This window comes from Dendrobates tinctorius, unplaced genomic scaffold (assembly GCF_039654945.1).
Source record: "Dendrobates tinctorius isolate UK_male_01 unplaced genomic scaffold, ASM3965494v1 ptg000165l, whole genome shotgun sequence".
Lineage (NCBI taxonomy): Eukaryota > Metazoa > Chordata > Amphibia > Anura > Dendrobatidae > Dendrobates > Dendrobates tinctorius.
In genome coordinates this window covers 28,413,336-28,557,514 of record NW_027361832.1, presented here as the reverse complement: position 1 = coordinate 28,557,514, position 144,179 = coordinate 28,413,336, and the positions used below count along the sequence as shown (strand labels likewise).

Below are 144,179 nucleotides of genomic sequence, written 5' to 3'. Positions count from 1 at the left end.
CAACAGTGACACCATTCTAAAAACTGCACCCCTCAAGCTACTCAAAACTACATTCAAGAAGATTATTAACCCTTCAGGTGCTTCATAGGAACTAAAAAGGAACGAAAAGGAAAAAATGGACATCTCAATCTTTCCAACAAAAATTTTCTTTTAGCATCAATTTTTTCATTTTCACATGGGTAACAGGATAAAATGGATCCTAAAATTTGTTGGGCAATTTCTCCTGAGTACAGCAATACCTCATATGTGGTCATAAACCACTGTTTGGGTGCATGGCAGGGCTCAGAAGGGAAGGAGCGCCATTTGACTTTTTGAATGGAAAATATGCTGGAATATTAAGCGGTTGCCATGTAGCGTTTGGAGAGCCCCTGTATGCCTAAACATTGGAGCTCCCCCACAAGTGACCCCATTTTGGAAACTCGACCCTCCAAGGAACTTATCTAGATGCATAATGAGCAATTTGAACCCCCAGGTGCTTCACAAATTGGCCCGTAAAAAAAAGTACTTTTTTTCACAAAAATTTTCTTTTAACCTCAGTTTTTCCATTTTTACATGGGCAACAGGACAAAATGGATCCTAAAATTTGTTGGGCAATTTCTCCTGAGTACACCGATACCTCATGTGTGGTCATAAACCACTGTTTGGGCGCACGGCAGGGCCCGGAAGGGAAGGAGTGCCATTTGACTTTTTGAAGGCAAAATTAGCTCCTATCGTTAGCGGACACCATGTCATGTTTGGAGAGCCCCTGTGTGCCTAAACTTTGGAGCTCCCCCACAAATGACCCCATTTTGGAAGCTAGACCCCCTTAGGAGCTTATCTAGATGTGTGGTGAGCACTCTGAACCCCCAAGTGCTTCACAGAAGTTTATAACGCAGAACCGTGAAAATAAAAAATATTTTTTCCCTCAAAAAATGATATTTAGCCCACTATTTTTTATTTTCACAAGGCTAAGATAAATTGTACCCTAAAAGTTGTTGTCCAGTTTGTCTTGAGTATGCTGGTACCCCATAAGTGGGGGAGACCACTGTTTGGGCACACGTTGGGGCTCGGAAGGGCAGTAGTGACGTTTTGAAATGTCGACTTAATGGAATGGTCTGCGGGCGTCATGTTACGTTTGCAGAGCCCCTGATGTACCTAAACAGTGGAAACCCCCACAAATGACCCCATTTTGGAAACTAGACCCCCCCCAAGGAGCTTATCTAGATGTGTAGTGAGCACTCTGAACCCCCAAGTGCTTCATAGAAGTTTATAACGCAGAACCATGAAAATAAAAAATATTTTTTTTCCCTCAAAAAATGATTTTTAGCCCACTATTTTTTTTGTTTCACAAGGGTAACAGGATAAATTGGACCACAAAAGTTGTTGTCCAGTTTGTCCTGAGTACGCTGGTACCCCATATGTGGGGGGGCGACCACTGTTTGGGCACACGTTGGGGCTCGGAAGGGAAGTGGTGACGTTTTGAAATGTCGACTTGATGGAATGGTCTGCAGGCGTCATGTTACGTTTGAAGAGCCCCTGATGTACCTAAACAGTGGAAACCCCCCACATGTGTCCCCACTTTGGAAACTAGACCACCCAAGGAACTTATCTAGATGTGTGGTGAGCACGTTGAATCCCCAAGTGCTTCACAGAAGTTTATAACGTAGAGCCGTGAAAATAAAAAATAATTTTTTCTCCACAAAAATTATTTTTTAGCCCCCAATTTTTAATTTTCCCAAGGGTAACAGGAGAAATTAGACCCCCAAAGTTGTTGTGCAATATTTTCTGAGTACACTGATACCCCGTATGAGGGGGTAAACCACTGTTTGGACACACGTCGGGGCTCGGAATGGAGGCAGCACTGTTTGACTTTTTGAACGCAAAATTGGCTGGAATAAATGGTGGCGCCATGTCGTGTTTGGAAACCCCCTGATATGCCTAAACAGTGGAAACCCCTCAATTTTAACTCCAATCCTAACCCCAACACACCCCTAATCGCAAGCCTAATCATAACACTAACCATTACCCTAACCCAACACACCCCTAACCCTAATCCCAACTCTAACCCTAATCACAAACCCAAGCCTAATCCCAACCCCAACCCACCCCTAACCCTAATCGTAACCCTAACCCTAGCCCTAACCCTAACCCTAGCCATAACCCTAACCCTAGCCCTAGCCCTAACCCTAGCCCTAGCCCTAACCCTAGCCCTAGCCCTAACCCTAGCCCTAACCCTAGCCATATTTCTAACCCTAACCCTATTTCTAACCCTAATTGAAAAATAAAAATATTTTATTATTTGTCCCTATGGGGGGTGATAAGGGGGGCGGTGATTTCCTTTTTTTTTATTTTGATCACTGTGAGAGTTTATCACAGTGATCAAAATAAAAAATAATAAATCTGCCGCCGGGAAATGCCAGCGGGCGCACTGCGCCAGCACCCGCCATTTTCCAAGATGGCGGTGCCCATGGCCCGGGATGGCGGGACATCAGGATGGCCATGGGGGGTTAGTGAGTATCGCGGGGGGGATCAGAAGGTGGGGGGAGTGGAGGGAGGGGGGCAGATTGTGACAGCGGCGGCCGATCGGCGCCGTCAGTCAGTGGCGGCGGCCGATCGGCGCCGTCAGTCGGCGGGGGGGTTAACTTAGTGTCTCCAGCCATGGCCAATGCTATTTCAGCATCGGCCATGGCTGGATTGTAATAGCTCATCAAATTTCATTGATGAAATATTACTATCGCTCTGATTGGCTGTTTCACTTTCAACAGCCAATCATAGCGATCGTAGCCATGGGGGGGCTAAGCCACCCCCCCGTGGTGAAGCACAAAGGGTCCTGTCACTGCGGGTCGGGTGACCTTTCCGTGACCCCAGTAACCCGACCCACAGTGGGGATTTGAAGTCATGACACAGCATATGCGTCATGGGTCGGATTGGCACCGACTTTCATGATGCATACGCTGTGTCACAGGTCGGGAAGGGGTTAATAGCCGTGGGTGGATAGGAGCGCCACTCATTGCTGTTAACCAGCTGCTGTCAAGTACTTCACAAATCCCACCCATCGGAGCCCCCTGTCATGTGATTGGGTGCATTGATGGGTTGTCATTATAGCTGGGGTCTGCCTGTCATTGTGAATCTCCTGTGAATGCTGGCTCATGGTTGGTGTTAATAGGAGATCGTGATTTTAGCTATACATCGCTCTTACCATGTTCACTTTATGGTAAATCTGACCTGGCAATACAGTATGATTCTCCAGGTCACTACGAGTATGCAAATACCAAATGTACAGGTTTCTTTTTATTGATGTGGTGAGAAAAATTCTGAAATTTGTAAGAATTTTTTTTCCAATTGTGTCAACATTTTTTGAAACCCGTAGCGTTTTCCTTTTTCAGGATCTAGGGCTGTGTATGGACTTATTTTTTGTCGTTTGAGCTGACATTTTTATTGATACCATTAGGGATAGATATTATGTTTTGAACGCCTCATAATTCATTGTATGGCAGTGTTGCGGCAGCCAAAAAAAACGTAATTCTGGCATATTGAGTTTTTCTCATTACGCTATTTACCGATCAGATTAATTGTTTTTATATTTTAATAGATTGGACATTTCTGAACACAGAAATACCAAATATGCATATACCTTTTTTAACTGTTTTATTTTCAGTGGGACAAAAGGGGGGTGATTTGAACTTTTGTGTTTTTTTTATTTTTTTCATATTTTTCTAAACTTTTTTTCACACATTTTACTGACTTCAAAAGTCCTCTTAGGAGACTTGTAGCAGTGTGCTTCAGCACTGCTATGTGTAGCATAAATTATGATTTATAATGAACGTCAGCCACGTGGTCATAAGACCGCACACTTGCCTGGACAACTCATAGGCGTCCCTCGATCATGTGACAGGGGTGCCGATGGGGGGGATTAATAACGCGCTTCTGGTCGGTGTGTGTTAAATACCGCTGTAAGTGATTCACAGTGGGATTTAACAGGTTAACAGCCATGGACAGAGCACCACTCCACCCATGGCTGTTAAAGGTACTTAATGGCTGATTAAAACAAGCCCACATCAAAAGCCGGTACACGATCTTTGACATAAACGTAGTAACATGTGCTGACTGGGGGTGTTCCCTTTCGGCTGCGAAACAGACTGGAGACAGACGCAGAAATCTGTTCAATCAGGTCCACTTTATTGGGTGTCTTCTTTGACATCCACAGCAATACGATAGCTTCTCCAAATTGGCCCAGATACCTGTCACCTCATCCTACTCCTGTTGGTGATGACCCTCTAGGTCCTTTCACCGTGGCTGCCATTAGGCTCACGGTCACAGCGCTTCCCCAGGTTGAGTCCACCCGCTGCGACACTTACTACCCCTTCGGTGTCCAGCCGTCCGGTCGCCCAGGCATCCTTTATTCTGCATCCTCTGTTCTGCAGCTGTCCTGTCAGGGCCACCCCCCGACTATCCGTCTCTCTCCTCTATCTTTTCATAAGCGCTGCTTTCTTTTTTCTTCTCCTGAGCTCTTCCTTCCTATGTCGCCTCCTGAGAGAGATCTCTCTAACCCTGGGACTCTCGTTCCTTTTATTCCCTTTCCTGGGAATTCCCCTCCATAGTCCACGTAACTCCGCCCACCATGACTTGGCGTTTCCTAGCTTCAGCTGCTGTTAGGTCCTCTTCTCACTATCCCTATGTCTCCTTCTAGTGGCCAAAACTCAGTACTACACCGTCTCTAACTCAATCTTGCTGTTGTCCCCCACATATACTGTATATATAAATTATAATAAAGCATTGTACATTGCACATTTTACATTCACTTTTCTCCATCAGACAGGTCCACATATCAGTCCACCCTCCTACATAAACATATATCAAAGATTGTGAAGGGGTTAAAACACAGGATATACTAACTTTTTTCTCACAAAACTATATATATATCTATATATATATAGATATTTATATATATAGTATATATATATATATTGATATGGCGGGTAAGTATTCATGTATAAATAAATAGTTTTTTATATAGAGTCCTTTTTTCTTTTCTCCTATCAATAGTTTCCTTTCAATGATAATGATGTTTATATTATTTGTGCTTTTAACATAAAAGTTGCAAAAATCAATCAGAACATCGCAAATGGGAGATTTGAAATGATTGTCAACGACAAAGCTACACTATATACCTGACACCCACTGGTACTACTTGACAGCTAATACCCTGCATCACTAGACGCTGCACGGCGCCAATGTATACTGGACATATTAAGAATATAATAGAGTGTAATAATAAAATAATAATAAAAGTGTTTAACAGCAAAATCACTGACTCACTAATTCCCTGATATGTAATCCACGGCTGATCAATCTACCACCACTACCGTCCTTGTATCTGTTCTGTCTGTGACATGTCCACCCATACCAGCCTCCTACAAGATTGTTCTACAGCACCAGCTCCGTCGAGTGATTTATGGTCACATTTACACACTTTATTGTCAAGAAATTGAGCATGACACAAACAATAAAATATGCATAGTGGTAAATTTGCAACACTTCCAGGCATGTTAATTGCCTTTCATCATCATGTAGAACATTCTGCCGTCAATGTCCGACTAAAGGCTTCATTTTAAGAGTGACAGTCGTCTATATTCCTATCTTAATAAGCCAGGGAAAAAATACTTTATGTGGTTATATAAAAAGGGGTTGTCCATTTTATTTTTATTTTAACAAATGTGTTGTGGCATTTACTGTTATATAATTATTACATATTATACTTCATTCTACAGCCCCATAGACTGTACAGATCTCCTTTTCCCAAAATGACAATTGATGTAGAACCTAGTGACCAGACCGGTTCCCCCAGCTTCCTCCAATAGGAAAACACTGCATGCCGGAAAGCTGTTTTTTGATTCGAAGAGACTGATGGTCAAATCTGATCACATGCTCCTCCATCAACGACAATTTTGTAAATAAGTGCGCTGAGCAGTCTATGAGGAAGGCTGCACTAAAAAGGGCAGGAAGAGTAAGGGTAGGGTCACACGACCATTTTATCCACATCTGAGGAAAACAGTACAATTATTCTGATCAGAGTCTGGGAGTGGGACGCGGAGAGAAAAAAAAAAGTATCTCTACTTTCTCCATTTTGTCACTCCATCAAAACTGAACCGCACTTGGATGGCCATTTTTTCACAGACCCATAGATATTCAGTGCCGATTTTGATCCGACACTCGGATCCAATCTTTTATGCAGACCACTTGGTCTGAGGAAATATTGGACATGTTGACAGCCTTATAGAATATCATAGATATTAGTGCTGTCTGTGAAATCCACAGATAGCACTCGTCCGAGAAATACTGATATAGTAGTAAGTGCCACAAAATCATGTCACCAACACAAATAACCACATATGTTAATTGTCGTGAAGCAGCACTCTCAGATGCACTAAACTTCATGCCTATACAATATGACCTGCGAATATGAACCTATTCTTGAATTCTCTTGTCTATTATTTTTGTAGATCTGGCACCCATCTCTAAGTCTGCAGATAAAGTCTATACACTTATACAGTATATTTTCTTTATTGATTGTTATATTGATTCATTTGCTCCTGCTAGGGTATGTGCATACAAAGTCTTTTTTTTTGCCTAGAACCTTCCTGAAAAAGCATTAAAGAAACTCCAAAAAAGGAGGAACATCTGTACAGCAATACTAAAATGACTTGCTGTGCATTCCTTCTGGCTTTTGTAACTTCTTTAAACTGCTTCAGGCTAGGCTTTAAAAGTCATTAAGTGGTTAAAAAAGTGAAATATGGTATAAGCAACAAACTGTCGTATATCCATGACCTCTTTATCACCAACAAACTCTCTTTCCTTACCATCACTGAAGCCTTGCTCACCCCCTCTGACTCAACCTCTCCAGCTGCACTTTCTTATGACGGATTCAATCTCTCTCACTCCCCTCGCCTCAGCAACAAACGTGGTGGAGGAGTTGGCCTGCTTCTGTCCGATACCTGCATCTTTACCCCAATTCCGCTACCACTCTCCGCTACTCACCTTTCGTTTGAGGTACACTCCGTCCACATCTATTTCCCCTCCGACCTCCAGCTGGCTGTCATCTACCACCTATCAGAACTAGCCATTTCCACCTTTCTCGACCACTTCACCACCTGGCTACTTCATTTCCTTTCTACTGACACCCCCATTAACATCATGGGCGACTTCAACATCCCCATTGACACTCCCACCTCAGCTGCCTCTAAACTTTTATCACTGACTGCCTCCTTCGGCCTCACTCAGTGGTCCTCCATGGCCACTCACAAAGATGGCCACACACTGGACCTTATCTTTACCGGCCTCTGTTCCCTTACTAATCTCACTAGCTCACTCCTCCACCTGTCTGACCACAACCCACTGACATTCTCTTTCCTCTCCTCTCTTAGTGCGCAACCCCAACTCCACAAACTCACTCATCCTTTCAGAAATCTCAAAAACCGCAATTTACACTCACTCTCTGAGTCTCTTCTCCCTCTTTCAGACATAACTTCCTTACATGACACAGATGCTGCTGCCACTTTATATAACACCACAATAACAGCAGCACTCGATTTGGCCACCCCATCACCCACAGCAAAACTCATACAATCAACAGTGTTAGGCCTCGGGTTCCTGCAGCGGTTCAACAGGAATCCAGAGCCTCACATTCTGCGATCTCTCATTATCTTTCGACCGCAGAGGACATTGCTCAGCAATCTCGGCTTCCCAGACGCTCTGCCCAGACCTGCTCTGTGGGGTTGGCTATTGCTGCCACCTTTGGGTCAGCAATGGCAATGCAGGCTGCTCAGCAGCAAATCGCTCCAGAGACTAAGTTCCTCCGTAGATCTACTGAGCATGCTCATGAGACGATCTCAAATTGGAGATCGGGAGTCACATGTCCAGGTCCTTTTCGTGATCTGATTGGTCCATCTCAGGGATCTGGAAGCTTCCGGAAGGTCCCGGCTATAAAAGGTTCACATGGCCACTCGGCCATGCGCTATTATAGTCTCTAGTTGCTACTGTGAGAATGGTGATGGATGCATGAACCTGCGAATGACTCATTAAGATCCCCTCACTCTGATATTACGAGTGTGTACAGGGACTTAGCAATAGAGTCAGCGCCAGCCAGTGGCAAGCTACAAGCCACTACAGCATCCTCCTCAGTGCTAGCGTCCAACAGTGCGCCTGCTTCCAGGCATTGTCGACCAGCGGCAGTGTCTGTCACCGCACTGCAGTCTGCAGCTCCCCTTGGCGTCCGCAGTTGCGACCCCGCACACACGGTAGGTCTAGATGGACGCTGACCCTCTGCCTAGGGCCCAGCTCCTGTGACCATATACCGTGTGTGCACTTCTCTGAGACCTGTGACGCTAACAGGCTCAGCCTTTTTGTGTTTTGCACTTCAGGCATCTCTGTGAGTAAACAGAGATCGCTCAGCGCACCTGAGTGACGTTCAATCCGCGTGGATTGTACCGCCATATTGTACGTCCGCCATTAGCTAGCAGCAGTGTTAACATCTTCTGCACAGTGGACCCCGGGCGGCGAACGCACTTTACGTTATTTTATATTTAGTGCATTCCACCATCCCTAACACAACAGGCAACCCTGCCTGGCTAGCCTGACCAAAGAACTGAGACGGGTGTCCAGGGTTGCTGAGCGGAGATGGAAGAGATTTCATTCTACTGAGCACTTTATCGCATACAAGCAGTCCCTTGCCAGCTTCAAGTCCACTCTCACTGCCACAAAACAAACTTACTTCTCATCTCCCATATCTTCCCTGTCTCACAACCCTAAACAACATTTCAACGCTTTCAATTCTCTACTCCATCCCCAAACACCTCCTTCCTCTCCTCTCATTTCTGCTGAAGACTTTGCCTCTTTCCTTAAGCAGATCGATAACATCAGAGAAAGCATTGGCCCGCAGCCCTAATGCCCCTCCTCTTAACTGATCAGCCCTAGTCTTCCAAAACCAGCTTCTCCACCATGACAGATCAGCTCTTCACCCTTCTGTCAAGATCATATCTCACCACTTGCATACTTGACCCGCTTCCGTTCCATCTCATCCCTAACCTCGCCACAGTCTTCATCCCAATCCTAACCCATTTCTTCAACCTTTCACTTTCAAATGGTGTCTTCCCCTCAGTCTTCAAACATGCCTCGATCACACCCATCCTCAAAAAGCCCTCCCTTGACCTATCCTCTGAGTTTTGCTATCGCCCGCTATCACTTCTCCCCTATGCCTCAAAACTACTGGAACAGCATGTCCATCTTGAACTGTCCTCCCACCTCTCCTCCTGCTCCCTCCTTTGACCGCTTACAACTGACTTCCAACCGCATCACTCAACCGAAACTGCCATAACTAAAGTCATCAATGACCTTTTAGCCACCATGAGCAATCAACACTATTCTGTCCACCTTCTCCTGGACCTATCTTCTTCCCTTGACACTGTGGACCATTCCCTCTTGTTACAGATTCTCTCATCTCTTGGCATCACAGATTTGGCTCTATCCTGGATCTCATCATATCTAAAACATTGAACATTCAGTATCTCCCTCTCATATACAACCTTCTCACCTCGCCTCCTGTCTGTGTTACCCAAGGCTCAGTTCTAGGACCCCTACTCTTCTCCGTCTACACCTTCAGCCTGGGACAGCTCATAGAATCCCTCTGTTTGCAGTATCATCTCTATGCCGATGACACGCAGATCTACCTATCTGGGCCTGACATCACCTCCTTGCTGAACAAAATCCCACAATGTCTGTTCGCTATTTCATCTTTCTTTACTGCTCACTTTCTAAAACTGAACATGGACAAAACAGAATTCATCATCTTTCTCCATCTCACTCCACCCCTCCACCGGACCTAACCATCAATGGAAATGGCTGCTCACATTCCCCAGTCCCGCATGCTTGGTGCCTCGGGGTGTTCCTCGACTCAGCCCTCTCTTTCAAGCCACATAGCCAAGCCCTTGCCTCCTCCTGCCAACTCCAACTCAAAAATATTTCCCAGATCCATACAATCCTTGACCAAGAAACTGCAAAAACGCTCATGCACATCCTCATCATCTCCCACCTCGACTATTGCAACCTCCTATTCTCTGGCCTCCCCTCTAGCACTCTTGCACCACTCCAATCTATCCTAAACTCTGTTGCCTGACTAATCCACCTCTCTCTCTGTTATTCCCTAGCCTCTCCTCTCTGCCAAGCCCTTCCTTGGCTTCCTATTGTCCCTATGCTCCAGTTCCCTAGCTATGACATACAAAACCATCCACAACCTGTCTCCTCCAAACATCTGTGACATGATCTCCCGGTACTTACCTACACACAACCATCGATCCTCTCAAGATCTCCTTCTCTACTCCCCTCTTATCTCTTCTTCCCACAACCACATACAAGACTTCTCCCATGCTTCTCCCATGCTTCCCCCATACTCTGGAACTCTCTACCCCAACACATCAGACTTTTGCCTACCACGGAAACTTTCAAAAGGATCCTGAAGACCCACCTCTTCCGACAAGCCTGCAACCTGCAGTAATCTTCAGTCTACTGAACTGCCGCACGACCAGCTCTGTCCTCTCCTAGTGTATCCTCACCCATCCACTGTAGTCTGTGAGCCCTCGCGGATAGGGTCCTCTCTTCCTCTGCACTTGTGTGTGCCTTGTATTGCTCATGTTTATTGTACTTATATATGTATGCACACATGTAAAGCACCATGGAATAAATGGCGCTATAAAAATGAACAATAATAATAATAATAATAATAATAATAATAATAAAGCCAATAAATTTGCAGCAACAGATGTCCATAAAGATATCAGAAAAGTTGCTAAGGTCACGTGCACAGTATTTGGTCAGTATTTTACATCAGTACTTGCATGTCAAAACCAGGAGTGGGTGATAAATACAGAAGTGGTGACGTGTTTCTATTATTCTTTTCATTTGATTGTTCCTCTCCTGGTTTTAGCTTACAGATACTGATGTAAAATACTGACAAAATATTGAACATGTGAATATGGCCTAATTCAGTTCCTATAAAATAGTTTGTACAGCTGAAATAATATTTATGCCCATCCAGTTCAGCCTAATATCCTGCCATGGTTATCAGGATGGAGGTGAAAAACATGAAGCCAAAGTGAATTTTCCTCTTCTTTGGGATAAAAGTTTTTCCCAACTTAAAGAGAAGCAAAAAATTACATATTGTGTAAGCCAGGCTTTTTGTCTTAAATACGGTAAATGTTTTTTTTTTCACTTTGACTTTTTTTTCCTTTTTTTTCTCCAAATTTCAAAAACTAGAGGAATATAAATCTATTTTTACACTGAAACTGAGGCATTTTTAGACTCTACTTTAATGCATTTTCAGGAATTGACACATGTGTATAGCCACAATGAGCAGTCTGCAACCCTTTGTTTTGTATTATAGTATCTAATGCGCTAAGATCATTGTGACGGGTGGAGGAGCAGGTGAGCTGTGATTGTGTGTATTGGTGGATCCTGTGTTATCAGCTGTGTATAGAGGTGTTACCTGTCATTGGAATCCTACCTCTGATATGAGGTCTGGCTGTAAATTCTTCCTTAAAGGGCAGGACGTATAAATCTAAAAAAAAAACTCCAGTGGCCACTGTAAAAATTGCAAGATTACTTTTTTTTTCTCATAAAGATCGTGATATAAAAACAATAAATAAAAAAAGACATTTAACACAAAGTCATGATTAAAAACAGAAGATTATTTTCTGATGATAGTTTATTTTTAAAATATAGCAATAAGAACACAAAGTCTCCAAATCAACAACACATCTACAAAAATCTAGCACCCATAACTTGCAGTGTTATTACACTCAGGAGAGTTATACTGAAGGTGAGGTGGCTCTGGGGGCCATTGTACTGTACGTAGATAGCTGTGGGGGCCATAGCACTGTGTATAGGGAGCCCTGGAGATATCATACTGTATATACAGTGCCTTGCAAAAGTATTCAGCCCCCTGGAACTTTTCAACCTTTTCCCACATGTCATGCTTCAAACATAAAGATACCAAATATAAATTTTTTGGTGAAGAATCAACAAGTGGAACACAATTGTGAAGTTGAACGAAATTTATTGGTTATTTTAAATTTCTGGGAAATTCAAAAACTGAAAAGTGGGGCGTGCAATATTATTCAGCCCCTTTACTTTCATTGCAGCAAACTCATTCCAGAAGTTCATTGTGGATCTCTGAATGATCCAATGTTGTCCCAAATGACTGATGATGATAAATATAATCCACCTGTGTGTAATCAAGTCTCCGTATAAATGCGCCTGCTCTGTGATAGTCTCAGGGTTCTGTTTGAAGCACAGAGAGCATCATGAAGACCAAGGAACACAACAGGCAGGTCCATGATACTGTTGTGGAGAAGTTTAAAGCCGGATTTGGATACAAAATGATTTCCAAAACTTTAAACATCCCAAGGAGCATTGTGCAAGCGATCATATTGAAATGGAAGGAGTATCATACCACGGCAAATCTACCAAGACCAAATCGCGATTTTCGCGTGCGGAATTCAAGCGCATTCCAAGCGATTTGAAGCATCGCTTGGAATGTGATCGATAGGTTGGTCACACTCGTCAAACAAAGTGTTTGACGAGTGTGACCAACTTTTTACTATTGAGGCTCCCTATGCAGCATCAATAGTAAAAGATAGAATGTCAAAAATAATAAAAAATTGTGATATTTTCACCTTCCGGCATCCTGCGCAGCGTTCCCAGGCCTCAGCAATGCTCTTGTTCCCAGCGATGCCTTGAGAGACCTTTGATGACGTAGGAGTCTCGTGACACTGTAGCGGTCTCTTGAGACCGCTACATCATCACAGGTCCTTGCCGCAAGGCATTACCGGGAACGGGAGTTGGCAGTAGCATCGGTAAGGCTGTGCGGGATGCCGGAAAGTGAGTATAAGCCGATTTTTTTATTTTAATTCTTTTTTTTTTACAGGGATATGGTACCCAGGGCCTGGAGGACAGTCTCCTCTCCTCCAGACCGTGGGTACCATCCTCACATTATCCACTCACTTTGCGCATGGCGGGCATAGCCACATGCGGAAAGTAAGTGGATCAATGCATTCCTATGGGTGCGGAATTGCAGCGATTCCGCAAAAAGAATGAGCATACTGTGTTTTTTTCCGCAGCATTAGCACAGCATGTGCGGAATGCCATAGGAATGCATGGGGTGCGTTCTGTATATGTTTTTGCAGCGTTTTCACGGCGAAAAATGCTGCAAAAACGCATACAATCCACAACGTGGGTACACAGCCTAACATTAAAGAAGTTTGCCAATGTGAAAAATCAGAGGTACAGTAGAGATATTACACGGCTCTTCACAAGGCAACCTGGCACAGGTTTATTTTAGAAGTTTCATAGTTTTGAGCATGAGAACAAGGTAACAATAAAAGAAATTATATCATGGGTGGTTATAAGCAAGTGAGAATCAAAATAACTCTATATAAGCTTCATACATGCGATTTTATGTTTCAAATATGTTCCTTCCCTTTGTACCCTCTGTGACCAACCTACACCGGTAACATTTTCACTAATTCAAAGTAAACTAATTTTGTAGTTTGAGAAACAGTAAGAGAATTCGGAACCTGGTTTATCTCGTTGAAGAGTCAAATATTTGCCTATTACAAAACAATATCACCCGATAGTTCCCCAGCTGTCATGTCACTCAAGAACATCGGTCCTTACTCATTAGCATTATACTGCATTATGGAGAAGTGTGCATGAGCAGAGTGAACTGAAGGCATCAATGGCAACTGTTATTGACTTAACTACAGTGGGAACATGATCTGATGAAGATGGAAGATAACAGCTAAGAAATTATTTGTACACTAAATCACGGTGCAGCTGTCGATGGAAAGCATGATTAGTCCATGGTTATATCTCTATATTTCATTATATACTTCTAAAGTTGGTTCAACTGAGAGTGCTTATTTCAATGATGAAAATATCTGCTACCAGACCCCCAGATCTACAATGTGGAATCCAAAATTCCCAATCTTTCTTTCCTTTAACATCTGCTATTTAGAGACAGATGAAAGGCCACCAAACACATTAGAATATTGGCCAATGCTGATATCGTGCGAACGTTTTAGACAGGTGTGGAAAATGCTGCAAAGTAAGAATGCTTTGAAGAATAGAAGAAATAATAGTTTAGTTTTATCAATTAAAAGGTAAATTGAATAGACAAAAGAGAAATCAATATTTGGTATGATCATTCTTTCCCTTCAAAACATCATCGAAGCATCATTTATTCTAGATACGCTTGCACACAGTTTTTGAAGGAACTCAGCAAGGAGGTTGCTCCTAACATCTTGGAGAAGTAACCACAGATCGTCTGTAGATCTAGGCTTGTGCAAATCCTTCTGCCCATTATGTCAACTCAAACAGATTTGGTGATGTTGAGGCCATATCATCACTTCCAGGACTCCTTGTTCTTCTTCATTCTTAAGATTCTGTAGTTCTTACTTACATTGGCTGTATGTTTGGGGTAATTTTCATGCTGCAGAATATATTTGGAGCCAATCAGATGCCTCCCTGGTGGTATTGCATAATTGATGAGTATCTGCCTTTATTTCTAAGCATTACGTATAGATCGATAATGACAATGGTCTTGGGCTGAATTTCCACAGTCCCCTGTAGAGATGTGCAGAGCCACCGAGATTCTAATTAAGCAACTCTTGTGAATGTTCTCAAGAAATTCAATTTGCAGCAAAGTGACTTGTTACAAATAAATACTTCTTTTTAAGTTTTGGCGTCTATTTAGACCCCAGATCATAATAAATGTAAGATGAAGGTAAAAAACCTGACACCTGACCACTCACTTGTTTAGCTGTCTCCACTGTTTGCTGTCTGCTGTCCAGTCACTTGCACCTCTTCTTTCTGCCATCACATGCCGCATCTTCAGACACTACACTCTAGGTCAGATCTACCAGGTGTGACCAAGTCTTGACGTCCCTACGCATCTTAAGTTGATGATGTATGTCATAACATTGTGACATTACGATGCGTGTTGCATCGGCAGTGCACACAGGGATGTCTGAGGCCTGAAATCCCAGCCTAAAGTGAAGTGGCTAGAACTGCAGCGCATGACGGTGGAAAGAAGTAGCACAGAGGGCCAATTGGCAGGCAGCAAGCAGGAAGGGTAGCTGGCCTGGTGACTGGTAAGTACTATTTTTTTTTTTTTTAATGGAAGCTGGCTGCCATTTTATTGAATGAACGCAGAGCAAATTACAAAAAAAATCATATGCTGGATTATATGTGTGTTTGTAAAATTTGATGACTTAGGTGGGTTGATCCTTCTGACAGGTCCCCTTTAATGCATTTAGAATACAGCAAATGTGAAATAGTTCAGTGTCTGTACAGCAGCAAATTTTCTGAACCTCTGGATGATGGAAAAACTGGACATCCCAACGATCAGGTTGGGTCATCCAAACTTTAATAATATGTTAATTTATTCTTAGGATAGACATGTTAAATGCCTGATTTAAATAAGTTCTCTGCTTCATTCTTAAACTTTACAGAAGAAAGCAAGTCTTCAACAACTGGACACAATGATGTCCAAACCACCAGTCTCCTGACCCTAAGCCGGTCACTGGCATCAATGGCCATATCGATGTTGTTTATGACATCATCACTTCAATGGTGTGGTGGTCTTTTTCCTTCCTTTTCCACACTGGATTATTGCTTTAAAAATATAGTAGAGAAACCCTTTAATGAAAAGTTTCTATCACGTTTAACAATGGAATAGTACGGCATGATGACATCCTATTTAACCTTACTTTTGTGCCACAAAATAAAAGACTTATAGACTTGCTTCTGAGTATTCATTTTGTAGGACTGAAGTAATGGATCTTCTTACTCTGCCCCCTCTGTTCAGTTAATTAGACATGTTTTAATGGGTGTCTGGGATTAATCTACTACAGAACAGCCTTACTTTAGTTAATAAGGTGAGGAACTGTATAATGTAATTAAGTAAAGCTCCAGAGCAGTTCTTTAAACAACAGTAAAGCAATACTGTACTAATAGATGGCCACATTAATATATGGTTAATGTAGAGCTAGAACACCATTTTCTAAATTTGAAAGGAATGTATGTAGGAGAAAAATGTGCCGCCTTAATTGTACTGTTGGGTCATAAGGGTATACTGTGTAATTAAAAAGCCTTGAATAAAATGATGGTGTCTAGTATAAATGATTCCAGATATTATTGGCCTATATTATTATTGAACTATTGAACATTTAACACAATATATTATTTAAAAATCCATAAGAGGAAAATGAATTTATTTTTCATCATATCTTAAAACAGCCTAATACATATTTAAAAGCATTAAAGAATAAAGTAATAGTTATCGCTTATACTTGTAACATACATATACTAAATATACAAAAGTATTGAAACACTTGTCTTAATTATTAAATTCATAATTTGTATTCGGTCCCATGCAACAGGTGTTTAAAATCCATTAAATCCAGCCCCTCGCCATGCCGTCTGCTTTTACTAACATTTGTGACAGAATGGGTTGTTCTAAAAGGCACATTGTTACCAGCGCGGTCCTGTAATAGCGTGTCATGTCAACTCCAAAGCTGCAAACCTCAACTTAATTGGAAGGGCTTTCCATAGCCAAGCCGCTGAAAGCACACCTTACATCACCAAGCACAATGCAAGCATCATATGGAGCGGTGGGAGGATTAATAAATAATTCTGGGTTTGGTGACTGCCAGGAGAAAGTTACTTACGTGACTGTTTTTTGCCATGTGTAAAGATTTATGGAGAAGAGATAATGCTACAGGGTTGTTTTCAGGGAATGACCTAATCTTCTTAGTTACAGCTAATGCAAAGCTTAGCGCTTCAGCAAGTCAAGACATTTTGGAGAATAATGTTTCCAAATTTATGGGAACAGTATGCAGAAGGTTTGATGGGCAAAACTTAACCAATATCAGTGGACGAGATATTTAGAAATATCACATTCACTTGGTGGGAACTGTAATATGCTGCATTTTTCACACAGTGAAAATGTAAGGTGCCCAGGATGGTAGCCATGAGTGAGCTGATGCTTCTCCACACCCTGGCACTTTACATGCAAAGTGTCCCAGTCCATATGTGTCGTGCTGTGAAGTTTGGTTTGCACTCACTTGTAGGCCAGAGGCCACCGTTGTATTCACACCCTCGGTTTCAGGATCAACCGTCCACACATCAGGGGACACTCAGTTCATTTTAACAAGTTTAACTTTTCTGGACAGCTCAATTACATCAGTCTTTAACACACAGTATTGTGCACAACACTCTATGGTTCTAGTTCCATCAACACAGTACTTTTCAAGCCTTTGCTGATGTTCAGCTAGGACTATCCCTTCAGCTAGGACTATCCTCTTGTCAGCCCCAGGGATTCTCCGTCTGGCCCCAAAGTATTCCTGAGATCCATTACATCGCTTTCTCTTGGTTCACCATCCAACTTCCTCTTTATGGAAGGGATTAAGGCACACTCGTCAGTGCTTTGTTTGGGCCAGAGGTCCTGGATGTTACAGGAAGGTCCACAGTAAATTTGGTAAAACCTCATGCAGCTAGAACGATATGTACTCCATGTGCTTCCAACCCACTGCACCTTGAACTTGAGCTTCACATGAATCTCACATTACATCTAACTAACTAAACCAGGAAATGATTCCCCTTTTTACTTGACCTTCTACTTCCCATCCTGGGCTGGTCCCAAACATGTACCTGTATCCTAGACTATTTATATCTGTATGCATTAGCAAAGGCACACCACTACTTATCTTTCTCGATCTATCACTGCCCTGAGCCTTAAACTCTAACCTATATCTAAACCTATCCTACACCTGAGCTGAATGCACCAGAGTTACTTTAGGTGCTACCATGCTGTACCCACCCAGCAGCTTCAGTACTTATCAGTTTTTACATTAGTTACAACGCACTCTATACATTTTACGTCATTATAAAATGCAATAAAATCACATGTCAATAGTTTACACTATGCAATTTGTGGTCTTCAGGGTCAGGTACACAACAGTCCCTGTCACATCTATAGAAAAATATGCAACATCAAAAATTCACCAAATATTCAACATGAGAATTAAGCCTTAAAGGGGTTGTCCAACTGTATAGTTTTTTCTTTTTTTTTTTTACTTAAATACATGTTTTTGGAGCTAGGATAACATTTTACAATTGAGTTTCATTACAAATTTTGCACCATTTGGCTGTTAGAAGCTCTTTGCTTTCATTCACATTGAACTTTAATGCAGTCTTTAGCCATAAATCAACTGAGAGGAAGTTAGAAAAAGATGAAAAAAAAAGAGTTAAACACTTTCCTGCTAGATATCAGAATATCATGAATGATGTTGTGGTATCTACCATTTTGTAGGCAAAAATGGTCCTCCATGCAAAACTATTCTATTAAATATGACGGAATATGTGAGGGATAGGAATGAGCGGACCCATGGAAGTTTGGGTTGTGGTACCCAACCCAAACTTTATTCCAAAGTTCAGTTCAGATACCCATACCCAGATACCCATACATACCCATGAACCAGAACATGACCCCCATTGAAAATAAAAGGGACTAGTGAAGGGCAAACATGCTCGGAAAACATCTTATCTGAGCACGCTCGGGTGTTATACGAGCATCTTGGTCGTGCTCGTATATTATTTCTCTGCAGCTGCTTGATTTGCCGCTGTAAGACGGCCTCAACACATGTGGGGATTGTGTAAAAAAACAGGCAATCCCCTCATCTGTTGAGGCTGTCGAACAGCCGCAAATCATGGAGCCACAGAGACATAATATGCGAGCACGACCAAGATGCTCATATAACACCCGAGAGTGCTCAGATAAGATGTTATCCGAGCACGTTTGCCCATCACTAATAGGGACTTGAACTTTTGAGCTGGAAAATTATTTCTCTCTCTCCATACCTCTCTATTTCTCTCTTGCTCTATCTGCAATGGACTTCCCCAGGAATTACAAACATTGCAATGAACTTCCGGGAGAAGTCTGTGTTCAGACACTAACTGTCCGGTACGAATGCCGAACTTTCATGTTTGGGTGGATTCATCTCATTTCCCATGCTGTCAGTTCACCTCAGGTCAGCCGAGGACTCCACACAGCCTCACTGACTAACCCTGACGTCACTGAGGCTGCGCGGAGGAGCGTGGGAAAAAGTTCAGAAACTTTCCCACACTAATCAGTTCATCTCCGGTTAGCCAGGGTGCCTGCGCAGACATGATTCCATTCATTCTGCAGTGGTTTACAGCCGAGCTGGTAGCATTAGCACTGGTTCTGGTTGTAAACCAGTTAACCCCTTGTGATGGATTCCAGCAGGGGACCTGACTGAACTGCGGAGAGGTATGGATATTGTTGTTTTTTTATTTTATTATTTTTCTACAGGAGAATAAGGGATTCTTTTGGATTCAATTTTGTCAAAAACTTTGTGTAATTATTTCATTAAAAGAATTTGTAATTAATATGTGTGTGTCTTTTTTAACCCTTTACTACTATAGGATTAATAATGGATAGGTGTCTTATTGACACCTCTCCATTATTAACCCGGCTTAATGTCACCTTTCAATTGCAAGGTGACATTAACCCATTATTAACCCATGAGCCACCGCTAAAAGCAATGGGAATAGAGAGGCTAAGTGCCAGAAAAGGCGCATCTTACAGATGCGCCTATTCTGGGGTGGCTGGGGGCAGATTTTTTTAGCCAGGGGGGGCAAAAACAATGGTCCCTCTCTAGGCTATTAATATCTACCCTCACTCACTGGCTTTCCTTCTCTGGCGGAGAAAATACCACTGGAGCCCACACATTTTTTTTCAAGGAATTTACCCATTAATTTAACACCTACAGGTCCCAAATTTTACACACATACACTAATCTAATTATTAGTCAAAGACATATAAAAAAATAAATGAAATGAAATGGTTTACTGTATGTAAACCATGTGTCATTTCATGTCGGGTTTTGTAATGATTTTACAGAAGCCGGCAGTTGATTTAGCGGCTATTATGCTATGTAGAACTCTATAAAATATATATATATATATATATTTTATAGAGTTCTACATAGCATAATAGCCGCTAAATCAACTGCCGGCTTCTGTAAAATCATCCACGGTCTGTATGCAACAAGCTTCCTTTCCTACACAATTACTTTCTGAAAAACTCTCTGAATCTGTTGGCCCTCACGGAAACCTGGATTCAGGATTCTGACACTGTCTCTCCTGCTGCCATTTCCCATGGTGGCTTACAATTCTCCCATTCCCCGAGACCGACAAACAGACCTGGTGGTGGAGTCGGCATACTCCTGTCCCCACAATGCACTTTCCAGGTCATCCCCCCAGTTCCATCACTCTCATTCCCTTCTTTTGAAGTCCACACCATCAGGCTCTTTCATCCCCTCTCCCTCAGAGTAGCGGTCATATACCGGCCCCCAGGCTCACCCACCCACTTCCTGGACCATTTCTCTGCCTGGCTGCCGCACTTCATGTCCTCAGAACTACCAACCCTTATCCTGGGAGACTTCAACATCCCCATTAACAGCCCCACTTCCACATCTGCATCCCAGCTTCTATCACTAACCACTTCTCTAGGCCTCTCTCAGCTCTCAACCTCTGAAACACACAAAGACGGTAACACCCTGGACCTGGTTTTCGCCCGGCTCTGCTCAATCTCCTACATAGATAACTCACCGCTTCCCCTCTCTGACCACAACATTCTCTCCTTTACACTCACAAATCCTCGCTCACCCCAGCACCCTCCTACCTACCATTCAGTCAGAAATCTACAAGCCATTAACCCTCATACACTTTCAGACTCCCTACACTCATCACTGTCCCCAATCTCTTCTTTGTCCTGTCCTGATCTGGCTGTACATCACTTCAATGACACTCTTAGAAGCACCCTTGACCAAGTAGCTCCCCTCACCCTCAGAACCTCCAAACACAGAGTGAAACAGCCCTGGCTCACATCGCAAACCCAATTTCTCCAGCGATGCTCTAGGTGTGCTGAACGCTTATGGAGGAAAACACGCACACCAGAAGACTTCATACACTTCAATTTATGTTAAGGACATATAACTCTGCCCTTCACCTCGCCAAACAGACCTACTTCATCACCCTGATCTCCTCACTATCCAACAACCCCAAGAAACTTTTTGACACCTTTCACTCCCTCCTCAGGCCAAAAGCACAAGCCCCTATCACAGACATTTGCGCTGATGACCTTGCCTCCCACTTTATAGAGAAAATAGACAATATCCGTCAGGAAATCCGCTCCCAATCACCAAATTCAGTGACTCCCATCCCTCCCTGCATTCCCCCTGGCTCACTCTCCACATTCGATCCCATCACAGAAGAAGAAGTCTCCAGGCTCCTCTCCTCTTCTCGTCCGACTACATGCACAACCGACCCCATTCCCTCACATCTCCTCCAGTCTCTCTCCCCAGTCGTCACAACTCACCTAACTACAATCTTTAATCTCTCCCTCTCCTCTGGCATTTTCCCCTCCTCCTTCAAACACTCTATCATTACTCCATTACTAAAGAAACCCACCCTCGACCCATCCTGCACAAACAACTACAGACCAGTCTCCAATCTCCCCTTCATCTCTAAACTCTTGGAGCGCCTGATATACTCACGCCTTACCCGTTACCTCTCCACTCACTCCCTCCTAGACCCTTCACAGTCCGGTTTCCGCCCCCTACATTCGACAGAAACTACACTCATCAAAGTGACCAATGACCTTCTGACAGCAAAACGTAATGGTGACCACTCTCTGCTCATTCTTCTCGACCTTTCTGCAGCTTTCGACACTGTTGACCATCCTCTCCTACTCTCTAGGCTCCAGTCACTAGGCATTAAGGACATTGCTCTTTCCTGGTTCTCCTCCTATCTTTCCGACCGCTCCTTCAGTGTTCTGTTTTCTGGCTCCACTTCATCTCCTCTTCCTCTCACTGTTGGGGTACCTCAGGGCTCAGTCCTTGGCCCCCTTCTCTTCTCTCTCTATACGGCCCCAATTGGACAGACCATCAGCAGATTTGGCTTTCAGTACCATCTTTATGCTGATGACACACAACTGTACACATCATCCCCTGACCTTACCTCCGCTGTACTACAGAACGCCACTGACTGTCTGTCTGCAGTCTCCAACATCATGTCTGCTCTCTATCTGAAACTCAACCTCTCCAAAACTGAACTTCTTCTGCTCCCACCATCTACAAACCTCCCTAAATCTGACATTTCCCTCTCTGTGGGTGGCACCATAATAACACCCCGACAGCAGGCGCGCTGTCTGGGTGTTATGTTCGACTCCGATCTCTCCTTCACCTCCCATATACAATCTCTTGCCCGCTCATGCCGCTTACACCTAAAGAACATCTCTAGAATCCGCCCTTTTCTCACCATGGAAACAACAAAAACTCTCACTGTCGCCCTGATCCACTCCCGCCTGGACTACTGTAATGCTCTATTAATTGGCCTCCCTCTCACTCGACTCTCCCCTCTCCAGTCTATCCTTAATGCAGCAGCCAGGGTTGTCCATCTGGCTAATCGTTACTCAGACGCGTCCGCTCTTCGCCAGTCGTTACACTGGCTGCCAATTCATTACAGGGTACAATTCAAAGTACTTGTTCTCACCCACAAAGCTCTCCACAGTGCGGCACCCCCTTACATCTCCTCCCTCATTTCTGTCTATCGGCCTAACCGACCGCTGCGCTCTGCAAATGACTTTTGACTAACCTCTGCCCTAATCCGTACCTCCCACTCCCGACTCCAAGACTTCTCCCGTGCTGTGCCAATCCTCTGGAATGCTCTACCCCAAGATATTAGGATCATCCACAATTTGCATAGTTTTAGGCGCTCGCTCAAAACGCATTTGTTCAGAGCGGCCTATCACATTCAGTAATCAAAGTCATGTTATGTTTGTGTGTGTGTAGCCCATTCACTATCTCCATCTAACCCCCACCTCCTGAAGATGGCTGGACCGTCATTGTAAATACATCATTGTAAATACAAACCTGTGCTTTGTATCTCCCCCACCTCATTGTAGATTGTAAGCTCCACAAGCAGGGTCGTCTTATTTCGCTTTAATTATTGTATTGTTAACGTTGTTACTTATGACTGTTGTGTTTGAAACTGTTCAACTGTAAAGCGCTGCGGAATATGTTGGCGCTATATAAATAAAGATTATTATTATTTATTATTATTATATATATAAATATATATATGTGTGTGTGTCTCAATGACGTATATATGTATTCTATGGGTCTATATCTATTCTTTTGTTTGTGTTTTAGAACCTGTCATTGGGATCCATTATATGTCCATTTTGCAAGCCGGCGAGAAAATCTCGGCATACGGATGCAATATGGATGTCATACGGAGACTTAGATGCGTAAAAATTGAATCCTAGCATTGCCAACAGATGACATACGGAGCACTGTTCAGGGAACATTTCTGCATTTTTCAACCGTAAAATACGGACCGTATTTCTATACGTTGTGTCTCACTCCAGCCTTACTCGTATCACTGTCAGTATAAACGGAAATCTAATTGCTAGTCTGAAAAGAAAATTTAGAAATTCCTTGTAGTAAATTTGTCAACTTCATTTTGAACAATCACTGTTAGAAAAGACCGGAAATTTTATTCACAGCAAAGCTATCTTCCGCAAACGGAATGTTCATTATTCCTCATAGAGGCATGGCTGACAAAGTTTTAATCACTGCTAAGAAAATAGTGATTGGCGGCAGTAACTGCACCCCTGCACTGACAACAGCCGCATCAGTGCAGAGCTGGTTGTCTGTCAGTGTCAAGGGTGCAGTTACAGCTGCCGAACACTATGCAATGAGCGATGACTAAAGCCACACCGGCCGCACATCTATGACTGTTAGCCGGAGGTTTCCTGGAGGAATAAAGCTCATTTCTTCCTGCAGCAGAGCTTTCAGTGTGACAGTCACATGGCTCTAGAATGCTATTAACCTGCAGATTGACCCTAAATCTGCAGGTTATTAGTGTTTTGGTACATAGCAGAGTCCCTATAAAGCAGATCTGTCACTAGTCATTGAGAGTGAAATTTGTATACACTAATTCAAAAGATATCTTAGACCTCATGAAGCTGCTGTCCTTAGTTAAAAATCCATGTTATTATGGATGTAAAGTCCTGTGCTACAGCTTGACTCATCAATTGCACATTTTAATATTGCACATGGAAACTTCATCAGTGACTTCTATGATGGTCATGCTTAGAGATGAGTGAATCTCCTGAAATTAATTTCGAACAGATTCAGTTTGGCCAGCAGATTTGATTCGTTTACAAAAAAAATCAGTCCAAACTTAAAGTGCCCTGGTTGCCTTGAAAAAATATTTATTGTGCGCCGAGGTCTCTTCAGAACTCTAGGCCTAATAAACAGATGCTAGGGAAGGGTTTAAAGTAAGATCCCACAATATACGCAAAAGTATTCAAATTCATCATAAATTGTCTCCAAATTCTGGATTCTGGATGCCATTTTTATTTATTATTTTGAGGGCCAATAAGTAGCTAAAATAAGAAAAAATCAGAAGTTCTCACCTGTCAGGGGCCCTTACATGACTCCTTGCATTACTTACACCTCAGCTCCCTGGTCCTCTGCAAGGATTTTCAGTTCTTCCAGTGTTGAGGCCCATGTAGTCAGTGGAGTACAGTGCCTTTTTTCTGCCTTTTCTACCTGGTGTAATCTTCTGTCCACTGCCTCAATGTGGTGAACCTCTCAGTGGGTCCCTGACCTGGCATTACACCAACCACCACCATCATGATAGTGAACCCGCATGGGAAGTGACTTGGTGCCCCAAAGCACCCATGTTGTAAGACTGAGTCCCCATGACACCAGGCCACAGCACTCCACAGACACAGCAACAATTGCCACCACAGAGCCTCCACACCAAGGGAAAGGAGCTAAAGATCTCAGCCTTGCAGCATGGGTGCTGTGGAGCACCAGGTAACTTACCCTGCTGGTGCGCAATTGCTGCAGCAGGAGTTGACACATGGCACAGCACCTTTTAGGTCAGGGACCCACTAAGAGGATCACCGTGATATGGCAATAGGCTTCACACAGTCTGATCAGAACATTAAAATAAGAACCTCATGTTCAGTTTTGTAAATTTTTCCTTAGCCGCAATATATCAATGTATACGTTTTGGATATTCGGTCCATGTGTGTTTCTACAGCTATAATTCGACAATGTATAAAAAGGCATGGGAATTTTAGGTCATTTGTGCAAAGCAAATCCCATACTCAGGTTCAGTGAATTCATACAAAATTCAGCACAATTTCAATTCTAATCTATTCGGGTATCTCTAGTGAGTCTAATGGGTCTTTTTATTTTAACCTCTTACTGGCCCTCCAAAAAATCTAGCAAAACAGCAGCCAGCTGGCTGTCAATTTTATACATTTGTGCAAACGAATCCTCCAAAACTTTTGGATTTGTTATATTCTGAAATTTTGTGGAAATTGGTAACAAATTCTACAATGTGACAGCCCTTGAGATATTTGTAGACAGCTATTAAGTCTCCTCTCAGTCTTCTCTTTTGCAAACTAAACAATCCCAAATCCTGCAACCTTTCCTCATAAGACAGGGTTTGCAGACCGGTCACCATTCTGGTTGCTCTTTTCTGAACTTGCTCCAGCTTGTTGATGTCTTTTTTAAAATGTGGTGCCCAAAACTGGACACAATATTCCAGATGAGGTCTGACCAAAGAGGAGTAGAGGGAAATAATGACTTCACGTGATCTAGACTGTATGCTTCTGTTAATACATCCTAGAATTGCATTTGCTTTTTTTGCTGCTGCATCACACTGTTGACTCATATTCAGTTTGTGATCTATTAGTATACCCAAGTCTTTTTCACATGTGCTGTTGCTTAGGCCTATTCCTCCCATTCTGTATATGCTTTTTTCATTTTAGTACTTTGCATTTTTCCCTGTTAAAAACCATTCTGTTAGTTGCTGCCCACTTCTCCAGTTTATTTATATCTTTTTGAATCCTCTCTCTCTCTTCTCTAGTATTAGCTATCCCTCCTAGCTTTGTGTCATCAGCAAATTTAATCAGTTTACCCTCAATTCCTTCATCTAAATCGTTGATAAAGATGTTGAACAATAAAGGGCCCAGGACAGAGCCCTGTGGTACCCCACTTGAGACATTCTTCCAACTGGATGTGCAGCCATTTACGACCACTCTTTGGGTCCGATCACTAAGCCTGTTATGAATCCACCTAACAGTTGCCTTGTCCATTCCATACTTAGTCATTTTTTCAATAAGGATTGTATGAGATACTTTGTCAAATGCTTTGCTGAAGTCAAGATATACTATATCTACAGCATTTCCTTGATCCACCCAATCAGTGATTCCGTCATAGAAGGAAATTAAGTTAGTCTGACATGACTTATTAGTTACAAACCCATGCTGACTCTGTTTAATCACTTCATTCTTATCCAGGTACTGACATACATGTTGTTTAATAATTTGTTCAAAGATCTTTCCTGGTATAGAAGTCAGACTCACCGGCCTATAGTTGCCTGGGTCCACCTTCTTCCCCTTTTTGAAGATAGGAACAACATTTGCTCTTCTCCAGTCTTCTGGGACTTCTCCTGTTCTCCAAGAATTTTCAAATATTATGGAGAGGGGTTCAAAAATTTCTTCTGCTATCTCCTTCAGTACTCTGGGGTGTAATTCATCTGGACCTGGAGACTTGAATTCATTTAGGTTAGCTAAGTGTTTCCTCACTATCTTTCTGTTTATAGATATCCTGGATTCTTCTATTCCCTTAATAGGACAGTGAAGAACAGTTGATGTCACATTTCCTTTCTGAGAGAAAACAGATGCAAAATAGGAATTTAAAAGTTCGGCCTTCTCAACATCCTGTCTTACCATTTCATCATTTTCATCCTGTAAAAATCCTATAGCATCTTTGACTTTTCTTTTACTTTTGACATATCCCCAAAATCCTTTATTATTGCTTTTGACATCTCTTGCAAGCCTCAATTCATTGTCAGCTTTAGATAATCTGATTTGTGCCCTGCAGGTTCTGCAGACAGCATTATATTCTTCTTTAGATATGCCTCCCTCTTTCCATTTTATAAACATTTTTTTCTTCCTTTTTAGCATGTGCTTAAGTTCTGTGTTCATCCATCCTGGCTTCCTTAAATGCTTCCTATTCTTCCCTCTTTTTGGAATTGTTAACAATTGTGCTTTGAGAATTTCATTTTTCAAGATTTCCCATCCTTCCTGGACATTTTTGTCTTTAAGGATATCCAGCCATTGGATCCCTCCAATTCTCTTTCTGAATCCCTTAAAATCTGCCTTTCTGAAATCTAACCTTGACGTCTGAGTCTTCACAGGTCTTCCTCCTCTAGTTATCCAAAATTCTAAAATAGCATGGTCGCTACCTCCTAGGGTCCCAGCCACTTTTACCTCCTCAACCATTTCCTCCCTGTTTATAAGGATTAGATCCAAGGTAGCAGTTCCCCTTGTTTTCTCCCCTACCTTTTGGTCTTTAAAAAAGACATCAACAAGCTGGAGCAAGTTCAGAAAAGAGCAACCAGAATGGTGACCGGTCTGCAAACCCTGTCTTATGAGGAAAGGTTGCAGGATTTGGGATTGTTTAGTTTGCAAAAGAGAAGACTGAGAGGAGACTTAATAGCTGTCTACAAATATCTCAAGGGCTGTCACATTGTAGAAGGATCATCTTTATTCTCATTTGCACAAGGAAAGACTAGAAGCAATGGGATGAAACTGAATGGGAGGAGACACAGATTAGATATTAGAAAAAACTTTTTGACAGTTAGAGTGATCAATGAGTGGAACAAGCTGCCACGAGAAGTGGTGAGTTCTCCTTCAATGGATGTCTTCAAACAGAGGCTGGACAGACATCTGACTGGGATGATTTAACGAATCCTGCTTTGAGCATGGGGTTGGACCAGATGGCCCAGGAGGTCCCTTCCAACTCTACGATTCTATGATTCTATTACAGATTGATAAGGCTAGGATTACATTTGCATATGGAGGAACTGCGGAGGTCTGCGGACTCCGCCTACATCCGCATACTTCTGCTTGCGTCCTGCATACCCTATCTTTAACATTGGGTATGAAGGTCATGCGGATGTATGCGGATGCCTCCGCATGCGTCGTTTTGACGGTGCGGCGACAGCATCAAATTCCAACAAGATGCGTTCGATGCGGGTTGCCGCATCGTTAAAACGACGCATGCGGAGGCATCCGCATACATCTGCATGACCTGCGTACCCAATGTTAGAGATAGGGTATGCAGGACGCATGAAGAAGTATGCGGACGTAGGCGGAGCTGACCGGAGGAGGTGCGGCTGTGGGCGGAGCTTCACAGAGGAAGTCCGCAGCCCTCCGCAGCTCCTCCATATGCAAATGTGAAGCCAGCTTTATCCGATCTCTATTAGGGCCCATAAACACAGTACAGAGTTCTCACAGAAATGCATGAGTGTCTCCCTCCATTAGATATGATTTGGTCCTGACACTGATAGCTGTGAGTGCTGCATGTACAGCTGTATTCCATCCTACCAGCATTGCTTTTTTGGGGAGAATTTTTTTCACACATTCAGCATCGTACTTAAGAGCTGTACAGAATCCATATAATCCCGTATAGGCTTTGGGCATGACGGGTTATAATGTCATGTCATATTTGTAACATTAATTTACCTTTCTGTAACATTAATTTACCTTTCAAGAAAAGAAAAATCCTCCAATATTTCATAGTAAATCATATGACCACTACAGTTAAGGCAGGAGGAAAAAAAAGATGAAAGCGATGCAACGAGAAATGTGTCACCGGAGAAAAGAGGAATTGGTTAACACATATTATTTGAATACAGCAATAAAAATTAATTGTGTGTTCACAAAGCAAAGATTATACCATAAAACCAATGCCATTGTGTTTCTTTTTTTATGATTTGAAAAATTCCCAATATAGAGAAGCAGTAGACGCAAGGTAAGGTTCCCTCCTCCATTGGTTTTGTGAAGCACAAGCTGCATGACCCAAGTATAACCTCATTCTACGGGGTAGAAAAAGGGCAGTTAAAAAGAGCATAAAACCCCGCACACTCTTTTTTGAATGAACTGTGTAAAAAGTCATTAAATTATATGGGCTAAAGTATAAGATTGAGGCTTGGAGCCCATTTGGGTTGTGAACTACGAGACATATTTGAATTAAAGCCTTCATACTAAGGTGCATTAATCCAATCCAAAGCGTAGACCATTACCTGCAATGATTAGATTGCTGAAGGGTACTGAAAGATACTTATCCATTAGGCACATGGTGGACTCTGAAATCTCTTTTGCACAAAATGCAAATCAAATATACTGCCTAAATGTGAATGTAATGTTGCCATTCCAAAGCAAATAAGCATTAATATTAAACGCCTGTGTTATGGAAATGTCCGCTCGTCCAGAAAAGCCGCAATATTTCTACAGTAGAAATGGGTCGCTTTTAGTGCAGAAAATTTTCTGATTGCAAGGACACAATGGCATTCTTCAGTAATGTTGAATATTAATTGTATAGAAGTCAAATGTTAATAATTCAGCTATAAAAAAAAACAGGCTAAATGAACTGTAAGCTTCAGAGGCGACTTAGGTTTCTTGGCATGATATTAGAGAATATCTGAAAAACTGCATATTGAAAAAGCGAGCCACAAAACAATCATATACTCCTGTTTACTCATCAATTTATTATTGTATTCACGAATATGTTTTATGGAGAATCTGTCACTTCCGCAACCGCCACCATTATTTTGTAGAAGTTTAGTCCTGGATTATAAGAAAGTCTTCTCTATGTTTAAGGGCACGTTTCCACGTACCGTATTCCCTGCGCTTTGGACAGAGCGGAAACCCCACTCCGCCCAAAGCCCCGCCCCCTTCTGTACACATGGTGATTCCGGATGTGTTCATTGAACACATCCGGAATCGCCGCAGGGCAGCCATAGAGTAGGCAGTTTACCTTGCGGAGACTGAGCATCTCCGCAAGGCACACCGACAAGCTGCGGTCTAAAAAGACGCGCCGCATGTCCGGTTTAGCGGGTGTGTCACCCGCGTAATCGGATGCATAGTGGAGATGGGATTTCATAAAATCCCTCCACTATGCAGAAACATCAGGCCACTGCGGAATAAATGCTGCGGCAGGATGCAGCGATCAATCCGCAGCAAATGCTGAATCTTTCCAGACCGTGGAAACATGCCCTAATACATTTTTAAATGTGTCTAGCAATATGCAATTTAACCAAAGCAAGTCAGTGGAGTATTTATACCCCCAGATTAGTCCTGCTTTGGATCTTTTAATCCTAGGGGGCGTGATTGACATCTATTCCACCCATGATCACAAAATGATTTTGGGGCACGCAACGCAGGCCCAGGGCATACTTGGGACATTGATTTCAGGGTACATTTCAGGGCACAGCAGGTGGGGACACACAGAGAGGGCATACTAGGTTACATTTTGGGGCATGCAGTACAGGCCCAGGGCAAACTTGGGACATTTCAGGGCACATTTTGGGGCAAGCAGCCACACACATGGTTTAACACTGTCATGTCACCTTGGGCTCTGACCTGGCGTGGCCAGGAATGGTACACACAGGCTGTGTCTGAAGTCGGCGGTTGAACAGGCCTCCTGGATAGCCCCCAGCCCCCACACCGCATGCACCGCCCTGCTCCACGTGCTGCACACACACTGGCAGCACACCACCGCACCAGTGACCGGGGTGATGAGGATGATGGTACGCAGGCTGCACAGCACAGCTCCGTCCAGCACAGCTCACAATGGGTAGGTAGCAGCGTGCGTAGTGCACGGTGACGACTCCTGACCAATAGCCGCACTGCACTGCCGCAGGTATCAGTGCGCGGGGGCCGCTGGGGTCCGGCAGGGTGTGTGCTCAGTCAGAGTGCAGGGACGTATTAGTGCGAGGTATCCGGCGGGCGGAGCTAGGTCTAGGAAGCTGAAGCAGAGCAAGAGTCCTCCTCGTTCTCTCCTTGCGCGCCGGCACTGCTGCAACACAAAGTACCGGATTGCGGCTCTGGATCTCCCCAGTTCGGGGAACCGGTTGCTTTTTTAACAACCGGTTCCACCGAACCGGGGAGAACCGGCTGAATCCCACGCCAGCTGAGAGTGCATGGATAAGTCATGACTTCAGCTGAAAGCCAGTGGGGGCAAAGCTGAAAACTGAAGCTGAAGGCCAACCGCTGCAGATTGTCAACAAGAAGCTGATACCATGGAAGTTTCTATGCCTGGTGGCTTTAAGGTATGATGGGCTGCAGGGATGGTTTTAGACAAAAGGAGTCCCTGAGCAAAAATGAAATTGTTACCTTCACTACATGGTGTTATAAATATGATAGTGTGTATAGAATATGTTGTAAAAGATTCATTACCTCTTAGAAGTTTTAGTGTATTTTTTTATTTGTATACAAATATTTATGCAAATACTATTTTTTGGCAGCAGAGAGATCCTTTTCTTTCCAGTACTTCTTGAAACCTGTTACCTGCTTAATAATTTGGAAGTCCTACTTAAGTAATTTTCATTTATTGTGTCATGGTATAGGACTTGGTTAATGTCCTGTTCTCGCAGGGTTAACTTTTGCTGGCCTCCCTTTGGATCAGGGAGGGGTATTTATACCCACTCCAGACTAAGATTCCCTGTCAGCTATACTGTTGTTCTGGCTGTGTGTCTGACCCCTAGTGTGCGTGTGCACTGCATTGCCTGTTTGTTTCCCGTGTATGACCCGGTCTGTCCCCTCACTCTGTTCTCTGTCTCCCGTTTTGGTACTATTGTCTCCTCCAGTTCTGACCTCCTGGCTTGGCTATCCTTACTCCGTTACCGTTTGCCCCTATTGTACCATCTATTGCCCGTTCTGGTTTACTGATCTATTGCTTCAGTCCGTCCTGACTATCCGTTGTCTAATCCTTTGGTACTGTAATGCTATCTCGTGCTTTGACCCCGGCCTGATCTGTTTTACGTCTCTGTCTATGCCCTTTGGTAACATTGTCCTGTAGTTACCCTTTTAGGAGTTATCCTCAGCTCCTAGATCTCTGGAGTTTAGACCACGCCCCCAGCAGTCACGTGCTTCAAGTCCTGTTAGTCTGGAGCATGCATCGTCACCACTATGGCCCCACTCCACAGGTATCTTTGTGCACAGTTTTTGTAATCAGGACACTCGCACTGGCTCAGTGAGCAAGTGCGGTCGGTGCGGTGTTCCTGACATTATAGCTGACCATTTCAGTTTTTTTTTTTCTCTCTGAGAAAAAAAAAAAGGTGTTATCCTCATGGATCCCATGCATGCTTTGGCTGATCAGGTCAAGCACCTGACCCGAATGTTCCATAAGCTCAATGTGGAACAGCGTACGATGGCCCATACCCAGTAACAGTTGGTGGATACTGTGCAGGGGGCTGTCGCTACAGGGGCTCCAAGTTCTGGGGGTAGAGATGTGTCATTAGCATCCCCCGAATCTCCAGTCAAATTGCTGTAAGGAGGGCAAGGGCTTTGCCCTGCGATTGTTGATATTATCTGTGTGTTGTATGCATGTTTTGTGTTTGTGTTTGTGTCCACACAACATTAGCAAGATAGTTAGGTGTAGTATTAGAAAAGGGCCACTAGATGGGGGCACTGAGCTCAACAAGTGAGAAGACATCTGAGAGGTTAACTTAGAGGAGTGGCTAGACAGGAGGAAAGGAGATAGTTTCCCTCCAAGAAGTCAGTTGAGCTGGGCCTAGCGAGCAGCACAGGACAGGAGTGAAGAGCAGTGGAGTGCCTACAACAGTAGCCAGCTCATTGTGTTGCTGGAGGCCTTGCAGTCAGGGACTGGAGACTGTAAGGCTAGTGAGAAGAAGGAGTCTCATCCGTCAAGTCAGCTAGCAAGGAAGAGCTGAAGTGACAACCCAAGCCAGTCTAATTGAGTCCAGCCCGTGTCTGGAGAATTGCAAGCCAGGGAGTTTCGTGGAAGGATCCCTGTGGGAGTAGCAGCTGGAGTACTGAAGCATTGTGGAGAGTTCAGTGAGCTGTGAAACTAGGATATGAACAGGAGCAACAGTGCCTTTAGGGGGTGAGCTGTAACAGCAAAGTCAGGTACCTTCGTTGGCTGAAGTCGGTCTCAGGAAGAAGGGAAGTGTTCCGTGTTCATCGTGCTCCATGTCACGTGTCAGCTTGCCTGTGTGGTGCATATGTGTGAAGTGAAGGAAGAAGTGACATACTGCTGTAGATGAAGATGTATTGCTGTTACCAAGTAAAGAGTCCTGTAGCTGTATTGAACGTGCTGTGCCCTGAAGAGAATAAAGCTGAGTTGTTAAAGTTGATTCCAGCCTCTGTCTGCAGTCAATTGGGTCCCCAAAGTGAACAACATATGGGTGATGAAATAGCCTCCAGCACAGTGAGTACTGGAGCGGCCGCACAAGCTACCCCCCGGCGGCCTTGGTTTTACATGTGGCGTAGTCGGCAGGATCTCGCTGCCCAAAATGGCGGCAAGACCACAGTGGAGGTGAAGAGAGAAGACAGTCTGACAGTGACTGCAGCGCCCTATAAGGTACAGATTGAAGAGTGCTGTGATGGGCAAGTGAAAATGACTAAAATACCGTTTGTGACTGAAAAATTGCTGAAAAGTGAGACCAAGAGACTGATTGTGACCAAAGGAGAAGATCTGCAAAGTGTTCCTGTGAAACCTAAGATGGCTGCCAGCAAGATGTAGAATTCTGGCGCCAAAATTGACTGTTCTTGTCAACAAGCTGCACTTCGTGGGCGTGACAGTGTCTGGATGGAGCCAAACGTGAGCTGTCAGCAATGTCTTGTCCGCCCCTGGAAGGAGTGGTATGTGCAGCACCCTTTCCCCCTGAATGCTGAGAAGTGGGTGGAGAGGCCGGACAGAGCTCCACACTGGAACGGGAGTGGCCCAGCAGAATGTGCTGAGTGCAGCTGTCTGGCCTCAGTAGGACCTGGGAAGTTGACAGAGACGTGTCAGTGCAGCTGCAGGAGCATCGGACGCACAGAGTGGCACTGGAGACGGGAGGAAGAGTCCAGACATGTCACCTGGAGCTTGGAGCAACTAAACAAGTGCACCCTGGAAACAAGTGCCGGAAGTGACCGTGAGCTGACGGAGCTCACCCGAATGGAGGAGGATGCCGCTGCAATGTGTGGGAGTGCTGCTGATGTCCGTGAAGAGGAGGAAGTTGAGCCGGAGGAGCTGAGGGCCAGACAGAGCGGAGCTGTGCAAATAAAGGAGGTGAGTGCTACTCAGCCTCAACCGGTGGTGGACCACGCTGCCCCAATGCTGTCCCATTGCAAGGACATGCAGCCCAAGGTCTGTGCACCCCCACTCCCACCAGGTGTCCCCCAAAGCCCCTGAACAGCAGCGCTTCAGCCAGGCATCCCCTGAAACCACTGTATGCCTTGAGCTGATGTGGATCCGCGTGCAGAGGCAACTGAGGGCCCCTCTGCCCTTGATTTTTTACCCTCAGTATGGAGATTCTGTGGCTGCAGAGTCCTTTTCAGCCCGCACCCGGGCTTTAAGTAGAAAAAATGCGCAGAATGCGCACTGCTAAACTGACTTTGCTTATCCCTTTAAGTGCGTGTTGCACCATTTGGGACTGTTCCATGTCCCCTCAGGGTAAGGGAATACTGCAACGCTCTTCAGATGAGAGCCTATGATGGTCTATGGGACCTTTTTGTAAAAAAATGTTTTTTTTTCTCTCTCTTTGTTTAGAGTTTTTTTTTTTTTTCTGAAAAGCACTGATGCACTCTCAAGTTTGGAGGCAATATGGCCTATAGAGAACATTATCTTGTTTATGTGTTGTTGTTATGGCCCTTCTACTGGATTGTAGGACTTGCCTTTTGTGGGGCCATAGGTCCATGGACTTTTGGACCAAGTGCAGCTGCAGCAACAGACTGCGTTTTATTTTCTGGCAGCCCGCACATGCAGCACTGGTCTGTATCGTACACCGGGAAGGGAGGTGCACCCCTTTAAGAAGTGCTAAAATGACTTGTTGGAGTCCCTGACAGCGTGGACATATGCGGTGCTCCCCTCACAGGAAGAGGGAAGGCACCTTTTCATGTGAAGTTTTTGTATGTGGACACGCGCGTTGTCAGATTGGAAAGTGGACACTACTGTTTTTTTTCAAAGGAAACTTGGAAATTTGAAGTGCTCTCCTCATAGGAAGGGGGAGAAAAGGACACTTGTGCTTTCCTCTGAAGAAGTTTTATATATGGACATTATTGTTTTTCTCGTGTGATATACTTTTCTAGAAGTAATAAGAATTTTGATATGAAGAAGAAATATATAGAAACGTATATATTTATATGTGATGGTGAAAGTGTGTTTATGCTTAGTAGAAAAAAAAGAAAAAAAATGTTTTTGATATATAGATATATTTATAGTCTAATGTAAAATGAAAGGTAGTTTATGCTTAATGGTAAAGTGTACAGTATATACAGGTTTTACTAAGAATTTTATATGTTTGAAGAAAAAAAATTCTGAAAATTTTTGAAAATGTAAAAAAAAATACTTGGAACTTTAACAACATGTAGAGGTATACAAAATGTATAGCTTAAATTTGAATTCTGTTTTGGTTCACCCCTGCATTGCCAAGGACGGCAATGGTTTCAGGAAGGGGTAATGTAAGGAGGGCAAGGGCTTTGCCCTGCAATTGTTGATATTATCTGTGTATTGTATGCATGTTTTGTGTGTGTGTTTGTGTCCACACAACATTAGTAAGATAGTTAGGTGTAGTATTAGAAAAGGGCCACTAGATGGGGGCACTGAGCTCAACAAGTGAGAAGACATCTGAGAGGTTAACTTAGAGGAGTGGCTAGACAGGAGGAAAGGAGATAGTTTCCCTCCAATGAGTCAGTTGAGCTGGGCGTAGAGAGCAGCACAGGACAGGAGTGAAGAGCAGTGGAGTGCCTACAGCAGTAGCCAGCTCGTTGTGGTGCTTGAGGCCTTGCAGTCAGGGACTGGAGACTGTAAGGCTAGTGAGAAGAAGGAGTCTTGTCCGTCAAGTCAGCTAGCAAGGAAGAGCTGAAGTGACAACACAAGCCAGTCTAATTGAGTCCAGCCTGTTATGAGCTCATTTTCTCCTTCACCTTTGATGTCCGATGAACTCCCTCTGCTGGTGAAAGGAGGTAGTGAAATTGATTTGGATGGGAAAAACCTGTCATCTGAACAGGTGGAGTGTGATTAGACATCCAGAATCTGAGTGATTATAAGGCCGCCGACGCCCTGCTGGGTTGCTGGTGATCCTCTCTGCTCTGAGCTCTGGCCTCCAGTATAGTCCTGTCTACTAAAGCTAAGTTTTTGCTCTGCTATTTTTCCATGAGATTTTGCCTGGTTTACTTAGTGTTTGTGTTCAGCCAGCCCTGGTTGGGACTGGCTGAACTCCATTTTTGTCTCTGATCAGTTGATCTCTTTGCTGTTTTCAGAATATACCTGTGTGCTGATATAGTGATTTTGAAGTCTAGTGACTTCAGGGCCTTTTCTATCAGGCGCGTTGGACATTATTTTTGGCAGGGTTTTTGCGTGATTGCAGACAGTTGCTTTTCTTTCCTGTCCTATCTAGTTAGTGAGGGCCCCATTGTTTGCTTAGCCTGTCTTTCTGTCTGTGTTTGTGTTTTCATCTGTTTTCACCGTCAATACATGTTGGGGGCTGTCTATTGCTTTGGGGTCTGCTCTGGGGCAGTTTAGATTTCCCCTTTCTTTCTTTAGGTTTATTTAGTTCTCCGGCTGTGAACGAGGTGTCTAGGACCACTGTAGGAACACCCCACGGCTACTGTTAGTTGTTGTGAATAGGATCAGGGGTCTGCAATCCGCTAGCTACCAACCTCTCCGGTTTTCTGGACTTAGCTTGTATTTTTGTTTTTTCCTCCTCCGGTGACTCATTCATAACACCAGCCCGTGTCTGGAGAATTGCAAGCCAGGGAGTTTCGTGGAAGGATCCCTGTGGGAGTAGCAGCTGGAGTACAGAAGCATTGTGGAGAGTTCAGTGAGCTGTAAAACTAGGATATGAACAGGAGCAATAGTGCCTTTAGGGGGTGAGCTGTAACGGAAAAGTCAGGTACATTCGTGTGCTGAAGTCAGTCTCAGGAAGAATGGAAGTGTTCCGTGTTCATCGTGCTCCATGTCACGTGTCAGCTTGCCTGTGTGGTGTATATGTGTGAAGTGAAGGAAGAAGTGACATACTGCTGTAGATGAAGATGTATTGCTGTTACCAAGTAAAGAGTCCTGTTGCTGTATTGAACATGCTGTGCCCTGAAGAGAATAAAGCTGAGTTGTTAAAATTGATTCCAGCCTCTGTCTGCAGTCAATTGGGTCCCCAAAGTGAACAACATATGGGTGATGAAACAGCATCCAGCACAGTGAGTACTGGAGCGGCCACGCAAGCTACCCCCCGGCGGCCGTGGTTTTACATTGCCAGACCCTTTCTCACGGGAATAAAAGGGAGTTCAGGTCCTTCAGAGAAGGATGCAAGCTTTTTTTTCCCTAAGGCCCCGCTCCTCCGGGGACGAGTTCCAGAGGGTGGGGGTCATCATTTCCCTACTTCAGCCGGCTCCACGGGCATGGGCGTTCTCTCTCTCTTCTTCTGCTCCTGCACGTATGTCTGTGAACCTGTTCTTTGAGACTCTGGGGCACATCTATGATGAGCCTGATAGAGTGAGTCTGGCAGAGGATATGGTGATGAGTGTGACAGGGGAGGATCTCGGCTGAATGGTTCTGCTCAGAGTTTAGACATTGGGCCGCCGAAGTATCCTGGAATGATGCCGCCCTGATGGGGTTGTTCCACAGGGTCCTGTCTGACCATCTGCAAGACACACTGGCATTACATCCTCCTCCTGATACCCTGTAGGACACCATGATGCAGGCGGTCCGTATGGACCGGAGACTCCGTGATAGAGGAATGATGCAACAAGAGTCTCACTTGCACTCCAAATTGTGTGACAGTGCACCTGTATCTGAGCCCATGGAGATTGGGTCAGTCTCGGTTAAGGAGAAAGAGAGAAGGCACCGTAGAGACAACCTACTATGCTTTTACTGTGGAGCCTCTAGACATTGGAAAAGGAATTGCCCCTCCTGCCCTTCTTCAGTGAAACCATCAGAGAAACGACTGAGTCTGGGCAACAATCGGGGAGGTTGTCCAGACTCCCAGGTACATTTTTTCTCTCTTACAAAGATGGTGCTCCTGTTGAATTGGAACTTGCTGGCGGTCCTGTTATGAACACCGAACGTTGTTGACTGTGGTTCCTCCATTAATCTGATTGATGCCCAAGTTGTGACTCTTAATAAAATAGGGACAGTCAGGTTGAAAGACTCTGTTAAAATTGTGGCTGTGGATTCATCCCCCCTTACCTGGGATGGAATTTGTTTTATGTCTGAAGTTTTTTCTAAAAAAGTGGGTTCCACTCACGTGGAAAAGATAAGTTGTTTCATTATGAATAATCTGCCTGCAGGACTGGTATTGGGGATGTCCTGGCTGCAACGCCACAATCCTCTCATTGATTGGGTGAAGGGGGAGATCATCCGATGGGGATGTAATGATAATGGTCTGTGTTGTAACCCGATTCCTTTTGTCAATCCGATAAAATCTGTATCTGTGTCATCTGTCGGTCTGGCGGGTATTCCGAGTACCTGAGAGACTTTGAAGATGTGTTTCTGAAAGCGAGGCTGAGGCGCTCCCACCACATAGACCGTATGATTGTGCCAGTGATTTAATACCTGGAGCCAAATTACCCAAGTCTCTTTGTTTAATTTGTCCGGGCCTGAGCGCCAAGCTATGAAAGAGTACATCAAAGAGAGCGTTCGCAAGGGGCATATTCGGCCCTCGATCTCACCCGTGGCAGCGGGGTTTTACTTTGTAAAGAAAAAAGATGGTGGGTTGCGACCGTGCCTCGACTTTCGGGAACTGAACAAAATTATCGTTAAGAACACGTACCCTCTCCCGTTGATTCACGATTTTTGTAACCAACTCACGGGGGCCAAATGGTTTTTTAAGCTCGATCCACGAGGGGCTTATAACCTTATAAGGATCTGGGAGGGGGACGAATGGAAAACAGAGTTCCTGACGACTGAGGGGCTGTTTGAAAACCTGGTTATGCCATTCGGCCTCACTAACGCCCCTGCTGTTTTTCAGAACTTCATTAATGTTGTTTTCTCAGACCTGATTGGGCGTTATGTAGTCATTTACCTGGATGACATCTTGGTATACTCTGAGGCAGTCAGTCACACTTACACCATCTTCGTACGGTTCTTATGAGACAACGGGAGAACCATTTATATGCTAAGCTGGAGAAATGCTCATTTTTTATGCAAGAACTGTCTTTTCTGGGTATAATTGTATCTGGGGAGGGATTCCTCATGGATCCAGGGAAGGTTCAGGCCATTACAGATTGTGTGCAGCCTCATGATCTGAAGGGGTTGCAGCGATTTCTGGGCTTCGCTAACTATTATAGGAAGTTCATTAAAGGGTTCTCGCAGGTGGTGAAATCCTTGACGGACCTCACTCTTAAAGGGACAGATGTAAAAAATTGGTCCATGGCCGCAAAAAAATCCTTCCTTACATTAAAGAAATGCTTTACTTAAGCCCCTGTGTTGGTACAACTCGATTTGTCAAGACCTTTTATCATGGAGGTCGATGCTTCGGAGGTGGGGGCAGTGTTGTCACAGGGCCCCTCTACCCTGACTAACCTCAAACCCTGTGCCTTTTTTTTCTAAAAGTTCTCTTCGGCCGAGAGAAACTGATGTCGGCAACAGGGAATTGTTAGCGGTTAAATTGGCTTTCGAAGAATGGTGGCATTTTTTGGAAGGGGCCGCTCATCTCATTACGGTCATCACTGATCATAAAAATTTGGCCTATATCGAGTCTGCTAAGAGATTGACCCCAAGACAGGCTCGGTGGGCATTTTTTTTCTCAATTTCATTTTACAATTACATTCCGACCTGGGTCTAAAAATGTAAAGGCGGATGTCTTATCTCGAAGTTTTGATTCTGTGTCGCCTCCAGAACCTCCATCCTCCATTCTTCAACCGGGAGTGGTTGTAGCCGAAGTCTCCTCTGAGTTACAGAGAGAGATTCTGGAAGCACAAGCACAGGCTCCCAGGAATAAACCCCTAGGTAAATTGTTTGTACCCGAACATTTCCGTCTCACACTCCTGCAAGAATTTCATGATTCTGTGTTAAGTGCACACCCTGGTATTGCAGCTACCTGAGGTGCAGTGGCCAGGGGTTTTTGGTGGCCCTCTATGGGTAGTGATATCAAAAGGTTTGTAAATACTTGTGGGGTGTGTGCTCGCTCTAAAAGTTCTCCAGTCCGGCCGGGGAATTTGTGCCTTTGCCAATTCCGGATAAACCATGGACACACCTTTATCACCAATCTTCCCCCTTCCAAGGGCAACTCAGTGGTATGGGTAGTAGTTGATAGATTTTCTAAGCAAGCCCACTTTGTACCATTACCTGCATTACCATCTGGTGAAACCTTGGCCCGCTTGTTTATACAGCACATAGTTCGGTTGCATGGAGTACCTGTGAACGTGGTGTCGGACAGGGGTGTGCAATTTGTGGCCAGGTTTTGGGGAGCATTCTGTAAGAAGTTGGAGGTCACATTATTATTCTCCTCTGCCTATCGCCCGGAATCCAACGGACAGACTGAACGCACCAACCAGTCGTTGGAGCAGATTCTGAGATGCCTGGCCTCCTCCAGACAGGAAGACTGGTGTGAGGTATTACCCATGGCAGAATTTGCATTCTGCAGTCGTATTAATCAGTCTACTGGAAAGTCTCCCTTTCAGGTCAATTATGGGTTTGTTCCGCAGTTTGGGGAATTTTCCCGTATGGATTCGGGTTGCCCTGGTGCAGAGCGAATGGTACAACAGTTTAAAACCCTCTGGAGGGAGGTGCAGGGGAGCATCTCCAAAGCCCAGAAGAAGTTCAAACATTTTGCGGACAGGAGGGGGGTGGTTCCTGTGCTGACAGTGGGGGGAAAAAGTCTGGTTGTCCACCCGTAACATCAAACTTAAGATACCCTCTATGAAGTTGGGCCCCAAATTGGCCCATACAAGATTGTAGAGGTGATCAACCCAGTGGCCTACAGATTACAGTTGCCCACCTCCTTCAAAATATCTAACGTCTTCCACAGGTCCCTAGTAAAACCTGTGGGGACAGTTAGAGAAGATCCCTAATCCGAGGTTCCACCAGTATTGGTAGAGGGTCAACTGGAGTGCGAGGTAGGGCGCATCATTGATTCACGATGGGTGCGTCAGAGACTTCAGTACCTTATTCATTGGAAGGGATATTCCGTTGAGGATCGGTCATGGGTTCTGGCCAGTTCGGTGCACGCTGATCGACTGGTGTGGGCTTTTCATGCCAGATACCCTGAGAAGCCTGGGGGTCCAGTGGTCCCCCATTAAGGGGGGGTACTGTTATGGTATAGGACATGGTTAATGTCCAGTTCTCACAGGGTTAACTTTTGCTGGCCTCCCTTTGGATCTGGGAGGGGTATTTATACCCACTCCAGACTAGGATTCCCTGTCAGCTATACTGTTGTTCTGGCTGTGTGTCTGACCCCTAGTGTGCGTTTATACTGCAATGTCTGTTTGATTCCCGTGTATGACCCGGTCTATCCCCTCACTCTGTTATCTGTCTCACATTTTGGTACTATTGTCTTCTCCGGTTCTGACCTCCTGGCTTGGCTATCATTACTCCGTTACCATTTGCCCCTATTGTACCGTCTATTGCCCATTCTGGTTTACTGATCTATTGCTTCATCCTATCTGTTCTGTCTAATCCTTTGGTACTGTTTGCTATCTCATGCTTTGACCCCGGCCTGATCTGTTTTACGTCTCTGTCTATGCCCCTTGGTAACATTGTCCTGTAGTTACCCTTTTAGTTTTCCTCAGCTCCCAGCTCTCTGGAGTTTAGACCACGCCCTCACCAGTAACGTGCTTCAGGTCCTGTTAGTCTTTAACATGCATCATCACCACTGCTGCCCCGCTCCACAGGTATCTTTGTGCACAGTTTTTGTACTCAGGACACTCGCACTGGCTCGGTGAGCAAGTGCAGTGCGGTGTTCCTGACATATTGTAAAACTACTGTGTTTTCTCTTTTTAAATCATAATGATTACCCAAAACATCCAAATGACCCTGATCAAATGTTCACATACCCCATTTCTTAATACCATGTATTGCCCCCTCTAACATCAATGACAGCTTGAAGTCTTTTGTGGTAGTTGTGGATAAGGTTCTTTATTTTCTCAGATGGCAAAGTTGCCAGAAGAAAGCCATTACTGTGCAAATGCCACAAAGTATCTCGCCTACAATGCGTAAAGATTCACAGAGACAAGCCTCAAAACTTCTGAAACAAGACAATTTGGAGTGATGAAACCAAAAATCTAACTTTTTGGCCATCATAAACATTACATTTGGAGAGAGGTCAACAAGGCCTATGATTAAAGGAACACCATTCCTACTGTAAAGCACGGAGGTGGATCGCTGATGGTTTGGGGATGTGTGAGCTACAAAGGCACAGGAAACTTGGTCAAAGTTGAAGGAGAGATGAATGCAGCACATTATCTGAAAATACTGCAAGTCAATTTGCAATCACCAGCCCGGAAGCTGTACACGGGACGTACTTGGACGTTCCAATATGACAACAATCCAACACCAAAGGCCAAGTCGACCTGTAATTGGCTACAGCAGAACAAAGTGAAGGTTCTGGAGTGGTCTTCTAAGTCTCCTGACCTCAATATCATTGAGGTCAGGAGACTTAGATGAAAAGAACCTCATCCACAACTACCACAAAAGACTTCAAGCTGTCATTGATGTTAGAGGGGGCAATACACGATATTAAGAAATGGGGAATGTGAACTTTTGATCAGGGTCATTTGGATGTTTTAGGTAGTCATTATAATTTAAAAAGTGAAAACACAGTAGTTTTACAATAAATGGCTTCACCCAACCACTAACCATGAGTGTAGAAAAAGTTTTGGTGTTATCATACATATTCTCTGAAAAAAGGCCAAGAAAGCAAAAATTCTGCCAGGATATGTAAACTTTTGAGCCCAACTGTATGTGGGGGTTGACACTGTATATAGCGAGTTTACGTGGGAGTTCACGCTGTATATAGGAGGCTATGTGGGGGCTCATACTGTATGTAGGAGGCTATGTGAGGGCTCATAGTATATGTATGGGACTACGTAGGGACTCATAACATATATAGGTGGCTATGTTGGGGCTCATATTGTATGTAGCAGGCTATATTTGGGTCTCATACTGTATATAAGAGGCTATGAGTGGGCTCATATCGAATATAGGGGGATGTCAGCATTCTTAATTCTGCTCAATATTAAGTGATGAATATAAATAATTATAATTAATATGTTAATCCTATTATTGAGCAGAATTAATTTAAGCTGATTGGTTTGGCCCCCACAGCAGTCATGGTCTGATGTTTTTTCTTGGAAAAATTAATTGCTCGCCACTTCCCTAGAAGCTTGCAGTTGTGCTACTATTTGGCTACCCCTAAAACAGTGCTCACAATCAGAAACGGTTGCAGTGGAAACTGATATACATGAAGACTGATTTTGAAACAGTCTTGTTTACTGATGAGTGCCGTACAACCCTGAATGATCCAGATAGTTGGAATAGTGGATGGTTGTCTCAACAAGGCTGCAACATTACCTAGGAGGTGGAGGAGTCATGTTTTGGGTCAGAATCATGGAGAGAACTGGTAGCCCCTCTAGGGTCCCTGAAGGCGTGAAAATAAGTGACCACTTTCTTCCATGGTACCAAAAGAAATATGCCATCTGTATCAAAATCATTTTCATGCATGGCAATGCATCATTCATGCTGCTAAAATATCTCTGACTAATTGGCTGCTATCGGTATAAAAGGAGAGAAATTAATTCTGTGGCCACCATTCTCTTCTTACCTCAACCCTATTGAGAACCTTTTTAGCATCCTCAAGCAAAAGATTGATGAGGGTGAGAGGCAGTTCCAGGGCTGCCACTAGGAATTTCGGGGCCCCATACTGGCAACATTTTCGGGGCTCCCTTGAGACCCCGCCCTCCACCCCTTGAACTGTCCACAGTCCCACCGCTCTCTCTTGGAAAAATTCTACTTCTCACCAATCACACATTAACAGTTCTCATCTCCAGATCACACACATAGCCAGCAGCTCTTGTTTTGGCCAAAAGATTTTTTAAATCTGCCACCCCAAGGTAGACTCTATTGGTCAGGCCCTACTCTACTCTAACCTATTAAAAATTTGTTAAAATATGCAATACAATTTAGATATATTTTTTATTTATTTTTTAAAATGACCAATAATATCACATCCAAAGGGACAAATACCACCGCACCATGACCAGACACCATATTACCACCACATGATGAAGAAATAATACCACATACAAGGAACAAATACAGCCACACCATGAGCAGACCACATATTACCACCACAGTGACAATAATAGCACATATAAGCAACAAATACCACCACACCATGTCCAGACCACATATTGCCACCACATGGTGACTTAATACTACAATACTGATAAAAAAAAAATAATACTATCACCATAAGTGCCATTATACATAGATCTGTACTTAGTATGCAGTGTCTGTGTACAGGTAATACAGTGATTACCAGTGACATTATACACAGGAACTCTGTATATAGTGTCAGTGTACAGGTAAGGCTACTTTCACACTTGCGTTTTTTTGCTGCGCGTTTTTTGCGCACACAAATGCATGAAAAAAACGCATCATGCATTTGTCTGCATTTTTTGGCGGGTTTTGGTGTGTTTTTTTGCGCATATGTGCGCATTACAATGCGCACGTATGCGCACCCATAGACTATTATGGGTTTGTTGCTGTAAAAAGCGCATTGCGTGCGCATGCGTTTTTTGGGGGCAAGTCGGACGCACAAAAAATGCAGCAGGATGCATTTTGTGCGCCCAAGCACACACTGCAAAAAAACGCATGCGCATACAAACGCGTACAAACGCATATGTATGCGCACATATGCGCACCCATGTTAAAGTATAGGGAAACAAACGCATGCATTTTTTTGCGCTAAAACACAGCGCAAAAAAACGCAAGTGTGAAACCAGCCTAATATAGTGATCACTGGTGACATTGTACACAAGAACTCAATTTGTCAGTGCACAGGCAACACACTGATTCACCTTTGACAACTCTAGGTGAAGTCCTTCAGCTTCGCTTTTCATCTTTTATCCAGCACAGACCGCCATCACGTCTTCGAGCCAGGGCTCGTCTTTGCAGGAAATAACACAGTTATCTAGAGCTCCACTTGCAGAACACATTACTTAATTTTTTCCCAACTTCTACACTACACCAGATGAAGAAAAAAGGGCAACATAGTGTCACTCTTCACAGTAACAGAACCTCCCCCCATTTAAAACAGTATCCTCAAAAAAATAAAATACATCACTGCAGTAATAATTTCCCTTAATTAGCCCCTATAGTAATAATACCTCCCATCCTGGCCCCCGGGTGTCTCATTCCTGGCTCCAGCCATATGTTTTCTCATCCTGCCCTCATGAGTATCAATTCTGCCCCCATATGATTTTCCGATCCTCCCCCATATGTCTACATTGTATACATCCTGCCCCATGATCCTGCCCCCTGTGTCTCGCATCCTGCCCCCTCCTGTGTCTCACATTCTTCCCGCTCCTGTGTCTCACTGTCACATTCTGACCCTGTGTCTCACATTCTCTGCCCCCGTGTCTCACTGTCACATTCTGCTCCCGTGCCTCACATTCTGCCCCGTGTCCATTCTGCCTCCTTGTCTCATATTCTGCCCCTTTCCTTTCTGCCCCCTCCTGTGTCTCACTGTCACATTATGCCCCCATGTACATTAAGCCCCCTCCTGTGTCTCACTGTCACATTCTGCGCCCTGTGTCTCACATTCTGCCCCGTGTCTCACATTCTCTGCCCCATGTCTCACTGTCACATTCTGCCCCCTTGTCTCATATTCTGCCCCATGTCTCACATTCTGCCCCCTCCTGTGCCTCACTGTCCCATTCTGACCTCATTTCTCACATTCTGCCCCCGTGTCTCCATATTTGCCCCTGTGTGTCTCTGGGTCGCCCCCCACACCCTGGGCAGCGGGGTACTCGGTACTGGGCCGGTGTCAGGGGGATGTGTCACAGCAGCGGTGACCCGGTCCGTGGCCCTGGGCGTCCAATATCATTGGCGGTGATGTCAATAGTGTTATAGCTTAGTTGAATAGTTTGTGACGCCACCCGTGGTGTTTGGCAAGTAAGATGTTGAGCCAACGCTGCATGCAGATCCACTGGGACTGATGGTGTGGTGCAGCAAAGATTGTGTAGCTCCCCACAGGTGGAGCTGTAGTCCCAGGGAAGTGTGGGTGCAATGGATGAGGAGAGGCGCAGAATGGTATAGATGCTGGTACCCAGATGTAGCGGTGCTGAAGGTGTTAGCGACGAATGAATGGAGGACGCCAGGGCTTGTAGTTTCAAAGCTTTACTCACAGTTCATGGTACCCACTGGTGTCCACCTCCGTGCCGTGTCCTCCGGGGTAGAGACTCAATCAACCTCCCGGGCAAGTCAGGGTTCTCCTCTCCAACACTCCGCCAACATGTGCCTTTCCTGAACGACTCCTCTATTGCGCCTTTTAATGTGAAGAGCTCCAGTACCGTAGTTTTCTGGAATTCCTCCTGTCAGATGTTCCTAGAACCTTACTTGTATGACAGACAGCTGTAGCCTCCATCGGGGACTCCTCTCAGAGTCCTGGCTCGCAAATCGGTTGCTGTTGTGTCCCAAGTCTTGGATGGGAGTAGTGCATTTACAGCCAACTACTCCACCGGTGTCTGCTGCAGAACCATAAGTGTCCATACAACCTCGGGGACCGGGCCCCGGCCTTGTGCTGAGAACCTATAGGCAGAGTACTCTCTCAACCCACAACTCCTCTCTGTTCTCTGACTCCTTCGTTCCGCGCTGCTCCTTCTCTCTCTTATGGAAGCTGAGGTTGCAGGTCTACGTCCTTCTCTTTCTCTTCTCTTTCCCGTGCCAGCTGGCTCAGATCACTGAGGCAGCTGCAGCACTCTTTCTAAACTGAACTCAAACTGAACTCAAAACTATACTTCAGAACTGAACTTCTCTGGGACTCACCCCAGACTGACCTTTTGTCAGACTGACCTACTATTCTCTACTTTCCCCTTCTTTTATACTAACTCCACCCACCTCCCAGCACAACTCGTGTTACGAAGCAGGGTTCCACGAAGGGTGCTCTGCTACCCCCAGCCTGAAGCTGCTAGGCGGACCTACTGAACTATCCTGTGTGTGAGATGCAGGTGTTGGAGTGAGGAAAGGAGTTCCCAACTTACCTAGCTGGTGGGGCACTACACCTTAGGAGAAGGTGCAGTACCTCTGTGGCGACTGAGCCTCAGGGGCGCCACATCTCCAAATCTGCCCCCCAACTCTCCATTCTGCCTCTGTGTGTCTCCGTTCTGCCCCGGAAGGATGGAGACACATGGTCCATGTGTCTCCATCCTGCCAGGGAAACATATTACCCCTTTCAATAACAAAATAAAATAAAAATTGTCTTCTTACCTAGCCGCTCTCCTGCGGTGAAGATGGAGCTGCTGCTGTGTGAGCTGAAGGCCCTATGGTGATGTCATCATCATGTGATCAGGGGGCTGAGCTGATCAATAGTGAAGGACTGTGATAATGATGACGTCACCACAGGTCCTTCAGCACTTCTGCAGCTTTTGGATGTCGGCCGCTGTGGCGGCTCTGCTGATGTGTGCTCTGCAGGCCCGGCCGCCGCACACACTTGGGGCCGCCCGATGATGCACAGTACTTGGGGCCGATGACTAGAAGCACAGGAGTGGGGCCCCTGACCTGCGGGCCCCCTTCTGTATTGCTGGTCACCGAGCCCCATACAGCAGTAAGGGCAGTAATGCCCTGATGGCGGCCCTGGACAGTTCACATCAAAACATCAACTCTGGTAAACTATTCTGACATCCTGCAAAGAAATTCAAGCAGAAACTATACGAAAACCCACAAGTTCAATGGATGCAAGAATTGTGAAGATGATATCAAAGTCGGGTCCTATGTTAAACATGTAACTTGGCCTGTTACAATGTTTTTGATACTCCAGAAGATGTATGCTGACTTTCCATAAAGTGTGTTACAAAATAGAGGTAATCTGCTGCGAACTTGTAGTACTTGTCATAGAGACTGTGAGGCTTTGTGACAGACATAGATTAATTGAATTTGAGAACCCTTAAAAGTGTTTTCCACTTAAGAAAAGTGGACTCCAAACACTTTTATATCTGTGACATAGAAAACAAAACACGTATTCACCCTACCAAGGCAAAGCACGCCTTTCTGCCACTACTCCGGTCTCAATGTTTGACTGCAGCGTTGATGTAATTTCCACAGCTCACTAGGGATGAGTGGACCCATAGCTGTTCGGGTTCGTCGAGTTAGGCCGAACTAGAGTTAAAAGTTCGGTTCGGTATCAGAACTTGACCCCGAACCCAGTAGATATCAATGGCAACCCGAACTTCAGTGCTTTAAAATGGCTGCAATATGGACAAAGTAAGGCCGGTTTCACATTTGCGCTTTATAGCGCAGCGACGGCCTGCGCATGGCCGCCGCTAAGCCCTGCCCCCTCCCGGCTCCCTGCCCGCCTCATCCGTTCATTGCCGCCTACTAGCGCACATGGACGCTTGCGATCTGCGCACCCTATCTTTAGCATAGGGTGCGCAGATCGTGTGCTGGCCGTGCGCTAGCAGGATTTTGCCATGCGCTGCGCACTTTTGAAGGTGCGCCGTGCGCGCCGCAATGCAACATGCTGCGTTCGGCGCACACGGGCGCACCTTCAAAAGTGCGCAGCGCACGGCAAAATCCTGCTAGCGCATGGTCAGCGCACGATCTGCGCACCCTATGCTAAAGATAGGGTGCGCAGATCGCAACCCTCCATGTGCGATAGTAGGTGGCGATGACCGGATGGGGCTGGCAGGGAGCCGGCAGGGGGCGTGGCTTAGCGGCGCCGTGCGCTGCGTCGAATAAACGCTAGTGTGAAACTAGCCTAAGGGCTAGGGGGCTGCAAAAGGAAATTAAATGGGGGTAAGAGCATAACAAGTGCACGGCAAACAAATTTGGATAGGGAAATTACAATAACATAGAATATCCAAAAAATGGACAAATGAAGATGGGGCCCTGTACCATGATGGCCACGTGCACACAGATGATAAAGCAAAACTGCAAATGGTCATTAAATAAGTCAATTTGGATTCAAATTTTGAAACTTCTGGCTACAGATGACCATAAAATTATGAACCGGTAAAGGAATGCATGGAAAGCCTGACATAGGCATTGCAAATCAAAAACATACTCCTTATCATAGAGACAGACAGTTTGCGTTTCGGGGCCTGTGGGCAGGTCTTTCCTTGGTTTCTCTGGCTTTGAGCAGGAAAATAAGACTCTGCCCACAGGCCCACCCCGGAGAACAGGCATATCATTAATTGAAAACTTCTAACACTGATTACACAAGAACCACAAGATGGATTTCTTCACCCCGGGTATTATTTGAATCAGTATAACAGCAACAACATGACAATGATTGTAGTTTACTTAGCAAAATCCTGCTCACAGGTTTGCCTTAATGAGCATCTATCGGAGGGCAAATCTGGTGCCAGCAGCCATGGTAATTTCAGCTACAGTAGCGTAAGTACATTAAATTGTTCTTACACACAGATGGTACAGTGAAACTGCAAATGATCATTAAATTAGCTAATTTTGCCTGTATGGTGGCTCAGTCATTAGAACTGTTGCTTTTCAGTGCAGGGGTCCTGGGTTCAAATCCCATCAATGACCACAAGGAGTTTGTAAGTTCTCCCTGTGTTTGCGTGGGTTTCCTCCTGTAAGGCTGTGTGCCCACGTTGTGTTTTTTAAGCGTTTCTGCCTCGTTTTTGCCGCTGCGGAAAAGCTTAAAAATTGCTAGGTAAAACACATCCCATGCAATCCTATGGGATTCTGCAGTTGCTGTGCGAATGCTGTAGATGTTTCCACTGCAGAATCTCATAGCAGAAAAATCTGCAGCATGTCCATTAATTTTGCGGAAACGCGGCGATTCCTCCACCATACAATTGCATTGAAATGCTCACTTTATGCATGTGGATATGCACTTTGAACCCCCAGGTGCTTCACAGAGGTTTATAATGTTGAAAATAAAATATCACATTTCTCCACAAAAATTTCATTTTAGCCTCAAATTTTTGCATTTTCATAAGGGTAACAGGAGAAATTGCACCATACAATTTGTAGTGCAATTTCTCCTGAGTATGCTGATACCTCACATCAGGGAGAAAACTACTGTTTGTGTGCACGGCAGGGCTCGGAAAGGAAGGAGCGTCATTTGACTTTTTGACTGTAAAATTTTCTAGAATCAGTAGCGGATGTCATATCACCTTTGGAGAGCTCTTGATGTGCCTATCAGTGGAAACCCCCCCATAAGTGACCCAATTTTGGAAACTATACCCCTCAAGGAATGAATTTAGACATGTGGTGAGCAGCTTCACTGAAGTTTATAACGTTGAGCCCTGAAAATAAAAAAATCACATTTTCTCCATAAAAATGTTATTTTAGCTTCAAATTTTTGCGTTTTCATAATGGTAACAGGATAAATTGCACCATACAATTTATTGGGCAAAGTCTCCTGAGTGCGCTGCTACCCTATATGTGAGGGAAAACTACTTTTGAGGCACAGTGCAAAGCTCAAAAGGGAAGAGGCGCCATATTGATGTTCAGATTTTGCTGGAATGGTTTGATGATTGCAAAGTAAGGGAATCTGGTGTCGTCCCTCAGTTCTTAAGCAACCCCTTTTATCACAGTCACATTTTCTAATGCCCCTTTTTGGGTAAGATCCTGTAGTTGACTAATCCCAAAATTTCCCCTAGAAAACCCCAGTTCAGAAATTTAAGCCTCTCTGGACACTGTCTCGTCCTCATCACCAACCAGGATACCCAAGTGAAACTCATCCACCATCTCAGTTTTTAAATTGGCGTATTCCAACCTGTCATGTCCCCAAATGCTATAAACCTGCAGATATGGGGTTATTATGTAGTTTAATAGCATTCTAAAGCTATGCAGCCACCACACTTACAGCCTGTCCGCCAGGAGGAAATTACCTTTCAGTCACAGAGGGGCAGCTTCAGTCACAGTGTACGGCTTTAGAACGCTATTACCCTGCAGATTAACCCCATACCTGCTTGTTAATATTGTTTTACATGACAGGTTCTCTTTAAACTGTGGTAAGCTCTACAGTACCTAAAAAAAATATTCTGGTGTATACTTATTTTTCACCACTAGAGAGCAGCCTGGCCTCTCTTAAAAATTGATATAACATGACTTTAACACATCGGATATGAAATATTGTGATTGTCAGCATTGCTTTATGCCTGAATGTTAAGCGCATGTTCTGGCTCAGCTCCTGCTGCATACATCAAACTGATCCTTAGACCCCCATTTACCCAACAGAGGCCATGGTATGCATGGTCCTCTCACCCACCCCACCCCCCTATCCTGGTATGCATGGTCCTCTCTCCCCCCCTTTCCTGGATGCATGGTCCTCTCACCCCCTATCCTGGTATGCATGGTCTCCTCACCCCCATTCCTGGTATGCATGGTCCTCTCATCCCCCAATCCTGGTATGCATGGTCCCCTCATCCCCCAATCCTGGTATGCATGCTACCCCTCACCCCCCAATCCTGGTATGAATGGTCCTCTCACCCCCCAATCCTGGTATACATGGTCCCCCTCACCCCCATTCCTGGTATGCATGGTCCTCTCATCCCCCAATCCTGGTATGCATGGTCCCCTCACCCACCCAATCCTGGTATGAATGGTCCTCTCACCCCCCAATCCTGGTATCAATGGTCCCCCTCACCCCCATTCCTGGTATACATGGTCCCCCTCACCCCCCTTTCCTGGTATACATGGTCCCCCTCACCCCCCATTCCTTGTATGCATGGTCCCCTCACCCCCCAATCCTGGTATGCATGGTCCCCACACCCCCTTTCTTGTGGTATGCATGGTCCCCTCACCCCCCTATCGTGGTATGCATGGTCCCCTCACCCCTCTTTCATGGTATGCATGGTCCCTTCACCCCCCTTTCATGGTATGCATGGTCCTCTCCCCTCACCCCCCTATCCTGGTATGCGTGGCCCCTCACCCCCCTTATCCTGATATCCCTTCTTTCCTACATGGTTCCCCTCACCCCCCATTCCTGGTATACATGGTCCCCCTCACCCCCATTCCTGGTATGCATGGTCCCCTCACCCCCCAATCCTGGTATGCATGGTCCCCACACCCCTTTTTCATGGTATGCATGGTCCCCTCACCCCCCTTTCATGGTATGCATGGTCCCTTCACCCCCCTTTCATGGTATACATGGTCCCCCTCACCCCCCTTTCATGGTATGCATGGTCCTCTCACCCCCCTTTCATGGTATGCATGGTCCCTTCACCCCCCTTTCATGGTATGCATGGTCCCCTCACCCCCCTTTCGTGGTATGCATGGTCCCCTCATCCCCTTTTCGTGGTATGCATGGTCCCCTCCCCTCACCCCCCTATCCTGGTATGCGTGGTCCCCTCACCACCCTTATCCTGATATCTATGGTCCCCTCACCCCCCCTTTCCTGGTATGCATGATCCCCTCACCCCTATTAAACTACACACATACAAAAAACATTTATACTCACCCTTCTTTCCTGTGTTCCAGTGCTGTCACGTTCTGCTGGAGGCCGGGGGAGGAGTCTGGCGCCAGAGTACGCGCATGCCCATAGCGCTGTCCGGCGCCATATTGCTGAAGACACACGGCAAATGTGTCTTCAGAAAAATGGCGCCGGATCGCGCTATGCACATGCGCGATTCCAGCCGCACTCCTGCCGCGGTCTACAGCCGAAGAGAAGCGCCGTGGCAACGCTCCTCCCAGTCAGGTAAGTATGCAAGTATGGCGCCAGAGATAGCAGTATGCAGTGTGTACGAGTCCCAACTAGAGGAGCGAAACGGGTCGAAAAATTTCAAAAGTCGCCGACTTTTGGCAAAGTCGGGTTTCATGAAACGAAACCCGACCCTAGGATGAGGTCGGCCACGAGGTCGGCGACTTACGCGCCAAAGTCGCGTTTCAAAACTTTGTTTTGCGCTCTTTTTCAGCCAATCAGGATCCACGGACACTGTGGGCAACGTGATGACATAGGCACGGGTCACCACCATCTTTCAGAAGGGCATGCAAGTGATTGGCTTGCTTTGGTGGGCGTCACAGGGGGTATAAAAGGGAGTGCACGCCGACCGCCATGTTACTCATGCTGATCTCAGAATAGAGAGAGCTGCTGCTGCTGCTGATTTTGTAGGGAGAGCGTTAGGCAGGGAAGAAGACACCAAAAACTGCTTCTGCTGCTAGCGATTTTGCCTGTACAACACACCAGTCACTGTGTGTGCAGTGCAAGGGGAGGCTATATAGTGGTGTATCAGTGGTGTTGGTTGTTGGGCTGCCTTCTAAGGCTTCCTGACATTCCTGCATTGCTGTTTACCCACTGCTCCGCAAACTGCTTTTTTAAAAGCAATCCCAATTTTTTTTTTTTGTCCTGCTGAGAAGAAGAAAAAAAAACTGCTTCTGCTGCTAGCGATTTTGCCTGTACAACACACCAGTCACTGTGCAGTGCAAGGGGAGGCTATATAGTGGTGTATCAGTGGTGTTGGTTGTTGGGCTGCCTTCTAAGGCTTCCTGACATTCCTGCATTGCTGTTTACCCACTGCTCCGAAAACTGCTTTTTTAAAAGCAATCCCAATTTTTTTTTTTTGTCCTGCTGAGAAGAAAAAAAAACTGCTTCTGCTGCTAGCGATTTTGCCTGTACAACACACCAGTCACTGTGCAGTGCAAGGGGAGGCTATATAGTGGTGTATCAGTGGTGTTGGTTGTTGGGCTGACTTCTATGGCTTCCTGACATTCCTGCATTGCTGTTTACCCACTGCTCCGCAAACTGCTTTTTTAAAAGCAATCCCAATTTTTTTTTTTTGTCCAGCTGAGGTACTGAGCGTGCATTTTTTCACACCATACAGCGGTGTACGCTCCTCACAAAGTACCGTGTAACGGCTGTTATCACAGCCACAGTGAAGCTATCAGTGTGTCACTCTGTGAGAATAAGTCGAGGACATGTTCCGTTCTTACAGACCTACATTCTAGGGAGATTCCTATTCTGCCCAATTCTACATACACCTTGTAGTTTGTGATACACTAGCCAATTTCTGCCTGTGACATAGGGCTCAGATATTCAGTGGGCCTCACACAATCCATAAGCGTCCAGTGTCCACAAGTGTGTGCAGAAATTAAAAATCTCCCTTATCCTCTAGTGACTTTGGTCACAGCTCTGCCATCGAGCCTGTGACAGAGCGCTCAGATATTCAGTGGGCCTCACACAATCCATAAGTGTCCAGTGTCCACAAGTGTGTGCACAAATTCAAAATCTCCCTTATCCTCTAGTGACTTTGGTCACAGCTCTGCCATCGAGCCTGTGACAGAGCGCTCAGATATTCAGTGGGCCTCACACAATCCATAAGTGTCCAGTGTCCACAAGTGTGTGCAGAAATTCAAAATCTCCCTTATCCTCTAGTCACTTTGGTCACAGCTCTGCCATCGAGCCTGTGACAGAGCGCTCAGATATTCAGTGGGCCTCACACAATCCATAAGTGTCCAGTGTCCACAAGTGTGTGCACAAATTCAAAATCTCCCTTATCCTCTAGTGACTTTGGTCACAGCTCTGCCATCGAGCCTGTGACAGAGCGCTCAGATATTCAGTGGGCCTCACACAATCCATAAGTGTCCAGTGTCCACAAGTGTGTGCACAAATTCAAAATCTCCCTTATCCTCTAGTGACTTTGGTCACAGCTCTGCCATCGAGCCTGTGACAGAGCGCTCAGATATTCAGTGGGCCTCACACAATCCATAAGCGTCCAGTGTCCACAAGTGTGTGCAGAAATTAAAAATCTCCCTTATCCTCTAGTGACTTTGGTCACAGCTCTGCCATCGAGCCTGTGACAGAGCGCTCAGATATTCAGTGGGCCTCACACAATCCATAAGTGTCCAGTGTCCACAAGTGTGTGCACAAATTCAAAATCTCCCTTATCCTCTAGTGACTTTGGTCACAGCTCTGCCATCGAGCCTGTGACAGAGCGCTCAGATATTCAGTGGGCCTCACACAATCCATAAGTGTCCAGTGTCCACAAGTGTGTGCAGAAATTAAAAATCTCCCTTATCCTCTAGTGACTTTGGTCACAGCTCTGCCATCGAGCCTGTGACAGAGCGCTCAGATATTCAGTGGGCCTCACACAATCCATAAGTGTCCAGTGTCCACAAGTGTGTGCACAAATTCAAAATCTCCCTTATCCTCTAGTGACTTTGGTCACAGCTCTGCCATCGAGCCTGTGACAGAGCGCTCAGATATTCAGTGGGCCTCACACAATCCATAAGTGTCCAGTGTCCACAAGTGTGTGCACAAATTCAAAATCTCCCTTATCCTCTAGTGACTTTGGTCACAGCTCTGCCATCGAGCCTGTGACAGAGCGCTCAGATATTCAGTGGGCCTCACACAATCCATAAGTGTCCAGTGTCCACAAGTGTGTGCAGAAATTCAAAATCTCCCTTATCCTCTAGTGACTTTGGTCACAGCTCTGCCATCGAGCCTGTGACAGAGCGCTCAGATATTCAGTGGGCCTCACACAATCCATAAGTGTCCAGTGTCCACAAGTGTGTGCACAAATTCAAAATCTCCCTTATCCTCTAGTGACTTTGGTCACAGCTCTGCCATCGAGCCTGTGACAGAGCGCTCAGATATTCAGTGGGCCTCACACAATCCATAAGTGTCCAGTGTCCACAAGTGTGTGCAGAAATTCAAAATCTCCCTTATCCTCTAGTCACTTTGGTCACAGCTCTGCCATCGAGCCTGTGACAGAGCGCTCAGATATTCAGTGGGCCTCACACAATCCATAAGTGTCCAGTGTCCACAAGTGTGTGCAGAAATTAAAAATCTCCCTTATCCTCTAGTGACTTTGGTCACAGCTCTGCCATCGAGCCTGTGACAGAGCGCCCAGATATTCAGTGGGCCTCACACAATCCATAAGTGTCCAGTGTCCACAAGTGTGTGCAGAAATTCAAAATCTCCCTTATCCTCTAGTGACTTTGGTCACAGCTCTGCCATCAAGCCTGTGACAGAGCGCTCAGATATTCAGTGGGCCTCACACAATCCATAAGTGTCCAGTGTCCACAAGTGTGTGCAGAAATTAAAAATCTCCCTTATCCTCTAGTGACTTTGGTCACAGCTCTGCCATCGAGCCTGTGACAGAGCGCTCAGATATTCAGTGGGCCTCACACAATCCAAAAGTGTCCAGTGTCCACAAGTGTCTGCAGAAATTCAAAATCTCCCCTGTCCTATAGACACCTTGTACCTTGTTTTACATTACTATATAGTTTGTTGGATTTTGTCTACATTTCTACCAAAAATGAGGAAGTCTGGTGGAAGAGGCCGTGGAATTGGGTGGGGGTTGGCAGCTGGTAATGATGGTGTTGGTGGTGGATCTGATGGTAGTGGCAAGAGCAAAATAGGACCGAATGCAGGAGGTGTTGAGCCTGCGTCATCGTCTGGCTACATAAGGCCTCGAACGCTTAGTTTTCTAGGAGTTGGCAAACCGCTTTTAAAGCCAGAGCATCAGGAAAAAGTTTTGTCTTACATTGCTGACTCAGCCTCCAGCTCTATCGCCTCCTCTTCTTCAGTTGTAAAAAGTAAAAGCACTGAGTCGTCATTGGAGGCTCATGTTCATGAACCACACCTTTCCTTGTGTCCTTCACCCCAACCAAGATTGAAGGATGACGCAGGCCATAGTACTGATTACTCCATGGAGCTGTTTTCACATACCATGCCTGGATTATCAAGTGAAATGGTGAATTACCCAGGCCAAGATGAATCTGACATGGAGTGCACTGATACACAGCCACTGATGGATGATTCTGCTGGTACATTCACTCAGAGCACTACATTGTCCTCGCAGTGTACAGAGCCAGATTCTGACCCTGATGAGACTCAGGTGCCCCTTCCCGCACACTATACCACCATACACGGTGACACAGAGGAAGGTGCACATGACATAGAAGAGGAGGTGATGGATGACCCAGTTGTTGACCCAGATTGGCATCCATTGGGGGAAGAGGGTGCTGCTTCCAATAGCTCAGATGAGGAGCATCCACAGCAGACATCGACATCGCAACAGCTGTTATCTGGCAGGCCCGGAGCACTCCAAAGACAGGTTCCAAACATCAAAATAGTTGCTGGACAGCTTGTCCAGAGGGTCAAAAGATCACAGCGTGCTAGGCCGCAAAATGTCTGCCAAAGTAGGAAGAGTGCAGTGTGGCACTTTTTTGAACAAAATCCTCATGATCAGGCCAAGGTTATCTGTACGAAGTGCGCAAAGACCTTTAACCGAGGGAAAAATCTGAAAAATTTGAATACCAGTTGCATGCTTAGACATTTAACCAGCATGCACTTGCAAGCGTGGACACAACACCAAACCTCAAGTGCCACATGTGCAACTGATCACAACGAAAGTAGTCAGCAACGCTACATTGTTTCCCCCACTGTAAGCCCACCAGTTAGCACAGCAGCAAATGTTGAGGTGTCGTTGCAAGGCCACAGCAGTCAGGGAATCCCACTGTTATATCAACGAAAGACTGATTCTAGGCCATCAGAAAGAACAACAACTCCATCACCATCATCAACCCTCTCTCAGTCCGCCCTGTCCACCGCTACTTCCACCATATGCAGCTCTCAAGTCCAGCTCACCCTCCCAGACACTATGAGTAGGTCAAGAAAGTACTCAGTCTCTCATCCGCGTACACTGGGTTTGAACGCCCACATTGCCAAACTAATCTCGTTTGAGATGATGCCCTTTCGGTTGGTGGAAAGCACAGCTTTCCGCGAACTCATGGCCTATGCAGTACCACGCTATGACCTACCCAGTCGCCACTTCTTCTCTCGCAAAGCCATCCCAGCCCTCCACCATCATGTGAAAGACCGCATTGTCCATGCACTCAAGCAGTCAGTGAGCGGAAAGTTGCACCTCACAACTGATGCATGGTCCAGTCGGCATGGCCAGGGCCATTACGTGTCCATCACTGCGCACTGGGTTAAGGTGGTGGATGCAGGGTCCACAGGGGACAGCGGTGGTGGGACAGTGCTGCCTAGCCCACGGTATAGGAAACAGTTGGCTGTAGGCGTTCGACCCTCCTCCTCCTCCTCCAGAAGCGAAAGCTCGTCCACAGAGCGCAGTCGTACGAGCACTCCATCTGCAGCTGCCACTGTTGCACACGATGTGTCCCCCTATCGAGCAGCTAGTGGAAAGCGTCAGCAGGCTGTGTTGCAGATGATGTGTTTGGGCAACAGACACACCACCGAGGTGCTGGCCGAGTACTTGAAGCGACAAACTGAGTCATGGCTGGGCAGTGTACATCTTGAGGCAGGCAAGGTAGTTAGTGATAACGGCCGTAATTTTGTGGCAGCCATAGCCCTTTCAAAACTCAGCCACATACCTTGCTTGGCTCACACCTTGAACCTGGTGGTGCAGTGCTTCCTCAAAAATTATCCGGAGTTAACAGCCCTGCTCCAGAAGGTGCGAAGACTGTGCGCGCACATCCGCCGGTCGCCTGTACACTCCGTTCGTATGCAGAAGCTGCAGCGATTGCTCCACCTTCCCAACCACCGCCTCATTATCGACATTGCAACAAGGTGGAACTCCACCCTGCACATGGTGGAGCGGCTGTGCGAGCAGAGGCAGGCCATAATGCATTTGTGGGAGGATACACGGCCAGGCACTTTGAGAGCAGACATGGAGTTGACAGGTGTGCAGTGGTCGAAGCTGAAAGACCTCTGTAAAGTCCTTCAGTGTTTTGAGGAATGCACACGGCTGGTAAGCGCAGACGACGCCATCCTAAGCATGAGCATCCCACTTATGCGTCTACTCATGCAAACTTTGACGCACCTTAAGGAGCAGGCGTCTGCAGCCAATGTTGATGAGGAGGAAGAGGAGGAGGGAATCCTTGATGACATTCAGCCATTGTCTGCTCAGGGACCTCTCCTGGACGAGGTGGAGGAAGAAGAGGAGGAGGAGGATGATGGGGATGATTACTTAGGGGAGGAGGATGCATCTCGTGGGGCAAGTGAAAATGTTGGCGTGGCAAGGTCTGGTACAGGGTTTGTGCGTGACTGGAGGGATGTGGATTTGCCAGAAAGTGCTCCTCCAACCAGCACTCGCAGTGCATCATTGACACCGGGAACATTGGCCCACATGTCAGATTATGCCTTGCAGATCCTAAAAAGGGACCCCCGCATTGCCAAAATGATGAACGATGACGACTACAGGTTGGCCAGCATCCTGGATCCACGCTATAAAGGCAAATTATAAAACATCATGCCACAGGAGAACCTTGACCTAATATTGGCTAATAAACAAGCAACTCTGGTAAATCGGTTGCTTGAGGCATTCCCAGCACACAGCAGCGGTGATGGTTCTCACACGAGCCGTACGGGCCGGGGGTAGCTTGGCAGAGGTGTTCGTGGTGCACACAGCAGAAGTAGCGTTGGAGACAGGGGTTTCATGACAATGTTGTGGACTGATTTTTCAAATACCGCTCACACAACTGGTAATACTGCATCGATGGAAAGTGACAGGAGACAGCAGTTGTCAACTATGGTTACAAACTACTTTTCCTCCCATATCGATGTTCTCCCACACAGGTCATTCCCCTTTGACTATTGGGCCGCTAAACTGGACACCTGGCCTGAATTGGCCCAATATGCCTTACAGGAGCTCGCTTGCCCAGCTGCAAGTGTGCTATCGGAAAGAGTCTTCAGTGCAGCTGGATCAATCCTGACAGAAAAAAGGACCCGTCTGTCAACCCAAAATGTGGATGATCTAACCTTCATTAAAATGAACCATGCATGGGTTTCCAAGGATTTTGTCCCACCTTCCCCTGATGACACATAGGGTGACAGAAAAATGGCTTGCTTTGGTCCACCTCTTCCTGGGACTTCACCTATTTCGCCTTTTGCATCTGCTGAATGTCCAACATCAACATATGCCACTTTCTAAAACTCCCTAACTGTGCTGCCTCCCCCCCCATGGCCGGGGTCACCACCTAGCGCACGACACCGTGCGAGTGCCGTTGCCCTGGACAGGTGGGTAGGCCGACTCTTGGGCGCGGGCACTGGCACAGGGTCCCTCATAGTGCAATCAAGTGTCTCTGACGGTGGTGGTGCACACCCGCCGTCAGACACACCGCTGTACTATGAGGGGCCCAGTGCCAGTACCGACGCCCACGAGTGGGCCCCTCTTGCTTGGGCAGGGCCCCAGCATTTGCAATCTTTACCTCTCCCTGCTCCTCCGCTGTGTAATCTGGGCCGTCAAATCCATACTGTGCCTGACACCGTCTGAGCCTGCCTCCTGATGTATAGACATATATTTTGAATGTGTACGCTATCCATACATGTTATCCGGGGATACGGTACCCTTTCTCACCTTTGTGCAATCACCTGCAAGCCATACTGGGCCTAACACCATCTGAGCCTGCCTCCTGATGTATAGACATATATTTTGAATGTGTACGCTATACATACATGTTATCCGGGGATACGGTACCCTTTCTCACCTTTGTGCAATCACCTGCAAGCCATGCTGGGCCTAACACCGTCTGAGCCTGCCTCCTGATGTATAGACATATATTTTGAATGTGTACGCTATCCATACATGTTATCCGGGGATACGGTACCCTTTCTCACCTTTGTGCAATCACCTGCAAGCCATACTGGGCCTAACACCGTCTGAGCCTGCCTCCTGATGTATAGACATATATTTTGAATGTGTACGCTATCCATACATGTTATCCGGGGATACGGTACCCTTTCTCACCTTTGTGCAATCACCTGCAAGCCATACTGGGCCTAACACCGTCTGAGCCTGCCTCCTGATGTATAGACATATATTTTGAATGTGTACGCTATCCATACATGTTATCCGGGGATACGGTACCCTTTCTCACCTTTGTGCAATCACCTGCAAGCCATACTGGGCCTAACACCGTCTGAGCCTGCCTCCTGATGTATAGACATATATTTTGAATGTGTACGCTATCCTTACTTGTTATCCGGGGATACGGTACCCTTTCTCACCTTTGTGCAATCACCTGCAAGCCATACTGGGCCTAACACCGTTTGAGCCTGCCTCCTGATGTATAGACAAATATTTTGAATGTGTACGCTATCCATACATGTTATCCGGGGATACGGTACCCTTTCTCACCTTTGTGCAATCACCTGCAAGCCATACTGGGCCTAACACCGTCTGAGCCTGCCTCCTGATGTATAGACATATATTTTGAATGTGTACGCTATCCATACATGTTATCCGCGGATACAGTACCCTTTCTCACCTTTGTACAATCACCTGCAAGCCATACTGGGCCTAACACCGTCTGAGCCTGCCTCCTGATGTATAGACATATATTTTGAATGTGTACGCTATCCATACATGTTATCTGGGGATACGGTACCCTTTCTCACCTTTGTGCAATCACCTGCAAGCCATACTGGGCCTAACACAGTCTGAGCCTGCCTCCTGATGTATAGACATATATTTTGAATGTGTACGCTATCCTTACTTGTTGTCCGGGGATACGGTACCCTTTCTCACCTTTGTGCAATCACCTGCAAGCCATACTGGGCCTAACACCGTCTGAGCCTGCCTCCTGATGTATAGACATATATTTTGAATGTGTACGCTATCCATACATGTTATCCGGGGATACGGTACCCTTTCTCACCTTTGTGCAATCACCTGCAAGCCATACTGGGCCTAACACCGTCTGAGCCTGCCTCCTGATGTATAGACATATATTTTGAATGTGTACGCTATCCATACATGTTATCCGGGGATACGGTACCCTTTCTCACCTTTGTGCAATCACCTGCAAGCCATACTGGGCCTAACACCGTCTGAGCCTGCCTCCTGATGTATAGACATATATTTTGAATGTGTACCCTATCCTTACTTGTTATCCGGGGATACGGTACCCTTTCTCACCTTTGTGCAATCACCTGCAAGCCATACTGGGCCTAACACCGTCTGAGCCTGCCTCCTGATGTATAGACATATATTTTGAATGTGTACGCTATCCATACATGTTATCCGGGGATACGCTACCCTTTCTCACCTTTGTGCAATCACGTGTAATCCATACTGGGCCTGAGAACGGCTGGCGAGCTGTTAAGCAAGCTACAGCACCTGTGGTTTGCACACGTAAGTTTTTCATTTTTTCAGGAATGACGGTTAGGCCTAATTCCGGAACTGCGGTTGACCTGCACTTACTGGGAAATCAGCGTTCGCGAGTAATAATTGTAATCACAGATCCCCATCACTAACGTTGTTCAGCGGGTTATCTTCACCTGTAAGCGACAAACGCTGGCCTTTTCAGTGTAGCGCACATGCAGCCACGGACATGTAAGGGCATGACACACCAGTTATTGGCCAATCTCATGTGCCAGAGCCTCACGTGTCCCTCTAGTAAGCCGGACTCGGACCGCGGGGCATGACGGAGTCTCGTTCGTTAACGGAATTAAGCTTGCAATCTGTGCATCTTTTCTGAAGCTTGCATGGTTGAGGTTTCCCAGGTGGAGTCGAATTAAACCGTAGGCTCCACTCCTGGTGGTGCCCTTCTGGACATTCCTTTAAGGTTCAGCTTTGCAACCATACTGCCCACGTAAAACAAACACTTTGCCTTCATGAACGCTGTTTGGAGGGTCATGACTCGTGGGAATAACGCCGCTCAATCAGTTAACCTGCTAGCGAGATCCTTCGTTGCTCCCAAGCATGACATCACACTCCCTAGGAGGAAGGTAATGCCACTGTGGCGACCGTACTCCTGGGGGCGACACAAGTGCACTGATGCCCAGCCACTGCTCGATGAATCTGCTGGTACATTGACCCAGACCACTACATTCCCCTCGCACGCTACCCGGCCTGAATCTGACCCTGATGAAACTCAGGTTACCCTCCCCATATACAGTTCCATCTTACACGGTGACAAAGAGGAAGCTGCAGATGAAAGAGCAGGTTCGGCCTACCCGCCATCAGACACACCACCGTACTATCAGGGGCCCTGTGCCAGTGCCGTCGCCAACGAGTGGGCCCCCCCTGCTTGCTCAGGATCACAGCACTTGCAAGGTTGAAATACTGTGCAGTGAGATGGAAGATGGGGACGACGAGGAGTCCAGACTAGTACAAGGATTCCCTAGCGAGGAGACTTATTTCATTGTTTTCAATGTTGGGACAGCAATTTTTGGGGAGCACTATACTCTGGAGAATGATAGATGGGGCCCACCATACACTGGAACATTCCAAAGGTGGACATCAGACACTGGAGCAGCATTTACAGGGCCCATTATACACTAGAGCATTAGAAATGGGGCCCATTATGTTTGGAGCATTATTTGGGCCCATAACGCAGTGGAGCTTCATCCATGGGGACCAACATATACTGTAGCATTATGTGGAGCTCATCATATACTGTTTCAAACATTATATGGGACCAATGATTCTGTATGGAGAAATAGATGGGCCTCGTCATGAGATGTAAAAAGTGAAGTATTTTTCATTGTACTATACTGCTATTTCTCTGCCGTATCGGAGCATGATGAGTTGTGGTATGTGTTAAAGGGGCGCTCTTTCGCCCAGGGCACATGAAAACCTGGAGCCAGCCCTCCCCCCCACAACTTTAGCCAAATAACCCCCATTTTTCAGTGCGTAACTTGTATTATGAAGTTAATTAAGGTTGACAAGATTAAGTAAGAAGAATTGATGCTTTTGGCATTAAAATGGGCACTGTAGGTGTGTTTCCTGTCCTCCTCTCACTGCCGACTTTTATTCCCCATTGACTTACATTGGGTTTCGTGTTTCGGGACGACCCCGACTTTTCCCTATAATCGGACGATCTTGCTCGACCCGACTTTTGGAAAAGTCGGGTTTCACGAAACGAAACTCGACCCTAAAAAACCAAAAGTCGCTCAACTCTAGTTATTATCTCTTTGCTTTGCTGCCAGTGTACAACAGAGTGATGATCTAGCAGATAGTGTGATCTCAGGTTTTTTGAATATCAGTAGCGTTGGACTTTTTCAGGGTTTTGTGCGTGATTGCAGACAGTATCTTTTCTATCCTGTCCTGTCTAGACAGCTTGGGCCCCACCATTTGCTCAGTCTGTTCTCTGCCTGTGTTTGTGTCTCATCTTGTCTCACCGACAATATATGTTGGGGGGCTATCTATTCCTTTGGGAATCTGCTCCGGGGCAGTTTTGATTTCATCTTCCTGTCTTTAGGCTTAGTTAGTCCTCTGGCTATGACGAGGCGTCTAGGGCTTCGTAGGAACACTCCACGGCTACTGCTAGTTGTGCGGATAGGATCTGGGGTCTGCAATCCGCTTAGTTACCGACCTCTCTGGTCTTCTGGTGGCTTAGCCTGTTCCTGCCATCCTCCTCTGTGACCCATTCATAACAGATATCTTTGAGAAATGGCTTTCTTCTTGCCACTCTTCCATAAAGGCCAGATTTGTGCAGTGTTCAACTGATTGTTGTCCTATGGACAGACTGTCCCACCTCAGCTGTAGATCTCTGCAGTTCTTCCAGAGTGATCATGGGCCTCTTGGCTGCATCTCTGATCAGTCTTCTCCTTGTTTGAGATGAAAGTTTAGAGGGACGGCCGGGTCTTGGTAGATTTTCAGTGGTATGATATTCCTTCCTTTTCAACATAATTGCTTGCACAGTGCTCCTTGGGATGTGTAAAGTTTTGGAAATCATTTTGTATCCAAATCCAGCTTTAAACTTCACAACAGTATCACGGACCTGCCTGTTGTGTTCCTTGGTCTTCATGATGCTCTCTGGGCTTCAAACAGAACCCTGAGACTATCACAGAGCAGGTGCATTTATACGGAGACTTGATTACACACAGCTGGCTTACATTTATCATCATTATTCATTTAGGACAACATTGGATCACTCAGAGATCCACAATGAACTTCTGGAGTGAGTTTGCTGCACTGAAAGTAAAGGGGTCAAATAATAATGCACACCCAACTTTTCAATTTTTGCATTTCCACAAAAATGTAAAATAACCAACAAATTTTGTTCAACTTCACAATTGTGTTCCACTTGTTGTTGTTTCTTCATCAAAAAATTACATTTGGTATCTTTATGTTTGAAGCATGATATGTGGGAAAAGGTTGAAAAGTTCTAGGGGCATAATACTTTCTCAAAGCATTGTGTATATATAAATATTAGATTAATAGATATACAGTGGGGCAAAAAAGTATTTAGTCAGTCAGCAATAGTGCAAGTTCCACCACTTAAAAAGATGAGAGGCGTCTGTAATTTACATCATAGGTAGACCTCAACTATGGGAGACAAACTGAGAAAAAAAAATCCAGAAAATCACATTGTCTGTTTTTTTTTCATTTTATTTGCATATTATGGTGGAAAATAAGTATTTGGTCAGAAACAAGCAATCAAGATTTCTGGCTCTCACAGACCTGTAACTTCTTCTTTAAGAGTCTCCTCTTTCCTCCACTCATTACCTGTAGTAATGGCACCTGTTTAAACTTGTTATCAGTATAAAAAGACACCTGTGCACACCCTCAAACAGTCTGACTCCAAACTCCACTATGGTGAAGACCAAAGAGCTGTCAAAGGACACCAGAAACAAAATTGTAGCCCTGCACCAGGCTGGGAAGACTGAATCTGCAATAGCCAACCAGCTTGGAGTGAAGAAATCAACTGTGGGAGCAATAATTAGAAAATGGAAGACATACAAGACCACTGATAATCTCCCTCGATCTGGTGCTCCACGCAAAATCCCACCCCGTGGGGTCAGAATGATCACAAGAACGGTGAGCAAAAATCCCAGAACCACGTGGGGGGGACCTAGTGAATGAACTGCAGAGAGCTGGGACCAATGTAACAAGGCCTACCATAAGTAACACACTACGCCACCATGGACTCAGATCCTGCAGTGCCAGACGTGTCCCACTGCTTAAGCCTGTACATGTCCGGGCCCGTCTGAAGTTTGCTAGAGAGCATTTGGATGATCCAGAGGAGTTTTGGGAGAATGTCCTATGGTCTGATGAAACCAAACTGGAACTGTTTGGTAGAAACACAACTTGTCGTGTTTGGAGGAAAAAGAATACTGAGTTGCATCCATCAAACACCATACCTACTGTAAAGCATGGTGGTGGAAACATCATGCTTTGGGGCTGTTTCTCTGCAAAGGGGCCAGGACGACTGATCCGGGTACATGAAAGAATGAATGGGGCCATGTATCGTGAGATTTTGAGTGCAAACCTCCTTCCATCAGCAAGGGCATTGATGATGAAACGTGGCTGGGTCTTTCAACATGACAATGATCCAAAGCACACCGCCAGGGCAACGAAGGAGTGGCTTCGTAAGAAGCATTTCAAGGTCCTGGAGTGGCCTAGCCAGTCTCCAGATCTCAACCCTATAGAAAACCTTTGGAGGGAGTTGAAAGTCCGTGTTGCCAAGCGAAAAGCCAAAAACATCACTGCTCTAGAGGAGATCTGCATGGAGGAATGGGCCAACATACCAACAACAGTGTGTGGCAACCTTGTGAAGACTTACAGAAAACGTTTGACCTCTGTCATTGCCAACAAAGGATATATCACAAAGTATTGAGATGAAATTTTGTTTCTGACCAAATACTTATTTTCCACCATAATATGCAAATAAAATGAAAAAAAAACAGACAATGTGATTTTCTGGATTTTTTTTTCTCAGTTTGTCTCCCATAGTTGAGGTCTACCTATGATGTAAATTTCAGACGCCTCTCATCTTTTTAAGTGGTGTAACTTGCACTATTGCTGACTGACTAAATACTTTTTTGCCCCACTGTATAGCTAGATAGATTAAAATCCGGCAAATGATCTGCCATATACAGTATAATCAGAGTGACAGGTTAGGAAAGTGACACACTTATATACAGTATATGTCTTTATATTTCATAGACAGATAGTTTGAAGAATAGCTGGTAATTCATTTGTCGGCTTCTGTAAAATCACTGCAGGAGCTGACAGGAGAGGAGAGATGGATTACATACAGTAAATCCATATAGAATAGGTAGATATATACAGGGGTTGGACAAAATAATGGACACACCTGGAAACATCCACAGAAGTTAGTTTAATATGGTGTAGGTCCATGTTTTGCGATGATTGCAGCCTCAATTCTCTGAGGTATGGATTCATACAACATGTGAATTGTTTCCAAAGGAATTGTAGCCCATTCTTCAGTTAAAACACCCTCCAGTTCTTTGAGCGATGATGGAGGCGGAAATCGACGTCTAACTTGACTCTCTAAAATCGGCCATAAATGCTCAATAATGTTGAGGTCTGGGGATTGTGGGGGCCAGATGAGATGCTTAACTTCATTACAATGTTCCTCATGCCACGCTTTAATGATTCTAGCTGTATGAATTGGTGCATTATCATCCTGAAAGATGGCGTTCCCCTCCGGGACCAGTGCTTGAACCATAGGATGCACTTGGTCACCCAAAATGCCTAAATAATCGCGGCTGTTAATTCTTCCATAAAGGGATATCATTGGCCCAGCGGATCTCCACAAAATAGCACCCCAGATCATCACAGAACCTCCGCCATGTTTTATGGTTGGGAGAAGGCAGTCTGGATGGAATGCTTCTTTCGGCTGTCTCCAAACGTACACTCGGCTGGAGGTCGGAAATAGGGTAAATGATGATTCGTCTGAGAATATCACATGTTTCCATTGCTCAAGGGACCAGTTCTGGAGGTTTCTACACTACTTTAAACGGTTAGAAACATTTGTCATTGAAAGCAGCGGTTTTCTAATTGCAGCTCTTCCGTGGAATCCAGATTTGTGCAGCTCCCGACGAACAGTTTTTGTGGAAACTGGGTTCTGTAGGTGTTCATTGAGCTCAGTAGTGATTTTCGGAGCCATGGTCTTGCGATCCTCTCTCACAATTCGCTTTAGAGTCCGACGGTCTCTCTCAGTCAACTTTGAATTTTGGCCGGACCTGTGCTTTGCTGCAGACATTTTTCCTTCTCTTTCAAACGCAGTCATTACTTTGGAGACAGTACCTCTTGACACGCTAAGCATTCAGACACTTTCTGTTACACTAGCGCCTGCCATATGAGCACCAACAATTTGGCCTCTTTGAAAATCTGAGAGGTCTGCCATTGGTATCAGGTTTTCATCAATGTTCTTACAATTCTGCAAAACAAACAGTTAATTTACATACACATATCACATAACACAAATAATCAACTACAAAACATTACCATATGTCACGGTTTGCATGTTTATAACATGATCGAAGATTATGATGCCAAAACGTTAGGTGTTTCCATTATTTTGTCCATTATTTTTTTTTTTACTTAGCCCCTCTATGGAACATTCATATTTAGCAGTCTGATCACTGTTGTAAGGCATAGCAATGCATGAGCATTGCTATGCTATATAACAGTCAGTTCTGCTCTCACAAACAAGCTTGCTAGCCCTGGTGACCAGAATGTCATCATAATAACCTCGGGCCACTGTGGCAATGATGGTGGTCTCGTGATAATGTCGTTGGAGCGCTGATCGGAGGGACAAGGAAGCCCCCTCCCTCTTCTAAGTTCTGCAATCTACTGTATATTGATCGCAGCATTTAGGAGGTTAAACTGAAGGTAGTGATGCGAGCACAGCTCCAGACAGTGAGAGCCAGGTGTCAGCTGTCAGATTCGCTGAACACCAGTTGGCGATGACGCGCACCCATCTCCTGTGCATGCAAAATGGCCAAGATGTATCCATTCATCCAAGTTCGGGAAGTCATTCCCAATCAGGATGTATGGATATGTCTGAGGTCGGGACGGAGTTAAAACATGGACACAATTAAATATAAGAGTGCTGCAAGGAGCCAAAATCAGCTTCTTTTCTTGCCTCTTAGCACCTACTCTATGATGAAGCCAACGGCGGAATTAATTGTGCCACCCATATCATTCAGCGGGAGAGTGTCTAGAAGACTGCGCTGATTGAAAACATCAGATGAGAGATTTTTTTTTTTTTTTTTTATTCTGGGGACACAATAGCTTTAGTTTTATCCTTAGGGCACAGTGGTTATTTTATTCAGGGAAGTCACAATACCTTCATATTTATATAGGGGCACTGTGGCTTTTCCAATGAAGGTATTATATAAACTTGAATGCTGATTGGATGAAGCGGATCAGGTGATGTGTACTTGTGTAATGAAGGAGGTTGCAGCCTAAGAATAATAAATACCATTAATCAAGATGTGAAGAATTATTATGTGTTTGTTTTCCTCAGGCAAAATGTACTAAAAAGATATTTAAAGGGAACCTGTCATCATTTTTGTGTCCTACCAGCTAAAAATATCATCTTGGTCAGCGTCTGCTGTGCTTTCTCTAAATACTTATGCATCCCTCTGTCTTCCCATGTATAGCCCCGGAAAACCTTTTTTTACTTCTCCCACGCTGTATTCTAATTGGGTCTGTCCAGTCTGATGGCCGTGGCTTCAGGCCACTCTACCCCTCCTCCCGGCCACTTCTCGGTATCCTGGACATGGATCACACCTCCTGAGTTATTCTCATTGCCGTGAGAAATTTTGCGCATCTGCAGACAAATCGTGTCTCGCACTTGCACGGTATGCTTTCCCCAACTGCAAGCAAAGCCGAAAATCAGAAGTGTGCATGTGCCAGTGAATGAATTTCCAGCTTACGGTGGGTACGAAAAGTATTCAGACCCCTTTAAATGTTTCACTCTTTGCTTAATTGCAGCCATTTGGTAAATTCAAAAAAGTTCATTTTTTTTCTCATTAATGTACACTCTGCACCCCATCTTGACTGAAAAAAGCAGAAATGTAGAAATTTTTGCAAATTTGTTAAAAATGAAAAACTAAAATATCACATGGTCATAAGTATTCAGACCCTTTGCTCAGTATTGAGTAGAAGCACCCTTATGAGCTAGTACAGCCATGAGTCTACTTGGGAATAATGCAACAAGTTTTTCACACCTGGATTTGTGGATCCTCTGCCATTCTTCCTTGCAGATCCTCTCCAGCTCCATCAGGTTGGATGATTGATGAACGTTGGTGGACAGCCATTTTCAAATCTCTCCAGAGATGCTCAATTGGCTTTAGGTCAGGATTCTGGCTGGGCCAGTCAAGAATGGTCACAGAGTTGTTCTGAAGCCACTCTTTTGTTATTTTAGCTGTGTGCTTAGGGTCATTGTCTTGATGGAAGGTGAACCTTCAGCCAAGTCTGAGGTCCAGAGCACTCTGGAAGAGATTTTCATCCAGGATATCTCTGTACTTGGCTGCATTCATGTTTGCTTCAATGGAAACCAGTTGTCCTGTCCCTGCAGCTGAAAAACACCCCCATAGCATGATGCTACCACCACCATGTTTCACAGTTGGGATTGTATTGGGCAGGTGATGAGCAGTGCCTGTTTTTTTCCACACATACTGCTTAGAATTATCACCAAAAAGTTTTATCTTCATCTCATCAGACCAGAGAATCTTATTTCTCATAGTCTGGGAGTCCTTCATGTGTTTTTTAGCAAACTCTATGAAGGCTTTCATATGTCTGGCACTGAGGAGACTGTGAAAAATGAGGATGAATGAACTCATGGAGATCAACATCCAGCACTGCGGAGACACCATCACATGTTTCTCAATGCAAGCAATGACTAGCCAGGTCTTTCCCTGGGAAGGAACAACCACAGGAAGGGCAGTCTCCAATGAAGGAAACCACCTATGCTAAAACATGGTATCCATCCACAGACAGCTGTTTCGGGGTATTGCCCCTCATCAGTGTGGAGTAGGAAACTGGCCAGTAGGAGCAATGCCTAGTAGAAGACTGTGAAAAATGAGGATGAATGAACTCATGGAGATCAACATCCAACACTGCGGAGACACCATCACGTTTCTCAACAAAGTGATTCTAGAGCAATGCCCCCATCCCTTATGGGAAATATGTAAAATATGCAAAACACAAGCCGCGGAGACACCATCACATGTTTCTCAACGCAAGCAATGACTAGCCAGGTCTTTCCCCGGGAAGGAACAACCACAGGAAGGGCAGTCTCCAATGAAGGAAACCACCTATGCCAAAACATGGTATCCATCCACAAACAGCTGTGTTGCTTGCATTGAGAAACATATGATGGTGTTTTGGCACTGAGGAGAGGCTTCCGTCTGGCCATTCTGCCATATAGGCCCAACTGGTGGAGGGATGCAGTGATAGTTGACTTTGTGGAACTTTCTCCCATCTCCCTACTGCATCTATGGGTTTTTTCTTTATCTCTCTCACCAAGGCTCTTCTCCCATGATTGCTCAATTTGGCTGGACGGTCCGGTCTAGGAAAACTTCTGGTGGTTCCAAACTTATTTCATTTAAGGATTATGGAGGCTACTGTGCTCTTAGGAACCTTGAGTACTGCAAAAATTATTTTGGAACCTTGGACAGATCTGTGCCTTGCCACAATTCTGTCTCTGAGCTCCTTGGCCAGTTCCTTTGACCTCTTGCTTCTCATTTGGTCTGACATGCACTGTGAGCTGTGAGGTCTTATATAGACAGGTGTGTGCCTTTACAAATCAAGTCCTATCAGTTTAATTAAACAGAGCTGGGCTCCAATGAAGGAGTAGAACCATCTCAAGGAGGGTTGCAAGGAAATGGACAGCATGTGACTTAAATATGAGTGTCTGTGCAAAGGGTCTGAATACTTATGTCTAGAGTTGAGTGACTTTTTTCGGATTGGGTTTCATGAAACAAAATTTGAGTTGGATGAAACTGGTCCGACTAGGGCAAAAAAAGTCGAAGTTTCGTCCGAAACCCGACCCCAATGCAAGTCAATGGGGAATAAAAGTCGGCATTGATTGGATGAATGTCATCCGCTCAATGCCGACTTTCATTTCAAAATTGACTTGCATTGAGGTCGGGTTTCGGACGAAACTCCGACTTTTTTTTGCCCTAGTCAGACCAGTTTCATCCGACTCAAATTTTGTTTCATGAAACCCAATCCGACCAAAGTCGCTCAACTCTACTTATGACCATGTGATATTTCACTTTTTCTTATTTAATTTGCAAAAATTTCTACATTTCTGTTTGTTTTCTGTCAAGATGGGGTGCAGAGTGTACATTAATGAGAAAAAAAATGAACTTTTTTGAATTTGCCAAATGGCTCCAATGAAACAAAAAGTGAAAAATTTAAAGGGGTCTGATTACTTTCTGTACCCACTGTATGTACTGGAACTACTTCCATGTACCGGAGCTATGTTTGCCGGCACATGTGTACTTCTGGTTTTCAACTTTGCCCGCAGTTGGACAAAACATACTGCGCATGTGCGAGACAATTTTTCTGAGCAGGCGTGAAATTTCTCACAGGGATGAGGATGACGCAGGAGGTGTCATCCACATCCAGGACGCCGAGCAGCAGCCAGGGGGAGGGGTGGACAGATCCAAGTAGAATACAGCGTGGGAGAAATGAAAAAGGGTTTTCAGAGCTATACAGGGGGAATCAGGCTGTTACGTGAGTACTTACGGAATGCATAGCAGACACTGACCAAGATGATATTTTTAGCTGGTATGACACAAAAATGGTAACAGGTTCTCTTTAAGTGATTTTGACAAAATAAAATTGCAAAAAAATGGATAAAGTACTCTTGAAATTGTTAATATATCGTGCCGATCACAGAACCATCAAACGTTTTGTTGCAAATTGTCAACAGGGTCACGAAAAGCATGCTCAGAAAAAAAGATGCACATTAACTACCAAAACTATGTGGTGCAACAAGGAATTCATTATCCTCTAGTCCTGTCACATTCCAAAACTGCAACCTCTGTGGAGGCCCAGAAGTACAAGGTGTTCAGTGCTCAGAGACACGGCCAAGGTAAGGGAGGCGGAAACCCGATCACGACTGAACAAGACACAGAAGTACAAGGTGACCAGTGCTCAGAGACATGGCCGAGGTAAGGAAGGCAGAAACTCAACCAGCACTGAGCAACACACAGAAGTACAAAGTGTTCAGTGCTCAGAGACTGGGCCGAGATAAGGAAGACAAAAACCCGACCACCACTGAACAGGACACAGAAGTACAAGGTGCTCAGTGCTCAGAGACATGGCCAAGGTAAGGAAGGTGGATATCCAACCACCACTGAGCAAAACACAGAAGTACAAGGTATTCAGTGCTCAGAGACTTGGCTGAGATAAGGAAGACAAAAAACCTGACCACCACTGAAAAGGACACAGAAGTACAAGGTGTTCAGTGCTCAGAGACATGGTCAAGGTAAGGAAGGTGGAAACCCAACCACCACTGAACAGGACACAGAAGTACAAAGTATTCTGTGCTCAGAGACATGGCCAAGGTAAGGAAGGTGGAAACCCAACCACCACTGAACAGGACACAGAAGTACAAGGTGTTCAGTGTTCCGAGAAATGGCTGAGGTAAGGGAGACAGAAACCCAACCACCAATGAGCAGCACACAGAAGCACAAGGTGATCAGCACTTAGAGACATGGCCGAGGTAAGGGAGGATGAAACCCGACAACCAATGAGCAACACACAGAAGTACAAAGTGTTCAGTGCTCAGAGTTATGACTAAGGTAAGGAAAGAAGAAACCCAACCAGCACTCAGCAAGACACAGAAGTACAGTACAAGGTGTTCAGTGCTCAGAGACATGGCCAAGGTAAGGGAGGATGAAACCTGACAAGTACAAAGTGTGTAGTGCTCAGAGACACGTCCAAGGAAAGGGAGGCTGAAACCTGACCACCACTGAGCAAGACACAGAAGTACAGAGTGTTCAGTGCTTAGACACATGGCCAAGGTAAGGAAGGCTTAAACCCGACCACCACTGAGCAGGACACAGAAGGTGAAACATCAAGCGTAGGTCAATAAGTGGCTGAAGGTTTCAAAGGTTTTATAGACTGATGAGATGAGAGTGACTCTTGACTAACCAGATGGATAGGCCCATAGGTGGATCATAACAGGCACAGATCTACACTTTGACTCAAATACCAGCAAGGTCGATGTTACTCTCTCTAATCTCCACAAGATCCTATGCCACCCATTGTCTCCCTCTTAACCCTACCAAGATCCCCTGCCACTGACTGTCTCCTTCTAATCCCCACCAAAAGCCCTATGTAATGAACTGGACAAGGATGGGTATTGGCCTAGTGTAAAATAATAATAATTATCATGGTGCACTTATTGTGCTGCAGTATGTGTCCATCTTTCTGATCCTTCAAAGTTGGTAGGTATTCAAAAGCCAGGTTGGTGACCTGATGTCACCGCTGGAAGAAATGATTGCCTCAGTCCTGAGCTCTCACCGTTTATAGCAGTAGCTTAGTAGCCTGGCATTTGTAGCACAATGTCAGGCTACATGACCTTTGTTCACCACCACCCTCTGGACCTCTTTTCTCCGCTGGTGCTCGTCTGTCTCAGTGCCGATGCTCTGGTGGTCACATCTCAGTTGCCTTTGACCACTTGTCACCACCATTGCCAAGAACTCCCATCACTGTTCAATGCTGAGTAATAATAATAATCTTTATTTTTTATATAGCGCTAACATGTTCCACAGCGCTTTATAGTTTTGCACACATTATCATTGCTGTCTCCATTGGGGCTTTCAATCTAAATTCCCTATCACTATGTCTTTGGAATGTGGGAGGAAACCCACGCAAACACGGGGAGAACATACAAACTCCTTTCAGATGTTGTCCTTGGTGGGATTTGAACCCCAGCACTGCAAGGTTGCAATGCTATCCCCTGAGCCACCGTGCTAATGTGTTATGGGCAATGGAGAAATTGTAATTCAGCACAAAGCACTGGGCTACAATAAAATGGCATCTGACTCCTGTCACAGATGGGATCTGGGAGGCACAAGGGGCATGTTCAGTTCACAGCTGAGGCAGCCACAGTATAAATTATGCAGTCAGACACCGACCAAAGTGTCCGATGATCTGGGGCTGCAGTATTTACAATTTACAACTTACGTGCTCAGACACTTCCACACCAGCAAATAAAAATGGCAGCCCCATTTGCTACAGAAAAAAAATAATTAAAAAAAGTTAACAGTAAATTTATTTTCTTTAAAAAATAAATTTTTATATTATTAATAATTATTAATAATATAAAAATCCTGACATTCAATTTAAGGAGCATATCATATTGTGCTATTGGCATGAGAAATTGATTATTCTATATGTCACTATGTCATTACACAATGTGCGCATATCATGATACCCATAACCATCTTATCACATTCTTCTCATTCCCCTTGCCTAGTCTTATTTTAAAAGGGTTGTCCACGTTTGAGAAAGCATGTATCTGCGGTTACAAATTATTTTTTCAATTAGGTTTTGTTACAATTACATTGCACTGTTTGCCTTCTACATCTACAGCCTTTGTGTTTCACTGTCTACTACTGGCTGTAGAATGAGTTAACTGAGAATCTGTCAGTGAGTTTGGTCTGAGAGTCAAATTTTTATCTATCATTTTCTGAGCTCTTATCAGCTAATTTGTGACCACAATTCACATTGAAGTTGAATATGCATGGAAAAAAATGAGTATTTAAAAGCCAAACAATTGTAAATTTTTAATGAAGTCCAAGTGCAACAATTATTATTAAACCATAATTCATGCATTAAGGTAAAAAATAAATAAATAACTAAAGACATTGTGCACCTTTTGGGACAATTCTACTTTACCCCTTAACGTCCATTGACAGATAGCCCGTCATGGCAGGATGTCAGTTCCCGCATCATGACGGGCTATGACCGTCATGCATTTAAACAGTCACTGCATGTAAGCACGCAGTGACAGTTTAGTGCCCATAGCTGTCATAGACAGCTGACAATGAAGAGGAGGATGAATGAACTCATGGAGATCAACATCCGACACTGCGGAGACACCATCACGTGTTTCTCAACGCAGTGATTCTAGAGCACTGCCCCCATCCCTTATGGGAAATATGTAAAACATGCAAAACAGAAGCCGCGGAGACACCATCACGTGTTTCTCAACGCAAGCAATGACCAGCCAGGTCTTTGCCCGGGAAGGAACAACCACGGGAAGGGCAGTCTCCAATAAAGGAAACCACCTATGCCAAAACATGGTATCCATCCACATACAGCTGTTTCGGGGTATTGCCCCTCATCAGTGTGGAGTAGGAAACTGGCTGGTAGGAGCAATGCCTAGTAAAAAGACTATGAAGAGGAGGATGAATGAACTCATGGAGATCAACATCCGACACTGCGGAGACACCATCACGTGTTTCTCAACGCAGTGATTCTAGAGCACTGCCCCCATCCCTTATGGGAAATATGTAAAACATGCAAAACAGAAGCCGCGGAGACACCATCACGTGTTTCTCAACGCAAGCAATGACCAGCCAGGTCTTTGCCCGAGAAGGAACAACCACGGGAAGGGCAGTCTCCAATAAAGGAAACCACCTATGCCAAAACATGGTATCCATCCACACGTGATGGTGTCTCCGCGGCTTCTGTTTTGCATGTTTTACATATTTCCCATAAGGGATGGGGACAGTGCTCTAGAATCACTGCGTTAAGAAACACGTGATGGTGTCTCCGCAGTGTCGGATGTTGATCTCCATGAGTTCATTCATCCTCCTCTTCATAGTCTTTTTACTAGGCATTGCTCCTACCAGCCAGTTTCCTACTCCACACTGATGAGGGGCAATACCCCGAAACAGCTGTATGTGGATGGATACCATGTTTTGGCATAGGTGGTTTCCTTTATTGGAGACTGCCCTTCCCGTGGTTGTTCCTTCCCGGGCAAAGACCTGGCTGGTCATTGCTTGCGTTGAGAAACACGTGATGGTGTCTCCGCGGCTTCTGTTTTGCATAGACAGCTGACAGGCACGGGAAGATGTGCGATCGTAGCATTCAGGGAGGAGGCAGAGGGTCGGGAGCTCACTCTGCCTTCTGGGGCCCGATCTCAGCCATGATGACCCGGAGTTATCATGACAGCCCCCGGGTCATCCAGCTACGGAAAGCCACTGAGACCAGGCATAGGCATAATACATTGGAATTAGTCATCTAATCACTAATACCGCATGAGGAACAGTGTAAAAAATAAAACCAATTTTTCACCTTTTGTGGATTTGTTCACTCTGCCTCCCAAAGATCGCAGTAAGGCGATCACAGTGGTTTACCCCCACATATGGGGTATCAGCGTACTCAGGACAAATTGCACAACAACTTTGTTGGTCTAATTACTCCTGTTACCCTTAGGAAAATAAAAATTTGGGGGCAAAAATATGTTTGTGGAAAAAATATGATTTTTTTTATTTTCACGGCTCTACGGTATAAACTTCTGTGAAGCACTTGGGGGTTCAAAGTGCTCACCACATATCTAGATAAGTTCCTTGGGGGGTCTAGTTTCCAAAATGGGATCACTTGTGGGGGGTTTCCACTGTTTAGGCACATCAGGGGCTCTCCAAACGCGACATGGCGACCGATCTTCATTCCAGAGAAAAAAGTCAAATGGTGCTCCTTCCCTTTCGAGCTCTGCCATGCGCCCAAACAGAGGTTTACCCCCATATATGGTTATCAGCATACTCAGGACAAATTGCACAATAACTTTTGGGGTTGTGTTACCCTTGGGAAAATAAAAATTGGGGGTGAAAAGATCATTTTTGCGGAAAAAATATGATTTTTTAATTTTATGGCTCTACGTTATAACCTTCTGTGAAGCTCTTGGGGGTTCAAAGTGCTCACCACACATTTAGATAAGTTCCTTTGGGGGTCTAGTTTCCAAAATGGGGTCACTTATTGGGGTTTCCACTGTTTAGGTACATCAGGGGCTCTCCAAATGCAACATGGCGTCCGCTCTCGATTCCAGCCAATTTGACATTCAAAATCTCAAATGATGCTCCTTCCCTTCTGAGCACTGCCGTGTGCCTAAAGATTTGTCTCCCTCCACACATGGGGTATCGGTGTACTCAGGAGAAATTGCACAATAAATCTTGTGGTTCATTTTCTCCTGATACACTTGACAAAATAAAAAAAATTGTGTCCAAAGAAAAATTTTGTGGAGAAAAAGTTAAATGTTCATTTTTTCCTTCCACATTACTTCAATTCTTGTGAAGTACCTAAAGGGTTAATAAACTTCTTGATGTGGTTTTGAGCACCTTGAGAGGTGCAGTTTTTAGAATGATGTCACTTTTGGGTATTTTCTGTTATATTGACCCCCCAAACTCACTTCAAATGTGAGGTGGTCCCTAAAAATATGGTTTTGTGAATTTTGTTGGAAAAATGAGGAGTCGCTGGTCAAATTTTAACCCTTATAACTTCCTAACAAAAAAAAATTATGTTTCCAAAATTGTGCTGATGTTGAAGTTGACATGTGGGAAATGTTATTTATTAACTATTTTGTGTGATATCACTTTCTGATTTAAGGGTACAAAAATTAAAAGTTTGGAAATTGCTACATTTTAAAAATTTTTGACAAAGTTCCGTTATTTTCATAAATAAACGCAAGTCATATCGAAGAAATTTTACCGCTAACATGAAGTACAATATGTCATGAAAAAACAATGTCAGAATCACAGGGATCCGTTGAAGAGTTCCAGAGTTATAACCACATAAAGTAAAGGGGGTTTTACACATAGCGATATCGCTAGCAATATCGCTAAAACGTCCCTGATTTTGTGCTAGCGATATCGCTGTGTGTGATACTTACCTCCGACCGGCTCCCCCGCTGTCCATCGCTGATCGCGCGAGATCGGGCGGTTCCATTTCTTGTCGGGCGCTTCCTGCTGTGTGAGACGAGTGACGCATGGAGGCGGGCGGGAGGACGTCAGGATCTCTGTGTGTGAAAGGTGAGTATCGTGCGCTGCGTCACTGCTGCATCGCTGTGAGATGTTTCTGTGTGAAAGCTCACTAGCGATCATTTAGCGATGCACCAGCGATCCTGACCGGGTCGGATTGCTGGTCGGATCGCTGGTGCATCGCTAAATGTAAAAGGGCCTTAACAGTGGTCCGATTTCAAAATTAAGGCCTGGTCATTAGCCTTCAAAGTGGCTTGGTCCTTAAGGGGTTAATGATTTTTGATTCTGTTGACTTCTACTTATGCATGTCATTCACATTGTATCTAGCACTGACACCTTTTCATTTTACTGTCTAATTTACAAGCTTTCAGAAAAAAATTGCTGTTTTTCTTTTTTTTTTTTTATAAATGCTACCAATAAAGTTAATTGAAAAAAGGGAGGTAAAAAAGAAAAAAAAAAAAGATCAGTAGACAGGCGTGACAAAAGCATCCAAAAAAAAAAGAGAGAATCTAGCAGCTGTTGTCTGTATGGGAAGCACACGGACACTGCCTGCTAACATCATCACATAATCAGCCAGTCCGGGAAGCTTATTAACCTCCTTGGTGCTGGAGTTGCGGCACCATCAGGCTAACGATTCCTTCATTAGAAGACACGTAAAGGTAAGCTGTGGTAGCGGGGGGCTGCTCAGACCGGCACTTGCATCCCCCCCCCCCAGTTCTGGCTGGGATCTCTTATAGGATCAGACATACGACCGAGTGTGCGGAAGGGGAATTTGGCACTCGAGATGCTCGTCTCCTGCACGAAGCAGTCCGTCAATTATTTCATATGTTATGCAATCACTGCCCGTCCTCTACTTTATAGGAATGCTAGACCCATCCCGTCTCATCCCACATGTCTCTAAGGGGCGCACACTGTGTCTGCTAGATGTCATCCAGAGTCGCGTGTCGTACAAGCCTCCGCTGACATCCCAATGAATAATTGCTGCAAACAGTAAGGGGTCCTCTGCTTTAGTGTCCTTAGAAATCGTAAAAACCCCTGGTAGGTCATTAATTATTGAAATCATACAATGGCCTCCTTTTGTAGCATGTGAACTGGAGGAAAAAAAAAATCCCGCTAGCCATTGGTTTATAGGACGGGTACCAAGTAGGCCATGTAATGTTGCCAAGCAACAGCATCTGCCTGCTCTTACATTACCGGTGCCTGCAGTACAAACAGGCTCCAAGCAATACCAATAAATGAAAGGGTGGATTTTTAGGAAGGAAGGAAAAAAGCAGCGATGGAAGGACTGGGTTTAGAAATTGCTCCTTTGATATTAGTGATTTAAAGGCTTGACGGAAATCATACGGCCTAATCTCCTGTCTCCAATCACAGATGTCGGGAAATGTATTTAGCAGCCCGAGAGCATATGTGTTGTCAGATTACAGAAATGGCAGGGACAGCTAGGGAGCCGGAAAGCACTACAATACCCAGAGAGATTTACGTATTTTACTCACTTATAGAGCGCCATTAATTCTGCAGCGCTTTACTTACATTATCATCGCTGTCTCCATTAGGGCTCACTATCTAATTTCCCTATCAGTATGTCTTTGGAGTGTGGCAGAAAACCAGAGACCCCGGAGGAAACCCACGCAAACACGGGGAGAACATGCAAACTCCTTGCAGATGTTGTCTCTGTTGGGATTTGAACCCAGAGCCCCAGCGCTGCAAGGCTGCAGCGCTAAGCACTGAGCCCCCATACACTGCGTCACCATACAGTGCTAACCACTGAGCCACCACACAGTGCTATCCACTAAGCCACCATATAGTGCTAAACACTGAGCCACCACACAGTACTATCCACTAAGCCACCATACAGTGCTAGCCACTAAGCCACCGTACAGTGCTAACCACTGAGCCACCATACAGTGATAACCACTAAGCCACCGTACAGTGCTAACCACTGAGCCACCATACAGTGCTAGCCACTGAGCCACCATACAGTGATAACCACTAAGCCACCATACAGTGATAACCACTGAGCCATCGTGCTGCACTGTGAAGCAATATTATATGATTCCAGTAACTACACCAAATTGGTCGATGAAAATGAATGTTCAAATCATCAACCCTAAGAGTATACTGTGTATCAAATTTTAATGGATAAACCTCCCAATGATGACAACAGAGTTTCCAAGCATTTTATAGGTTGTAAAGATCTGGAAATGGTCATTTGTTGAACTTGCAGCATTAAGAGGTCACATTTACTGAAAGCAAAAGATTTCCAATCAAAAACATCTTTGATATAATGTTCCTCATTCCTGATTTGCTCTGTTTTCAGGCGCTGAGTGCTGAAGGCAGCTGGGATCATCGTCGCCTGGTCAACCTGAGATCAGCATGACCAAGCAACGATTATGGGAGTTGGATTCAGCACCCGCTGTGTATATCATGTGTAAAATAAAGAAATTTTTTTAAAAATGTCACAAACTCCAGCATAATTTTAATAACCAGCGAAGGGAAAGCCCACAGATGGGGACTGATGTTATTAATCTGGGAAAGGGGACAATATCCCAAAAGATTCCCAGCATATTAATAACATCTCAAAGCTGTTTGCTTAGCCTTTACTGGTTAGTTAACGGGGAACCCCAGAAAAAAAAAATATGTAGGACTTTCCTATGAATTGTAACTAGCAAAGACTGAAGATACAGCTGTGGGCTGATAGTAATAGCCTAGGAAGGAGCCAGAGATATTGGCCCCTCTCCCAGGCTACCAATATCTACCCTCAGCCGCTCCCAGAAATGACACATCCATAAGATGTTCCAAATCTTGTGTTTAGCCTCGCTCTTCCCAACTGCTCTTGTGTGTGGGCAAGTAAGGTAATAGGGTTGGAGTTGGCTTTGTATGGTCTCAGCTGACATCAAGTCCTGGGGTTAGTAATGGAGAGGAGTCTATAAGATGCCCCATTATTAACCCCATAGTCATATTGTAAAGAATACACAGCCATAATAAAGTCCTTTAATTGAAAAAAGACACAGACTCCTTTATTTGAACTAAACACACCCCACCTTCATTTTCCAATTATTACTGTAAAAATGAAAATAATAAAAAAAAATTCCTCTTCTCTCTGTCGAAAATCCATTTGTCCCACGATGAAGTCCAGCTCTGCTATACCTGGATTACATGGCTGAGCAGTGGCATGATGCGACTGCTCAAACATGCATCCAGGAAACACTGAGCAGAGCTGCACACAGCGGATCCTGAATACAACTCCCATCATTGTCGCCGGGTCATGCTAACCTCAGGGAGACCAAGTGACAATGATCAGAACTGTGTTCAGCACCCGGCGTCTGGAAACAGTGCGAACTGTACCGCTTTTTCCCAGGTGACAGTACATGTCACACTAATGCGGCACACGTAAATCACATGTAAAATATGTACAGTAACACACAGACACCCGGACATGGATAGCTCCAGTACTGGTTTTTCCCAGTACCAGAAATATCAGGAAGTGTGAAAGTTTCTCTCCGTTTACGCCCATAGCAGCCCATGACTCAGACGCATTCTTTTCAGCATTAAATGTTGCGGTGTCATGCATGAAGCTGATTTTGCTATGAATGGCACATTTCTTCTTTTTGTACCATGGAATAAAGTGATCTGTCAGAAACTCTATATACCTGTACTCGGATGAGGTCATTTTCACACTTTCAGGGATTTTAAAGGGGCCTGCCAGCTCTCTCTGACTCAAAACATGACTTGGCCACATCCTTGCTGACACTGCTTGTTGGCACATGGTTCTCATCCACTACACGATCCATCTGGACCATCCAGGACTGCATACTAAACTGTTTGAAAATTAGTCTTCATGTATATCAGGGCCCACTGCAACCATTTTTGCTTGTGACCACTGTTTAGGCGTGGCCAAATTGTAAGTTTACGCACCATTGCAAGCCATTGAAGGATCCTAAACCTTGAGGTTTGTGGGACTCTAGAGGCACCAGCAGCTTCAAATATGCACACAGAGGTATCTGTCAGTCACAGATAGCTCCGCCCACTGGACCCAAAATCCAAAAAAAGAACAGAGGTTTTAATGATTAAAAGACACGCTATACTACCTCTTTTTTCACAAAACTATCATGTATATTAATCTGCTCAGCTCTTCCTGCTGTATAACATGATGCCTGCAGACTGGATGGCATTTTCATAGTGAGAGGTTCCCTTTAAACAATAAGTCATTTTCTGGTGACATATACAGTATTTCATTTGCGATACCAAAAGGTATCGATACAGAAATTGTAAAATTGTATAACTTCATTTTACAAAGAAAATACTTTCTTTACAACAACTGCAATACCCATTACATGGTACAGTATTTGTCTATAGTTGTGGGTACATTTCATTGTACTGGGCTAGGTCACTGATACAGTCATGTCTAATAGTCTAGGAAGTATGTAATATATACAGTATATACGGTATGTGCTCAATAACATGGAAAATGAAACTTGTCCTATAGCTGATGTTATGATACAATGTATAGAAGGTACTGTAGTTGTGTAGGCAAGGTCAATGGATGCTGATGGGGGCACCTTTCACGAGCGATGTTAGAACTTATGTCCCTATGGGCAGTGGACAACATTTTGAGTAGGGGGAGGGCAAACATTTCTAGGAAATTCGAAGAGGTTGACAGCTCTGAACTCAGTACACATTGCTGGATCCTTACATCATGCTCTTAATAATTTTTCTTTGAAAGATCTGGTTCATTGTGATTAGAGACAGATTACAGATTTTGAGATTGTGTAGGATTATAGTGCTGAGCTGTTTAGATGAATCTATTCTTTATTTCTTAAGTGTCCCAGCATCTTACATTCCTGCTCAGTCACAGTCCTGTTATGAGCCCTAGAACACAACAGCTTCAGTAGGTACTGGCCATAATAACCATCATGACAGTGGAGTCAACCTCACTGCACCATCAGGAATGTAGCTGTAACAAGGGCAACCAGGGGAAGTAGTTGTGGCGAGTTATTTAAAGACAGGACATAGACAGAATGCACTGAGCAAACGGTCGGCGATCACCCCCGGGCCCTTGTACATAGAGAGATGGGACCAACACAGCTTTTCCCCATGGGTTACCTTCTCTTCTTCTGGTCACAGAAGTCCAGGCAAATAAGGGTCTGAAAGGCAGCTGTACTCCAACAGGGAAAAGTAACTTTATTTGAACAATGATGAAGGATGGACGAAAAGACAATTTCAACACTGGCTTCCTGCTCTTTCCCTGACACTTGCTACGGCCGTACCCACAACGTCCACAGTGGCCAAGATTCACAGTAGTCCAAACGATGGCATCTGGGCGCCTGAGATCCCTTCAGCGAAAGCCCTTCCTGAGTTCTGGGGGCCTGTGTTGTCAGCCATACAGATCCTTGATCTGGGGCAGCAGATCTCTCCCATCTGGGAGTCTGACAATGCCCCTTCAGTATCACATATCTGCCCTGGCCAACATACCAGGGCTATCTGACCGGGAAGCAGCAGCTTTCTCTCCCTCGAGGCAGCAAGTCCAGCCCCTTAATTAACTAATTCTGTCCCTAAGTATATACAGGCATTAAAGGGGAACATCAAAATACATTGTATAGCTCACACTACAGTGCAATTAATACCAAAACACATATATTACATCACGGTCCATAAAGTACACAGAGGGTCACACAAAAGGAGAAGAGGGCGCCACCGCCACCTGCCACCCCCTTACATAGACATCCGGCCAGTTCTGCTCTGTGCTTGTGTGTGCCCTCCACCATCGCTATAATTGTAATGATGAATGTATTTTACATCTGGGCCTTAAAGCCTGAACATATAAGGCTATGCGCACACGTTGTGGATTTTTATGCGGATCCGCAGCATTTTTACCATGCGGAATTGCACCAAATCCGCAATGTATTGCCCAACCAATGTTAATCATTAGGAATCTAGAATTGTTGTGCATATGCTGCGCAACATTCCATGCAGATTCACTGCATTTTATTTTCCACAGCGTGTCAATTCCTTTTGCGGATCTGCAGCGTTTCTGCACCCATTGACTTACATTGAGTCAGTCAAATCTGCAGCAAAAGAGCAGGTGTAAAAAAAAGTCTGCCGATTAGCTGCAGATTTGCATGCCAAAAAGCTGCGGAAACGAAGAAGGAAGAATGTGTGGGCAGAGAATATGTGTGTGAGTGGAGAATATGTGCGTGTCTGTCTGTATCTGACTGGGAGGGTGTGTCTGCGAGTGTCTATGTCAGTTTTCGCGTCTCTGTCCGCGGGTGTCTGTGTGTAGCCAGACATCTTCTGATGGGACTACTACTTCCATCTGGCTATGTCTGCTACAGTGACAGCATGAGCCGATGATGGGATAGTAGTAGTCCCATCATCCGGCAACTGTGCAATGTTATTCGGCCCCTTTACTTTCAGTGCAGCAAACTCACTCCAGAAGTTCATTGTGGATCTCTGAATGATCCAATGTTGTCCTAAATGACTAATGATGATAAATATAATCCACCTGTGTGTAATCAAGTCTCCGTATAAATGCACCTGCTCTGTGATAGTCTCAGGGTTCTGTTTGAAGCACAGAGAGCATCATGAAGACCAAGAGATGCTACAGAGATCTACAGATACATGACACACTTCCGGAGCATAGACCGCGCTGCAAAATACCAGCGCTTGCGCAGTAGCTATTTTATGCTTCGCCCACAGTTGGGCAAAGCATACTGCGCAGGCGCTGGGGGCCTTTACATTGCGCAAGCGCGGAAACCAACGGCGTCTGTGGTATTCACAGACGAAGATTACATGAAGCAAGCTGAGGAGGTAGGGGGGAAAAGACCACTAAGCCATGCCCATCGGACCGCGGAGATTTGCATGCATCCCCAACAAGCTAAAAAGGTATTTATGCCTCAATGGTGCGGGGTCGGGGGGAGTCAAAAGCCCTACTAGAATCCTTATGGGACGCACAATTTAGTGATATCTTTACATGATATCACTAAATATGGGTGACAGATTCCCTTTAATACTTTGTATACTTACCATTTAAAGAAGCACTAGCATAAACGGTTTAATCTTAATATATTGCTATCATCATATTATAAAACTCTGTGCTTACAATTGCTCATTTTGTCTTTCTACCCAGATAATTCTTCTGTTTTCCATTAGGTCTATGACATCACGTGATTAAACACTGACTAGCTGATTCCTTCTAAGCTCTGTGTAGAAACAGGAGGTCAATTTTTGATTAACACAGAACTTATAAGTCACTGCAAAAATCCCTGGCAGGGTGAGGATCAGAGCAGCTGGGTCAGGAGTTGATAAATGCAGGGACAAGAGACTTCTGTTTCTACATAGAGCAGAGAAAAGACAAGAATTCACTGGATAGAAAGGGAAAATGAGCAATTGTAAGTACACAGTGCTGTATAATATGATGACTGCAATATGTTAAAAGATAACCTTGGATGGAAGGAGGGCTTTTTTAATGTTGTTACATTTGTAATACAATTTTTATGTGTGCAAATCTTTTTGCAGTGACTATCATATTTGATGGTGGGATGTGCCTACATGAACATACTGTCTAATATTTGCCAACTGATGAGCCAGACATCGGTGTTTGGGATTAAGTAATTCTGCATATTCCAACAGTCTGTAACAAATATTATCCAGCAACTCAAACAACAAATGGTTTCCAAATTCCAAAGGCAAAACAATCCAAACAATGACTAAATGCCAAGCACAACAATACTAATATTTATTCTTTGAGAGAGCATTCCCCACAGGAGATGTTTAATGGTGCCAATCTGAAGCTTTCTTCAGTGTTTTTTTAGCGGATCTTTTCCTTTGTGTCCTACTTTTTGAAATTTAGCACTAGTGCCCATAGCAACGACAGCCTTTGTTACCCAGCTCTGCTCCCTATGGGCTGTGTGTGGTATTGAGGACCACTCCCTTTTACTCAATTTGAATATGTGGGCTGCCATTAGGAACTTCAGGGCCCCATACTGGTACAATTTTCGGGCACCCTTGAGACTCTGCCCATGCTCGACCCCAGCTCCGCATGCACACCTCGAACCTTCCACAGTCCTACTGCCCACTCTCGGAAAAACTCAACTTCTCCACCACGTCCTCATTAATACAATATTAACTGTTCCTAGCAAACACCATATCACATACATAGCGAGCAGCTTTTGTTTTGGCCAAAAGATTTTTTAAGCCACCACCACGACAAGGACGATTCTTTTGGCAGCACCCTAACTTACTCTAACCCATTAAACATTTCTTAAAATATCCAATACTCTTTTTTTGGTATATTTTCATTTATTTTTCTTTAAGGGAATGAGTCACAAACATTTTTTAGAATGACTATTAATACTACATACAAAGGACAAATACCGTCACACCATGACCAGACCACATATTACCACCATATAAGTGACCGAATACTACCACATACAAGGGAGAAATATCAACACACCATGACCAGACCACATAGTGACCAAATACTACCACATAAAAGGGAGAAATACAGCCACATCATGACCAGATCACACATTACCACCACATAACGACTGAATAATACCACATACAAGGAAAAAATACCTCCACACCATGACGAGACCGCATATTACCTCTACATAGTGACCAAATACTACAATACTGATCATTAATTAAAAAAAAACACAATACTACGTGACATTATACACAGGAGCTCTGTCTTTATGGTCAGTGTACAGGTAATACAGTGATCACCAGGGACATTATACACAGGAGCTCTGTATATAGTGTCAGTGTACAGGTAACACACTGACTCACCAGTGACGTCTCTAGCTGAAGTCCTTCATCTTTGCTTTTCTTTTTCATGCAGTGCAGAGCACCATAACTTCTTCCAGCCAGGACTCATCTCTGCATAAAATAACACACAGTTATCTAGAGCACGGCTCGGCTTCTAGAGCACATTCCTCACTTTTTCCCTTTTTCCTACATTACACAGCAAATACAGACATGCACCCACCATTAAGATATAATTAGTTATTATGCAATACACTATTCCAAATATAAATTATAATCCACCACTGCGCCCCTACCAACTATTAATTAGCCATTTTTCCCCCCATCTAATATATAAACTAATTAGCCCCTGTTCTCTTTCCCCCAATTTATTGCCAGTCACTGCATCCTAAACGCCCCTCACTCTGTACCTCGCACTCCCCCAATTCATTATATTTACATACCCCTTCCACCCCTATTCATTGTCATGTCTTCTCTCTCTCTCACCCCCACCCTGTATTCATTATCAGCTGCTCTCCCCCAACACTCAATACATCATTTACTCCCACCACCCTCAAAATTCATCATTATTTGCTCTCCCCATCCCCCACCTTCAATTCAATTGCTGTCCTCCATCCCTCACCCTCAATTCATCATTTGCATTCCCACTCCCCCTCACTTCATCATTTGCCATCCTTCTCACTTCATCATTTGCTGTACTCCTCCCCCTCACTTCATCAATCGTAGTCCCCGTCACCCTCACTTCATCATTTGCAGCGGCCTACATCATGTGTAATTCCCTTCCCCCAATTCATATTGTCCAGTCCCCATCCCCTCCCTCACTTCATCATTTGCAGCCCCCCCTCCATCGTTTGCAGCCCCCCTATATTGTTTGCAGCCCCCCTCCATCATTTGTAGCCCCCCACCATCATGTACAGTCACCCTCCGTTCATCATGTGCAGCCTCATCCATCATTTGCACCCCCTTCATAATTTTCAGCCCCCTCCATAATTTGCAGCACACTTCATCATTTGAAGCCCCCTCCATCATTTGCAGCACCCCTCCATCATTTGCAGCTCTCCTTCATCATTTGCAGCCCCCTCCATCATTTGGAGTCCCCCTTTCATCATCTGCAGCCCCCTCACCCATTTAATTAATTTTATAAAGAGAAAAACGTTTGTCATACTTACCTCACAGATGATCCCTAGCATGCGCAGCTGTGCTTCTGGTGTCCTCATACATGTCGGCACGTACACAATAACGTCATCGCGTATGCACCGACACATGACCAGAAGTCCAGGGAAGGGAGTAGGAGCTGAGCAAGACAGCTGTGGAGCTCTGAGAAAGCTCCCAGGCCCCAGCGCTGATGTGTGAGCCATAGCGCAGACACTTTAGTGGATGATGGGGTCTGGAGAGCAGAAGCACAAGAGGCGGGCCCCCCTCTATACCGCTGCTCACCCGGCCCCATACAGCAGTAAGGGCAGTAATGCCTTGATGGCGGCCCTGGTTATGATATCAAAGCCTATAGACAAGATCAAAGCTGAATCAGAAAGAAGTAAGGCATGTTTATTAGTATTGGTTGTTATCCAGGACTGTGAACACATTGAATTTTATCATCTTTTCTCTGTGCAGTTTTGTCACAAAACTTGACGGATTTTCTAGTCCCGGCAAAATGAATGAAATCCCTGGAGGTTCATGCACGTGATGCTTATTTTTTTACTTGCAGCTTAGCAGCAGAATTCAATCTGCAGCATATCCATTCTTTCAGCATTTTTGCTGCAGATTTTATCCAAGCTAATGAGTGGAGAAAAATCTGCAATAAAACACATGTAAAAGATTAATGCATAAACTGCCTCTTTTCACAAACTAATTCTGACGTATGCTCAGTATGTTGCTGTGCAATATGTTTCACTAGTGCACAGTGACAGTGCACTCCCTCACCGACTCTAGTTAGAAGCGACGAGCTGGCAACAGAGCGCACTGTCAGCATGCATTTAGGGAAATAATCTGACAAGCACAGACCAGCCTGGCATCTGGAATTGACGGCTGTTTCTAGGATGAGGCTGGTCTCTGCTCACAATGTTCTTTCATTACAGTACACGCTGACAGCGTGCGTTGTTGCTAGCTTGGTAATTATCATTATAGTGGGCTAGGGAGCACACTGTTACTGAGCACTGAGAATACTGAGCATTCGTAGGAATTGATACCCGATACATGCACAATGCAGTGGAGATTAGTCCAGCCCATGAAAAGAACATCAGTGATGAATCTGATGCTTTGTTTCAGGGTTAGAACGGAGGCTGCGGTAGTGACTGCAGCTTCTGCCCCCTGATGCCATCCTTTTGAGTATCCCAGCATGCACTGGAGATTCTCAAATAAAGTGTCATCAAAATGGAAGTGGATTAAATAAAATAAAGCATTTATATTAGAGGGGGAAGAATAGGGACTGTTTTAATCCAAATAATAAAATCTATTATATTTTGAATATAAATAGAGAGACATTTAGGAAGAAAATTATTATTTTTGGATTAACCCTTTAATTTGATAAATAATGAGTACATCCATCAACTCATCTATACTGGAGATACTTATTGGTCCAGTAGACCCATGGAGCAGTGAGCATTACTCACCTCTCTCCACTCCTCTTCTGCTGGCACTGCACTTCCATCTAATGTGATCCAGCATCAGGACAGGTGGTGCTATAGTGTTTTAAAGACCCCGAGGCCTAATAGATAAGACCTGTAGTGATCACCAGTACATACACCTCATTCTGAAGCTGTCGTGAAGACCCAGAGAAATGATAGTGCCCTAAGGTAATACTATGCATTGACGTTTAGCACCAGCACACATGGTATTTTCATAATAAGTTTACAGTAGCGTAGTTTATTACACCACTATGTGTGCGTCAACCTATGTTAGAGGAAGAGCTGTCACACATTCGCAATATGAGTAACACTAGAATATTTCAGTTGGCCCAAAATTGGTAATTATTTTGAACCGGATGATTGACCACTGAAAAAGTTTTGACAGTGACCAGCTGGACCGTCCTGTGTTTCTGTGAATGAGCCTGTGTGAGACCTCCACTATCACAATTTTTGTTGAAACAAATATGGCATGTTGGACACTCACACACAATATTACTGCCCTACGCAGAGAACCACAGGAGCTACAGGGAAATATATGAGGGGGCTCATTTATTTCTTACACTGCCCTGGTAAAAAAAAAAATCTAAGCTATGATTTGTTTCAATGGCTGATCAATGAGACCCAATGAGGGTCATCCTGCAAAAACCACACAGGGGGTCCATTTTTTATGGCTCACCCTATAGTATTCCAGGATTTTCTCTGGATCTTACTTTGAACCATGGTAACATCTCTACTCTTCTGATCCTGTACATACAGTATTATATAATCCATTATCATAAGACGCTTCTACACTGGAGATTGGAGTAACAGAATAGCAAATAAGGCAGATAAAGGCTGGAAAAATAATGAATTACTTCTTTGCAGGGTATTATTTATGCATTACGATGCTTCCACCATAAAAAATGCATTAGAAATATTTACAAACTAAAGTGCATTAAGGAAAATCCATTTATACCCACCACACCATTAAGAGATTTATTAGAAAAAAATACAAGGGTACATTCAGCATCAGGATATTTAAAGTGGTTGTCCACTACTAGGAGAACCCCTTCTCATTCCTCATGTGTCAAACTGATAAAATAATAGCACTTAGGCTGGAGTCACACTAACCTGCGCAAAATACGGTCAGTATTTTACATGCGTAATACGGATCAATGACCACTAAATAGTGGTCCGTAGGTCATCCGTAAGCAAGGTGAGGTCGCGTATTTTGCGCATGTGTGTATCCGTATGTAATCCGTATGCAATCCGTATGGCGAGATTTTCTCGCAGCCTTGCAAAATGGACATTTAACGGTTTTGAGGCCTGCAAACAATTTAAATCATTAGCCTGCACCCTATTTAGACACTCAGAAACAGTTGGCTGCCTACATTCTGTACATTTCTCACCTTGCTTTCCCGAGGTGTGTTGGTGTTCTTTGTGCAGCATGGCAGAGGGTCTGACATTCAAAACAACCGAGCAGGTTCTCTTTACCTGGCTTTTGTCACGGCACTTTGGGCAACCATATCCTGTGATAGTGGATCCGCGGAGGAGGAGACGCATGTGGGTACATCCACTTTTGAGGCAACAACTCACAAGAGGTCATTTTCACCGCCTCTATTCGTCTCTGCGGGAGCATCCGGACAAATTTTACCAGTACTGTCGAATGAGCATTTCCACATTTGATCGCCTCTTGGAGACAGTGCGCCCTGGGATCACCTTTCAGGACACTAGGATGCGCTAAGCCATATCTGCAGAGGAGCGACTTCTACTCACAATACGGTATGTACTCCACGACCACATTCTCTATGTTCATAATGTGTGTGTTAATTTATGTTTTTTGGCCTTCTTGGACAAAGTTTAATACCCTCATCTTACTCAAAATATGTTTCACCTGACACAGCAGAATGTTACATCTAATATGTACTGCATATCACTTAGTCATTGTGCCACCAAATATGTGTGTGTTGTTCTCTCTCATTTCCTACCAAGTTTGGTCGGCATGTAACTGATTTTTTTTTACTTTAGCCATTCTAACCTGTACTATTTCTGTTGTTCTACAGCTTCCTGTCCACTGGCCTGTCTTATGCCGCCCTCCACCATGAGTTTCTCATTGGAAAGTCAACCATTTCAGGCATAGTGAGGTCTACATGTGCAGAAATCTGGACAAGACTCCATCAGGTGGTCCTACCCGAGCCCAGGATGGAAGACTGGTTAAGGATTTCAAGGGACTTTGAGGAGGACTGCCAGTTTCCAAATTGTATTGGGGCCCTGGATGGCAAACATATCAGGGTACGTAAGCCGCCGAACTCAGGCTCCCAATTCTTCAATTATAAGCAATACTTTTCTGTTGTATTGTTGGCTCTGGTAGACCCTCAATACAAGTTTATAATTGTTGACATTGGGGCCTATGGAAGGACGGGAGACTCTAGAGTCTTCAATACTTCCATAATGGGTCGGCGGCTACGCACCAACCAGTTGGATCTACCACCACCACGCCAGCTACCAGGCTCCCCCGAACAATCAGTCCCTTATGTCCTTGTGGCAGATGAGGCCTTTCAGTTATCACGTAATGTCATGAGGCCATATCCCCGGCGCAACCTTGACCACAGGCGCAGAATTTTTAACTTGTGCCTATCACGTGCTAGGCGACTGGTGGAGTGTTCCTTTGGGATTCTTTGTGCCAAATGGCGGGTACTCCAGTCTGCCATTCAGTTGAGTGAGCAAAATGTGAATGAAGTTGTCAAAGCCTGTGTTGTTCTGCATAACTTCACCAGGATACATGATTGTTCCTCCTCTGATGGTGTTGTGCGTAGGCCGGACAATGTGCGCAGGGTGAGACCACCTATCATCCCTCAACGTAGACCGCTCTCTGGCCTCAAAGTGCGTGATATATTCACGAATTACTTTATCTCACCTGAGGGGGCAACTTCTTGGCAAGAGAATGCTGTGTCTATGTTATAATTTTCTTTTTTTCAAAGTGTGTCTAAATATATATTACTCAAGCCTTTTTATGATTCTATGAGTGTTTCTTTGCATTGGTTGGTGTCTGTTAGTATGTTGTGAGGGATAGTGAGAAATCACACAGAGACGTTAACTAGAGTAGACAAATTTTTAGTTTTGCCTTTTTTTTTTTGGTTTTGCTTAAAGGCATACATAATTTTGCCATAACACAAATTTGGCAATGGCCAAAATGACCCTTTGGGCCTTCTTTAACTTGGTGTAACATTAACATTACAGAAAAAAACTGCAACAAACATTATGCAATTACAACATTGCTGCATGCCTACATTAACCTTGATTAGGCAACAAAGGGTGAGCTCCATCACCTAAATAAAGTCAATAGGATAACACTCACATTTCCTCATAATGTTTTCCAATCATAGAAAGATTCCACCATGACAGGCAAGGCTACCTCACATCTTTCACACAGATATTACCTGTCTGTAGAACAGACAATATTTAAGCATGCTATACTGGAAAGGATGAAAATACAAAACTCACTTGTTAAGACATTGAGAGAGCGTGATATTGTGAATGCTGGTCGCCTCAAATTGGTTTACTAGAGAATGCTAATAACAAAGTTGACTACTTAACTAAAGGCAAGCACGCCTTTCCTATGCATTAGCAAGTGATTAGTGTATTTTCATCCTTTCAGGTAACAGTATAGCGCATTTAAATATTCTCTTTTATACACACATGTAATATCTGTGTGAAAGGCGTGAGGTAGCGTTGCCTGTCATGATGGATTGTTTCATATGTTTGGAAAACATTGTTTAAAAATGTGAGTGTTAAATTATGTTCTAAATGTTGGTGAAGGAGAACACCTGTTTTTTTGTCTAGATTAGAAGCACCAGTTACATGTCACTGGACATCTCCAAATTTTTGAGTCATAAATCCTCATATGTAGGGGAAGGGGAACGGGGAGGAACAGCCTGTGGGTGCTGCTGGACATTGTGGCCAACATCGCCCTGTGTGGGGCCATACTGTTGCCCATGATGCTGTTGTTGTCCAGCCTCCTGGGCCTGTTGGTGATACTGCCCAGAGTAATAATGATGATGGTGAGGGGCTTCTTGTTGGCTCTGGTAGGCCCGTGGCTCATACCCACCAAGATAGCCACATCGTCCCCAACCAGGTTGGGACCTGCCTCCAACACTGGGTGGGTACAAGTGGCCATATTGGTGGGGTTGGCTTGATGAAGACATTTGGGGCTGCGGAATAGAAGGATGGGTAGGGGGAGGAAGGGGTTGAGGTGTTGGCCCATGTATTAGGGGCTGTTCAGACCCTGCTTGAGCAAGCATCTGTGTGGATGGTCTCATGCGCATTAAATTTCTTGGTGAGAGCTGCCACCTCTCCAGAAATTCAAACACCTCAAATGGGGTATTGGGGGGGGTGCTTGCATCAAGCAGGATCTGAATACACCCCCTAATACGGAGCCTGACCTCACGGGTAAGGGCACGGAGATAAAGGGTGAGGCTACGTGCATAGGCCTCCTCACCATCATCTGTCGTGACTCTGGACAAGTAATTCAGCACCCCAGTGTCCACATTGGTCCTGCTCTCTTGAATGGTGACCTGGCGCCTTCTTCTTATTCGCCGTGATGCTAGAGCAGCCTGTGGGGAGGGCCTGATCTGGGCAGTTGGGCTGCTGCTCAAGTTGCCCATCTCTTCCAGGATGGGTGAGGTTGCAGCTGCAGACCGTCCTGGTGGTGTGTTGTGTCGGGCAGCCATTGTTTGTTCTGGTGATGCCTCCTCTTCAGCCATCCTTCTTGTAGGGGGAGAAGATGGGCCAGCCACCTCATCCCCTACAGGATCTATAATGGGCTCTGCCTCTGAGGCCGTTCCTCGATCCGTAAGGTTGGATTGAGTTCTGTTATGAAATAGAACAGAGGCAAAAATACATCATTATTTTTGTCCCTGTAAAGTATTTGTGTAATGTTTTTGTGTCATGTGGTGTGAGGTATGTACTTACGGTCTCAGAGCCAGAATTGGGGCGAGGAAGTTCAGCCGGTCATAATAGATATATTTGCGCTTGACATGGCCAGCATCCCCACTCCTGGACCGCTGCTGGCGTTCCCGGCGGTACTGGTCCCGGATGCTTCTCCACCGTTTCATCACATCTTCCACTGCAATGTGACAGGAAAGATTGTCAAAATCACATATTTGAGAGGTCACATTTTCAAACAGTAGTCTAGGCATGGGGCCTTATGGGGTGTGCGTTCTACCCATGGTGACATATGTAATTGGGCCGATACCCAGGGTCTCATTAGCTCCCCTGAAACTAATTTTAGTGGCTAGGAGGATGAGGAGCTTGTGGCCTAACCCCTAATTATGACTGTGTGAAGCCACGTGTCACATCCTAATGTAACGGCCTCATGAGGCTAATAAAAGTACATGCACAGGAAGGGGGGGGCTGATTGTAGATTCATTTTATAGCGCGCGCTAACGTTAATTACATTTTTATGGTTGCACTTACGAATTTTATGCTGCTCATCACGTGGTCTGTCACCAAAGTCATGGTACATCTGGCGACAGATGCGCCTCCATGACGCCTCCTTTCTTGTGCGGTTCGCATAGTTTGCGTCGCGTGGGTCCCATATTTCTGGACCCTCCTGCACCAGCACAATTAGCATCTCTACATTAATATATGTGGACGCCATGCTGCTGCTGTACTCCATGGAGGCGTACTTCCTGGATGTCTGGAGCGCTTTTTGAGCTCATTTGCATGTCTAGGCTTCCTGATGATGGATTGGCCCATTTCCTGTTCACCAGCCAAAAGACCTGCGTATTGCTCGCAGGTCACACGTGTGTTCCGTGTGTAATGCGTATTTTTTGCGCACCCATAGACTTGCATTGGCGTACTACGGGCATAGTACGCTGACAATCGCAGCATGCTGCGAGTGGCACGGAGCGTAGGATACGGAGGAGAAATATACGCCTGGTGCGAGTGACCCCATAGAGAATCATTTGTCCGTGTCTAATGCGTGCTTTTAGCGCCTCTCACTCTCCCGTATTCCTCGCCAGTGTGACTCCGGCCTTATACTCACTTCCGATGCTGGCACCATTCCAGCAATGTCGGTGCTCGCATTCCCAGGGTTCACGTGAGGTTGTTATGACACGTGAGCCCTGCACCCAATCACCACTGGCATCGGTCTCCCCACATTCAGACAAATCAGATATCAAGAGGAAGTCTTGATGTTCAATATGTCCTAAGGCAAGGTCAGTGACGCCGACGCTGATTAGGCGCAAGGCTCAGGTGACGTAACAACCTCACGTGAGCCCTGAAAACAAAAGTGACAAAAACCGCTGGACCGGTGCTGCCACCAGGAGTGAGTACACGTGTTTTATTTTAATGGAGCCAGACATAAGAATGAGAAGTAGTGGACAAACTCTTTAAGCCCTACCCTTGGCACAGCCCACAAACTGACTAGGAGAATCCACTTATGGGTTGGGTTTACCAAAGTCCTCTTTACTCTCCAGTGCTCGGGATTAGAGATGAGCGAATTTGTTCGGATTTTTTGCCCCAAATCTGATTTTGACATATTCGAGCCATATTCGAAAACTATTCGTGACGAATGTATGTCTTATGATCGGTTCCAAACATATTCAGTAATTTTTACTCCCATTGACTCTAATGATGTTCGGCTGTGTTCGACGAATATTGCAAAACAATATTCGAGTCCGATCGTTTTCAGAACAGAATCCGAACAAATTCGCTCATCTCTATTCAGGATGTTTCAGAAATATCTGAACTGTTGGCAACTATAACAAAAATAGGATATAGGGGAATGGAGAATCCTTCACAGTAAAGTTGGCCTTCCTAGAAAAAGTGTTTTCAGGCGTTTTATTGTATGATAACCCCTTAATGACCGTCAATACATCTTTTAACTGACCGGAGATATAAGAGAATAGCATCCCCATACAGGTGACAATCCAGCTGCTGTCGGCTGTACACTATAGCTGACAACTTGAAGTATCACAATCGATCAGTGTTAAAAAAGAGGATGAATGAACTCATGGAGATCAACACCCAACACTGCGGAGACACCATCACATGTTTCTCAACGCAGTGATTCTAGAGCAATGCCCCCATGCCTTATGGGAAATAGGCAGTGTTGTCACCGTCCATATCTGTTTAACCCCTTATAGTCACTACTGACATCAGAATCTATCATATAAATGTTTAAAACAGTGTGGTTTCTCCCCTCTTTATCCCCATCGGCACCCTGAGATCATGACTGTCTGGTCCTGATGTTTGCCATGGCAATTCATGAGCAAATAGCGGCCTTAGAGTCTGCCGGCGGCTACACTGACCTGTTCAAAAGTCAGCGACGTTTAGATGGTAAAAATCAACTTTTTCATTCCTATCATGCCACTTTGTCTTAATTCCTGAAAAGCACCTGAAGGATTAATAAACTACCTGACAGCAGTTTTCAGTATGTCAGGGGGTGTGGTTTTTAAAATAGTATCACTTTTGGGGTTTTTCCAATACATAGGACCCCTAAAGTCATTTCAAACCTGGATAGGTCCCTAAAAAAATAATTTTGTAAATTTCTTTGAAAAAGTAAAACAATTGCTGCTACATTTTTAAACCTCCTAAAATGCTAACAAAATAAAATAGCGTTTTACAAATGGTGTAAAGCAGACATGTGGGAAATATTATTTATTAATGTTTTGCTATGGTATGACCATTTAGATTAAAGGGATAATCATTCAAATTTGAAAATTGCTATTTTTTACATTTTTGTCACATTTTTGATATTCTTTATAAATAAACACAAGACATATCAACCTAAATTTGCAACTACCACAAAAGTATAATGTGTCACAAAAAAACAATCTCAAAATCACTGGAATTTGTCGAAGTGTTCCAGAGTTATTACCACATAAAATGACAGATTTTTTTTCAGATTTTTAAAATTTGGCTCCGTCACTAAGGGGTAAAAAAGCCAGTATCATATTTTCATTAAAAGAATAGACTTTTTTTATCGAACACAAGTGTAAAAAAGCATGAATGAAGAATCAATGCAAAAATAAAATCACATATTACCCAAGTGACAGTTGAATTAACCTTCACCCCAGCGCCAGGTCATTGCACATATGTAGCGTCAGACTGGAACACCTTGGGCCCACCAGAGAAAATCATTCTTGGGGCCCACTATGTAGCTACATAGAGATAAATACAAGACCACCGATTGTGCGGTAAAACACGCTAATATCCGGGTATAATATAAGGTAGTACAAATCTTAATTATGTAGCAGGAGTTGGGGTAGCCCCCTCATAGAATATAAAGCGGCCCCCTCAAATAGTATAATGCAGCCTTCTCATAGAATATAATGTAGCCCCCTCATAGAATATAATGCAGCCATCTCATAGAATATAATGCTGCCCCCCTCATAGGGTATAATGCTGCCCCCCTCATAGGGCATAATGCTGCCCCCCCTCATAGGGCATAATGCTGCCCCCCCTCATAGGGCATAATGCTGCCCCCCCTCATAGGGTATAATGCTGCCCCCCTCATAGGGTATAATGCTGCCCCCCTCATAGGGTATAATGCTGCCCCCCCTCATAGGGTATAATGCTGCCCCCCCTCATAGGGTATAATGCTGCCACCCTCATAGGGTATAATGCTGCCCCCTCATAGGGTATAATGCTGCCCCCCCTCATAGGGTATAATGCTGCCCCCCCTCATAGGGTATAATGCTGCCCCCCTCATAGGGTATAATGCTGCCCCCTCATAGGGTATAATGCTTTTATATAGAGATAGATATGGGATAAATAGATAGATCTATGGATGGATAGATAGATAGATAGATAGATAGATAGATAGATAGATAGATAATGGATAAATAGATAGATATAGAGATAGGTAGCTATAGATAGAAAGATAGATGATAGATAGATGATAGATAGATATAGAGGTAGACAGATAGATATGGGATAAATAGATAGATCTATATATAGATAGATAGATAGATAGATAATGAATAAATAGATAGATATAGAGATAAGTAGCTATAGATAGAAAGATAGATGATAGATACAGTCATGGCCAAAAGTATTGACACCCCTGCAATTCTGTCAGATAATACTCAGTTTCTTCCTGAAAATGATTGCAAACACAAATTCTTTGGTATTATTATCTTCATTTAATTTGTCTTAAATGAAAAAACACAAAAAGAATTGTCCTAAAGCCAAATTGGATATAATTCCACACCAAACATAAAAAAGAGGGTGGACAAAAGTATTGGCACTGTTCGAAAAATCATGTGATGCTTCTCTAATTTGTGTAATTAACAGCACCTATAACTTACCTGTGGCACCTAACAGGTGTTGGCAATAACTAAATCACACTTGCAGCCAGTTGACATGGATTAAAGTTGACTCAACCTCTGTCCTGTGTCCTTGTGCGTACCACATTGAGCATGGAGAAAAGAAAGAAGACCAAAGAACTGTCTGAGGACTTGAGAAACCAAATTGTGACGAAGCATGAGCAATATCAAGGCTACAAGTCCATCTCCAAAGACCTTAATGTTCCTGTGTCTACCGTGCGCAGTGTCATCAAGAAGTTTAAAGCCCATGGCACTGTGGCTGACATCTCTAGATGTGGCCGGAAAAGAAAAATTGACAAGAGATTTCAATGCAAGATTGTGCGGATGTTGGATAAAGAACCTCCACTAACATCCAAACAAGTTCAAGCTGCCCTGCAGTCCGAGGGTACAACGGTGTCAACCCGTACTATCCGTCGGCATCTGAATGAAAAGGGACTTTATGGTTGGAGACCCAGGAAGACTCCACTTCTTACCCCGAGATATAAAAAAGCCAGGCTGGAGTTTGCCAAAACTTACCTGAAAAAGCCTAAAACGTTTTGGAAGAATGTTCTCTGGTCAGATGAGACAAATGTAGAGCTTTTAGGGCAAAAGCATCAACATAGAGTTTACAGGAGAAAAAAGAGGCATTCAAAGAAAAGTACACGGTCCCTACAGTCAAACATGGCGGAGGTTCCCTGATGTTTTGGGGTTGCTTTGCTGCCTCTGGCACTGGACTGCTTGACCGTGTGCTTGGCATTATGAAGTCAGAAGACTACCAACAAATTTTGCAGCATAATATAGGGCCCAGTGTGAGAAAGCTGGGTCTACCTCAGAGGTCATGGGTCTTCCAGCAGGACAATAACCCAAAACACAATTCAAAAAGCACTAGAAAATGGTTTGAGAGAAAGCACTGGAGACTTCTAAGGTGGCCAGCAATGAGTCCAGACCTGAATCCCATAGAACACCTGTGGAGAGATCTAAAAATGGCAGTTTGGAGAAGGCACCCTTCAAATATCAGGGACCTGGAGCAGTTTGCCAAAGAAGAATGGTCTAAAATTCCAGCAAAGCATTGTAAGAAACTCATTGATGGTTACCGGAAGCAGTTGGTTGCAGTTATTTTGGCTAAAGGTTGTGCAACCAAGTATTAGGCTGAGGGTGCCAATACTTTTGTCTGGCCCATTTTTGGAGTTTTGTGTGAAATGATCAATGTTTTGCTTTTTGCTTTATTCTCTTTTGTGTTTTTTCATTTAAGACAAATTAAATGAAGATAATAATACCAAAGAATTTGTGTTTGCAATCATTTTCAGGAAGAAACTGAATATTATCTGACAGAATTGCAGGGGTGTCAATACTTTTGGCCATGACTGTAGATAGATAGATAGATAGATAGATAGATAGATAGATAGATAGATATAGAGGTAGACAGATATAGGATAAATAGATAGATCTATGGATGGATAGATATATAGATAATAGATAGAGATAGATATAGATAGCTACAGATAGATAGATATAGATAGATAGTCTAGCTATCTCTATCTCTCTATATCTATCTATCTCTATCTCTCTATATATCTATCTTTATATCTCTATCTATCGATTCTATCTCTATATCTAAAATAGAGCTAGAGAGATATATAGATATAATAGATAGATAGAGATATAGGGATAGATAGAGATAGATAGATAGATTTAGAGACAGATAGAGATATAGATACATAGATATACGAGTATAGAGATAGATAGATAGAAACATAGATAGATATAGAGATAATAGAAAGAATAGATAGATAGACAGATAGATAGAGATATAGGGATAGATAGATAGATAGATAGATAGATAGATAGATAGATAGATAGATAGAGTCATGGCCAAAAGTTTAGAGAATGACACAAATATTAATTTTTACAAAGTCTACTGCTTCATTTTTTCTAATGGCAATTTGCATATACTCCAGAATGTTATAAAGAGTGATCAGCTTAACAGCAATTACTTGCAAAGTCAATATTTGCCTAGAAAATGAACTTTATCCCCCAAAACACATTTCAACATCATTGCAGCCCTGCCTTAAAAGGACCAGCTAACATCGTTTCAGTGATTGCTCCATTAACACAGGTGTGGGTGTTGATGAGGACAGGGCTGGAGATCAATCTGTCATGATTAAGTAAGAATGACACCACTGGACACTTTAAAAGGGGGCTGGTGCTTGGCATCATTGTTTCTCTTCTGTTAACCATGGTTATCTCTAAAGAAACACATGCAGTCATCATTGCACTGCACAAAAATGGCCTAACAGGGAAGAGTATCGCAGCTAGAAAAGATTGCACCTCAGTCAACAATCTATCACATCATCAAGAACTTCAAGGAGAGAGGTTCCCTTGTTGCCAAAAAGGCTCCAGGGCGCCCAAGAAAGACCAGCAAGCGCCAGGACCGTCTCTTAAAAGTGTTTCAGCTGCGGGATCGGGCTACCAGCAGTGCAGAGCTTGCTCAGGAATGGCAGCAGGCAGGTGTGAGTGCATCTGCACGCACTGTGAAGCGGAGACTCTTGGAGCAAGGCCTAGTCTCAAGGAGGGCAGCAAAGAAGCCACTTCTCTACAGAAAAAACATCATGGACAGACTGATATTCTGCAAGAGGTACAGGGAGTGGACTGCTGAGGACTGGGGTAAAGTCATTTTCTCTGATGAATCCCCTTTTCGATTGTTTGGGACATCTGGAAAACGGCTTACTCGGAGAAGACCAGGTGAGCGCTACCACCAGTCTTGTCTCATGCCAACTGTCAAGCATCCTGAAACCATTCATGTGTGGGGTTGCTTCTCAGCCAAGGGAATGGTCTCTCTCTCAGTCTTGCCTAAAAACACAGCCATGAGTAAAGAATGGTACCAGAATGTCCTCCAAGAGCAACTTGTCCCAACCGTCCAAGTGCAGTTTGGCGATCAACAATGCCTTTTTCAACATGATGGAGCACCTTGCCATAAAGCAAAGGTGATAACTAAATGGCTCAGGGAACAAAACATAGAGATTTTGGGACCATGGCCTGGAAACTGCCCAGATCTTAATCCCATTGAGAACTTGTGGTCAATCATCAAGAGACGGGTGGACAAACAAAAACCTTCAAATTCAGACAAAATAAAAGCATTGATTTTGCAAGAATGGACTGCTATCAGTCAGGATTTGATCCAGAAGTTGATTGAGAGCATGCCAGGGAGAATTGCTGAGGTCCTGAAGAAGAAGGGTCAACACTGCAAATATTGACTTGCTGCATTAACTCATTCTAACTGTCAATATAACCTTTTGTTACTCATAATATGATTGCAATTATATTTCTGTATGTGATAAAAACATCTGACAAACACACATAAAAACCAGAGGGCAGCAGATCATGTGAAAATATAATATTTGTGTCATTCTCAAAACTTTTGGCCATGTAGATAGATATAATAGAAAGGATAGATAGATAGAGAGATAGATAGATATAGACATAATAGATAGATAGGGATAGACAGAGATAGGATAGATAGATAGATAAATAGATAGATATAGAGATAGATAAATAGATAGATATAGACATAGATACTGTAGATAGATAGATAGATAGATAGATAGATAGATAGATAGATAGATAGATAGATAGATAGATAGAGGTATAAAAAAACAAAATACAATACTCACCTCTCCTCCTCGCTCCCACGCTGATTCCGGCAGTCGGCTTCAGTGTCAGGAGCTGCCCCCTCTGCCAGACACACAGCGGGTGCGCGATGTGACGTCATCGAGCAACGGCTGTGAGTCAGCAGAGGAGACTGATGGGAGAGAGAGCGTCATCTGACGCTCTCTCCCATTACAATTGAGGGCAGTGCCGGCCCTCACTTACTGCCGCATAGCGGCTGCCCAGGCTGGGGGGCGGGGCCCCTGGGGGAGTGGAGACCATGAAATGATATTCACTGCTTTCCACGCCCATGTGGGCGTGGGAAGCAGTGAATATTCATTTCCTTTTAGCAGTGGGGACAGGGGCTCCTGGCTGCTGCTCCGCTGACACAGGGCCCCCATTAGCAGCTGCGTGGTGTGCCGCTATTAGCGACACACCCCTGGCTGGGGGCCCCTGGAGCAGTGGGGGGCCTAGGCAACTACAGGCCCTGTATGCCAGCAGGTGCCAGGGCCCACCAGATGCCAGTGCCCACAGGAGAATTCTCCGGTTCTCTGGTGGGCCAGTCCGACGCTGCACATATGTATATAAAGTACAGTGTGATTGGGGTTCTGTGGTCCATTAAGACTGAATTCACATATATTATTCATACCCAAGAAGGAGAGTGGTTTGATCTTGCAGTCAGCATTTATAAAATATTCCATGCTTTTGGGAAGGTTTTCTACAAGATTTTGGAATGTGTTTGTGGGAATTTTTGCCCATTCATCCAAAAAAAGCATTTGTCAGGTCAGACACTGATGTTGGAGGGAGCTTTGGCCTCTGCATTTATGGAGTCAGCAGAGGTTTGGTGACTTTTAGGCACCATGCAGCACAGCACTCGGTGACCCCGTTCTGTAACTTTACATGTCTGTTACTTTGCGTCTAAGTTGCTGTAGGTCTTGAAAATGTCCATTTTTCAAAAAAATAACTCACAGTTCATGGAATTTTTAGGAGATAAAAAATATTACAAACTTAACTGTTCCATCAGTGACATCCTATGACAGGACCACTCTGGTTATTAGTGAGATCTTTAGAATGAGACATTCTGTCACACATGTTAGAAAAAGACTGCGCGGTGAGGCGCTGGATACTGTGACCTGCGGGAAATTCAATAAAGATGCGTGTCCCAATATTTTTGTTCATAAATTTTGGCATGAATGTGAAGCTTGGTAAAGATTTTGAATCGGGGCAGAAAAGTTTCAATCTAGTTCACTTTTTTTTATTTTAAAAGTGAACCCATAGTGGTCTGAAGATTAATAAAAAAAATTCACCTACCGGACCTCTGCTAGTCCTGAATACTGTTGCCAGAGTTCCCTGCCAGTCTCCTCACTCTTCTTCTGGTTGGGATGTCTCATGAGCACTGCAGGCAATCAGTAACCGCAAAGAGAACCAACGCTTCACTGCTGTGACTACTGACTTTCTGCAGTGGTCTCATGACATTGATCGAGAAGGGGCAGATTACTAGCAAGGAACATGGGCAGCAATATACAAGAACAGTAGAAGTCTGGTAGGTGAGTACATCATTCACTTCTTTTTCAGACCACAATGAACCTATTTTTAAAATAAAAGGGTGGACAACACTTTTAAAGGGGGTTGTTGGGACTACGATATTCATGACCTATCCATAGGGTAAGTCATCAATTTGAGTTTTGTGGGGGTTTAATCCCCACCACCCCCATTTATCATCTGCTAGCAGGTCCCACAGAATGTTGGGTGTATGCATGGTAGCGGCTGTACTCCAGTACTGCAGATCACCCCACATATGAATGTGATCTGAGCTATAGAACTGGGGATTTTTCAAAAACCTTACTAATGATAGGATGAACCCAGAATTAGAAATGGGCGGACACCTGGATATTCGGGTCCGGAGGGTTCGGCCGAACAGTTACAAAAAGTTCAGGTTCGGGTACCAGTACAGTACCCAGACCTGAACCCGAACCTGGACCCCATTCACTTGAATGGGGGGCCCGGACATCCAGTGTTTGCCATGCTGTCATGTGCAATGCAGTGCGGCAAATACCGCTTCTGATCAGTGGTGAAATCATAGTTAGAGAGCCATGGTTCCCACGCTGTCAAATGACAGCATGAGCGCTCAGCTGTGATCGGATATATAAAGTTTACTTTGGGTCACTGGTGTCAGCTGATGGAACTACTAATCCCATCATCCAACACCTGCTGCTGCTAATTACAGTGAAAGCAGATGCGGTCGGATGGGAGTATTCATCAGCCACTCCTGCGCTGTAAAAAAATAATTTAAAAAAAACCTGCGTGGGTTCCCCTGTATTTTTGCTAACCAGTCAGGCAAAACTCACAGCTGGGGGGCTGCAACCCACAGCTGTCAGCTTCAGCCAGGCTAGTTATCAAGAATAGAGGGGACCCCACGCTGTTTTTTAATATTTAAATAAATAATTTAAAAAACAACGTGGAGTACCCCCCATTTTTGACAACTAGCCTTGCTAAAGTAGACAGCTGGGAGCTGGTATTCTGAGGCTGGTAAGAGACCATGGATATTGCCCCCGAGCCTAAAAATAGCAGCCTGCAGCTGCCCAGAAAAGGCACATCTATTAGATGCACCAATTCTGGCGCTTTGCCCGGCTCTTCCCACTTGCCCTGTAGCGGTGGCAAGTGGGGTGATAATTGGGGTGGTTGTTGTGACCCTTGTATTGTCAGGTGACATCAAGCCCTGAGGTTAGTAATGGAGCGGCGTCAATAAGACACACCCATTATTAACCCCATAGTCACATTGTAAGAAAACACAGACACCCAGAAAAAGTTCTTTAATTGAAAGAATGACACAGACTCATAATCTTAATTAAATTATACTTGCCCAATTCCACCGAAGCCCTTGATCTCCTGTAATAAAACTAAAATAATAAAACAACAATATACCATACCTGTCCGCCGTTCTGTCCCACGCCGTAATCCATGTCTGGGGAGAAATAGTCTTCAACCTGGATGGTGCCAAGATGCAACCGTCAAGGCTGAAAACCACTGGTGAATGAGCTCCTGTGAGTGCAGCATTAGTGCCTATCGGTGATGTCACTGAGACTGCATTCCCAGCTGAGCTGAACTCTGATGACCTCAGTGAGATCCCCGCTATCACCGTGAGAAAAACGCTCACACTGCTAGCGGAGATCTCACCAAGGTCACCGCAGTTCAGCCCGGCTGGGAACAGAGCCTCAGTGACCAGACGTAACCTCGATGACATCACCACCGGTCAGAGGCCGCGCTCGCAGCTGCTCAGTTACCAGTGGTTCTTAGCCTGGACAGTTGCATCTTGGCAGCGTCCAGGTTAAAAACTGTTTATTCCCCAGACATGGACTATGACGAGGGACAGATCGCCGGACAGGTATGATATGTTGTGTTTTTATTTTAGCTTTATTACAGGAGATCGAGGGCTGTGGTGGAATTAGGTGAGGTCATAAGTATTGTTTAATTAAGATTATTAAATGAGTCTGTGTCATTCTTTCAATTAAAATACTTTTTTCTGGGTGTTTGTGTTTTCTTAAGATGTGACTATGGGGATAGCAATGGGGATGTCTTATTGATGCCTTTCCATTACTAACTTCGGGGCTTGATGTCACCTGACAATACACCCCACAGGGCAAAGCGCCAGAATTGGCGTATCTAATAGATGTGCCTTTTCTGGGCAGCTGCAGGCTGCTATTTTTAGGCTGGGGGGCCAATATCCATGGCCCCTTACCAGCCTGAGAATACCAGCCCCCAGCTGTCTGCTTTAGCAAGGCTGGCTGTTAAAAATGGGGGGACCCCATGCTTTTTTTATTATTTATTTAAATAATTAAAAAAACAGTATGGGGCCCCTTCTATTCTTGATAACTAGCCTTGCTAAAGCTGACAGCTGAGGGTTGCAGCCCCCAGCAGTGAGTTTTACCCAGCTGGTTAGCAAAAATACAGGGGAACCCAGGCCGTTTTTTTTAAATTATTTATTTACAGCGCAGGAGCAGCTGATGAATACCCCCATCTGCTGCTCCTGCTCTCAATGTTATTAGTGGCTGCAGGTGTCTGATGATGGGAGCAGCAGTCCCATCAGCTGACACCAGTGACCGGAGGTAAACTTTATACCTCCGATTACAGCTGAGGGCTCACTCTATCATTTGACAGCATGGGAACCGCAGCTCTCTGAACAGTGGGGATGATTACACCGCTGATCAGAAGCGATGTTTGCCACGCTGTCATGCACATGACAGAGTGACAAACACCCGATGCTCGGGTAGCCGAACCTGAACAGTAACACGGACTTCCTGGTGAAGTTTGTGTTTGGTGTCTGTGCCCTAACAGTAGATGTTCAGTACGGATGCCAAACTTTACTGTTCGGGTTCTCCCATCTCTAACCAGAATATGTTGAGGAAACACAAGCAGACATGATGAGACCATACAAATTACATGCAGATGTTATTCTTGGCCAGTTTACAACCTAAGACCACAGTGCAAAACAATATTACTAATTTCTGAGCCACCTGCGGCCCAGCTCATGGATCTCAGAACCATACGTTGGATAGATTAACTTATCTGCACCTACAGTACATTAAACATTGGACACTTTGCTCCACCAGGGGATGCTAAACTTGTTTAAAGACTATATCAGGATCTACACAAAAAAATTCAACATGAACTCTGGATAACTTCACACAATAAGTTCTTTTTATGAATCCAAGGCACTGCAGTCTAAATCTGCTTACTCACAGTACAATTTTTTAAATTATGAGATTTTGTAATATTTGCAGCACTTACGTATATTTAGTGATGAAATAATATGATACACTGCAAAGAGAAATCAACCACACAGAAACTATAATGAAAAGTATTTTATGTCTGCATAGAGCCAGGCTTTTCCATTTTGGTCCCTCTTAGACATTTACAGGGTGTGTTACTGTTCTTGAGTCTTCGAGTGATTTTTTTTTAATCACAACAGCTGACACGATCCGGTTGTCACATTCACCCTTGTCTTGCACCAAACAGCAGCTGTTTCTGTCTGTTAATACAGAATATAAATTCATACGGCTAATATAATATCTCCTCTATCAAGCATGGAGCCGCTTGACACCCATCGTTAGCTATGTGAGAGGGTATTGTCCTTAAGAAGTGCAATAGGATTATGATTTTACCAATTATAATATCAAGGTGTGTGACATACCCCCGGAAGAAGCTTTGGCAAAATGGCGTAGGGGTCGGGGATGAGCGGCTGTCCTGGTATTCCATCGAATCTTGTTACCTCTAATCATTTATGGTGATGTAATTTTTTTCTACCTACCAATTTCTTCATGGCACTTTACAATGCAATAAATGCATAAAATCATTGCTGCTCTTTGTAAATATAAGTTATCATGCAGACCTATATAACAGTCTTTCAATGAGTAGTTATTGATTGGATTCCTCCCTTGCACTAAGAACCCCTTATATTTCTATATACCACTAAAAAGGTGGAACTGGATGTATTGGTATACATGGTAATTAATTGTGCATTACATGAATTACATTCCAATGTCATTGATCTTGAATTGTATGGTTGAACAAGCCTTATTTTGTTCTGAGCACATCACGCTATGGAGGTTTATTCCCAGTCATTTTTTTTCTTATTTTCTTTCCTTCTTTTTTTTAAGTATATATTAATAAATCATGATTTTAATATCTTTGCTGGAATCACTTTGTGTCCTTAGGCGGTAAAATACCACTATTTTGGAGAGTGTGGATTCTAAATTTAGAGTGTCTAGCACCTCAATTGTGTTCTTTGGACATATTTGAATTATTATGGTTAGTACTTAGTATCAGCCCCTTTTTGAAAGTATCACAGTTTGTAAACGTGTTTTGCTGCCAGTCAAGAATCTTCCATTTCTTATTTGAGGGATTTTCAGCCATTGTTCCTCGGAAAATTCTTCCAGTTCTGTGAGATTCCTGGGTCGTCTTGCATACACTGCTATTTTGAGGTCTAGCCACTAATTTTCAATGATGTTCAGATCAGGGGACTGTGAGGGCCATTGTAAAACCTTCAGCTTGCACCTTTTGAGGTAGTCTACTGTTGATTATGACATATGTTTAGGATCATTATCCATTTGTAGAAGCTTTGTTACAGATGGTGTTATGTTTGCATCATGAATTGTTTGAAGTTTCATTGAATACATTCTTCCCTTTAACCGTCAAATATTCCCTGTGCCTGTGGCTACCACACAACCACATAGCATGGTTAATCCACCCCCATGCTTAATGGTTGGTGAGATGTTCTTTCCCTAAAACTATGTGCCTTTTTTCTCCACACATACCTTTGACCCTTGTGGCCAAAGAGTTCTATTTTATCATCGGTCCACAGGACTTGTTTTCAAAATGCATTAGGCTTGTTTAGATGTTCTTTTGCATACTTCTGATGCTGAATTTTATGGTGAGGTCACAGAAGAGGTTTTCTTCTGATGACTTTTTCCACAAAGGCCATATTTATGCAGGTGTATGAACAGTAAACAATGTTCCACAATTTCAGAGTCTGATAAATCTGAAGGTCTTTTACAGAGGCAGTGATTTGCCTCTCTAGCAAACCTATGAGCAGCTCTCACTGAAATTTTGCTTTGTCTTCCAGACCTTATCTTGACCTCCACTGTTCCTGTTAACTGCCATTTCTTAATTACACTTAAAACTGATGAAAGTGCAACTTCAAAATGCTTTGCTATCTTCTAATAGCCTTCTCTTGCTTTGAGAGCCTCTACTATTTTCATGTTCAGAGGGCTAGGCAGCTGTTTAGAAGAACTCATGGCTGCTGGTTTTGGCACAAGGTTAGAGGAGGCTGGGTTTTTATAAAGCTGGGAAATTGGCATCACCTGGCCTTTCCTAATGATGATAGTGAACAAGCCATAACCCTAAAATCCTAACAGGCTAATTAATATCTGAAACTTTAGTCAAAGTTATTTGAGCACAAAAATCTCCAAGGATGCCCAAACCTTTGCATAGGAGCTTTTTGCTTTTTGTAATATTTTAAATTAATAAAAATGACAAAATTTTGTTGCCTAAAATATAAAGGAAATTTGTCATCTTTAACTTTAGGCTTTTTTTTAAGATAATTTCATCTTCAACTTGCTTAACTGTTCATAATAACAGTAATTTTGTCCAGGGGTGCCCAAACTTTCATATGCCACTGTAAATAAAATGACCATCCCAAAACAAATGGAGCCATGTCACTGTTTGTAAAAAGTACAAGAAACCAAACCAAAACTTAAAAAAATTGAGACTATGATCCTATACACACAACCAAGGAAACTCTCAATTGGGTACAGAGAAAGAAAATGCAAGAATTGTCCAGCCAATCGGCTGACCTGAATCCTTTAAAACAATTCTGGAAGGAACTAAAGCTCACAGTTCATAGAAGAAGCCCACGGAACTTTCAGGATTTGAAGAGTATTTGTGTGGAAGAATGGGCCAAAATCACACCTGAGCAATGCATGCGACTAGTTTCTCCACATAGGAGGCGTTTTGAAGATGTAATCACCAACAAAGACTTTAGTATTAAGCATTAATTACATTTCAGTAAGAGTGTTCAATACTTTTTCCCAGCGTCATTTCTCATTATTACACATAACTTAATTTATGGACATCTGCGGTTTGATTTCTTTGCCTGTGTGGATCGGATGGGTTTTTACTGACATGTGATGAGAATTTCATGCCAATAGCACCTTTAGCAATATAGCTACTTAGAAAATTGGTGACATGTTCATTACTCATTTCACCTGCTGTATTCACTTTTCACATCTGACGGTGATACCTAAAAACAAAACCGGCATGCAAAATGATAAAATGTTAGCGTAAGAAAACAGATTGTGAACCCCATTGGTGACAGTGATGATAATGTATGTAAAGCGTTGCCAAATAAGATAGTGCTATATAAGCAAAGCATAATAAATATAATAATAAATAAGCGTTACATAGGAATCAATGCAAGAAGTGATTGGTACAGAAAGCAGAATTACAGTGTAAATATATGATAATGTGTAAGAATCTGAGTGGGTTTGTGTCGGATCTGAGAAGTGGAGGATTGAATTAACTGGCTGCGAGGACTTTGTAGTTGGTTAAAACACCACTTATGGGGACAGCTGTCACAGTCTTTAGCAAGAGATGACATAGCAAACCATAAATAGACCGGCAGCAATGGTTGCTGCAGGGTGTCAGCGTGAGATGTAAATATCACCCTTAAGGCCTCCGTCACGAGGATTCCATAAGCAAGAAATCTATAAGTGAGTAGATTTAGGTCTTGGTTGTAGTGAAAGCTTGTGCTGCCCTTCATCTGCTTGTACTGCTCACTACATGTAGGTCAATCACACCAACCGTAGAACACAGACTACGCTCTAATTTCCATTAAATGTTTAATTTGTATTTTTATATATAATATATTGTTCAGAGTTTATCCTCGGGGATGTGTGTTCAGTTCATATATTTGTATATACTGTACTTCTGAATGACATTGCTGGGAGCATTTAGGGGTTTTGCTTTGGCTGCATAATAGCATAATATGTGGACATTGGATCATCAGATTTCTAAAATGTGGTTATGATTGTGCATTAAATGTCTATGAGTGGGACTGTATCTGCCCATCATTCCTTGGTGGTTCACAGAAATATTCTAAAATAACAGCAGTCTTGTTAGCGGCATGAAACATTGTGACACAAGTAAGCAGAACAAAGTCACATGTGGATGAAGAAGAAATGAATGTTCAATTTAGAACAATAGAATAATCTACAGTAAAACCAATAGGATCATATAGTTATCTATCTATTATCTATCTATCTATCCATATCTATCTGTCTATCTGTCTGCCTACCTGTCTGTCTACTTGTCTGTCTATCTAGCTATCTTTACATGTCACTAGGGTGTAACATCTCCATGGAAGACCTGGAGTGAGATAGTCACGTCAAGTAATGAATCGCAGGTCTTTTTTAGAGATGGTGTGATTTTTGTCCTATATTACATGGATTTCCTTCAGTGCTGAGAAGGTTATGGACTCATTCCATGCTGGTTGTGACCACACAGCATGGTTGGTCTCAGCTGCAACTGCTTATCATTTTCTCCCTCTATATACTGTATACTGGCGTTTAGTCCTTGCGAGTGAAAGTTTTGTCTTCCTGTGCTGTGTGCTAAAGCTGAGTGGTTGGAGTGGAGTTGTAGTAGTAGTGATCTGTTTGTGTCACGATCCATGCTGGATTGTGGCAGATAAAAGCACATGTAACCTTTATTTTCCTTTAAGCTGGTTGCTTAAAGTTAGTTTTGCCCCCAGTGGCCATTAGGGTCATTACACAGTGGTGTCTTTAGTTCTAGCTTTGCCCCCCCCCCGGTGGTGGCTAGTATTATTACACGGGAATCACTAGCAGGTGTGATTGCTCTGGCTCTTGCCTATAAAGGAGAGTCAGGTGGTCTCACTCACTGTTGGTAATATTGATCATTTCCAACCATCCTGTTGTGAGCTCATTTTCGGGTTTGCCTCTGGCTTCTGGTGAGGGTTATGGAGTTGGCTGTGCTGACAGGAGTAGTGAGTTCTCTATCTGGACTCCCTCTGTTGGTGAAGGGAGGTAATGAAGCTGATCTAAATGGCAGAGACCGGCCACCTGAGGAAGAGGACTGCGATTGGACATCAGGAGTTTCTGATTGGGTTTAAGGGTAGCCTACTCCCTAGTTTCTTGCTGGTGATTTTTCCTGACTGTGGCTCCTGGTTTCCAGTTTGGTTCCTGCCTTCCTAAAGCTAAGTTTTCTCTGCTATTGTTCATATGAGTTTTTGTCTGGTTTACTGGCTGGGACTGGGCTGAATCCCCATTTTGTCTCTGATCAGTTGATCTCTTTTGCTCTGTCTTCAGAATATACCTGAGTGCTGATATAGTGTTTTGAAGTCTAGCGACTTCAGGGCCTTTTTCTATCAGACGTGTTGGACATTCTTTTTGGCAGGTTTTGCATGATTGCAGACAGCAGCTTTTCTTTCCTGTCCTTTCTAGTTAGCGAGGGCCCCATCGTTTGCTCAGCCTATCTTTCTACCTGTGTCTGTGTTTTCATCTTGTTTCACCGACAATACATATTGGGGGCTGTCTATTGCTTTGGGGTCTGCTCTGGGGCAGTTTAGATTTTCTCTTTCTTTCTTTAGGCTTATTTAGTTCTCCGGCCGTGACAAGGCATCTAGGACCACCGTAGGCATGCTCCATGGCTACTGCTAGTTGTTGTGGATAGGATCAGGGGTCTGCAATCCGCTAGTTACCAACCTCTCCGGTTTTCTGGGCTTAGCTTGCTTTTTGTTTTTTCCTCCTCGGTGACTCACTCATAACACATCCTTGGTGGAGGAAGGAGCTAGAGAAGAGTTTCATGCAGCTCAGTCAGAGTCCGGGTGTGGAAGGAGCAACAGTGAGGAGTTCCTTGCAGCTCTGACAAAGCTTTGGTGAAGTAGCAGCTATTCAGGAGGAAAGCTGCACTCAGGTGCTGGACTCTGTTGCTGGGAGCAATAGCAACAGAGCAAAGCTAAGTGGTTTTTCCCTGTTTGTAACTTTCCTTACGTGTGTTTTAGTGCAGTGGTGGGATTAGTTTCTGCACCGTACAATTCATTAGAAAGGGATAGGTGCAGGGCGAGCTAGGGTTTTTAGGTATCCTGCTTGTCGCCAGGTGCGGAACCTGCCTAAGGACCGTCAGGAGTGTTGAGACACTGACTCAGGGGAGTGCAGGAGGTCTCCACATCCCCGTTCCCTATTGCAGGGCCCTCCATTGTATCGGTTTCCCGGGTGTTTCCCTTATCCCTGTAAATTTGCCCTGCTGGAGGCGGTGTATCCAGATACACGTGTAACTATTGAAATTTGAAATTCGCCTGCTGGAGGAGCTGTATCCAGCTGCACGTTTCATTGTTTAAATTCGCCCTGCTGGAGGCGGTGTATCCAGGGTCACGGGTGTCATAGAAATTCGCCCTGCTGGAGGCGGAGTATCCAGTCACCCGTGACATCACATTATCAAATAAAAGGTTTCATGTGCTTTTATCTGTCACAATCCAGCATGGATCGTGACAGTTTGCTGTAGTATGTATGAGTGTATTTCCTCATCCTTATTCCAATTTAGTTTATTCCCCCTGTCCTCCTCCCTAATGCTGGTGAGTGCTTTTGTATGACAGTAGTTTTCTGTTATCCCTGTTTTGTCTTTGTGTCTTGTTTATCTTACATTTCTGTCCCATGCCTCATGTAGTGCGGAACCAGCCTAGGGAACGTTAGGAGTGTAGAGACACTGACACAGGGGAGTGCAGGAGGTCTCCACGTCCCCATTCTCTATCGCAGGGCCACCATTGTTATTGTTACCCAGGTTTTCCCTATTTCCCCTTTTGTCTTATTGTATTAGTTACCGGCCTGCGAGCCATGTCACATAGGACAATCACATGTGCCACGTCCTGTTGTATCAGTTATCGGCCTGCTGGCCGTGTCACTCAGGATGGGGCATGTGACAGAATCAAGTTCTTAGGCTGGAGTCACACATAGCAACTCACCAGCGATCCCAACAATGATATCAACGTGTCAGGATCGCTGGTGAGTCGCTATGTGATCGCTGGTGAGCTGTCACACAGACAGCTTCACCAGCGATCAGCACAGCGATGCCGAGTGCGCGGCATCGCTGTGTTTGTTAGTTACCAGCGTGCTGATGCAGGGAGCTGTTAACTAACGTACACAACGTAACGATGTGTACGTTAGTTACCAGCAGATCGCTGGTCTCCCGCCTGTCACACGCAGCGATGCGTGCTGGCCAGCGGGAGACCGGCGACAAAATGTCCAGCGGTTTCCTACAGCGATCAGCGATACCGACAGGGGGGCCGGTAACTGATCGCTGTCACACACAGCGATCTCGCTGGTGAGATCGCTGTTGTGTCACAAAACTTGTGACTCAGCAGCGATCTCGCTAGTGAGATCGCTATGTGTGACGGGGCCCTTAAAAAGATAGACCATAATGTATAATGTGTATAACTGGCAGACTGCTGACAAACACTGCGACCAACATGGGTGAGGACTGAGGATCAATCTTGAGCCAGCCATCTTTTGAAGACAGATTCTATGCCTCCAATTTTTTCAATTTTTTATATATCAAAGGGAGTTTTTCTGTCGCGTTGGCAGATTTATAAAAGTCATTTCTAATGCTGTCAGATACTGTACATTATATTGCTCTGATCTAATTTTTCTTGTCCTACAAACAATAAGCCCCCTCTTCCTTAGAGTATTGAAAGCAGGAGAGTAAAAAATGAATTTGAAAAATTTGAAGGTATTGTCAACTATTTAGAATTTTTTTTTACTTAAATACGTGTATTTGGTGCTAAAAAAAACATTATTGCTAATAAGTATTTTGCATCATTCGGCCTTTAGGGGATCTTCATTTTCTGCACTTTCAACTTTGATGTGGTCTGTGTCCATAAATCAGCAAAAAGAGGCTAAAAAAAATGGTGCAGTCAGACGGCCATAAAAATCGGGCTGAGATCGGAACGCAGTGCACAGACTGTCCGGCGGGTCTCCTAACCAAGCGTGACATCTGCATAGGAATACATGAAGCTGTGATGCTTGGGTTGGGGGATCCACCGGCTATTCTGTGCACTGAGCTCCAATCTCATACCCAGTTATACGAGTGTGCCCAAAGACAGATAAAAGAGTTGTAAACTCCTCTTTAGACCATCTTAACGAGCCTACTGATTGATTCTTAATTAACTCATTCTGCCGCCACAAAGCAACACAGAGGCTATGGAAGCCATACAGTAATTGCATGTATTACCAAATTATAAAAATGTTTTTGTAGCCTCAATTACATGCAATTAAGTAAGAAAAATGTGGATACCCCAATCCAGTGTAGTTTGGGCTCTACAAACTAGTCTCTCAATTCTGTATATGTAATATATTTTAAAAGCTGCATTTTCTTTAATTACTGAGTCTCGCAAAGTGACTCCTATGGAGCTGTAAAGTACAACATGTCCCCGGAGCCTTAAAGCGACTGTACATAAAAGGCTAAGTTCACAAGGTGGTATAAAATAGTGCCCGATTTTCATCCGTGAAAAAAGGAAATGTTAAAGTTATTAGCAGAACGCTCATTAGTGTCAACTGACGTTTTGGCGAAAACTGGTGCCCATACATCTGGGTTGTAGATTCCTGGCAAGGCAGAATCCCACAACCTTCCAGTGAGACCCCAAGATCGTGACTAGATCTCGCTTTTTTGTACTAACTGAAGTGGGCAGAGCTTGGGTGGGATGGGGGCATGGAAACCCACGTTCAGCAAATTCATGCCAAGCGACAGCGTTCCTTATATCACAAATATTACTCCAGTCCCTGTATGGAGTAGGATTTGTGGCGAGGAGCTCTTAAGTCAGCTGATGTTCCAGATTCATTAAGGGGCTTGATGAACGAGGAGAGTTTGACCAGCGTGAAAAACGTCATTGTTCATGAATTGGGTCAATTTTTTTCTTCTAAGACTCTGTTTATGAGGAGCTGGGGACAGATGTTACTTTTCCTTGTTACTATGGGTTCTTTCCGAGCAATTTTGCAGTTACGATTGCACCAATCACTAAAGATGTGACAATCCATTGTTCAGATTTTTCAATCTAAACTAAACCTTCTGCTGTAAAAGTTCATTTAGACGGGACGGCCGTGGCCATTTATAGACCGTTGATTGGCTGCATATGAGCCAGTCTGCAGCTTTTTAATGGTCTGTTTAGACAGTCAAACGCACTTCCAAGTGTACCGAACAATTGTTATTACATTACCCTGAGCACATGGAACATCACATTATCGGCAGCACTTCCTCGGTTAGCTTAAGAAGATGTGCTGCTGACAAGAATGAATTTTAAGCTTGCATAAATAATAGTTTCACCTGACAAATGCCCGTTTTGGTTGCTCGTTGGGTGATTGCCAGACTGTTTAGACAGGTTGATAATTAATGAGCCTTTATTACCCATTCCAGAGACACCCTGTAGACTGAGCTGGTTTGGAGTTGGTGCTCCCTGTCAATAAATATTATAGGGCGTTTTTCACTTTCAGGAAAATAAAACCCAAACTTTGCAAAATAACAGACAGAGCATGTACTCACCCTCCCTGAGTCCATCGCCGGTTCTCCATCATTGATCGGTTGTGTTTTTTGCTATAATGGGGACGTCACGTCAACAATGCTGTCTACCTCGACACAACCGCTGACTGCAGCTGTGATGGGGAGCTGGTACAAGACCCGGGGAGAGGGTGAGAACCTGTTTTATTTTTTTATTTGGCCATTTTAGAACATTTGGAGTCTACTTTCATGAGAATGGATAACCCAGTTGACTATGAGGAATGATGTACTTGATTCAGAACATAGATTTTTCCATGCAGAGATCCAGTTAGTAGGATCGACGGTTTACTGGGTATTCATTCAGTTTGTGATGATTTATTAATGCCTTTTTTTTTTTTGCAAAAGCACTTCATTGGGACAAATGATATTTATCAAAATTCTTATTGCTGCCAGATATCACATTGGCTAATTACGCAATGCGGGAAGCAGAAACAGATTATGCATAAGGACTCGGCACCTGCTAATGATGGTGAGTCATGGGTATCAGGCACAGTCCTAAGCACTAAAGATTTATTTTAGTTTTAAGCAGGTTTATATATTTAGAACGTTAATGGAGCAGTGCACATAAATAGAAATCATGGCTCTCTAGTGTAATACTCAGAAAACATTGTGCTCTGCAACAACTATGTAAAAGTATCTGACTTCTCACAATATCAAATTAGTAGAGGGTATACATGTACTTTTCATGTTGGGCTATGCATTTAGAAAACCTGACTCTACTCTGATAACCCTCCATCACAGCTACAGTGCTCTGTAATTCCAGAAAAAATAAAGGCTCATGTACTTGGTTGTTTCATGTTGTTGTTATGTTGTTTCATAACATGTCGGTGCTTTGTCACTGTATTTTTTGCGTTTAAACTACATACTGTAATTATCATTAAGGGTGCTCATTAAAAGAATATTTCCAAAATCACAAGGTGGTTTTAGAAAAATGTATACAGTACATATATTTATTTGTCCCAATACAGCCTATTTTGAAATCTGCTCCAAGTTGCACATATCACCCCCCCTAAAGACAACCCTCCAGGTAGTTCTAGCTCATATTCGATCATGTGCAGTGCAATGCATCAAGCCAGCATATTTATTCTCTCTGACATGCCTAGAACAAAGCTCCCAGGATGGACTGTATGCAGGAAGCTGAAAAGATAGATACTGCAGGAGGGTTCTCTGTGTACAGGAGCTGAGAAGATTAATATACTGCAGGATGAGGCTCTGTAGACAGGGGCTCATGTTAGTTGAGCTGTTTGTTCCTGCTGCTGAGAGACAAGTGATGTTGAACTGCAAATGCCTCTCTACTGATGTATATGACAGAGGATTATCTTCTGACATATGCTTCAATAAAGTGCAACAGCAGGTAACAAACACAGATCTACATTGCTATAGTGGAGGCGTTTGGGACAAGTGAGTTCTGCTAGAACCAGCTAATGATGTAAAACCACACTGCAGCTATACTGATGTAGATGGCAGGAGATGAAATCAATCAAACAAAGTCCTGTACTAGAGCAGATTGTGCACAGATGGATAAGCTGAATGCTACACTTAGATTTGCTTGATAATAGCTCAAAGAGGTGGGAGTTGTCTGGAGCACACAGAAGAGGGAGGAGGTCTGCAGCATGGAGAAGAAGAAAGTACTGCTGGGAAAAGTAGTTTTAGAAAACAAGAATAGGACCACCAATTCTGCCTCATGTTAGGCCCCCTTCACACATCCTGATATTACCAGTACTGAAAAAAACAGTACCGGTGCTATCTGTGTTTGCATGTCCATGTGTAACATACGTGTTTTATTCGTGTGTCACATAAGTGTGACACTTACCGGCACCTGTGAAAAGCAGTACCGTTAGTGCTGTTCCCAGGTGCAGGGTGCTGAATGCAGCTCTCATCTTTTTTGCCTGGTCTCCGTTCGATCAGCATAACCAAGCGACGCTGATGGGAGTTGCAGTCAGCACCCGCTGTATGTATATCATGCATTAAATAAATAAATAAAAAAATGGTGTGGGGTCCCCCCCTTTCTTTTCTTAACCAGCTGAAGGAAAGCCAATGTTAATATTTTGGGAAGGGGCAAATAGCCATAAAGGTTCCCATCATATTAATAACAACTCATGGCTGTTTTCTTAGCCTTTCCTGGTTATTATAGGGGGCCCCCAAAAAAATTACATGGGATCCCCCATATATTTAGTAACCTGCAAAGTCTAAACAGGCCTCTGCAGGCTGATATTAATAGCCTTGGAAGGGGCCATGGATTTTGGCCCCCTCCCAGACTATGAATATCAGCTGCCACAGAAATGGCACATCCATTAGTTGCACCAATTTTGGCTCTTAACCTCCACTCTCCCCACTTGCCCTGATGCGGTGGCAAGTGGGGTAAGAGTTGTGGAGTTGATGTCAGCTTTGTAAAGTAAGCTAACATGAAGCCCAGGGGTTAGTAATGAAGACACCCTCATTACTAACTCGATCATCAAATTTAATAAAGACACAGAGTAAAGTCCTTTAATTGAAATAAACACTCCCTTACGACGATCCAGATGGTTTGGTGAGCAGTGACATCAGTGATTCAACCGCTCACCACGCCTGCCAGAACACGGTGAGTGTGAGAACACGTCTGCCTGTGACCAGTGGTGACAAAAGTAACCCCTTTACCCCCAAGGGTGGTGTGCATGGTAATGACCAGGCCAATTTTTACAGTTCTGACCACTGTCCCTTTATGAGGTAATAACTCTGGAACGCTTCCATGGATCCTGGTGATTCTGGCAATGTTTTCCCGTGACATATTGTACTTCATGTAAATAGTAAAATTTCTTTGATATTACTTGCGTTTATTTGTGGGAAAAAATGGAAATTTGGTGAAAATTTTGAAAATTTCCCAATTTTCCAACTTTGAATTTTCATGCCCTTAAATCACAGAGATACAGTATGTCACATAAAATACTTATTAAGTAACATTTCCCACATATCTACTTTATATCAGCACAATTTTGGAACAAAATTTTTTTTGTTAGGAAGTTTTAAGTGTTAAAAGTTGACCAGCGATTTCTCATTTTTACAACACCATTTTTTTTTAGGGATTACATCACATTTGAAGTCACTTTGAGGGGTCTATATGATAGAAAATACCCAAAAGTGACACCATTCTAAAAAGTGCACTCCTGACGGTACTCAAAACCACATTTAAGAAGTTTGTTAACTCTTCAGGTGCTTCACAGGAATTTTTGGAATGTTTAAAAAAAATGAACATTTAACTTTTTTTCACAAAAAATGTACTTCAGATCCAATTTGTTTTATTTTACCAAGGGTAACCTGAGAAATTGGACCCCAAAAGTTGTGCAATTTGTCCCCATCCCCATATGTGGATGTAAACCATGGTTTTGACGCATGGCAGAGCTCGGAAGGGAAGGAGCGCCATGTGACTTTTCAATGCAAAATTGGCTGGAATTGAGATCAGATGCCATGTTGCGTTTGGAGAGCGCCTGATGTGCCTAAACAGTGGAAACCCCCAATTCTAACTCCAACGATAACTCCAACACACTCCTAACCCTGATCCCAACCTTAACCCTAATCCCAATCGTAACCATAATCATGACTTTAGCCCCAACCCTAACCCTAACTTTAGCCCCAACCTTAACCCCAACCCCAATCCTAACCCTAACCCTAATGGGAAAATGGAAATAAATATTTTTTTTATTTTATTATTTTTCCCTAACTGGGGGGGTGATAAAGGGGGGTTTGATTTACTATTTATAGCGGGTTTTTATAGCGGGTTTTTATGTTTGGCAGCTGTCACACACTAAAAGACGCTTTTTATTGCAAAAAATAGTTTTTGCATCACCACATTTTGAAAGCTATAATTTTTCCATATTATGGCCCACAGAGTCATATGAGATCTTGTTTTTTGTGGGACGAGTTGACATTTTTATTGGTACCATTTTCGGGCACATGACATTTTTTGATCATTTTTTTATTCCGATTTTTGGGAGGCAGAATGAACAAAAACCAACAATTCATGAATTTCTTTTTGGGGGGAGCATTTATACCGTTCCGCATGTGGTAAAATTGATAAGGCAGTTTTATTCTTCAGGTCAGTATGATGACAGCGATACCTCCTTTATATCTTTTTTTATGTTTTGGCGCTTTTATACAATAAAAACTATTTTATATAAAAAATTATTTTGCATCAGTTTATTCTGAGAGCTACAACTTTTTTATTTTTCCGTTTTTTTTCCAGGACAAGATGACTTTTTTAGTGGTACCATTCTTTAAATATCCGTCTTTTTGATCACATGTTATTCCACTTTTTGTTCTGTGGCATGATGATAAAGCATTGTTTTTTTAATGGTGTTCACTAAAGGGGTTAACTAGTGTGACAGTTTTATAGGTCAGGTTGTTACGGTCACGGCGATACCAAATATGTGTAGTTTTATTGTTTAGGTTTTTTAATTTAAATATTTATTTATTGTTGGAAAAAATATTGATTTTTTATTATTTTTTAAAATATTTATACAATTATTTAAAAAATATTTTTATTTAATTCTTGCTTTTACACTTTGTCCCACTATGGGACACTCATTTTGTGCAGGTTGATTGCTTCTATAGCATGCAGATCTGAGCACAACGGTATTTATGTATTTAACACACAATATTCACACACAGTGAGTGCTGATTCCAACTCCCATCAGCATCGCCTGGTCTCAGTGAAGATCAGGTGACAATAATAAGTATAATTCAGCACCTGGCACCTGGGAACAGCGACAACTGTACTGGTTTTTACAGAATGCGGGTACATGTCACTCTGATGACACACAGATGTCATCCGTGTGTCATCAGTGTGCAATTGTACAGCACACATTTCGTGTGGGTTTTTCACATGGACAGACGGTGAGAAACCTGACGTGCACACCACCACTGAATATTTTCGGTCCTTAAAAATGGACTGCATATGGACATAAAAAATGAACGTGATAAGGGGACTTTAGGCTTAGTAAGTATATTAACAATAAATATGCATTTACTGTGCTTTGTGAACAATAATGCGATGCTTGGAAAAGTTATTAATTTCATTATTATTAGGAATGCCCTGTAAGTTGTAATGTGAATCAAGAGTGTCCCCTTTAATTATATCTTTTTTATGCTTATATAGCACTAATGTATGTTGCAGCACTTTACAGATGTTGTCACTAGAGATGAGCGAACTTGTTCGGAAAATGTTCGCCAGTCTCAAATTCGGCACGAACGAAGCACGTTCAGATTCGAGCTCGCTTTCTCAAGCATTTTTACACAAAGTTGGCAAAATTCGGCTACAGTTTGGTAAATCATCACGTTTCCACTAATGCTTTAGTTATTACTTTGACTAGGATAGTGGTGCTATATCAGAGGTCCCCAACCTTTCTGACCTTGAGAGCCACATTCAGCTTAAAGAGAAGGTCGCGAACCACATTCAGCACTGAGAGAGGGTCACATCCAGCTCCCACCTCCCTCAAAGTAGTGTCAACCAATGCCCCATTATAGGTATAATCATAACCAAAGCTTTTCCACATAAATCACTCCAAAGAAGTACCCCCATTCAGTATTCTCTCATCAAGGACTCTCAACAACACACTGTCGCGTCCAGCTTCAAGAACCTCCTCTAATGGGTAGTATCATCCTCCAGCGAGGAGTGAGGAAAGAAGATCCCTGAGAGAGGGATGGAGGAAGGAGGTGCTGCAGCAGTCCTCAGTGACCTGGGTCTGCTGGCACGGGAAAGGAAAGGAGAAAGACATTGAACTGAAACCTGATCTTCCAAAAGAGAGAGAGATTAGTACGGAAAGAAGGAGTAAAAGGGAACAGAGGACGTGGGTTAGGAGAGAACCCTGCGTAGAAGTTCTAAGCGCAAGGCCGGGGCCCGGTCCCCAAGGTTGTATGGATGCTAATGGTCCTGCAGCAGACACGGGTGAAGTAGTGAGCTGTAAATGCACTAGTCCCATCTAAGACTTGGGGCACAACAGCAACTTGGATTGTGAGCCGGGAGTGAGGAGTCCCCGAAGCAGGCTACAGCTGTCTGCCATACAAGTAGAGTTCTTGGGAACATCTGTCAGGAGGAACTCCAGTGTAACTCAGTACTAGGAGATATTCACACTTAAAGGCGCTATAAGAGGAGACGTTCAGAAAGGTACATGTTGGCGGAGCGTTGGAAGGGAGCATTCCATCTTGCCTGGAGGTTGACTGAGTCCCTGACCCGGAGGACACGGCACGGAGGCAGGCACCTGTGTGTACTGCAGACTGTGAGTAAAGCTTTGGAACTACAAGCCCTGGTGTCCTCCATTCATTCTTGCGCCAACGCACCCAGCACCGTTACATCTGGGTACCAGCTTCTACACCGCTTGTGCCTCTCCTCTTCCCCTACATCTACACTGCCCTGGGGCTACAGCTCCACCTGTGGGGAGATTCACCATCTTGGCTGCAACACACCACCAGCCCCAGAGAATCTGCATGCAGCATCGGCCTAACATCTCACTTGCCGAACACCACAGGTGGCGTCACGAACTATTCCATTCACTGCATTCTACCATTCAATTTCCCCCATTAATTGGGCGCCCAGGGCCATGGACCGGGTCACCGCTGCTGTGACACATCCCACCGACACCTGCCCGGTACCGAGTACCCCACAGCCCTGGGAGGGCGACCCACAAGCATGCTGTTCTGTGGTGTGAGGGCAAGAAGAGGAGGAGGGTGACTCTCAGGGTGAGGAGTGTGAGAACAGAGAGATTGACAATAAGGTTGTAGATCCCAATTGGTGTGAACCTAAAGGTATACAGCTGAGTAGCTCAGCAGAAGAGGTGGAGGCGGAGAAAGATGAGATTACATCACGGCTTCCCACACAGAGACAAGAGGTGATGCATCATCAGCCCCAACTCTGGTTGTTGCAGCACTGGTCATGAGTATGGAGTTCACAGGGGCGGCAAGGGTTGCCTAGCTTGAGCATTTTGAGACCGGAAAGAATGATCCAACACACGTTTTCTGTCAAATTTGCAAAAAAAGCCTCAGTAGAGGCAAAAATTGCAATAATTTGACTACAAGCATGACCTGCCATATGTGCGATCAACATGCCTTAGTCTGCGAATCTCACTGCTCTAAAATGCGGACTTGCAGGCCTCACCAACCACCGGCCGTTCCATCAACCCCATCTGCTGCATCTTCCTCCTCCGTCACAATGCCAAGTCTTTTCACAAAGGTCTCTGGCTGCAGAAACTACACTTGTTTATCCCTATAGTCAGGGTGAGTGAGAGCCCATCATGGGCATTATACCTCACTGACTGGTAACTTTGGTGGCTGTGGGGGCAGGAGGTCAAGGGGCTGCTCCACAAGTCTTTGAATCTTCAAGGCATGCAGGACAAACCTCCATATCAAACACTTCCTCCACTGCTTCTTGCTCCTCCACCTCCTCTAGGGCCTCCACCTGTGCCCCAACCTCTCCCTTAATCCAACACGCGTTCCAACAGTGCAGATAGAATCGCTTCCACCTCCATACTGCGCAGCCATGGCTCACCGCAGTCAAGCAGTGTTCAAATTAATATGCCTTGAGGATCACAGTCATACAGCTCAAGAGTAAGAGTTGTTGACAGCTATCCAGGTAGAGTTAGAGCAATGGCTGTCTCCACTGAACCTGGAGACAGGGAAGGCCGTGTGCAATAACGGTGCAAACACGGTGGTGGCCCTACGCCAGGGCAACCTCACATATGTGCCTTGCATGACTCACGTCCTCGCTGTGTGCTCACTTCTGATGATCGTACCCCGCAGGTCATTGACTTGCATCGCTACAGAAGTCTTTCAACCTACCGGCTAACCGTTTGATTTGTGAAGTTTTGATATGGTGAAATTCCACTCTGCACATGTTGCAACGACTGTGGCAACAGCAATGAGCCCTGGTGCAGTATCTCCTTTTGCATAGCCTGGGCCAACAGTCCGGACGTGGAGCAAATCACGCTTGAGGAGTGGGCAAAGATGAAGGACCTCTGCACCCTTCTGCAGTTTTGTAATTGCTACTAAAATGGTTAACGCTGACGATGCCAACATCATCACTATTCCGGTCGTCTACATACTGGAGCACACTTTGAATAGTCTGCGTGAGGAGGTGATGGTCCCAGAGGAAGAGTTGGAAGAAGAGGAGGATGTGGAAGGGATAACAATATTTCATATTTCTGGACAGTCATTGCACAGATGGGTGCCATGGGATGGTGCCTTACAGCGATCAAGGGGCTCATGGTACCAGTCAAACTGTTAGTGAAGATGCACAAACCGAGGAACAAATGGAGGAGGACGAGGTGATGGACGTGCAACAGTCAGGAGATGAAGAGGATAACGATCCTCTCTCTGTTGTCTTTGGTTGGCGGGAGGGGATGGAGGAAGCAACCTTAAATGTTACCCCGCCACCAACACACCATGGACTTGGACCTCATGGAAGTGCCCGACACATGAGCGCCTTCTTGCTGCACTATCTTCAACATGATGCCTGTATTCTTAGGGTTAGAAATAGTGCTACTTATTAGATCCACAGTACAAGATTAAATTTAGCCAGATGCTTATTCCCCTGGAAAGTGATGCGCACACGCTGGAGTATCGAAACACGATTGTAGACAATGTTAAAAACTTTTGTGAGTCATTTCACACATTTTTTAGAACAGCATGTGCATCAGCAGAACAGAGTACAAGTCTGACACATTGTGAACAACTAGAGAGAATGGTGCAGGAGTATCTGGAGCTCAATATCAATGCCATCAGGGGGAGTTTGGACCCTTTTGCATTTTGGTCTTCAAAAATGGAAGAGTGGACTGAGCTCGCCTGTCATGCCCGACAGCCAGCATTCTCTCAGAACGTGAGTTTAGCGCTGCTGGTGGTGTCCTCATGGATAAGCGCACCTGGCTGCCACTTGAAAGTGTACACCACCTAACATTCATCAAAATGAACAAGTCATGGATCTCCAATGACTTCTGCACCCCAATCGCAGTCTGAGCAGACCAGGCGATGGTGTCGTTTTCACTGTCATGCATTGGTCTAGCATTATTGCAGTCTGTGACATCTTTATGGAGTCTTCTGTACCTGCTGTTGCTACTGTTTGCTGATGTTAGAAACATTTTTTTGAAATATGGAGACTACAACTTGGTTCTCCATCTGGTGGGTTGCCTGTGGTGGAAGGTGTTTTAGAGGCCTATTATACTGTTTCTACTCTGTGGAAATGGATGCCACTTTAGTGGTGTGTGACAATTATTTTTTAAAATGTAGAGACTCCAAGTTGGGTCTCCATCTGGAGGGTTGCCTGTGTAATTTGGGCTCCCAACCAGGCAAGCCTGCACTCACTTTCAGTCAACTACCTGTGTTAATTTCCTTAGATTTTTCTACCAAAAGTACTGTATGAAACTGATGTTTGTGCCATCTGAGTGTGCCTGGGGAAAAAAAAATTGAGTTGTTGCATGAGGTACCAGGGTTCCCAGATAAAAAGTCTTACACTGCTACCTTAGCCACCAAGTCTTAATTGAAACTTAAATTTAAAGCTCTAAATGCTGGCCCAGACCCTGATATATCATTCAAGGCATATGACTGACTTCTGCTGAGTCATTATCAAATTTCTACTGTAGGTAAATTGATGCCACATTTCCTATTGTCAGCCCCTAATTTTCAAAAATATTTCTACTCCAAGTTGGGTCTCCTTCATGTGTGGTGCCTTTTGCAGTATGGTTCCCAGACCGGCAGGCTTGCACTTACTTTTAGTCAACTACTAGTGTTACTATCCTTACATTTTTCTAACATTAGTGCTCTACCAAGCTGACACTTGTACCACCTGAGTGGCTGGGAAAAAAAAATGAGCTGTTGCATGAGGTATCAGGGCTTCCACCAAAGAAGGCTTACACCGCTCTCTTAGCCTCCATGTCTTAATTAAAACTTCAATTCCTCACTCTAAATGCTGGCTTAGACTCTGATACAACATGCGGCCTATTGCTGACTGCTGCTGTGAAATTCTAAGATTTCTACTGTGGGTTTATTCATCAGTCAACTACCTGTGTTACTATCCTTAATTTTTTTGACCATTAGCAGTCTACCAAGCTGATATTTATGCCACCTGAATGTGGCTGAGCAAAAAAGAAGTTTGAGCTGTTGCATGAGGTATCGGAGCTCCCAGCACAACCGGCCTACACTGGTCCCTCACCCACCTCGTCTTAATTTAAACTTAAATTCAAAGCTGTAAATGCTGGCCCAGACCCTGATACCACATGCATGGCCCATGGCTGACTGCTGCTGTGCTATTATAAAAGGTTCTACTGTGGGTCAATTGATCGGTCACCTACTTTCCTTAAATTTTTCTACCAATAGTACTCTATGAAATTGTTGTTTGTGCCTCCTGAGTGTGGCTAGGAAACATAAAAAAAATTGTGCTTGCTGTTGCATGAGGTATTCGGGCTCCAAGCAAAGAAGGCTTACACCACTCCCTTAGCCACCACATCTTAATGTAAATGCTGGGCCAGACCCTGATACCTCATGCATGGCCATGGCTGACTGCTGCTGTCCAATTACCAAATTTCTACTGTGGGTCCATTGATGTCTGCTCCTAATTTTAGCTGTTTTGGAAGCTTTTTGTCACCCCTTAAGGTGTTGTGTATACATTTAGTTTGGCCTCCCATTGAGTTTAATGGGGTTTGGGTACATTCGTCGAACCGTTCAGCAAACGTCTAAACGTTCAGCAAATCGAACCGAACTGAACCCTGAAAGGTTAGCTAATTTCTAATTTTCACGCACTGCTTCCCATTGGATCTCACAATCTAAAATTCGTAATTATTTGAATTTTGGATGACAGAGCACTTGTAGGAAACCCATGCAAAGACGAGAAGAACAGTGGGTACGAAAGTATTCAGACCCCTTTAAATTTTTCACTCTTTGTTTCATTGTAACAACGACCCTAAGCACACAGCTACTGTAAAATAACAAAGGAATGGCTTCAGAACAACTTTGTGACCATTTTTGACTGGCCCAGCCAGAGCCCTGACCTAAACCCCATTGAGCATCTCTGGAGAGACCTGAAAATGGCTGTCCACCAATGTTCACCATCCCACCTGACAGAACTGGAGATGATCTGTAAGGAAGAATGGCAGAGGATCCACAAATACAGGTGTGAAAAACTTGTTGAATCATACCCTAAAGGACTCATGGCTGTACTAGCTCAAAAGGTGCTTCTACTCAATACTGAGCAAAGGGTCTGAATACTTACAGTCATATGTTAAAGTTTGGGCACCCCTATTAATGTTAACCTTTTTACTTTATAACAATTTTGGTTTTTGCAACAGCTATTTCAGTTTCATATATCTAATAACTGATGGACTCAGTTATATTTCTGGATTCAAATGAGGTTTATTGTACTAACAGAAAATGTGCAATCTGCATTTAAACAAAATTTGACTGGTGCAAAAGTATGGACACCCTTATCATTTTCTTGATTTGAACACTCCTAACTACTTTTTACTGACTTCCTGAAGCACTAAATTGGTTTTGTAACCTCATTGAGCTTTGAACTTCATAGCCAGGTGCATCAAATCATGAGAAAAGGTATTTAAGGTGGCCACTTGCAAGTAGTTCTCCTATTTGATTCTCCTATGAAGAGTGGCATCATGGGCTCCTCAAAACAACTCTCAAATGATCTGAAAACAAAGATTATTCAACATAGCTTTTCAGGGGAAGGATACAAAAAGTTGTCTCAGAGATTTATCCTGTCAGTTTCCACTGTGAGGAACATAGTTAGGAAATGGAAGAACACAGGTACAGTTCTTGTTAAGCCCAGAAGTGGCAGGCCAAGAAAAATATCAGAAAGGCAGAGTAGAAGAATGGTGAGAAGAGTCAAGGACAATCCACAGACCACCTCCAAAGACCTGCAGCATCATCTTGCTGCAGATGGTGTCACTGTGCTTCGGTCAACAATACAGCGCACTTTGCACAAGGAGAAGCTGTATGGGAGAGTGATGCGAAAGAAGCCGTTTCTGCAAGCACGCCACAAACAGAGTCGCCTGAGGCATGCAAAAGCACATTTGGACAAGCCAGTTACATTTTGGAAGAAGGTCCTGTGGACTGATGAAACAAAGATTGAGTTGTTTGGTCATACAAAAAGGCGTTATGCATGGAGGCTAAAAAACACAGCATTCCAAGAAAAACACTTGCTACCCACAGTAAAATTTGGTGGAGGTTCCATCATGCTTTGGGGCTGTGTGGCCAATGCCGGCACGGGGAATCTTGTTAAAGTTGAGGGTCGCATGGATTCAACTCAGTATCAGCAGATTCTTGACAATAATGTGCAAGAATCAGTGACGAAGTTGAAGTTACGCAGGGGATGGATATTTCAGCAAGACAATGATCCAAAACACCGCTCCAAATCTACTCAGGCATTCATGCAGAGGAACAATTACAATGTTCTGGAATGGCCATACCAGTCCCCAGACCTGAATATCATTGAACATCTGTGGGATGATTTGAAGCGAGCTGTCCATGCTCGGCGACCATCAAACTTAACTGAACTGAAATTGTTTTGTAAACAGGAATGGTCACAAATACCTTCATCCAGGATCCAGGAACTCATTAATAGCTACAGGAAGCAACTAGAGGCTGTTATTTTTGCAAAAGGAGGATCTACGAAATATTAATGTCACTTTTATGTTGAGGTGCCCATACTTTTGCACCGGTTAAATTTTGTTTGAATGCAGATTGCACATTTTCTGTTAGTACAATAAACCTCATTTGAATCCAGAAATATAACTGAGTCCATCAGTTATTAGATATATGAAACTGAAATAGCTGTTGCAAAAACCAAAATTGTTATAAAGAAAAAAGGTTAACATTAATAGGGGTGCCCAGACTTTAACATATGACTGTATTACCATGTGATATTTCAGTTTTTCTTTTTTAATAAATTTGCAAAAATGTCTACATTTCTGTTTCATTCCAGTCAAGATGTGGTGTAGAGTGTACATTAATGAGAAAAAAATGAACTTTTTTAAATTTACCAAATGGCTGCAATGAAACAAAGAGTGAAAAATGTAAAGGGGTCTGAATACTTTCCGTATAGATGGCCTTTGTTAAATATAAACCATCAATTCCAGATCTGTACGAGTCTTAAATGATTATCCTGCTCACCTTAAAAGACAATTATCCCCCCATCCATAATATAGGGATTGATCACTAGAGGAACAATCAATTGCTTTGAGCCCCCAAACAATTCCAACATCAGCATTCTGGAATCCACAGAATGGGGTTCTTCAGTCCCATCCTTTTGGTGAAGAGATGCACATGTTGGGGCTCAGCTCCATTTGCAGGTGGACCCCTGTGATCAGCAAGTCATCCCCTATCAAAGGGACAGGGGAAAATTTACTTTGTTCTGAATAAATCATTAAGGCCCCAATGCACATTAGATAGTTGTCACCAGGTCAATTGTTTAGCCAACTGCTATCTCCCCCAATTCCCACCATATACAGGAATACTCGGGTTGGCTGAGCGCTCCTTTTTTGCTTACATCACATTGATTGAGAGGGCTGTAGTGGGTTCTGCATCCCCTTCATTTAGAGATGAAAGAATCGACGTGCAGGGCCTTTGTCCAGAGGCCATGTCAGTATTTTGTGGCCACAACCTACCTGGCAGAATCCACAACACCTCTCATGATGTGTTGGTCCAAAATCACCATGCCTACTGATCAGAAAAGGCTCTTGGAATTCCAGCGGGCAAGACGTGGATCACAAAGCTCCCGTCCAGCAGCCACGGAATACGGACATGGCCACTTAACTAGGGTCCAGAGAATCGACTCCTCTCTCTTCATTGCATGTCACGTACAGCGCCTCCTTCTGGTCATGGTTGGTATTACTGCTCATCATTTGCTCAGTCCCGTTCAAGTTAATAGCATTGAGCTGAAATACCTGGCAAGGCCATTGCCAAAAGCACAGATCTGTAGCTGGGGAACAGTGAAGGGCATTTGCTGGAGTGATAGAGGTTCATAATGCCTTCAGATAGTCGAAAACATCCATACCAGTAGTTAGATGCCCACTTATCAGATATTGATGGTCTACCTTACATCAAAGCCATCAGTCTTTTACACAGACAACCTTTCTCAAATAGATCAGTCAATGAAAACATTATTCTAAAAATCTCATACTTGGTAAGACGGGTGTACTTACTTTGAAAATCCACATCAGAATCAATGTCCTATACATATTATATTTCCAACTCTTCTCTTATTCTCAATCGTATCTTTTGGCTCAAGGATTTTTGCTGGACATGCACATAAAGTATGTGGTTTTCTGTTTTGCAGGTACTGCTATGTGGATACTTGGTAGCAATGACTGATGTGGAATCTACATATGCAGATTTCATAGCCTCTGGGAGAACGGGAAGAAGAAATGCTATGCATGATATACTTGTCTCCTCTGCAAGCGGGAACACAAGTGACCTGGCTCTAAAGTTATCAGAGCTAGACATAAAGAAGTCAGGTAAGAGAATGACATACACGTGCGTTAGAGAGATCGGATAATAGAAAGTATTTATCACTTATCCTCAGTGTAAGGTGACTGGGACCGCGGGATATCACGGGAATGTTTCCTGTACATAGGTAATAAATGCTGCGTATGCTCCAACCCTTCTAACACTTTTTATTAAACCAGCAGTCTCCATTCTGATGACAGATTTCACGCAATGTAGGGGATTATAAATACTCTAGAGCTCAGTGTATGTGTTATATAAAATGTGTGTAATGCTCAAATCATGTAAAAAAAAATCTATAATACTTTTCTGACCCCTTTCCCATTATAATTCAGTTATTTGTAACCTTAGATCTCTCCTTCCTTCTAATTCACTATGAGCAGCTCATCATGTCTGCGATTCAACACGCCTAGTACATCATCCACCCAGTCGTAGGCATGGGGCCCGATTCATTACAACTTTTATACCAGTATTCTGATGTAAAAGTTTTTGAAAAGTCGCAAATTTTTGGCTTAATTCAAGACTGCGCTAAATTTTTTCGATTTTTGGAGTTTTTTTTTCACACCATTTTTCCCCACCTCCAACAAAGTAGGTATAGCTGAGGTGGGACCAGGGCATGGTGACCGCAGCTTGTTAAATTCATGACGAGCAGCAGATTTCACTATGCCACAAACCTTTCTTCAGTGTGGAATGCAGTAGGATTTGTGGTGAGATGCACACGGAGGAGGCGCAGACCTCTTGTGCGACACTCACAATTTATGAAGAGGCATGCGCTTAGTAAACCCAGAATTACATTTTTAGTGGCTGCTACAACATTGCAATAAAATTAGAAATGAGCGACTTTGCCTTTTTTTAGGGTCGAGTCAGGTTTCATGAAACCCGACTTTCTCAAAAGTCGAGTCGAACGAAATCGGCCGACTATAGGGAAAAGTCGAAGGTCCGACTGAAACACGAAACCCAATGCAAGTCAATGGGGAAGCAAAATCGACAGGGATTGGAGGACAGTAAACACACCTACATGCCGGACCGCTTTTTTAAAAGTGCGCAAAAACTCTCTCTCTCCCCCCGGACGCTGCACATGTCATCTCGTTGCCCACAGTGTACGTCCTTGCTCAGAGGCTGAAAAAAGTCAAGTGCAAGCATTCTGAGAAATCCGACTTTGGTGCTCGTTTTGCCGACCGCATGGCCGACTTCATGCTGTGGTCGGGTTTCGGTCGGCGAAACCCGACTTTGCCGTAAGTCGGCGACTTATGAAACTGGCCGACCTGTTTCGCTCAACTCTAAATAAAATGCAATAAGAGGCGATCAAAACATTGTATCTATCCCATAATGGTGTCAGCGCAGGGCAGAAAAAATAAGCCCTCACCCAGTCCCCAGATCCCTTTTTTTTTATAAATTTCTGAATTTATTTTCCCCACTTATATAAAGAAAAACTCTATCAAATTCAAAGAAGCTTTATTGTCAGGAATACACATTAGTTTTGCCAAAGTAAGTGTACAATAGGGATAGTGACTATGGTGATGATGGATAGGGACTGCAGGAATGATGGATGAGACACATCCATAGTTTGGGCTTCTCTGAGAAGTGTCACCTTGCCGTGGTTGATGGGCACACGCGAATCGGCCAATTTATGCGCTAAGAACCTTCGCTTTTCTTATAAGTACATCTTTCTGGGGGACAATGCGGTTGGAAGTTATTTCCATTGACACTACATGTCTTGGCATTCACAGAGTGTTTTGGGGCTTTTTTATACATATTTTGCAGTCATTACAGCTTGCACCTATTCACACTTAGGAGGTGCTGGTCAGGGTTTTTTTGTCTATCTATCTATCTATCTATCTATCTATCTATCTATTTCCCTCCCACTATCTTTATATCTGCTCCTACAGTTCACATCAGCAGGTAGGATGTAAAGGACTAAAGTAAGTCATGTTTTCTCATGCCTAAAGATAATTAGAATTCAGGATATTTCGGTGGTAATTGGATGTAGACTGTAACAGGATGATTTTGATGAATACCGTAAGTGGTGACCATTCACAGATTCTCTATTTAATGGGTAAATGACTGCATTTATGAAATTAAAAGCTAAACTGTGTTACATAAAATAGGTTAAAGTGCAAAATACTTAGCCTCAACCTTAAAAAAAATATTTTAAATATTTTAAGGAAATTAAATGGCTTTATTGAAAATCTAATACCATAAATTGAAAATACATCCCAATTGGTAGTGAATTATAAAAAAAAAAAATATCAAAAAATAACAAAAAAAAATAAATATAGAATTCACACATGAAATTCTACTTCTTGGTCACAGTGACCAGTATGTATTGTCAGTTATCCACGGGCAGAGAGGTGGGTTGCACTTTCACACTCACTTTCTTCTTAATAAGATATGTAAGATTAGAAACGCACATTTTGAAATGAAAGATTGACCTTCGTGATAAGTACGGGGTAAAGTATACAAACAGGTGTCGAGTACGTTGTTGGAATCGAAGCCCATGGGTTAGGAAACCCAAATTAATGAAGCGGCATTAGATATCAGTTGGTGAAAGTATGATAGAAGTATGAGATCACTATCAAGTACGGACTGCGGACAAGAGAAGAGGAAGGGGGCGAAGCAGCTGTTACTGGTTAATTACGTGCAAAATAGAATATGAAGATTGATAAAATGGTGCAGATCGGGTCTCCAATCACACATGTTTTATTGGCCACAGCCATACACAGTCCTATTCACAATTCCAATCACAATTTTATCAGAGGAGCTGTTCCTTAAAAGGGGTTCTCCATTGAAAACAAATGATCACCCACCCACAGGATAAGTAATAACTTAATAATCAATGGGGCCCACACTGATCAGCAGAAGTTTTATCCCCAGCAGGAAACATGAATCTCAGTTCCAAAATGGTATGGCAGGTCGGACACCCAACCACAGCTCCATTCATTCTCTATGTGGCTGTCAAAAAAGCAGAACAGAGCAGTAGTCAATAGGGAGTGAATGCATCAGCGGGTGAGCGAGCGCACTGCCACTCCATACTAATGGATATAAAAGTTTGCTGTCTTGCCAATCGGTGCAGGTCCCAGTGGTCGGTCACCCATTGATCAACAATCTATCGCCTATCCTGTGAAAAGATGCAGAAAGAGACATGTACAGTAGTGTAACTTTGTCATCTCTTTTGGCCGCTATAAGATGCGGCCACCACCTTCCAGGGCTTATCTACAGCATTCTATAATGCTGTAGGTAAGCCCCCGGTCCGACCTACAAGATAAGAAAAATAAGTTTTATTATATTCACCCGGGGAGGTTGGTCCGATGCAGTCTGGTCCAATTGGTGTCGCAGGTCTGGGTCCGGGGCCTCCTATCTTCTTGCAATGCCGTCTTCCTGCTTGCATAATCACTCCCAAGCATCGCGCTCCTGCGTAGGTGTACTTCTCTGCCCTGATAAGGGTAGAGCAAAGTACTAAAAACCTCAAAAAGAGGAAAAAAAAAAAATCCTCCAAAAAATTCAGTTACAAACCAGACAGGCCCAAATGCATCTGCACTAATACAGGGTGCAGCGGACCCAAGTAAAATGGCAGCTGCACAGGTGCATAAATACCAAATGAAACAGCCAGCCTACAATCAGGGATTGGCCGTGTGGTACACCAGTGCAGAAGAAATAATCCGCATGTGGCAGTGTTAACACAGGGAATGCAGGGCTTCTGGCTCACAACCTCTTAGTAACACCATATAGGGGGCTGCCCAGTACCAACTAGAATGCATCCCATGTGAACAGAGGCCACAAGTTTGCAGAACCATTTGGGCCCAACTGCACCCTGGAAAAAATATAAAAAGTGCACAAAAAACATAGCATTATATGTAAGGTATTGGTTGATATTAAGGCCTTAATACGGAAGCTGACAAACTGCGTCAAAGTTCCTTACACTTGTCAGTCCCTACTCTAATATAAAAACCTCAAAAAGAGGAAAAAAAAAATCCTCCAAAAAATTCAGTTACAAACCAGACAGGCCCAAATGCATCTGCACTAATACAGGGTGCAGCGGACCCAAGTAAAATGGCAGCTGCACAGGTGCATAAATACCAAATGAAACAGCCAGCCTACAATCAGGGATTGGCCGTGTGGTACACCAGTGCAGAAGAAATAATCCGCATGTGGCAGTGTTAACACAGGGAATGCAGGGCTTCTGGCTCACAACCTCTTAGTAACACCATATAGGGGGGCTGCCCAGTACCAACTAGAATGCATCCCATGTGAACAGAGGCCACAAGTTTGCAGAACCATTTGGGCCCAACTGCACCCTGGAAAAAATATAAAAAGTGCACAAAAAACATAGCATTATATGTAAGGTATTGGTTGATATTAAGGCCTTAATACGGAAGCTGACAAACTGCGTCAAAGTTCCTTACACTTGTCAGTCCCTACTCTAATATAAAAACCTCAAAAAGAGGAAAAAAAAAATCCTCCAAAAAATTCAGTTACAAACCAGACAGGCCCAAATGCATCTGCACTAATCCAGGGTGCAACCAATACCTACCATGAGCCCAAACAGTGGTTTACCCCCACATATGTGGCATCAGCGTACTCAGGACAAATTGCACAATAACGTTTGGGGTCCTGTTTCCCTTGGGAAAATAAAAATTGGGGGTGAAAAGATTATTTTTGTGGAAAAAAAGATCTTTTAATTGTACGGCTGTACGTCATAAACTTCTGTGAAGCCCTTGGGGGTTCAAAGTTCTCACCAGACATCTAGATAAGTTCCGTGGGGGGTATAGTTTCCAAAATGGGGTCACTTGTGGCAGGTTTCCACTGTTTAGGCAAATCAGGGGCTCTCCAAACGCGACATGGCATCCGATCTCAATTCCAGCCAATTTTGCGTTGAAAAAGTCAAACGGCGCTCCTTCCATTCTGAGCTCTGCCATGTGCCGAAACAGTGGTTCCCCCCACATATCAGGTATCAGCGTACTCAGGACAAATTGCACAATGACTTTTGCAGTCCAGTTTCTCCTGTTACCCTTGGTAAAATGAAATAATTGGACCTGAATTAATTTTTAAAAAAAAAAAGTTAAACGTTCATTTTTTTTTAACATTCAAAAAATTCCTGTGAAGCACCTGTTGGGTTAATAAACTTCTTGAATGTGGTTTTGAGCACCTTGATGGGTGCAGTTTTTAGAATGGTGACACTTTTGGGTATTTTCTATCATATAGACCCCTCAAAGTGGCTTCAAATGTGATGTGGTCCGTAAAAATAAAATGGTGTTGTAAAAATGAGAAATCGCTGGTCAACTTTTAACCCTTATAACTTCCTAACGAAAAAAAAAATTGGGGTTCCAAAATTGTGCTGCTGTAAAGTAAACATGTGGGAAATGTTGCTTATTAAAGTTTTTTGTGTGCCATATCTCTGTGATTTAAGGGCATAAAAATTCAAAGTTAGAAAATTGCGAAATTTTCCAAATTTTTGGAAAATTTCCATTTTTTCACAAATAAACGCAAGTTATATCAATTAAATTTTACCACTATCATGAAGTACAATATGTCACGAGAAAAACAATGTCAGAATCACCGGGATCCATGGAAGCGTTCCAGAGTTATGGCCTCATAAATGGACAGTGGTCAGAATTGTAAAAATTGCCCATTAACGTGCAAACCACCCTTGGGGGTAAAGGGGTTAAAGTTCTTTTAATAATAATGTCAAAAAAAGTGAATGATTTGAATCACTCAATATTTTTATTCTTAATTCCAGAAGATGATGAAAATGAACAGACAACTCCTAGTGAGAAACCTACAGACGAGCAAAGTCAAGCGCCAAAGCAGGAGAGCTAATATCTGTGGTGTCTGACACACAAACGCGCCAAACCTCCAAGCAATATGAAGTTATGTAGTGCGGCAAGAGAAGGAATCGGCCTGGAGGTCACAAACGACTGGAAAAAATCTAAGAAATTGCAAGCAGCAGAGATCGTTGAAGGGCCTTTTCCCAATTTCTTCATAAGCAATGGCTGAGATATTTAGGGTGCAGTTAGCTACTTGAGATTTTTAGGAAACACCAGTGGGGGCAGCCACAGAAATACTCATTGTGGTTTATGAAACCCTCAAAGGATTTCTGTGCTGTTGTAATGGCTTCCATGATTTATAGCTCAACTAATTATCTAGCCGTCCCGATCACAGAAAAATAACGTAAAAATGACGATACATTAAGTTATAAACTTTGTAGTAGTGTTTTAATAGCTTTTTATGTTTGAATGTTTTGTATGGCACACTTTAATATTTTATACTGCCCCGTCATGAACGCGCACTTGTGAACGAACTGGTGGCCTCACACACAAAGGGCTGATTTGTGTTATTTTTATTCTTTTTTAGGTTTTTATCTTTTTTTTTGTCATAAACATATTAATTATATTTTCACCCCCAAACTCAGAACATTTCATTGGTACAATAGCTCTGGTAATAAAAGAGCGCTGAGCCGATAATGATGCACTGCGTTTAGTAACCAATGAAGTCACGGTGTTATGTATTTGTCAGCGCGTAACTCACTAGGACTTGGATATCACTATTGTCACTACTTACGGCAAATCGGAATTTTCACAGTACAAATGTACACAAGGATAAAAGTTTCATTCACTGATAGTGTCACTTTTTTTTATCTTCTAAGACTCATTTGAGACAGGTTTGTTGTAGCAGGGAGCGGAGCACTAAGGGTTGGAGAATAGGAATGCACTGAGGAAGAGTGTGGCGCTAGCTGGTCACACCCATTCCTTCCAAAATTACTACCTATTTCTAACACTCTTCTGGTTACGACTGTAATAGTGCACTTTTTAATGTTTGTACATTTTACTAATTAATTCTGTGGTTGTTTATCAGTTATAACCAATAAAGTTTAACCAAATATCTTGGACTGTGTTTTCCTAGCAAATGGCAATAATTCGGTGCGAGGGGTGGGGGCACTGAAAAAACTAAAACGTGTTTTTATTGAAACCACCACTGAAGGTAAGTGCACGTTCACCATAAAGCAGCGACCTGGCCATTCCTCACCCTTATTTTATATATATATAGTAAGGATCGGTACTCAGCTCTTGAGGTAGGCACAGGAGGCGGTTTACATGCAATAGTCCAGGCAAGTTTATTTCACCTCATAAACCACTCGGGAAGGCAAAACAAGACAGAGCCTTTTCTGGCACAAAGTGAAAATAAATAGTCTATGTGGTATTGCGGGTCCGCCTGCTCCGGTCAGTGCCTTTAACGACACACACAGACGGTAAACATGAAGTGCAGGAAAATAGTCCATAGAGCACTGAGGGTCCGCCCGATCAGGTCAGTGTTTTTGACAACACACACTGGAGGTCTCCTCACCTCCAACCACAGTCACTGAATGAGACACTCTGCCTCCATTTTATCTGCCAAACCACACCCCTGGGGTTGGGATACGTGAGCGGTCATTCCCACCCATCTCTTATGACCGCTCATAAAGCCCGGCCCTGGAATGGCCCCAAAACAACTCTCTCAGCACCATAGGTGCTGGAGCATACATCCGAGTTCACATCACGGCAGCTAACAGCCGCAATGACACATATCTCCCCTCCAGGATTTGTCCGGTGGTCATCTTACAATATACATATAATCTATATATTGGATCAGGCAGCATGTATCATCTGTCAGGATCCCTTTAAGCATAATTGTGTTCCAGATCATCATTGTTCTATGAGTAGAAGCAGCGAAGAAAGGAGAACTGCAAATAGTTATTTGCAATGTAACATTCATCGGCAGTGCCATCTAGTGGTGAAAGAGAAAAAGACACATGCAATTTACTGCATTTGATATAAGATTAGTAGAGGTGATAAAAAAGATATCATAGTGGTTTCATCCTGAAGAAGAGGTTTGAAAACCTTGAAACGCATTGACACAATAAACTGCATTCATGCTTCACTTTTGTGTGTGATTGTGCCTCGGGCAGGGCGGATTCTGAACCACTGTCTTCCTCATTCATCGCATCAGGTCCCCATTAAGGGGATTTTCAACTTTCAGGAACGTGAACACCAATTTATAAAGAATTCCAAAAATAACAAACAGAGCAAGTAGTACTCCTCTCCGAGCTCAACACCAGCTCCCCGCCTGTTTTGGCTGAAGCAGTGACATCTTGTCGACGACGTGCACCATGACACACTGTGACGGTCTTCGCTAAGGAAGGGGGTCTTCAAACTGTCCCTAAAACTGTGATCATAACTAGAGTTGAGCGAATCTTTGGTTCCCTGCTTATTTGGCAAGTTATAGCGCTTGCCGAATAAGCTGGAGAGGGAACGCGGCTTCCTGGGTCGCTCCGGCCGATCAGCTGATCGCCGCCGCAGCTGCATGTGTCACAACTGTGTCAGTTAGGACACACAGGCTCTACATCTACATGCATGTGCTGTGACTGTCACACAGCCTTGACACATGCAGCTGTGGAACCAAACAGCTGATCAGCCGGAACGATCCAGGAAGCCACGTTCCCTCTCCAGCTTATTCAGTAAGCACTATAGCTTGCCGAATATGCGGGGAACTGAAGATATTCACTCAACTCTAATCATAACTATCCCTGTCCTGGGGGTACTCTTAAAGATAGAGAGGCCTGAGTCTCTGACCTTACTGTGCTCCTTTAACCCCTTTCTGCCATGAGACGTACTATCCCGTCCATGTGCCCTGGGACTTAATTCCCAGGGACGGGATAGTACGTCATGGCATTTAATGCGACATCGCGACTTCAGTCGCAATGATCGCATTAAAATTCCGACGCCATCCTACCTTATGGTAGATGGCCTCGGCATCCAGGGGTCTGTCGCTGCCCTCCCTTCCTCCCGATCGCTGTGATTGGCTGCTGAAATCGAAACAGCCAATCACAGCGCTTCTCATTGTTTCAGCCAATCGGCGCGGCTGAAACAATGATGTGCTAGGCTGGGATTGAGTGCCGATGTACTCGATCCTGGATCCGATGCCTGGCAACGCCAGGCACCGGCAAAACCCCCCCGGATTGGCGCGACCGCCGATCGCATCGATTGCGCCAATCGCAGGGCAGAACGGCGCTATAGCCAGTATCGGTACGGATCGGTGCTGTGTTAGCACCGATCCTAGGCAGGGACCTGATACAGGCCCAGTAGGGCCTGCAGGAGCTGGTTGGCGCGAACGATTAGATCGGCGATCGCGCCAACCACAGGGCACAGCAGCTGTCACTCTGTGACCGCTCTGTGCCCTCCTGATGACCTGGGTATGACCTGCCTTTGAATCGGAGCTGTGAGCTCCGATCCTAGGTGGTTGCCATGGTCACCAGGCAGTGCAGGGATTGGTGGATCGATATTATCATTCGATCCCACCAATGGCAGGTCACAGCAGCGATGTGACCGCTCTGTGACCTGCCCCTGACCTGCATGTGACCTGTATGACAGCTCTGCAGGGGTCCTCACACTAGCTGAGGATTCCCTAGAGAGCGGTCATACGTCTGGATCTCCTGGTGTGCTGGGTATTGTGGTGCCACAGCAGCTTGTAGCATCACAATACCTGCAGAAGAAAGAAAACCCTACAACTGTAAGTATTGCCTGATCCCTGCCCAATCTAGCTTCACCCCCCAATCTAGCTTCATCCCCCCCAATTCCCCTTCCCCCTACCCCCTCTTTTTACCCCCCTCCACCCTCCCTTTGCGCCACCTCCGTGCGCACATTTAGCAGCCGCCGAGCGTTGATTGGTGACGTAGTTCACCAATCAACACTCTTGCTTGCTTTTTGTCTCTAAGCCCCCTTTGCGCCAGCTCCGTATTCGCATCCTACAGCCACCAAACTTTGATAAGTTGACATAGTTCACTTATCATAGCTTGTGCTTGCTGATTTCCTTTTTTTTTTTTTCACCCCCTCTTTGCGCCACCTGACTACAAGCGTAAGTGCTAATCCCTGTCCGATCTCTCTTCATCCCCACCCTTCCCCCTCTTTTTACCCCATCAATCCCCCTTTGCGTCGCCTCTGTGCCCACATTTAGCAGCCCCCTTTGCGCCACTCCGTATTCGCATCCCACAGCCGCCAAACTGTGATAAGTGACATAGTTCACTTATCATAGCTTGTGCCTGCTGATTTCCTTTTTTTTCACCCCCTCTTTGCGCCACCTAACTACAAGTGTAAGTGCTAATCCCTGATCCCTGTCCGATCTTTCTTCATCCCCCTTCCCCCACTTTTTACCCCCTCCATCCCCCTTTGCACTGCCTCTGTGCGCACATTTAGCAGCCCCCTTAGCGCCAACTCCTTATTCGCATCGCACAGCCGCCAAACTGTGATAAGTGACATAGTTCACTTATCAGAGCTTGTGCCTGCTGATTTCCTTTTTTTCACCCCCCCTTGCACCACACCTGTACGCACACCCAGCAGCCGCCACTGAACTTTGATAAGTGACACCGTTCACTTATCAGAGCTAGGGCCTGCTGTTTTAGACTTTTCTTTTCACAGGTATTTTTCTCCCCATTTCCTTTTTTCTTTTAGCTTTTTCTTTACAGGATAGTGTGCACCAATCACTAGCTCCCCCCACACCTACACATAGTTGTAAATAAAGTACACCCAAGCACCACTTTCACAAAAAATGTCCCGTCCATCGCGTTCGTCCCAACAGCGCTATTTAATGGAGGAGGCATATTCTTACCTTGCCTCCGACACTGATAGCGAGGATGACGATCCGACTTTTCTTTATTTTTCGGATTCTTCATCCTCTTCCTCTTCCCCCTCCTCATCTTCCTCCTCGGGTCCTGCGGAACCGCCACGCAGACGCTCCAGGACAGAAGATGAGGCAGCGCCCACCATGCCCGAAGCTGATTCAGTAGACCATGTATGGACTTCGCCCCACGAAAATTACGAGCCACTGATTCCTGATTTTGTGGCAGAATCAGGAATCAAGTTTGATACCACCGGCCTCACAGAAATAGACTTTTTCAAAGTCTTTTTCTCTGAGGATTTTGTTAACCTCATGGTGGAGCAAACTAATTTGTACGCTCGTCAATTTTTGGCGGAAAACCCGATTTCAACATATTCCAACTGGTCTCCTGTGGACGCAGTTGAAATGAGGCAGTTTTGGGGCCTGGTCCTCCACATGGGGATACTGAAGAAGCCGGAAATTCGGCAATATTGGAGTGTTGATATTTTATACAACACTCCAGTGTTCCGAATGGTCATGGTCCGGACTCGTTTTGAGGCCATCCACAAGTTTCTGCATTATACCGATAATGCACTGTGTCCCGCACGAGATGACCCCAACTTTGACCGTCTGTTCAAAGTTCGGCCGGTCATCGAACACTTCAACAAAAAGTTTGCTGAAGTGTACGTGCCTCAAAGGAACATCAGCGTGGATGAGTCCTTGGTCCATTTCAAGGGAAGGCTCAGATTCCGTCAATACATGCCCAGTAAGAGGGCCAGGTACGGAATCAAATTCTACAAACTTTGTGAGAGTACCTCAGGGTACACTCACAGGTTTAGAGTCTACGAAGGAAAGGACACCAGGATTGAACCCCCTGAGTGTCCCCCTGTCCTGGGAATGAGTGGGAAAATTGTGTGGGATTTGATTCACCCACTGCTGGATAAAGGTTATCACCTCTACACTGATAACTTTTATACCAGCATCCCACTCTACAAATCCCTCTCTGCGTGAGGTACCGCAGCCTGCGGTACTGTCCGCAAAAATCAGAGAGGCATTCCGAAGACGCTACTTGGGCAGATGCTCAGAAAAGGTGAGAGCAGAGCCCAATGTAGCGACCACCTGATGGTGGTCAAGTACAAGGACAAGAGGGATGTCCATCTCTTGACCACCATACACGGTGATGGCAGCACCCTCTGCACTGTACGGGGTACCTCCACACAGGTCAGAAAACCGACCTGTGTAGTGGGGTACAACAAAAACATGGGGGGCGTTGATCTCTCCGATCAATACCTCCAACCGTACAATGCTCTCAGAAAGGCAAGGGCGTGGTACAAAAAGCTGGCCGTGCACATCGTACAAATGGCAATGCTCAACGCATTCCAGCTGTCACAATGTGCACACCCCACCGATACGTCGTACCTTCATTTCCAGGAGGTAGTGGTTAAGGCCCTGATTTTTGGCGCTCAGGAAGGAGCGGGTCCCAGTACTTCCGGAACTGAAGGTGCTCGTATTGTACCAGGTCAGCATTTTCCAGGGGTGGTCCCGCCAACTGGTAGAAAAGGTAAGCCGCAAAAAAGGTGCCGAGTGTGTTACAAAAAGGGAATACGCAAGGACACCATTTACCATTGCGACACCT

At 44.2% G+C, this 144,179-nt stretch overlaps 1 protein-coding gene across 4 annotated transcripts; it reads left to right on the top strand.

Annotated features, from left to right (window-relative positions):
* The first annotated feature begins 79,479 nt into the window (after window positions 1-79,479).
* Window positions 79,480-138,796, top strand: PKIA (cAMP-dependent protein kinase inhibitor alpha). 4 transcript variants are annotated; one of them, XM_073550618.1, is made up of 3 exons: window positions 79,480-79,664; window positions 131,751-131,928; window positions 137,655-138,796. In XM_073550618.1, the coding sequence occupies exons 2-3, from the start codon at window positions 131,778-131,780 to the stop codon at window positions 137,732-137,734; spliced, it is 231 nt and encodes a 76-aa protein (XP_073406719.1). In that variant the 5' UTR covers window positions 79,480-79,664; window positions 131,751-131,777; the 3' UTR covers window positions 137,735-138,796. The 4 variants fall into 4 exon arrangements, with proteins under 4 accessions (XP_073406719.1, XP_073406717.1, XP_073406716.1 ...); XM_073550616.1 differs by lacking the exon at window positions 79,480-79,664 and adding an exon at window positions 85,555-85,887 and having other exon boundaries at window positions 137,658-138,796; XM_073550615.1 differs by lacking the exon at window positions 79,480-79,664 and adding an exon at window positions 85,568-85,887.
* Window positions 138,797-144,179: the final 5,383 nt, after the last annotated feature.

Excerpts from the sequence above, each read along its gene's own strand:
- PKIA (XM_073550615.1), top strand. The coding sequence starts at position 85,624 with ATGACACACTTCCGGAGCATAGACCGCGCTGCAAAATACCAGCGCTTG. Across the intron at positions 85,888-131,750 it reads ATCCCCAACAAGCTAAAAAG|GTACTGCTATGTGGATACTT; the intron begins GTATTTATGCCT and ends TCTGTTTTGCAG. Across the intron at positions 131,929-137,654 it reads GCTAGACATAAAGAAGTCAG|AAGATGATGAAAATGAACAG; the intron begins GTAAGAGAATGA and ends TCTTAATTCCAG.